Source organism: Ranitomeya variabilis, chromosome 2 (genome assembly GCF_051348905.1).
Source record: "Ranitomeya variabilis isolate aRanVar5 chromosome 2, aRanVar5.hap1, whole genome shotgun sequence".
NCBI classification, from domain to species: domain Eukaryota; kingdom Metazoa; phylum Chordata; class Amphibia; order Anura; family Dendrobatidae; genus Ranitomeya; species Ranitomeya variabilis.
In genome coordinates, this window is record NC_135233.1 from 622,316,612 (window position 1) to 622,460,357 (window position 143,746).

The 143,746-nt window shown below is 53.1% G+C and overlaps 2 protein-coding genes across 12 annotated transcripts; one reads left to right on the forward strand and one right to left on the reverse strand.

The window, feature by feature from the left end:
- Positions 1-2,766: 2,766 nt before the first annotated feature.
- Positions 2,767-78,300, reverse strand: LOC143807400 (solute carrier family 66 member 2-like). Of its 10 annotated transcripts, none has more exons than XM_077288893.1 (6): positions 78,139-78,300; positions 51,017-51,158; positions 21,217-21,431; positions 19,924-20,057; positions 17,087-17,303; positions 2,772-4,559 (listed from the first exon to the last, which is right to left on the reverse strand). In XM_077288893.1, the coding sequence occupies exons 3-6, from the start codon at positions 21,408-21,410 to the stop codon at positions 4,385-4,387; spliced, it is 720 nt and encodes a 239-aa protein (XP_077145008.1). In that variant the 5' UTR covers positions 21,411-21,431; positions 51,017-51,158; positions 78,139-78,300; the 3' UTR covers positions 2,772-4,384. The 10 variants fall into 10 exon arrangements, with proteins under 10 accessions (XP_077145017.1, XP_077145015.1, XP_077145016.1 ...); XM_077288894.1 differs by having other exon boundaries at positions 78,146-78,262; XM_077288896.1 differs by lacking the exon at positions 78,139-78,300 and adding an exon at positions 51,241-51,357.
- On the forward strand, positions 78,299-83,464 carry HSBP1 (heat shock factor binding protein 1). 2 transcript variants are annotated; one of them, XM_077288904.1, is made up of 4 exons: positions 78,299-78,454; positions 80,417-80,483; positions 83,007-83,101; positions 83,278-83,464. In XM_077288904.1, the coding sequence occupies exons 1-4, from the start codon at positions 78,410-78,412 to the stop codon at positions 83,293-83,295; spliced, it is 225 nt and encodes a 74-aa protein (XP_077145019.1). In that variant the 5' UTR covers positions 78,299-78,409; the 3' UTR covers positions 83,296-83,464. The 2 variants fall into 2 exon arrangements, with proteins under 2 accessions (XP_077145019.1, XP_077145020.1); XM_077288905.1 differs by having other exon boundaries at positions 83,281-83,464.
- The last annotated feature ends 60,282 nt before the right edge of the window (positions 83,465-143,746 follow it).

A 143,746-nucleotide genomic window follows, 5' to 3' on the forward strand; every position in this document is an offset into this window, starting at 1 on the left:
GGGGTGCCGGTCCCCCATTGCCTGCCTCTGAATGTTGTTGCCTATGCGGATGATGTGACGTTGGTGATCTCTAATCCTCGAGAGGTGCAGATGTTATCTGCGTCTATCAGAAGTTACTCAGAGGCCTCCGGGTCTCTGGTCAACCTTGAGAAGAGTCAAGCTCTGTGGACATTAGATACTGATCCCAGCTTTGATCTGTGGCAGTTTGCCAAAGCCTCCACCCATATTAAGATCCTAGGGGTTAAATTTGGGAGGGATGATAATGCCACGCTAAATTGGGAGGAGAAATTGGAAACTGGAAATGCAAAGGTTCAGCGATGGAAGAACTGGAGGCTGACCTACAGAGAAAGAGTCGCAGTGTTGAAGACTTACCTGGTCCCTGTTTTCTTGTATGTCTCTGTCATTTTCCCTTTGCCAGAATCTTTCTCAGCGAGGCTCTTCAGCCTGTTCTTCCAGCTCTTGTGGGGGAATAGGTTGAACCTAATAAAGAGGGGAATAACATACCTACGGCGGAGAGAGGGTGGGCTGGATATGTTGAATCCAAGGGTTTTCTTTGACTCCTTGTTTCTAAAGTAAATTTTGGGAACATGGACTCAAACAGTAGCTCCCTGTGGGTAAATAGTATCAGGTACTGGATATTGCCTTTTGCAGAATCTTGGGTGCGAGGCGGCAGTCTCAAGAGGAGGAGATGGACAGGTGACCACCTCCCCCAGTATCTGGACTACGGTCTGAAGTGTGTTAGGAGGTGGGGACTGGATAAGTCTTACATTGAGAGCAGTATGAGAAGAGACCTATATGCTCATGTATGTAGGACTTTCTTCTACTCTCCACTGGCCCTGAGAGATTGTGTCACCACCACCCTGCAGGAAAGCCTTAGGTTCCTAAATGGGAAACGACTTCCTCCTAAACTGTTTGATGTCACTTGGCTTTCACTGCATAGTCGTCTCTTTGTCAGGGGGAACCTGAAACATCTGAGTGTCTCTGATCGGAATTGTACCCTTGGTTGTCAGCAGGAGGAGACTATGGAGCCATTTATATGTGATTGCTGGGGAGGGAGGAAGATCTGGGAGGAAGTGTCAGGTAATCTAAAAATCCCCAGACTGCGGACTCTAAAGTATCCTGACATAATCTATGGTGTTCCCTCCACTGTTAGTATTTAATGACACTTATTATAATGTACATCGTCTCTCTGTCGATGTTACTATCATTGGCACATGAGAACCCGGGTGTCACTGCACAATGAGCTGTTCGATCACAACGCTGCGGCTGGTCAGGTTATGTCAGAACTCCGGTGGATAAAATCGCTAGAATTAGGAAGGAGTCCGAGAAATATTTACTCCATAACTTATGTAAAATTCAGTTAGGAAATATGATTTTTTTTTTTTTGCTTAATTTTCTTCTACCTCCAGGTGTGGACACTTTAATTTATGTATGAACATGACCTGATTATATATACACAAGTACTAAATAATCAAAGTGAATTGTGTTTTGTAATTCTGGGTGATTTTTGCTTTTATTATAACTGTATTTATGTTTGGTTTTTATAATAAAAATTGCCCCTATGTACAAGAAAATAACTACTATAATACTGCCCCTATGTACAAGAATATAACTACTATAATACTGCCCCTATGTACCAGAATATAACTACTATAATACTGCTCCTGTGTACAAGAATATAACTACTATAATACTGCCCCTATCTACAAGAATATAACCACTATAATACTGCCCCTATGTACAAGAATATAACCACTATAATACTGCCCCCTATGTACAAGAATATAACTACTATAATACTGCTTTCTATGTACAAGAATATACCGTAACTACTATAATACTGCTCCTATGTACAAGAATATAACAACTATAATACTGCCCCCTATGTACAAGAATATTACTATAATACTGCTATGTACAAGAATATAACTACTATAATACTGCCCCCTATGTACAAGAATATAACAACTATAATACTGCCCCCTATGTACAAGAATATAACAACTATAATACTGCCCCCTATATACAAGAATATTACTATAATACTGCTATGTACAAGAATATAACTACTATAATACTGCCCCCTATATACAAGAATATTACTATAATACTGCTATGTACAAGAATATAACTACTATAATACTGCTCCTATGTACAAGAATATACCTATTATAATACTGCTTTCTATGTACAAGAATATAAATACTATAATAATGCTCCTATGTACAAGAATATAACTACTATAATACTGCCCCTATGTACAAGAATATAACTACTATAATACTGCTCCTATGTACAAGAATATAACTACTATAATACTGCTCCTATGTACAAGAATATAACTACTATAATACTGCTTTCTATGTACAAGAATATAAATACTATAATAATGCTCCTATGTACAAGAATATAACTACTATAATACTGCCCCTATGTACAAGAATATTACTATAATACTGCTATGTACAAGAATATAACTACTATAATACTGCTCCTATGTACAAGAATATAACTACTATAATACTGCTCCTATGTACAAGAATATACCTACTATAATACTGCTTTCTATGTACAAGAATATAAATACTATAATAATGCTCCTATGTACAAGAATATAACTACTATAATACTGCCCCTATGTACAAGAATATAACTACCGTACTATAATACTGCTCCTATGTACAAGAATATAACTACTATAATACTGCTCCTATGTACAAGAATATAACTACTATAATACTGCTCCTATGTACAAGAATATACCTACTATAATACTGCTTTCTATGTACAAGAATATAACTACTATAATACTGCCCCTATGTACAAGAATATAACTACTATAATACTGCTTCTGGGAGTCTGAGCTGCTGTACTGCCCCCTGGTGGTGGTCATCATCACATCCATCATCCCTTGCCATGTGGTTGTAGTTACACTGTGGTGCGAGGTCACACCCGGGGAGAGAGGCCCTGATCCCTTCATCATGACTGGGGCCCGGGGCCGACAAGTGTATTACATTCTATAAATCGCTCGCTGAACCTGCACACGGCGGCTCCCGGATTGCCAACATTTGCATCAGTTATTAGGAGCGCGGCGTCTGCAGTCGCCTCCAATTAACTTTCCATCTATAAAACTCTGGAACTAATCTGCAGAGGCGTCGTGGATACAATGCAAATCTGCGGTCATACATATTGATGGCGGCTCATCTTCATGGAGCACGAGTCCCCGCCGGCGCAGGCTCATGTCTGCTCCACAGCACCACTATTGCACAATGTCCAGGCCATACGTGGTATTACAGTAATGCCTGCTGAACTCTGGCTCATTATACACTGCACAGTGAGAAGCAAGGAAGTCTGAGCGCTGACCGCAGATCAGGGGCATGCTGGCACTTATGGTTCTTGTAGGCATTCGGATTGGGCAGTGTGGAAAGAAGGTGGGGCTCCAACGTTGCACACAACTGCCTTCATCAGTGATTTCAGACCCCTTTGACGCAGGGACCCCCGATTACAGCCCCATAGACTGACCCTGTGGTGCCCGGGCCGCGGGGCTGATCCTCGTCACCTGCACACAGTGATGACTCACGAGGATGATTACTATTCTGCAGTTACACATATAACGCTCCAGAGTTTTTCCTTCTGATTTTCGGATCAGAACCATCTGTGATCAGGAGAAAGACGAAGCGTCTGTAAGTGAAGAAGATTCCCGGTAATACGGAACTAGCCGGACAGCTCCGATGCGGACATACGGGGACTCTTTATTCCGCACATTTGGCGGTTTCTGGGGAGACAGAGCGTCGCTCATCTGGTGGATCGGAGGTTACATCACTGTTATTACAAGTCAATATATAATAATGACAGACGTAACCGGACGCAGCGATCGGGGCAGTGATCGGCAGCAGTGCACGACCTTCTATTACCTGACAGGACGAGCACCCCGCCTCTCTGACTCCTAGGAGTCACATGGATAGAGGACATGTGATAAGCCGCATGGGTACAGTGATTGGCTGCAGCAGTCACATGGATAGATGACATGTGATCAGCTGCAGGGGTACAGAGTTCAGAGGAGAACGGGTCAGTTGTAATTTTCTCCAGACCCCTTCTATGGGGCAGCACAATCCCCTGGTGCAGCACAGAGTCCATGGGCGAGGAGAGCGGAGGAGATTACCAGGGCCTGTCAGTGGTGGAGGGTGTGTCAGGAGCACATCGGGGCCCATCTTTTTTTGGGTCACGCAGATCCCAGGCCTTTGGAGTCTCATCATCTCTCCCCTCCAGGTGTCAGGATGATGGGTGTACATATAGAACTTATATATAACATCTCTTTGGTCTCGGGCTTCCATCCTTGTGGCCCCCGGGCCATGTTCCCCACCCTCCAGTGATTGGCAGCTCTTCAGCCAAACTTGATGTGAGGCTGCTGGTTGTAGTACCACACCTGGAGGAGGATGAGAGTGTCCAGACAGATCTGCAGGGCTCCGCACAGCCAGAATTGAGCCGGGGTAGACCTAATGATGAAGTATGAGGTCTTAAAGCAGTCGCCAGCGGTCCACAGCACCACCATCTTCACACTAATGGGGAGACACAGAGAGAAGGGTGAGGTCTGGGGCCAGCACTGGAAGGAGGGTGAGGTCTGGGATCAGCACTGGAAAGAGGGTAAGACTGGGACCAGCACTGGAAAGAGGGTGAGGTCTGGGGAAGGCACTGGTAGGAGGGTGAGGTCTGGGGAAGGCACTGGAAGAAGGGTGAGGTCTGGGGCCAGCACTGGGAGGAGGGTGAGGTCTGGGATCAGCACTGGAAGGAGGGTGAGGTCTGGGGCCTCACTAGGAGAAGGGTGAGGTCTGGGGCCGGCACTGGGAGGAGGGTGAGGTCCGGGGCCTCACTGGGAGGAGGGTGAGGTCCGGGGCCTCACTGGGAGGAGAGTAAGGTCTGGGGCCGGCACTGGGAGGAGGGTGAGGTCTGGGACCAGCACTGGAGAGGGTGAGGTCTTGGACCAGCACTGGAAGGAGGGTGAGGTCTGGGGCCAGCACTGGAAGGAGGGCGAGGTCTGGGCAAGGCACTGGAAGGAGGGTGATGTCCGGGGCTAGCACTGGAGAGGGTGATGTCCGGGGCTAGCACTGGAGAGGGTGAGGTCTGAGGCCAGCACTAGAAGGAGGGTGAGGTCTGGGGAAGGCACTGGAAGGAGGGTGATGTCCGGGGCCAGCACTGGAAGGAGGGTGAGGTCTGGGATCAGCACTGGAAAGAGGGTAAGACTGGGACCAGCACTGGAAAGAGGGTGAGGTCTGGGGAAGGCACTGGTAGGAGGGTGAGGTCTGGGGAAGGCACTGGAAGAAGGGTGAGGTCTGGGGCCAGCACTGGGAGGAGGGTGAGGTCTGGGATCAGCACTGGAAGGAGGGTGAGGTCTGGGGCCTCACTAGGAGAAGGGTGAGGTCTGGGGCCGGCACTGGGAGGAGGGTGAGGTCCGGGGCCTCACTGGGAGGAGGGTGAGGTCCGGGGCCTCACTGGGAGGAGAGTAAGGTCTGGGGCCGGCACTGGGAGGAGGGTGAGGTCTGGGACCAGCACTGGAGAGGGTGAGGTCTTGGACCAGCACTGGAAGGAGGGCGAGGTCTGGAGCCAGCACTGGAAGGAGGGCGAGGTCTGGGCAAGGCACTGGAAGGAGGGTGATGTCCGGGGCCGGCACTGGGAGGAGGGTGAGGTCCGGGGCCGGCACTGGGAGGAGGGTGAGGTCCGGGGCCGGCACTGGGAGGAGGGTGAGGTCCGGGGCCGGCACTGGGAGGAGGGTGAGGTCCGGGGCCGGCACTGGGAGGAGGGTGAGGTCCGGGGCCGGCACTGGGAGGAGGGTGAGGTCCGGGACCGGCACTGGGAGGAGGGTGAGGTCCGGGGCCGGCACTGGGAGGAGGGTGAGGTCTGGGGCCTCACTATGAGAAGAGTGAGGTCTGGGGCCTCACTATGAGAAGGGTGAGGTCTGGGGCCAGCACTGGGAGGAGGGTGAGGTCCGGAGCCTCACTAGGAGAAGGGTGAGGTCTGGGGCCCGCACTGGGAGGAGGGTGAGGTCCGGGGCCTCACTAGGAGAAGGTTGAGGTCTGGGGCCAGCACTGGGAGGGGGGTGAGGTCCGGGGCCTCGCTGGGAGGAGGGTGAGGTCCGGGGCCAGCACTGAGAGGAGGGTGAGGTCAGCACTGGAAGGAGGGTGAGGTCTGGGGCCAGCACTGGAAGGAGGGTGAGGTCTGGGTCCAGCACTGGAAGGAGGGTGAGGTCTGGGGCCAGCACTGGAAGGAGGGTGAGGTCTGGGGCCAGCACTGGAAGGAGGGTGAGGTCTGGGGCCAGCACTGGAAGGAGGGTGAGGTCTGGGACCAGCACTGGAAGGAGGGTGAGGTCTGGGACCAGCACTGGAAGGAGGGTGAGGTCTGGGACCAGCACTGGAAGGAGGGTGAGGTCTGGGACCAGCACTGGAAGGAGGGTGAGGTCTGGGATCAGCACTGGGAGGAAGGTGAGGTCTGGGGCCAGCACTGGAAGGAGGGTGAGGTCTGGGATCAGCACTGGGAGGAGGGTGAGGTCTGGGGCCCGCACTGGGAGGAGGGTGAGGTCTGGGGCCAGCACTGGAAGGAGGGTGAGGTCTGGGATCAGCACTGGAAGGAGGGTGAGGTCTGGGATCAGCACTGGAAGGAGGGTGAGGTCTGGGACCAGCACTGAGAGGAGGGTGAGGTCTGGGACCAGCACTGGGAGGAGGGTGAGGTCTGGGGAAGACACTGGAAGGAGGGTGATGTCTGGGGCCAGCACTGGGAGGAGGGTTAGGTCTGGGATCAGCACTGGAAAGACTGTTAGGTCTGGGACCAGCACTGGAAGGAGGGTGAGGTCTGGGGAAGGCACTGGAAGGAGGGTGAGGTCTGGGGAAGGCACTGGAAGGAGTGTGAGGTCTGGGGAAGGCACTGGAAGGAGGGTGAGGTCCGGGACCAGCACTGAGAGGAGGGTGAGGTATGGAGAAGGCACTGGAAGGAGGGTGAGGTCTGGGACCAGCACTGGAAGGAGGGTGAGGTCTGGGATCAGCACTGGAAAGAGGGTGAGGTCTGGGGCCTCACTAGGAGAAGGGTGAGGTCTGGGGCCAGCACTGGGAGGAGGGTGAGGTCCGGGGCCTCACTAGAAGGGTAAGGTCTGGGGCCAGCACTGGGAGTAGGGCGAGGTCCGGGGCCTCACTAGGAGAAGGTTGAGGTCTGGGGCCAGCACTGAGAGGAGGGTGAGGTCAGCACTGGAAGGAGGGTGATGTCTGGGGCCAGCACTGGGAGGAGGGTGAGGTCCGGGGCCTCACTAGAAGGGTAAGGTCTGGGGCCAGCACTGGGAGTAGGGTGAGGTCCGGGGCCTCACTAGGAGAAGGTTGAGGTCTGGGGCCAGCACTGGGAGGAGGGTGAGGTCCGGAGCCTTGCTGGGAGGAGGGTGAGGTCCAGGGCCAGCACTGAGAGGAGGGTGAGGTCAGCACTGAAAGGAGGGTGAGGTCTGGGGCCAGCACTGGAGAGGGTGAGGTCTTGGACCAGCAATGGAAGGAGGGTGAGGTCTGGGATCAGCACTGGAAGGAGGGTGGGGTCTGGGACCAGCACTGGAAGGAGGGTGGGGTCTGGGACCAGCACTGGAAGGAGGGTGAGGTCTGGGACCAGCACTGGAAGGAGGGTGGGGTCTGGGACCAGCACTGGAAGGAGGGTGAGGTCTGGGACCAGCACTGGAAGGAGGGTGAGGTCTGGGGAAGGCACTGGAAGGAGGGTGATGTCCGGGGCTAGCACTGGAGAGGGTGAGGTCTGAGGCCAGCACTAGAAGGAGGGTGATGTCCGGGGCCAGCACTGGAAGGAGAGTGAGGTCTGGGATCAGCACTGGAAAGATGGTTAGGTCTGGGACCAGCACTGGAAGGAGGGTGAGGTCTGGGGAAGGCACTGGAAGGAGGGTGAGGTCTGGGGAAGGCACTGGAAGCAGTGTGAGGTCTGGGGAAGGCACTGGAAGGAGGGTGAGGTCTGGGGAAGGCACTGGAAGGAGTGTGAGGTCTGGGGAAGGCACTGGAAGGAGGGTGAGGTCCGGGGCTAGCACTGAGAGGAGGGTGAGGTCTGGGGAAGGCACTGGAAGGAGGGTGAGGTCCGGGGCTAGCACTGAGAGGAGGGTGAGGTATGGAGAAGGCACTGGAAGGAGGGTGAGGTCTGGTACCAGCACTGGAAGGAGGGTGAGGTCTGGGATCAGCACTGGAAGGAGGATGAGGTCTGGGGCCTCACTAGGAGAAGGGTGAGGTCTGGGGCCAGCACTGGGAGAAGGGTGAGGTCCGGGGCCTCACTAGAAGGGTAAGGTCTGGGGCCAGCACTGGGAGTAGGGCGAGATCCGGGGCCTCACTAGGAGAAGGTTGAGGTCTGGGGCCAGCACTGGGAGGAGGGTGAGGTCAGCACTGGAAGGAGGGTGATGTCTGGGGCCAGCACTGGGAGTAGGGTGAGGTCCGGGGCCTCACTAGGAGAAGGTTGAGGTCTGGGGCCAGCACTGGGAGGAGGGTGAGGTCCGGGGCCTTGCTGGGAGGAGGGTGAGGTCCAGGGCCAGCACTGAGAGGAGGGTGAGGTCTGGGACCAGCACTGGAGAGGGTGAGGTCTTGGACCAGCACTGGAAGGAGGGTGAGGTCTGGGGCCAGCACTGGAAGGAGGGCGAGGTCTGGGCAAGGCACTGGAAGGAGGGTGATGTCCGGGGCTAGCACTGGAGAGGGTGATGTCCGGGGCTAGCACTGGAGAGGGTGATGTCCGGGGCTAGCACTGGAGAGGGTGATGTCCGGGGCTAGCACTGGAGAGGGTGATGTCCGGGGCTAGCACTGGAGAGGGTGAGGTCTGAGGCCAGCACTAGAAGGAGGGTGAGGTCTGGGGAAGGCACTGGAAGGAGGGTGATGTCCGGGGCCAGCACTGGAAGGAGGGTGAGGTCTGGGATCAGCACTGGAAAGAGGGTAAGACTGGGACCAGCACTGGAAAGAGGGTGAGGTCTGGGGAAGGCACTGGTAGGAGGGTGAGGTCTGGGGCCTCACTATGAGAAGAGTGAGGTCTGGGGCCTCACTATGAGAAGGGTGAGGTCTGGGGCCAGCACTGGGAGGAGGGTGAGGTCCGGAGCGTCACTAGGAGAAGGGTGATGTCTGGGGCCCGCACTGGGAGGAGGGTGAGGTCCGGCGCCTCACTAGGAGAAGGTTGAGGTCTGGGGCCAGCACTGGGAGGGGGGTGAGGTCCGGGGCCTCGCTGGGAGGAGGGTGAGGTCCGGGGCCAGCACTGAGAGGAGGGTGAGGTCAGCACTGGAAGGAGGGTGAGGTCTGGGGCCAGTACTGGAAGGAGGGGGAGGTCTGGGGCCAGCACTGGAAGGAGGGTGAGGTCTGGGACCAGCACTGGAAGGAGGGTGAGGTCTGGGACCAGCACTGGAAGGAGGGTGAGGTCTGGGACCAGCACTGGAAGGAGGGTGAGGTCTGGGACCAGCACTGGAAGGAGGGTGAGGTCTGGGACCAGCACTGGAAGGAGGGTGAGGTCTGGGACCAGCACTGGAAGGAGGGTGAGGTCTGGGACCAGCACTGGAAGGAGGGTGAGGTCTGGGACCAGCACTGGAAGGAGGGTGAGGTCTGGGACCAGCACTGGAAGGAGGGTGAGGTCTGGGACCAGCACTGGAAGGAGGGTGAGGTCTGGGACCAGCACTGGAATGAGGGTGAGGTCTGGGACCAGCACTGGGAGGAAGGTGAGGTCTGGGGCCAGCACTGGAAGGAGGGTGAGGTCTGGGATCAGCACTGGGAGGAGGGTGAGGTCTGGGGCCCGCACTGGGAGGAGGGTGAGGTCTGGGGCCAGCACTGGAAGGAGGGTGAGGTCTGGGATCAGCACTGGAAGGAGGGTGAGGTCTGGGATCAGCACTGGAAGGAGGGTGAGGTCTGGGACCAGCACTGGGAGGAGGGTGAGGTCTGGGGAAGGCACTGGAAGGAGGGTGAGGTCTGGGGAAGGCACTGGAAGGAGGGTGATGTCTGGGGCCAGCACTGGGAGGAGGGTGAGGTCTGGGATCAGCACTGGAAAGACGGTTAGGTCTGGGACCAGCACTGGAAGGAGGGTGAGGTCTGGGGAAGGCACTGGAAGGAGGGTGAGGTCTGGGGAAGGTACTGGAAGGAGTGTGAGGTCTGGGGAAGGCACTGGAAGGAGGGTGAGGTCCGGGGCCAGCACTGAGAGGAGGGTGAGGTATGGAGAAGACATTGGAAGGAGGGTGAGGTCTGGGGAAGGCACTGGAAGGAGTGTGAGGTCTGGGGAAGGCACTGGAAGGAGGGTGAGGTCTGGGATCAGCACTGGGAGAAGGGTGAGGTCCGGGGCCTCACTAGAAGGGTAATGTCTGGGGCCAGCACTGGGAGTAGGGCGAGGTCCGGGGCCTCACTAGGAGAAGGTTGAGATCTGGGGCCAGCACTGAGAGGAGGGTGAGGTCAGCACTGGAAGGAGGGTGATGTCTGGGGCCAGCACTGGGAGTAGGGTGAGGTCCGGGGCCTCACTAGGAGAAGGTTGAGGTCTGGGGCCAGCACTGGGAGGAGGGTGAGGTCCGGGGCCTTGCTGGGAGGAGGGTGAGGTCCAGGGCCAGCACTGAGAGGAGGGTGAGGTCTGGGACCAGCACTGGAGAGGGTGAGGTCTTGGACCAGCACTGGAAGGAGGGTGAGGTCTTGGACCAGCACTGGAAGGAGGGTGAGGTCTGGGGCCAGCACTGGAAGGAGGGTGATGTCCGGGGCTAGCACTGGAGAGGGTGATGTCCGGGGCTAGCACTGGAGAGGGTGATGTCCGGGGCTAGCACTGGAGAGGGTGATGTCCGGGGCTAGCACTGGAGAGGGTGATGTCCGGGGCTAGCACTGGAGAGGGTGATGTCCGGGGCTAGCACTGGAGAGGGTGATGTCCGGGGCTAGCACTGGAGAGGGTGATGTCCGGGGCTAGCACTGGAGAGGGTGATGTCCGGGGCTAGCACTGGAGAGGGTGATGTCCGGGGCTAGCACTGGAGAGGGTGATGTCCGGGGCTAGCACTGGAGAGGGTGATGTCCGGGGCTAGCACTGGAGAGGGTGAGGTCTGAGGCCAGCACTAGAAGGAGGGTGAGGTCTGGGGAAGGCACTGGAAGGAGGGTGATGTCCGGGGCCAGCACTGGAAGGAGGGTGAGGTCTGGGATCAGCACTGGAAAGAGGGTAAGACTGGGACCAGCACTGGAAAGAGGGTGAGGTCTGGGGAAGGCACTGGTAGGAGGGTGAGGTCTGGGGCCTCACTATGAGAAGGGTGAGGTCTGGGGCCAGCACTGGGAGGAGGGTGAGGTCCGGAGCCTCACTAGGAGAAGGGTGATGTCTGGGGCCCGCACTGGGAGGAGGGTGAGGTCCGGCGCCTCACTAGGAGAAGGTTGAGGTCTGGGGCCAGCACTGGGAGGGGGGTGAGGTCCGGGGCCTCGCTGGGAGGAGGGTGAGGTCCGGGGCCAGCACTGAGAGGAGGGTGAGGTCAGCACTGGAAGGAGGGTGAGGTCTGGGGCCAGTACTGGAAGGAGGGTGAGGTCTGGGGCCAGTACTGGAAGGAGGGTGAGGTCTGGGGCCAGCACTGGAAGGAGGGTGAGGTCTGGGACCAGCACTGGAAGGAGGGTGAGGTCTGGGACCAGCACTGGAAGGAGGGTGAGGTCTGGGACCAGCACTGGAAGGAGGGTGAGGTCTGGGACCAGCACTGGAAGGAGGGTGAGGTCTGGGACCAGCACTGGAAGGAGGGTGAGGTCTGGGACCAGCACTGGAAGGAGGGTGAGGTCTGGGACCAGCACTGGAAGGAGGGTGAGGTCTGGGACCAGCACTGGAAGGAGGGTGAGGTCTGGGACCAGCACTGGAAGGAGGGTGAGGTCTGGGACCAGCAGTGGGAGGAGGGTGAGGTCTGGGATCAGCACTGGGAGGAAGGTGAGGTCTGGGGCCAGCACTGGAAGGAGGGTGAGGTCTGGGATCAGCACTGGGAGGAGGGTGAGGTCTGGGGCCCGCACTGGGAGGAGGGTGAGGTCTGGGGCCAGCACTGGAAGGAGGGTGAGGTCTGGGATCAGCACTGGAAGGAGGGTGAGGTCTGGGACCAGCACTGGGAGGAGGGTGAGGTCTGGGGAAGGCACTGGAAGGAGGGTGAGGTCTGGGGAAGGCACTGGAAGGAGGGTGATGTCTGGGGCCAGCACTGGGAGGAGGGTGAGGTCTGGGATCAGCACTGGAAAGACGGTTAGGTCTGGGGAAGGCACTGGAAGGAGGGTGAGGTCTGGGGAAGGTACTGGAAGGAGTGTGAGGTCTGGGGAAGGCACTGGAAGGAGGGTGAGGTCCGGGGCCAGCACTGAGAGGAGGGTGAGGTATGGAGAAGACATTGGAAGGAGGGTGAGGTCTGGGGAAGGCACTGGAAGGAGGGTGAGGTCTGGGACCAGCACTGGAAGGAGGGTGAGGTCTGGGATCAGCACTGGAAGGAGGATGAGGTCTGGGGAAGGCACTGGAAGGAGGATGAGGTCTGGGGAAGGCACTGGAAGGAGGGTGAGGTCTGGGGAAGGCACTGGAAGGAGGGTGAGGTCTGGGGAAGGCACTGGAAGGAGGGTGAGGTCCGGGGCTAGCACTGAGAGGAGGGTGAGGTATGGAGAAGGCACTGGAAGGAGGGTGAGGTCTGGTACCAGCACTGGAAGGAGGGTGAGGTCTGGGATCAGCACTGGAAGGAGGATGAGGTCTGGGGCCTCACTAGGAGAAGGGTGAGGTCTGGGGCCAGCACTGGGAGAAGGGTGAGGTCCGGGGCCTCACTAGAAGGGTAAAGTCTGGGGCCAGCACTGGGAGTAGGGCGAGGTCCGGGGCCTCACTAGGAGAAGGTTGAGATCTGGGGCCAGCACTGAGAGGAGGGTGAGGTCAGCACTGGAAGGAGGGTGATGTCTGGGGCCAGCACTGGGAGTAGGGTGAGGTCCGGGGCCTCACTAGGAGAAGGTTGAGGTCTGGGGCCAGCACTGGGAGGAGGGTGAGGTCCGGGGCCTTGCTGGGAGGAGGGTGAGGTCCAGGGCCAGCACTGAGAGGAGGGTGAGGTCAGCACTGAAAGGAGGGTGAGGTCTGGGGCTAGCACTGGAAGGAGGGTGAGGTCTGGGACCAGCACTGGAGAGGGTGAGGTCTTGGACCAGCAATGGAAGGAGAGTGAGGTCTGGGATCAGCACTGGAAGGAGGGTGAGGTCTGGGATCAGCACTGGAAGGAGGGTGAGGTCTGGGACCAGCACTGGAAGGAGGGTGAGGTCTGGGACCAGCACTGGAAGGAGGGTGAGGTCTGGGACCAGCACTGGAAGGAGGGTGAGGTCTGGGACCAGCACTGGAGAGGGTGAGGTCTGAGGCCAGCACTAGAAGGAGGGTGAGGTCTGGGGAAGGCACTGGAAGGAGGGTGATGTCCGGGGCTAGCACTGGAGAGGGTGAGGTCTGAGGCCAGCACTAGAAGGAGGGTGAGGTCTGGGGAAGGCACTGGAAGGAGGGTGATGTCCGGGGCCAGCACTGGAAGGAGAGTGAGGTCTGGGATCAGAACTGGAAAGACGGTTAGGTCTGGGACCAGCACTGGAAGGAGGGTGAGGTCTGGGGAAGGCACTGGAAGGAGTGTGAGGTCTCGGGAAGGCACTGGAAGGAGGGTGAGGTCCGGGGCCAGCACTGAGAGAAGGGTGAGGTCTGGAGAAGGCACTGGAAGGAGGGTGAGGTCTGGGACCAGCACTGGAAGGAGGGTGAGGTCTGGGATCAGCACTGGAAGGAGGGTGAGGTCTGGGATCAGCATTGGAAGGAGGGTGAGGTCTGGGATCAGCACTGGAAGGAGGGTGAGGTCTGGGACCAGCACTGGAAGGAGGGTGAGGTTTGGGACCAGCACTGGAAGGAGGGTGAGGTCTGGGATCAGCACTGGGAGGAAGGTGAGGTCTGGGGCCAGCACTGGAAGGAGGGTGAGGTCTGGGATCAGCACTGGGAGGAAGGTGAGGTCTGGGGCCAGCACTTGAAGGAGGGTGAGGTCTGGGGCCAGCACTGGAGAGGGTGAGGTCTGGGGCCAGCACTGGAAGGAGGGTGAGGTCTGGGACCAGCACTGGAGAGGGTGAGGTCTGGGACCAGAACTGGAGAGGAGGGTGAGGTCTGGGATCAGCACTGGAAGGAGGGTGAGGTCTGGGATCAGCACTGGAAGGAGGGTGAAGTTCGGGACCAGCACTGGAAGGAGGATGAGGTCTGGGACCAGCACTGGAAGGAGGGTGAGGTCTGGGACCAGCACTGGAAGGAGGGTGAGGTCTGGGACCAGCACTGGAAGGAGGGTGAGGTCTGGGACCAGCGCTGGAAGGAGGGTGAGGTCTGGGACCAGCACGAGAAGGAGGGTGAGGTCTGGGGCCAGCAATGGAAGGAGGGTGAGGTCTGAGGAAGGCACTGGAAGGAGGGTGATGTCCGGGGCCAGCACTGGAAAGGGTGAGGTCTGAGGCCAGCACTAGAAGGAGGGCGAGGTCCGGGGCCAGCACTGGAGAGGGTGAGGTCTGGGGCCAGCACTGGAAGCAGGGTGAGGTCTGGGATCAGCACTGGAAGGAGGGTGAGGTCTGGGGAATGCACTGAGGAGGGTGAGGTCTGAGGCCAGCACTGGAAGGAGGGTGAGGTCTGGGATAAGCACTGGAAGGAGGGTGAGGTCTGGGATAAGCACTGGAAGGAGGGTGAGGTCTGGGGAATGCACTGAGGAGGGTGAGGTCTGAGGCCAGCACTGGAAGGAGGGTGAGGTCTGGGATAAGCACTGGAAGGAGGGTGAGGTCTGGGATAAGCACTGGAAGGAGGGTGAGGTCTGGGGAAGGCACTGGAAGGAGGGTGAGGTCTGGGGAAGGCACTGGAAGGAGGGTGAGGTCTGGGACCAGCACTGGAAGGAGGGTGAGGTCTGGGGAAGGCACTGGAAGGAGGGTGAGGTCTGGGACCAGCACTGGAAGGAGAGTGAGGTCTGGGACCAGCACTGGAAGGAGGATGAGGTCTGTGGAAGGCACTGAAGGAGGGTGAGGTCTGGGGCCAGCACTGGCAGGAGGGTGAGGTCCGGGGCCAGCACTGGGAGGAGGGTGAGGTCTGGGACTGGCACTGGGAGGAGGGTGAGATCTGGGACCGGCACTGGAAGGAGGGTGAGGTCCGGGACCGGCACTGGAAGGAGGGTGAGGTCTGTGACCGGCACTGGAAGGAGGGTGAGGTCTGGGGCCAGGACAGGGAGGAGGGTGAGGTCTGGGACCGGCACTAGGAGGAGGATGAGGTCTGGGACCAGCACTAGGAGGAGGGTGAGTTCTATGGACACCATTAGGAGGAGGGCTAGGTCCGGGACTGACTCTTGGAGGAGGGTGAGGTCTGGGATCAGCACTGGAGAGGGTAAGGTCTGGGACCAGCACTGGAAGGAGGGTGAGGTCTGGGATCAGCACTGGAGAGTGTGAGGTCTGGGACCAGCACTGAAAAGAGGGTGAGGTCTGGGACCAGCACTGAAAAGAGGGTGAGGTCTGGGACCAGCACTGGAAGGAGGGTGAGGTCTGGGGAAGGCACTGGAAGGAGGGTGAGGTCCAGGGCCAGCACTGGAGAGGGTGAGGTCCGGGGCCAGCACTGGTGAGGGTGAGGTCTGAGGCCAGCACTGGAGAGGGTGAGGTCTGGGACCAGCACTGGAAGGAGGGTGAGGTCTGGGGGAGGCACTGGAATGCGGGTGATGTCCTGGGCCAGCACTGAAGAGGGTGAGGTCTGAGGCCAGCACTGGAAGGAGGGTGAGGTCTGGGATAAGCACTGGAAGGAGGGTGAGGTTTGGGACCAGCACTGGAAGGAGGGTGAGGTCTGTGGAAGGCACTGGAAGGAGGGTGAGGTCTGGGGCCAGCACTGGCAGGAGGGTGAGGTCCGGGGCCAGCACTGGGAGGAGGGTGAGGTCTGGGGAAGGCACTGGGAGGAGGGTGAGGTCTGGGACCGGCACTGGAAGGAGGGTGAGGTCTGGGGAAGGCACTGGAAGGAGGGTGAGGTCTGGGGAAGGCACTGGCAGGAGGATGAGGTCTGGGGAAGGCACTGGCAGGAGGATGAGGTCTGGGGAAGGCACTGGCAGGAGGATGAGGTCTGGGGAAGGCACTGGCAGGAGGGTGAGGTCTGGGACCGGCACTAGGAGGAGGATGAGGTCTGGGACCAGCACTAGGAGGAGGGTGAGTTCTATGGACACCATTAGGAGGAAGGCTAGGTCCGGGACTGACTCGGGGAGGAGGGTGAGGTCTATGGACACTAGGAGGAGGTTGAGGTGCGGGGACGGCACTGGGAGGAGGGCTAGGTCCGGGACTGACTCTGGGAGGATGGTGAGGTCTACAGACACCACTAGGAGGAGGTTGAGGTGTGGGGACGGCACTGGGAGGAGGGCTAGGTCCGGGACTGACTCTGGGAGGAGGGTGAGGTCCGGGGCCCAAACTAATGTGTAATAATAGGGCCACGGCACATTTCTCCCTCCATCATTTCTGCGCCAACGCCCCTGACGAGATCATTTATAGGCTGGTAGTGCAGAGGACGGCCATGTGTGGTTGCTTGCACATAATACAGCAATTACTCTATGGAGGCTGCAGCATTGGCATCTGAGGGAAGCCCCTGATCCAGGACCCCAGAGATCAGCAGCACTGAGGACTTCAGCAAGGATTCATCTCACAATCTATAGCCTCCCACAGCTGCTGTTCATCCTGTGCCTCCTGCTTCGTGATATCGTCACCCCTGTACACGGTGCAGTAATAGAGTGCAGGCAGCGTGGCACCAGTGTCAGTGCAGATGCTTCCTATCATACAATGATGGGGAGTCTTCAGGGGCACAATTATCTGATCGTAAGAAGGGGCCACCGTCCATGGAGCGGGGGGGCGAGGCTGACAACCTCACACGCTATGTACAGGCAGGTTGTCAGCAGCGATAAATGAGGGTCTGGTGCTGTGGTATATGGGGCGTGGATCTGGTGCTCGGTGGATGTGAGGATGTTTTTGTAACTTTGGATTCTTCTGGTGTTTGGTGGTATTATGACAGGTCCTCCTGGGGTAGCGGGATCCATCAGTCACAGACACCAGTGCCACTGCCCCCTAGTGATTACTTCTCCACATACATGAACATTGTTTTTTACCTCATCCCCTGGGTGGACTTGTTCCTGAGGTTCTGAATCAGCTGAGGAAGACCTAATGTGGCCTCAGTCAGAAGAGCGACTAATCCCAGACCCTCCACAAAGATGGGGACATCCAGGAGCATATAAGTGAGGAACGCCCCCAAGATGGTCAGTGACAGGCAGAACTGCACGTAATCCTCAATGCGGCTCCATTTCCAGAAGTGGCCAAGATCGAAATCTGCAAAGACAAGTGAAAGGGTCAGATCCTGGCTGAGGTCCTGACCTTTCCTCCCCAACACTGAGGCCTCAGACTAAGGGTACCGTCACACAGTGCCATTTTGATCGCTACGACGGTACGATTCGTGACGTTCTAGCGATATCGTTCCGATATCGCAGTGTCTGACACGCAGCAGCGATCAGGGACCCTGCTGAGAATCGTACGTCGTAGCAGATCGTTTGGAACTTTCTTTCGTCGCTTGATCACCCGCTGACATCGCTGGATCGTTGTGTGTGACAGCGATCCAGCGATGTGTTCGCTTGTAACCAGGGTAAACATCGGGTAACTAAGCGCAGGGCCGCGCTTAGTAACCTGATGTTTACCGTGGTTACCAGCGTAAACGTAAAAAAAACAAACAGTACATACTCACATTCCGGTGTCTGTCCTCCGGCGTCTCAGCTTCTCTGCACTGTGAGCGCCGGCCAGCCAGAAAGCGAGCACAGCGGTGACGTCTGACGTCACCACTGTGCTTTCCGGCCGCTGTGCTTACACAGTGCAGAGAAGCTGAGACGCCGGAGGACAGACACCGGAATGTGAGTATGTACTGTTTGTTTTTTTTACGTTTACGCTGATAACCAGGGTAAACATCGGGTTACTAAGCGCGGCCCTGCGCTTAGTAACCCGATGTTTACCCTGGTTACCCGGGGACTTCGGTATCGCTCCAGCGCCGTGATTGCAACGTGTGACCGCAGTCTACGACGCTGGAGCGATAATCATACGATCGCTGCGACGTCACAGATCGTGCCGTCGTAGCGATCAAAATGGCACTGTGTGACGGTACCCTAATACAGCAAACACAAGAATATTTCTGATGTGTAGGTCATTGTCCATAAAGAATCTCAGGAACGCTGCCAGAGGATGGTACATCACATGTGCAGCAGGTTATAACAGCCAGAAAAACAGCAGGCCGTAACAGCCAAAGGGGCAGCAGGTCATGTCAGCCAGAGGAAGAGCAGGTTATGCAAGTCAGAGAGGCAGCAGATCAAGACAGCCAGAGAGACAGCAGCTCACAACAGCCAGAGAGATAGCAGGTGATAACAGCCAGAGGAACAGCAGGTCATGACAGCTAGAGGAACAGCAGGTCATGACAGCCAGAGGAACAGCAGGTTATGACAGAGGGACAGCAGGTCATAACAGCCAGAGGGACAGCAGGTCATAACAGCTAGAGGAACAGCAGGTCATGACAGCCAGAAGAACAGCAGATTAGGACAGAGGGACAGCAGGTCATAACAGCCAGAGGGACAGCAGGTCATGACACCCAGAGGGACAGCAGGTCATGACAGCAAGAGGAACAGCAGATTATGACAGAGGGACAGCAGGTAATAACAGCCAGAGGGACAGCAGGTCATGACACCCAGAGGAACAGCAGGTCATGACAGCCAAAGGGTCTGCACTAAGTATTAATGAGCCTTGTCACAAAGGGGTAAATAACCCAGCAAACACAGCATTTTAGCATTTTGTGCAGAAGAAACCCCCTGTTACATTGTGTGTCCAGCTATTTACATTGTTGTTACTTCATTTGTTTATTGCAAACAGAAAAAAAAGGTTGTAAATGTTACTAGTAAACTGAATAAACATCAGGGAGGGGCACCAGCTACTTCACTTCACATACGTCACGTTTACGTTCCATTTGGTTATGTTTTAGTATTATCCACCAACGTCTCTGACAATTCAGCAGTGTCCCCCAGAGAATAGAAAAAGCACCGCACATCCGACAGGCAAGGACCAGAGACGCGGATATCCTCAATATACACGAAATGTGAGAGTCATCAGCAGAGGTGAAAACTAACAAGGAAAACAACGGAAAATATCCACATCCTCCACAGCACGGAAGCTTCACCCGACAGGAAAGACACAAAATGCAGCATAATGTGGAGTATTATAGCAGTTATATTATTCTATATAGGGGCAGTATTATAGTTACCAGATCCCAACTTTCTGATCCTGATAGATATGGGATCCCGACCTCCTAATATGTAACAGATCCCTGCCTCCTTATCCTGATAACTGCTGGATCACATCCTCCTGGATCTTGATAGTTCCTGGATCCTGAAGTCCTGATCCTGAAAGTTAGTTGATCCCAGCCTCCTGATACTGATAATTACTGGATCACATCCTCCTGATATGCAAGAGATCTCGACTTTCTGATCCTGATAGATACGGGATCCCGACCTCCTAACATGTAATTGATCCTGGCTTCCATATCCTGATAATTGCTGGATCACATCCTCCTGATCTTGATAGTTCCTGGATCCTAAAGTCCTGATCAAGAAAGTTAGTTGATCCCAGCCTCCTGATACTGATAATTACCAGATCCCAACCTCCTGATATGTAAGAGATCCTGACTTTCTCTTTCTCATCCTGAAAGTTAGTTAATACCAGCCTCCTGATCTTGATAATTGCTGGAACAGGCTGACCTGGTCATTACATTGCAGTTAAGGCGCCATCTTTCAGCATCCTGATCCGTGTACCCCTTGTGCCCAACACACTGCCCCGATCCCTTTCTATGGGTTGTGGCGGTGCGGTCTCAGAACCCGCCAGGTCATTGTGATCCCCAGCCTAGAGCAACCGTGGCACTGACCAGTGAAGGCATGGCACTTGGTGGACACGCGGGTCACGCTCTGCACAGCGCAGCACAGATGCAGCATAGACAACATGGTGCCGATCATCAGGAGGCTCTGCAGGAGGAGGGGGAGCTCAAAAAACTTCCCAAACCTGTAAGAGAGGAGAAGAGGCGATCACAGGCGGCCAGTATGGTATCGCTGCAGCTGAGCGGGGCGGCCGGACCACCCGCTGCTCGTATACATATGATGGATGGGCGGATGACCACAGAACGGGTGGGGGCGACACGGACAGCCTGATATTATTACATCCATGAGACAATGTGACTGTGTGCCACACAAGAGCACAAGCGTGTGTTATATGGGTGGTCCCAGCCCTCCTAACCACAAGAGTCAGGGATCGGTGGGAAACTTATGGCCAGTCTTATGTTTAGGCGCAGCCCACCTTACTCCCGACTTCCACCTGAACTGCGGTGTCCCCCAGAAGCCATAGCGGATGTCTGATGAAGGAACCAGGATTGCAGGGGGCGAGGGGCTAATGGCCAAACAGAGGGGAGTATGCTGAAAAAAAAGAGACAGGCATGAGTGCAGAGATCAGGAGCGCCGGCTCCCGGGGACATTCTTGCGACACTCAGCGACGTCCAACATCTCCACCTCTTGGCTTTGATTGGGGTGGCCTGGGTCACCTACTGGTAGCCACCGACCCCGGTGGACCCCCGGGAGCTATCACTCCCCCTTCCCCACCATCTGGGGCTGATAGGAACAGGTTAGCGGTGCCCGCGCCAGCCCCCAGTACATCAGGAGGGTTGCTGAGCACCAGCTGGCTACCACGCACTGCCCCTTTAATACACGGCTGCCGCTTCTTGTGTTTTAATCGCAGCTCTGGGCGGATTTAGATGAGGAAGATAATTAATAGTGAAATAACTTTCATCCCGATAACACACTGATCAGAGCCGGCGGCCACTAACTAGCCACATAATGGCACATTGTAACGGGCCGCCATCTCCCACTGATCACCGTGACATTGCCGGAAACACTCAGTTATCTGCAGGAGCGGCGAGATCAGACGAGCTCATTAATACCCGCACATCTCATCTGCTGGAAGGAGCCGACGGGCAGGGACGGGGTTAAGGCTGCGAATGAGCCGTGGTGACACTGAGCCCTGCACAGACCAGCCTGATGGAGGCGCCACTAAGCTCAAAGCTCCGCCCATCAGACTCCAAACAAGGCTCCGCCTATTTGTAAGTCTGGGGTGGAAACAAGTGTCATGGGAGCCGATCAACCAAAGCCACTGCAGCCGTGATGTCACTTACCAAAAAAATATCCGGAGAATATTGGCAATCAGCAGAACAAAGCAGACCCAGGTGGAGAAGCCGTCAGTGCTAGACGTCCTCCGAATCTCCATATACTGGGGGACGTAAGGGAGCGCCCCGCCAATCACCAAGAAACAGGATGAGGCCCAGGACAGGACCGGCCACGTGACCGAGGACTCCTCCAAAAAATCCATCTTACTCCGCTGCAGAGACCACTAAACAGACAGAAAGTAACCAATCACTGCAAGAACGACCAGACCAAAAACAGCACACAGAGCCACTGGACACTGTACACACTCCATCACACCCTGCATTACACTCCAGAGCTGCACTCACTATTCTGATGGTGCAGTCACTGTGTGCATACATTACATTACTGACCCTGAGTTACATCCTGTATTATACCCCAGAGCTGCGCTCACTATTCTGCTGGTGCAGTCACTGTGTACATACATTGCATTGCTGATCCTGAGTTATTACTATTATTATTGATATATATAGCACCATTAATTCCATGGTGCTGTACATGAGAAAGGGGTTACATACAGGGTTATAGATATCGTTTACAGTAAACAGGTTTACAGTGACACACTGGTACAGAAGGGAAAGGAGGACCCTGTCCTTGCGGACTTACATTCTATGGGATAGTGGGGAAGAGACAGAAGGTAGGGACATCCTGTATTATACCCCAGAGCTGCGCTCACTATTCTGCTGGTGCAGTCACTGTGTACATACATTACATTACTGATCCTGAGTTACATCCTCTATTATACCCCAGAGCTGCACTCACTATTCTGCTGGTGCAGTCACTGTGTACATACATTACATTACTGATCCTGAGTTACCTCCTGTATTATACTCCAGAGCTGCACTCCCTATTCTGCTGGTGCAGTCACTGTGTACATACATTACTGATCCTGAGTTACCTCCTGTAGATCTTTTATTATAAAAATGAAAAACATAACAATAATAGCAGAAAACATAACAAAAATATTAGCCAGAAAATAATCAGTATACTGAACACTGGTCCAGCCGCTCATTCTCTCCTCCCACACATATTATACAGTATATACAGAATAACTACTTTGACCTTCAGGTCCGGTCACCAAACAAAATAATAATAACAAATAAAATAAACAATGGAAAACAAAGACTATATACATGAACTTTTTTTTTTTTTTTTTTTTTTTTAGTTTTAAATAAAATAACTACAAATTAAACAAATATATACAATACTACAAGCTATCCTCCATTCCCAACCCCCCGCACTGACCTGAGAGCTGGTCCTGCATCTCATGCCTCAGTCCATGTCCAACGTCCATAGGCCAGATCAGGCAGTGCCAGTTTTTCCCCCAAACAACCCAGTGTCCCATAGTCCCACAAGATAATCCCACCTCCCCCCTTTTCCCACCACCCAACCTAATACCTACACTCAATTCTATATCCCTATATACAATATATACAATATATACAGCAGCACACACCACAATAATTACAAAACACGAAGCCCAAGTTCGGCGCCTGCAGCCCTACATCACTGTATAATGATCAAACAAAACAAAAATCTACAGTGTCAGCAGCAGCCCACCACCAGGAAAGGAGATGACCAGACTAGGGCACACTAAAAGAAAAGCCCCTCCAGAGGAGCACGGCCCTCCGTGCGCCCAGTCTCCCATACTCCAGAGAGCGCACCTTCACCAGGTCACCGAGTATGGTCCTAAACACATCATCCACGGGGAGGATTTTTCGTTGCGTCGATACTAAGCACCATGCGTTCCACGTGTGATACCTAACCACTGCGCTAACTAGAAATAAGGTGCAGCGGTCCCGACCACCCAGGTCTCCGAATGCTCCATAGGCCCATTCCGCATAGGAGAGACCTGCCAGCCGAAACCAGCCAATGAAGGCGCCCACCCTGTTGTACACCTCTGTGTTGAAGGGACAATGAAGCAGGAAGTGGTCCATGCTTTCCAGCAAGGTACCACAATGCTCCCGAGGACAATTCCTGTCCTCAGAGCTCCTACACTTCAGATTGTCCCTCACACACAGTTTCCCATGGAAGCAGCGCCAAGCCAAGTCCCAAAACTTCGAGGGGATCCTGATAGAATTCAAAAGATGCAAACCCACCCCAAGATCCCGACTTGGGCAGTCCCTGAGCGCCAGAGGCCTCTGGAAATGGGTCAACAGAACCCTACTGTCAAGTAGTTTCCTTGGCAGAGTCCTGATCTCCCACATTCCCAGACCCCACCGACGAATTACCTTCAGAACCAAGGTAGCGTAAGCCGGAAGATGTCCATGCGGTGTGCGAAGATCCTTCACTTGCCCTCCTGTCTCCCATTCCTGGAAGAAAGGCTGAAACCATCCCCTACAGGAGAATACCCACGGAGGAGCCCTCTCTTTCCAGAGGTTTGCGATATTGATCTTAATGAAGGTATCCACAAGGAATACCACAGGGTTGACCATACCCAACCCTCCTAGTCTCCTCGTACGGTAAGTAACCTCCCTCTTGACCAGGTTCAGTCTATTCCCCCATAACAGTTGGAAGAACAAACTGTAGACCCGAGTCCAGAGAGATTCCGGCAAGATGCACACACTGCCCAGATAAATCAGTAAAGGGAGCAGGTAAGTTTTGCTCAGGTTTACCCTTTCCCTTAGGGTCAAAGACCAACCCTTCCATTGGTTCACCTTCTGAGTGGCGATCTCTAGCCTGCTGTCCCAATTTTGTTTGGGGTAATCCCCCTGGCCAAATTCGATGCCAAAGACTTTTGCAGAGACTTTGGGTCCTGGAAGGGTGTCCGGGAGCTCAAAACCAGGATCTCCTCCTCCCAGCCAGAGACTCTCACACTTATCCCGGTTGATCTTGGACCCGGATGTCTCCGAGTAGCGATCTACCTCTGACATCAGCCACCCTGCCTCCTCGTGAGAGGAAGCAAACACAGTGACATCATCGGCATACGCCACCACCCTCAGAGTGGCTTCCGGTGCTGCCTGATCCATCCCGATCCCGGCCAACGGTCCACGCTCCACCCTCCTAAGAAGAGGGTCAATCGCAAACACGTACAGCAGCGGGCTCAAGGGACAACCCTGGCGAACACCGGACCCAACCTCAAAAGAGCTACCAATCCAACCATTCACAAGCGGGAAACTCTCTGCCCCACTGTACAAGGTCTTAAGCCAATCAACAAACCCCCCCGGCAGGCCATATCTCAGAAGGACGGACCAGAGGTACTCGTGATTAACCCGATCAAACGCTTTTGCCTGGTCCAGTGACAGCATGTACCCCTTCCAGTGACCAGCCCTACCCTGCTCCACTGCCTCTCGGACACAGAGCACAGCACTAAATGTGCTGCGGCCTGGAACAGAGCAATGCTGGGCCCCCGAAAGGAGTCGGGGTGCAAATTTCACCAGCCGATTAAACAGCACCTTTGCCAGAACCTTCCTGTCTGCATTGAGAAGCGCTATGGGACGCCAATTCTCAATGCAAGACGGGTCCTTACCCTTTGACAAGATGATCAGAGCAGACCTCCTCATTGACTTCGGCAGAGGGCCCGAGGAAAGACACTCATTGAATACCTCAGTCAAGAGGGGAACCAAAACGTCCTTAAAGGTCTTATAGAATTCAGATGTTAAGCCATCTGGACCAGGCGATTTTTTGGGAGCAAGCCCTTCAATCGCCAACTGAACTTCCTCTTCCCTGATCATTTCTGTCAAAACGTCAAGAGAGGGGTCTACCCCTGGTTCGGGGACAGCTTCTGCCAGGAAAGCCGACATCTCATCCCAATCAAGATCCCTCTTCCCCAAGAGGTGCGAGTAGAAGGATCTGACAACCTCCAGGATCCCTGATCTGGATCGCCTCAGGGACCCCGTAGTGTCGACCAGTCCTGTAACCACTTTACTATTCACTGACATCTTGCAGTTTCTGTAAGGGTCGGGCGAGCGGTACTTCCCGTAATCCCTCTCAAAAACCAAAGATGCGTGTCTATCGTACTGACACCTCATAAGCAAAGATTTCACTCTGGAGATCTCCTCGCGGCTACCTCCAGTTGAGACAAGATGCTCGAGTTTCCTCCTCAGACCCTGATACAGGCGGTACCTGCTCAGACTCCTGAGGCTCGAGAGCTGGCGGAAGAATCTCGCCACCCTTTCCTTGAACATCTCCCACCACTCTGACCTACTACTACAAAGATCCAGTAAGGGTACCTGGCTCTGAAGAAAATCCTCAAAGGACTGTCTTATCTCCGCTTCTTCCAAGAGAGACGAATTGAGCCTCCAAAAGCCTCTTCCCATCCGGAGGGTCTCTGTAACATTCAGAGAAAACAAAATTAAACAGTGGTCGGAGAACTCCACCTCAACAACAGACACTGCTGAAGAGACAGCTTCCTCCTTTAAATAAAACCTATCTATTCTGGACCTACAGTTACCTCTATGATAGGTGAACCCCTCGTGGCCTGGGGTGTGCCGAATGTGGACATCCACCAAGCGAGCCTCACTAGCTATACTATTAAGGGCGACGCTATCATAAGTCAGCTTGTCTCTGGAACCTCCTCTATCTCGGGGCCTCGTGACAGCATTGAAGTCCCCTCCAAAGACAACCTGCCGACTTGTAAAAAGGTAGGGCTTGATCCTCATAAAGAGACACTTCCGGTCCCACTTAGATTGGGGACCATAGATGTTAATGAGCCAGAGCTCTTGTCCCTTCATGAGGACATCTAAGATCAGGCACCTCCCCATTTCTAACTCAATAACCCGTCGGCATTCCACCGGTGCGGTAAAAAGGACCGCCACTCCGCTATACGGCTCGGCCGCAAGAGACCAATAGGAGGGCCCGAGTCTCCACTCCCTCTTAGCTTTAAACACATCTGCCATGTTTGGCAGCCTGGTCTCTTGCAAAAAGAAAATGTCAGCTTCAACCCGGCTGAGAAAATCAAAGGCCGCAAATCTAGCTGTATTTGACTTTATGCTGGCGACATTAATGGACGCCAGCGTCAACGGAGTGGGTTCCGCCATCATTGGTGATTGAGTTAGATGGCTTTCTTTTTCCCACTCCCCTTATCCTCTGCCTCAGAGGAGGAATCCTTCCCCCTCTTTAATGACATGGAGGTATCCATTTCCACGCGTTTTTTATTTTTTTCGTCCTCGTCTCCGGACTCTGGGCCAGTCCCTCCCTCCAAGGATCTTACGTTCCCAGAAGGAGGAGACTCGGCGCCCCCTGTGAGCCCCGACGAAGCCAGAACCTCACCCTCAGCTTCCTCCTCAGAGGAAGAGATGTTTTCAAGGGCTTGGAACCGGTTAGAAAGACCAACCAGAGGGGAGTCGGTCTTTCCTTCCTTAGGTACCTTGGTCAGAGTTAGAGAAGATTTTTTATCTCCCTTCTTTCTCTTCTTTTTGGTGCCGAGCTTACGCTTGTCCTCTAGCCACTGCCTATTATCCTCATCCATACTTTCATAATGGGAGGACTCTGAGGCAGTGGCACTCTCCTCCCTGTGGATCCTCCTGACCTCCTCATCCAACTCATCATCCCTTGGGGCCTCAGCAGCAAGACTGGCATCCAGGACAGGGGCCGCCCCAGTAGCCCGAGGCTCGCCCAGCTCCCTATCCTGTCTGCGCTTGTCTAGACGCCTTAGCTGGGCAGGCGTCTTTTTATTGCTTTTCTTCCTTGGCCCCTCAGCTCCCTCACCCTTGCTAGTCCCTTCCCCAGCAGAATCAGCCTCACGGCTTTCTCCCACCGGGGTCACGACTGCGTTAGCGAAGGAGCGAGGACAACGGCTGAATGGGTGACCTAACTCACCACACAGGTGGCACCTAATCTCCACACAAGATGCAGCAAGATGGCCGACATCCCCACACAATGCACACTTCTGCACAGTGCAGTTTGCGCTGAAATGTGTGGGGTCGCCGCACTTGTGACAGAGCTTCGGTTGCCCCTGGTAGAAGACCAGGATACGATCCCTACCCAGGAAGGCAGATGATGGTATGTGGGCAACCGTACCACCTGAACGCTTAAGTTTTACCATAAACGTCCAGGCCCCTGACCAGATACCAAACTCGTCACGGTTTTTCTTTGGCATCTCCACTACCTCTCCATACCGGCCAAGCCACGTCATGAGGTCATAACAAGAAAGCGACTCGTTACATGCCATCACGGTCACTTTCTTGACTTGATTTTGGCGAGACACCGCCTGAACGGCAAAGTCTCGCCAGCCGGACTCATTTTTTGCCAACTCATAGTTCGACCAGAAAAGTTCAAGCCCCTCCGGCCGAACAAAGCTGACATCAAACTCAGGTGTGGAATAGGGATGTATCAAGGCGTAGATGTCAATCGCCTTGAAGCCCATCCTCAGCAGGAGCTCCACAACCTTCGACCTTGGAGGACACGCATCACTGCCCCTCCACCGAAGACGGACCACATTCCTACGCACACTACCCGGCCCGGCTGTTGGGAGGGACCACACTGTATCCCCCCCTCTTTGCTCTCGGAAGGCCCCGAGGCCATGCCTCTCTATCCAGAAGGATAGATCAACCTCTCGACCCTCTACCATTAGTGATCTCTCTCCCCTCTTTAGAGCCTCCAGGAGACGCCGTTGCAACATGCCGTCCCCAGAGCCCAGAGACGAGGAGGACGCCCTATTTCCCCCGGAGGTGACAGCGGCATAACTCCTGACAGGTGCTGCCACCACCAGGGGGGCAACCGGACCAGTGACCACATCCACACCAACAGTATCACCATTACCCACCTCCATAACCTCCTCACCCTCCACCAAACCAGCAACCACACCACTAGACAAAGAGTTTTCCTCATCCATACCCACCACCACATTCACTCCTGCTGGACCAGTGACAACAGGGGGTGACATTTTGGCCTCCGCATCATCAGGCACAAGGGGCTGAGTCTCCTCCACAGAACTGGAGGTGACCTCACCCCTGGTTTTATGTGTGCCCTCCGCATCATCAGTTGATATTTTCCGCTGCTTCATGGTTGCTACCAGGCGCCGCTGATCTTTCGCTGCTGTGAGGCACCGCTGATCCTTAGCATCAGGATCTTGTTGACCAGCGGCGCCAACACAGAACAGGACTTTGGTGGGAGGACCGGAACGCCCAGCCCCGGTAACCCCCTCACACTGCCGCCGCTTCTCAACTAAGTGATCAGCGGCAACAGCATTCAGGGGCACCGAGGCTACCGGAGCTGCCCCTGACACCGGGCTGCCCCCCCCTCCCACTGGGGAGCGCACCACAGTGTCGTGGCCTGATTTTTCGCCCGCCGCCGGGCCGCCCTCACTGTCCAGCCTCTCGGCTGATGCACCTGCTGCTACGTCCCAGCTACTACAAGCAGAGACGGAGCTCAGCGCCTCACTCCCGTGCTTTGTAGTCTCCCCGCGCCTTTGCACCGGATCCACAGCAGAACCCGGGCTGGGCTGGGCTGGGCAACGGGGCTTATACAGCGAGCTGACCCTGCAGCCGACTCAGGGGGTACAGGGAGGGGGGCATATACATAGCTTACCGCTTCCTGCAGCTTAGGTTTGATCTTCTTCACCTTTTTTTTCCGGCCCCCAGGTGCCTCCTCTGGCAAATCATCACCAAGATGGAAGTTCTGAAGGCACACTGGGGACTCCAGGAGCTTGATCTCTGCCATTAGTGCCCCTCCCTGGTCGATGTCACTGTCCTCCCCAGAGCCAGCAGAACTGCGACGAGATGTCATTGTCGCCTGTCCAGCAGGGAGCTCGCTGCACGTGGCCTGTGAGTGACTAAGCAGGCTGCCAGGTGGGGCTTTCTGCTGGTCATCCTCCTTCTTATCATCATCATCATCATCATCCACCTGGCTCCCAGGCTGCAGCCCTATCTGCCTTTGCTCTCTGTTATCAGCCATTTCTCTAAATCGGTCTTCATTTTGCAATTTTTATTTAAATGGTCCACTTTTTTCTTGGATAAAGGCTTTTCTTACCTCCAGGTCATTAATTTCCAGCTTCAGCCTCTTTACCTCAGCCTGGAATTGCGTCTTCCTGGGTCTGGAGGCGCCTGCAGCTTTTGCGCTTGTGCAGCGCAGCTCCTCCCGGAGCCTTCTCAATCTCTTGCTTGCTTCTTCATACTCACGAAGGTGGCTCATGACCCGGGAGGCATAGGTGGACACAGACTCCCGGGGTCTCTGCAGCGCCCAACCCTCCTCAGTGAGGTCGGCCTCACCTCCGTGAGCACTCAGCTTTCCTCCGGAAGGGCCGTCATCCTGCACGCTAGCAAGCTTCTCCTCCATGGAAGCCTTGCGGCTTCTCTGGGTCTCTGCAGACCTGGGGGGAGTAGGAGCCACATTGCTGCGACTCCTGGTGGAGCGTCTCACCCCCGAATCTTCTGATGTGCAGGCTGGTTGCTGGTTCTTTCTGCCCCCCGCCAGCCTGGTCCGGGAAGCAGAAGCCTGGGACTTGGCCCCCTCATTCATCCCAGGAAACCCACTCACTCCCTGGGTAAGAGAGAGAGCAGGTCCCCGGGCGGAGAGGTGGTGGTTCCCAGGAGCTCAGGAGCACACTGCAGGTTCAGCAGCGACCGCACCCACAATCAGCACAGTGAGTAGCAGCTGAGCAGAGATGCACCCACTATCCTGCTGGAGCAGTCACTGTGTACATACATTACATTACTGGTCCCACATTATGCTCCAGAACTGCGCTCAGCAGGGTGTTGCTATATGTAGATTTCCCGGGGACTCCGCTCTCAGTGTGTCTCTGCTGGCTCGGTGGATCATCCATCACACACGAGTACATTCCCGTCACCTCTCACATGAAGTGTCCGATCTTATGGATCTGTAATCAGTCAGGTATCTGCAGACGAGATTGTATGTGATGGCGGCCCCCCCAAGAGCTGCAATCATCCCACTGACTAATGGATCCTGAGCTGTTTATGGGCGCGGGGGGCGTCAGACATCTTGTCTTGTTCCCCCATTGTCAGTTCCGCTCTCATGCGAAGTGCTGATAATATCAATCACAAAGAAATGGTTGCTAAAAATGTACTGCCAGCCACCAGCTACTGACACGGTCCCTGACGAGACCTCCTGACAGCGGAGGACATACTGACCTGGTGGGACGCATGCTCCGAGACCCCCTGCACACAAGCATACAGCCCGTGTCAGCATGCAGTGACCAAGACTATTACTGTACCGCACTGCAGGAGGGCTGCGTATCGGGACTGGACCTATGTGGTATATGGGGTACACACAGCTTATACACCACCTGCAGGCGCGGACCTGCTGACGCTTCAGACACCATGGGCAACCCCCGATGAAGAATGACGTGTAACCCCCCATCAGGAACGACGTGTAACCCCCATCATGATCGACGTGTAACCCCCCCCCCCTTCCATCAGGAACGACGTGTAACCCCCCCCATCAGGAACGACATGTAACCCCATCAGGAAAAACGTGTAACCCCCCCCCATCAGGAAAGACGTGTAACCCCCCCATCAGGAACGATGTGTAACCCCCCCATCAGGAATGACGTGTAACCCCCCTATCAGGAACGACGTGTAACCCCCCCCCCCCCATCAGGAACGACGTGTAACCCCCCAATAAGGAACGACATGTACCCCCCATCAGGAACGACGTGTAACCCCCCCCCCCCCATCAGGAACGACGTGTAACGCCCCCATCAGACACGACGTGTAACCCCCCCCATCAGGAACGACATGTACCCCCCATCAGGAACGACGTGTAACCCCCCCATCAGGAACGACGTGTGATCCCCCCCATCAGACATGACGTATAACCCCCCATCAGGAACGACGTGTACCCCCCATTAGATACGACGTGTAATCCCCCCCATCAGGAATGACGTGTAACCCCCCATCAGACACGATGTATAACCCCCATCAGACATGACGTACAACCCCCCATCAGACACGACGTGTAACCCCATCAGAAACGACGTGTAACCCATCAGACACGACGTGTAACCCCCCCAACAGACACGACGTGTAACCCCCCATCAGACACGACGTGTAACCCCCCATCAGACACGAAGTCTAACCCCCCATCAGACACGACGTCTAACCCCCCATCAGACACGACGTCTAACCCCCCATCAGGCACTACCATAACCCCCATCAGACACGACATATAACCCCCCCCCCCCCCATCAGGCACGATGTATAACCTCCCATCAGACACGACGTATAACCCCCCATCAGGCACGATGTATAACCCCCTTCAGACACGACGTCTAACCCCCCATCAGGCACTACCACAACCCCCATCAGACACGACGTATAACCCCCCCCCCCCCATCAGGCACGATGTATAACCTCCCATCAGACACGACGTATAACCCCCCATCAGGCACGATGTATAACCCCCTTCAGACACGACATTTACCCCCCATCAGACACGACGTGTAACCCCCCCAATCAGGCACGACGTGTAACCCCCCCCCATCAGGCACGACATGTAACCCCCCATCAGACACGACGTGTAACCCCCCCATCAGGCACAACGTTTAACCCCCCCATCAGGCACAACATGTAACCCCCCCCATCAGGCACGACGTGTAACCCCCCATCAGACATCTGTTAACCTCCTTTCTGTGACCACTGATGTCACCCCCCACTCCAGTGATGTCACCCCCCACTCCAGTGATGTCACCCATCCTGATAAGCCCTGCCCCCACCTGTATATTATGAGGCAATCCTCACCTGTCGGGACGGCTCCTCAGGAAGCGGTTGGACTCGTTGAAATCATCTCCGTTTTCCTTCTCAGTATCGGCGGCGGCTGTTTTGTGTGATGGATTCACCGGGTGAGGACCGGGAGTCACAGCTCCACCCGTCAGACTGAAACACATGGGCGTCCTCTACAGCCCAACACAGCGGAGCGACAGCTCCGGCCCAGAACCAACCGCTACACACCCAACTGATCTGCTACTGACCCTGACCATAGTGACTGGAAACAGTCATCAAGCTGGGGCAGATCTAGCTGCTCTCCAATGCAGGGCGGCGGCAGACTGCACCAGCAGAATAGTGAGTGCAGCTCTGGGGTATAATACAGAATGTAACTTAGGATCAGTAATGTAATGTATGTACACAGTGACTGCACCAGCAGAATAGTGAGTGCAGCTCTGGAGTATAATACAGGATGTAACTCAGGATCAGTAATGTAATGTATGTACACGGTGACTGCACCAGCAGAATAGTGAGTGCAGCTCTGGAGTATAATACAGGATATAACTAAGGAGCAGTAATGTAATGTATGTACACAGTGACTGCACCAGCAGAATAGTGCGTGCAGCTCTGGGGTATAATACAGGATATAACTCAGGAGCAGTAATGCAATGTATGTACACAGTGACTGCACCAGCAGAATAGTGAGTGCAGCTTTGGAGTATAATACAGGTGGTAACTCTGGATCAGTAATGTATGTACACAGTGGCTGCACCAGCAGAATAGTGAGTGCAGCTCTGGGGTAGAATACAGGCTATAACTCAGGATCAGTAATGTAATGTATGTGCACAGTGACTGCACCTTCAGAGTAGTGAGTGCAGCTCAGCTGCTGCTCACTGTGTTGATTGTGGGTGTGGTCGCCACCGATCCTGCTGTGTGCTCCTGAGCTCCTGAGAACCACCACCTCTCCACCCGGGGACCTGCTCTCTCTCTTACCCAGGGAGGGAGTGGGTTTCCTGGGATGAGTGAAGGAGCCAAGTCCCAGGCTTCGGCTTCCCGGACCAGGCTGGCGGGGGGCAGAAGGAACCAGCAACCAGCCTGCACATCAGAGGATTCGGGGGTGAGACGCTCCACCAGGAGTCGCAGCAATGTGGCTCCTACTCCCCCCAGGTCTGCAGAGACCCAGAGAAGCCGCAAGGCTTCCATGGAGGAGAAGCCTGCTAGCGTGCAGGATGAAGGCCCTTCCGGAGGAAAGCTGAGTGCTCACGGAGGTGAGGCCGACCTCACTGAGGAGGGTTGGGCGCTGCAGAGACCCTGGGAGTCTGTGTCCACCTATGCCTCCCGGGTCATGAGCCACCTTCGTGAGTACGAAGATGCAAGTAAGACCCTGAGAAGGCTGCGGGAGGAGCTGCGCTGCACAAGCGCAAAAGCTGCAGGCGCCTCCAGACCCAGGAAGACGCAATTCCAGGCGGAGGTAAAGATCCTGAAGCTTGAAATTAATGACCTGGAGGTAAGAAAAGCATTTATTCGTGAAAAAAGTGGACCATTTAAAGAAAAGCTTATAAATGAAGACCGATTTAGAGAAATGGCTGATAACAGAGAGCAAAGGCAGATGGGGCTGCAGCCTGAGAGCCAGGTGGATGATGATGATGATGATGATGATGATGATGATGATGAGAAGGAGGATGACCAGCAGAAAGCCCCACCTGGCAGCCTGCTTAGTCACTCACAGGCCACGTGCAGCGAGCTCCCTGCTGGACAGGCGACAATGACATCTCGTCGCAGTTCTGCTGGCTCTGGGGAGGACAGTGACAACATCGGCCAGGGAGGGGCGCTAATGGCAGAGATCAAGCTCCTGGAGTCCCCAGTGTGCCTTCAGAACTTCCATCTTGGTGATGATTTACCAGAGGAGGCACCTGGGGGCCACAAGAAAAAGGTAAAGAAGATCAAACCTAAGCTCCAGGAAGCGGTAAGCTATGTGTATGCCCCCCTCCCTGTACCCCCTGAGTCGGCTGCAGGTTCAGCTCGCTGTATAAGCCCCGTTGCCCAGCCCAGCCCGGGTTCTGCTGTGGATCCGGTGCAAAGGCGCGGGGAGACTACAAAGCAATGTAGTGAGGCGCAGAGCTCCGTCTCTGCTTGTAGTAGCGGGGACGTAGCAGCAGGTGCATCAGCCGAGAGGCTGGACAGTGAGGGCGGCCCGGCGGCAGGCGAAAAATCAGGCCACGACACTGTGGTGCGCTCCCCAGTGGGAGGGGGGAGCAGCCCGGTGTCAGGGGCAGCTCCGGTAGCCTCGGTGCCCCTGAATGCTGTTGCCGCTGATCACTTAGTTGAGAAGCGGCGGCAGTGTGAGGGGGTTACCGGGGCTGGGCGTTCCGGTCCTCCCACCAAAGTCCTGTTCTGTGTTGGCGTCGCTGGTCAACAAGATGCTGATATGAAGGAACAGCGGCGCGCCATAGCGTCAAAAGATCAGCGGCGCCTGGTATCAGCAGTAAAGCAGCAGAAAATATCATCTGATGATGCGGAGGGCACACATAAAACCAGGGGTGAGGTCACCTCCAGTTCTGTGGAGGAGACTCAGCCCCTTGTGCCTGATGATGCGGAGGTCAAAGTGTCACCCCCTGTTGTCACTGGTCCAGCAGGAGTGAATGTGGTGGTGGGTATGGATGAGGAAAACTTTGTCTAGTGGTGTGGTTGCTGGTTTGGTAGAGGGTGAGGGGGTTATGGAGGTGGGTAATGGTGATGCTGTTGGTGTGGATGTGGTCACTGGTCCGGTTGCCCCCCCGGTGGTGGCAGCACCTGTCAGGAGTTATGCCGCTGTCACCTCCGGAGGAAATAGGGCGTCCTCCTCGTCTCCGGGCTCTGGGGACGGCATGTTGCAACGGCGTCTCCTGGAGGCTCTAAAGAAGGGAGAGAGATCACTAATGGTAGAGGGTCGAGAGGTTGATCTATCTTTCTGGATAGAGAGGCATGGCCTCGGGGCCTTCCGAGAGCAAAGAGGGGGGGATACAGTGTGGTCCCTCCCAACAGCCGGGCCGGGTAGTGTGCGTAGGAATGTGGTCCATCTTCGGTGGAGGGGCAGTGATGCGTGTCCTCCAAGGTCGAAGGTTGTGGAGCTCCTGCTGAGGATGGGCTTCAAGGCGATTGACATCTACGCCTTGATACATCCCTATTCCACACCTGAGTTTGATGTCAGCTTTGTCCGGCCGGAGGGGCTTGAGCTCTTCTGGTCGAACTATGAGTTGGCAAAAAATGAGCCTGGCTGGCGAGACTTTGCCGTTCAGGTTGTGTCTCGCCAAAACCAAGTCAAGAAAGTGACCGTGATGACTTGTAACGAGTCGCTTTCTTGTTATGACATCATGACATGGCTTGGCCGGTATGGAGAGGTGGTAGAAATGCCAAAGAAAAACCGTGACGAGTTTGGTATCTGGTCAGGTGCCTGGACGTTTATGGTAAAACTTAAGCGTTCAGGTGGTACGGTTGCCCACATACCATCATCTGCCTTCCTGGGTAGGGATCGTATCCTGGTCTTCTACCAGGGGCAACCGAAGCTCTGTCACAAGTGTGACGACCCCACACACTTCAGCGCAAACTGCACTGTGCAGAAGTGTGCATTGTGTGGGGATATAGGCCATCTTGCTGCATCTTGTGTGGAGATTAGGTGCCACCTGTGTGGTGAGTTAGGTCACCCATTCAGCCGTTGTCCTCGCTCCTTCGCTAACGCAGTCGTGACCCCAGTGGGAGAAAGCCGTGAGGCTGATTCTGCTGGGGAAGGGACTAGCAGGGGTGAGGGAGCTGAGGGGCCAAGGAAGAAAAGCAATAAAAAGACGCCTGCCCAGCTAAGGCGTCTAGACAAGCGCAGACAGGATAGGGAGCTGGGCGAGCCTCGGGCTACTGGGGCGGCTCCTGTCCTGGATGCCAGTCTTGCTGCTGAGGCCCCGAGGGATGATGAGTTGGATGAGGAGGTCAGGAGGATCCACAGGGAGGAAAGTGCCACTGCCTCAGAGTCCTCCCATTATGAAAGTATGGATGAGGATAATAGGCAGTGGCTAGAGAACAAGCGTAAGCTCGGCACCAAAAAGAAGAGAAAGAAGGGAGATAAAAAAATCTTCTCCCGCTCTGACCAAGGTACCTAAGGAAGGAAAAACCGACTCCCCTCTGGTTGGTCTTTCTAACCGGTTCCAAGCCCTTGAAAACATCTCTTCCTCTGAGGAGGAAGCGGAGGGTGAGGTTCTGGCTTCGGTGGGGCTCACAGGGGACGCCGAGTCTCCTTCTTCGGGGAATGTAAGATCCTTGGAGGGAGGGACTGGCCCAGAGTCCGGAGACGAGGACGATAAAAATAAAAAACACATGGGAATGGATACCTCATTGTCATTAAAGAGGGGGAAGGATTCCTCCTCTGAGGCAGAGGATAAGGGTAGTGGGAAAAAGAAAGCCATCTAACTCAATCACCAATGATGGCAGAACCCACTCCGTTGACGCTGGCGTCCATTAATGTCGCCAGCATAAAGTCAAATACAGCTAGATTTGCGGCCTTTGATTTTCTCAGCCGGGTTGAAGCTGACATTTTCTTTTTGCAAGAGACCAGGCTGCCAAACATGGCAGATGTGTTTAAAGCTAAGAGGGAGTGGAGACTCGGGCCCTCCTATTGGTCTCTTGCGGCCGAGCCGTATAGCGGAGTGGCGGTCCTTTTTACCGCACCGATGGAATGCCGACGGGTTATTGAGCTAGAAATGGGGAGGTGCCTGATCTTAGATGTCCTCATGAAGGGACAAGAGCTCCGGCTCATCAACATCTATGGTCCCCAATCCCCAAGTGGGACTGGAAGTGTCTTTTTATGAGGATCAAGCCCTACCTTTTTACAAGTCGGCAGGTTGTCTTTGGAGGGGACTTCAATGCTGTCACGAGGCCCCGAGATAGAGGAGGTTCCAGAGACAAGCTGACTTATGATAGCGTCGCCCTTAATAGTATAGCTAGTGAGGCTCGCCTGGTGGATGTCCACATTCGGCACACCCCAGGCCACGAGGGGTTCACCTATCATAGAGGTAACTGTAGGTCCAGAATAGATAGGTTTTATTTAAAGGAGGAAGCTGTCTCTTCAGCAGTGTCTGTTGTTGAGGTGGAGTTCTCCGACCACTGTTTAATTTTGTTTTCTTTGAATGTTACAGAGACCCTCCGGATGGGAAGAGGCTTTTGGAGGCTCAATTCCTCTCTCTTGGAAGAAGCGGAGATAAGACAGTCCTTTGAGGATTTTCTTCAGAGCCAGGTACCCTTACTGGATCTTTGTAGTAGTAAGTCAGAGTGGTGGGAGATGTTCAAGGAAAGGGTGGCGAGATTCTTCCGCCAGCTCTCGAGCCTCAGGAATCTGAGCAGGTACCGCCTGTATCAGGGTCTGAGGAGGAAACTCGAACATCTTGTCTCAACTGGAGGTAGCCGCGAGGAGATCTCCAGAGTGAAATCTTTGCTTATGAGGTGTCAGTACGATAGACACGCATCTTTGGTTTTTGAGAGGGATTACGGGAAGTACCGCTCACCCGACCCTTACAGAAACTGCAAGATGTCAGTGAATAGTAAAGTAGTTACAGGACTGGTCGACACTACGGGGTCCCTGAGGCGATCCAGATCAGGGATCCTGGAGGTTGTCAGATCCTTCTACTCGCACCTCTTGGGGAAGAGGGATCTTGATTGGAATGAGATGTCGGCTTTCCTGGCTGAAGCCGTCCCCGAACCAGGGGTAGACCCCTCTCTTGACAGTTTGACAGAAATGATCAGGGAAGAGGAAGTTCAGTTGGCGATTGAAGGGCTTGCCCCAAAAAAAATCGCCTGGTCCAGATGGCTTAACATCTGAATTCTATAAGACCTTTATGGACGTTTTGGTTCCCCTCTTGACTGAGGTATTCAATGAGTGTCTTTCCTCGGGCACTCTGCCGAAGTCAATGAGGAGGTCTGCTCTGATCATCTTGTCAAAGGGTAAGGACCCATCTTGCATTGAGAATTGGCGTCCCATAGCGCTTCTCAATGCAGACAGGAAGGTTCTGGCAAAGGTGCTGTTTAATCGGCTGGTGAAATTTGCACCCCGACTCCTTTCGGAGGCCCAGCATTGCTCTGTTCCAGGCCGCAGCACATTTAGTGCTGTGCTCTGTGTCCGGGAGGCAGTGGAACAGGGTAGGGCTGGTCACTGGAAGGGGTACATGCTGTCACTGGACCAGGCAAAAGCGTTTGATCGGGTTAATCACGAGTACCTCTGGTCCGTCCTTCTGAGATATGGCCTGCCGGGGGGGTTTGTTGATTGGCTTAAGACCTTGTACAGTGGGGCAGAGAGTTTCCCGCTTGTGAATGGTTGGATTGGCAGCTCTTTTGAGGTTGGGTCCGGTGTTCGCCAGGGTTGTCCCTTGAGCCCGCTGCTGTACGTGTTTGCGATTGACCCTCTTGTTAGGAGGGTGGAGCGTGGACCGTTGGCCGGGATCGGGATGGACCAGGCAGCACCGGAGGCCACTCTGAGGGTGGTGGCGTATGCCGATGATGTCACCGTGTTTGTTTCCTCTCACGAGGAGGCAGGGTGGCTGATGTCAGAGGTAGATCGCTACTCGGAGGCATCCGGGTCCAAGATCAACCGGGATAAGTGTGAGAGTCTCTGGCTGGGAGGAGGAGATCCTGGTTTTGATCTCCCGGACACCCTTCCAGGACCCAAAATCTCAGCAAAAATCCTTGGCATCGAATTTGGCCAGGGGGATTACCCCAAACAAAATTGGGACAGCAGGCTAGAGATCGCCACTCAGAAGGTGAACCAATGGAAGGGTTGGTCTTTGACCCTAAGGGGAAAGGGTAAACCTGATCAAAACTTACCTGCTCCCTTTACTGATTTATCTGGGCAGTGTGTGCATCTTGCCGGAATCTCTCTGGACTCGGGTCTACAGTTTGTTCTTCCAACTGTTATGGGGGAATAGACTGAACCTAGTCAAGAGGGAGGTTACTTACCGTACGAGGAGACTAGGAGGGTTGGGTATGGTCAACCCTGTGGTATTCCTTGTGGATACCTTCATTAAGATCAATATTGCAAACCTCTGGAAAGAGAGGGCTCCTCCGTGGGTATTCTCCTGTAGGGGATGGTTTCAGCCTTTCTTCCAGGAATGGGAGACAGGAGGGCAAGTGAAGGATCTTCGCACACCGCATGGACATCTTCCGGCTTACGCTACCTTGGTTCTGAAGGTAATTCGTCGGTGGGGTCTGGGAATGTGGGAGATCAGGACTCTGCCAAGGAAACTCCTTGACAATAGGGTTCTGTTGACCCATTTCCAGAGGCCTCTGGCGCTCAGGGACTGCCCAAGTCGGGATCTTGGGGTGGGTTTACATCTTTTGAATTCTATCCGGATCCCCTCGAAGTTTTGGGACTTGGCTTGGCGCTGCTTCCATGGGAAACTGTGTGTGAGGGACAATCTGAAGTGTAGGAGCTCTGAGGACAGGAATTGTCCTCGGGAGCATTGTGGTACCTTGCTGGAAAGCATGGACCACTTCCTGCTTCATTGTCCCTTCAACACAGAGGTGTACAACAGGGTGGGCGCCTTCATTGGCTGGTCTCGGCTGGCCGGTCTCTCCTATGCGGAATGGGCCTATGGAGCATTCGGAGACCTTGGTGGTCGGGACCGTTGCACCTTATTTCTAGTTAGCGCAGTGGTTAGGTATCACACGTGGAACGCACGGTGCTTAGTATCGACGCAACGAAAAATCCTCCCCGTGGATGATGTGTTTAGGACCATACTCGGTGACCTGGTGAAGGTGCGCTCTCTGGAGTATGGGAGACTGGGCGCACGGAGGGCCGCTCTCCTCTGGAGGGGCTTTTCTTTTAGTGTGCCCTAGTCTGGTCATCTCCTTTCCTGGTGGTGGGCTGCTGCTGACACTGTAGATTTTTGTTTTGTGTGATCATTATACAGTGATGTAGGGCTGCAGGCGCCGAACTTGGGCTTCGTGAGTTGTGATTATTGTGGTGTGTGCTGCTGTATATATTGTATATATTGTATATGGGGATAGAGATTTGGGTGTAGGTGTTAGGTTGGGTGGTGGGAAAGGGGGGGAGGTGGGTTTATCTTGTGGGACTATGGGACACTGGGTTGTTTGGGGGAAAACTGGCACTGCCTGATCTGGCCTATGGACGTTGGACATGGACTGAGGCATGAGACGCAGGACCAGCTCTCAGGTCAGTGCGGGGGGTTGGGAATGGAGGATAGCTTAGTTTTGTATATATTTGTTTAAATTTGTGGCTATATTTAAAACTAAAAAAAAAATAATAATAATAATAATAATAATTCAAAAAAAAAAAAAAAAAGAGAAAAAAGTTCATGTATATAGTTTTTGTTTGCCATTGTTTATTTTATTTGTTATTATTATTTTGTTTGGTGACCGGACCAGAAGGTCAAAGTAGTTATTCTGTATATACTGTATAATATGTGTGAGAGGAGAGAATGAGCGGCTGGACCAGTGTTCAGTATACTGATTATTTTTTTCTGGCTGATATTTCTGTTTTGTTTCTGTTATTATTATTGTTATGTTTTTCATTTTTATAATAAAAGATCTGCAGGATGTAACTCAGGATCAGTAATGTAATGTATGTACACAGTGACTGCATCAGCAGAATAGTGAGTGCAGCTCTGGGGAATAATACAGGATATAACTCAGGAGCAGTAATGTAATGTATCTACACAGTGACTGCACCAGCAGAATAGTGAGTGCAGCTCTGGAGTATAATACAGGATGTAACTCAGGATCAGTAATGTAATGTATGTACACAGTGACTGCACCAGCAGAATAGTGAGTGCAGCTCTGGAGTATAATACAGGATGTAACTCAGGATCAGTAATGTAATGTATGTACACAGTGACTGCATCAGCAGAATAGTGAGTGCAGCTCTGGGGAATAATACAGGATATAACTCAGGAGCAGTAATGTAATGTATGTACACAGTGACTGCACCAGCAGAATAGTGAGTGCAGCTCTGGAGTATAATACAGGATGTAACTCAGGATCAGTAATGTAATGTATGTACACAGTGACTGCACCAGCAGAATAGTGAGGGCAGCTCTGGGGTATAATACAGGAGTTAACTCAGGATCAGTAATGTAATGTATGTACACAGTGACTGCACCAGCAGAATAGTGAGTGCAGCTCTGGAGTATAATACAGGATGTAACTCAGGATCAGTAATGTAACGTATGTACACAGTGACTGCACCAGCAGAATAGTCAGTGCAGCTCTGGGGTATAATACAGGATATAACTCCGGAGCAGTAATGTAATGTATGTACAGTGACTGCACCGGCAGAATAGGGAGTGCAGTTCTGGAGTATAATACAGGATGTAACTCAGGATCAGTATTGTATGTACACAGTGACTGCACCAGCAGAATAGTGAGTGCAGCTCTGGAGTATAATACAGGATGTAACTCAGGATCAGTAATGTAATGTATGTACACAGTGACTGCACCAGCAGAATAGTGAGTGAAGCTCTGGAGTATAATACAGGATGTAACTCAGGATCAGTAATGTAACGTATGTACACAGTGACTGCACCAGCAGAATAGTCAGTGCAGCTCTGGGGTATAATACAGGATATAACTCAGGAGCAGTAATGTAATGTATGTACACAGTGACTGCACCAGCCGCATAGTGAGTGCAGCTCTGGAGTGTAGTAACATCCCATGACTTACATGCCTTACACGTCTTGTGGTATGTGGCAGACTCCCGATTGTTGCTGTAATTGTCTGTGGCCCCTGGAGTGACGTGGGTCAGTGGATGCTCCTGAGAATGGCTCTTATAGGGCACAGAAGTTCACACGCTCTGACAATCCTGATCCAAACACCAAGACATGTAGTGACAGCTCCGAAGGGAAGGGTTGCGTCTTCCTGACTGTGATTACAGGACATGTACAGGCGGCCACATCTCTGCTCAGACTCAGGAAGGATACTGGTGCCGGGGAGCAGACACTACACTCATCACTGCACTCCACGTATAGACCCGAGATCGGGGGTCACACTCTACACCCATATACAAATATAAGACCGGGGGTCACTCTACACCCCATATACAGATATAAGACCGGGGGTCACACTCTGCACCCCATATACAGATATAAGACCGAAGGTCACACTCTACACCCAGTGATTGGTGGGGCTCCAACTGATAGGACTCTTACTGGTCTGTAGAATGGGGCTCTGATTCCTCGGACCCTTACTGATCGGTACAATGGGGCTCTGACCGCCGGGACCGTTACTGATCTGTAGAACGGGGCTCTGATCGGTAGAATGGGGCTCTGATCGGTAGAATGGGGCTCTGATCGGTAGAATGGGGCTCTGATCGCTGGGACCCTTACTGATCTGTAGAATGGAGCCCTGACCTCCGGGACCTTTACTGATCCGTAGAATGGGGCTCTGACCGCCGTGACCCTTACTGATCCGTAGAATGGGGCTCTGACCGCCGGGACCCTTACTGATCTGTAGAATGGGGCTCTGACCGCCGGGACCCTTACTGATCTGTAGAATGGGGCTATGACCGCCGTGACCCTTACTGATCCGTAGAATGGGGCTCTGACAGCCGGGACCCTTACTGATCTGTAGAATGGGGCTCTGACCGCCGTGACCCTTACTGATCTGTAGAATGGGGCTCTGACCGCCGTGACCCTTACTGATCCGTAGAATGGGGCTCTGACCGCCGGGACCCTTACTGATCCGTAGAATGGGGCTCTGACCGCCGGGACCCTTACTGATCTGTAGAATGGGGCTCTGACCGCCGGGACCCTTACTGATCTGTAGAATGGGGCTCTGACCGCCGGGACCCTTACTGATCCGTAGAATGGGGCTCTGACAGCCGGGACCCTTACTGATCTGTAGAATGGGGCTCTGACCGCCGGGACCCTTACTGATCTGTAGAATAGGGCTCTGACCGCCGGGACCCTTATTGATCCGTAGAATGGGGCTCTGACCGCCGGGACCCTTACTGATCTGTAGAACGGGGCTCTGATCGGTAGAATGGGGCTCTGATCGCTGGGACCCTTACTGATCTGTAGAATGGAGCTCTGACCGCCGGGACCCTTACTGATCTGTAGAATGGAGCCCTGACCTCCGGGACCTTTACTGATGCATAGAATGGGGCTCTGACCGCCGGGACCCTTACTGGTCTGTAGAATGGGACTCTGTCCGCAGGGTCCCTTACTGATCCGTAGAATGGGGCTCTGACTGCCGGGACCCTTACTGATCTGTAGAATGGGGCTCTGACCTCCGGGACGCTTGCTGATCTCTAGAATGGGGCTCTGACTGCCGTAAACCTTACTGATCTCTAGAATAGGGCTCTGACCGCCGTAAACCATAGGCTACTTTCACACTAGCGTCGTGCACTGCACGTCGCTATACGACGTTGCGGTGCACCGACGCTAGCTGTGAATGTGCCGCACAACGGGAGCAGCGGATGCTGTTTTTCAACGCATCCGCTGCCCCATTGTGAGGTGCGGGGAGGCGGGGGCGGGGTTCCGGCCGCGCATGCGCGGTCGGAAAAGGCGGGAACGACGCACCAAAAAACGTTACAAGCAACGTTTTTTGGTGGCGACGGTCCGACGCAACACTACGCAACCGTCGCACGACGGTTGCGACGTGTGGCAATGCGTCGCACTGCGTCGCTAATGCATGTCAATGGAGAAAAAACGCATCCTGCAAGCACTTTTGCAGGATGCTTTTTTTCTACAAAACGACGCATAGCGACGAGCAGTGCACGACGCTAGTGTGAAAGTAGCCTTACTGATCTCTAGAATAGGGCTCTGACCGCCGTAAACCTTACTGATCTCTAGAATAGGGCTCTGACCGCCGTAAACCTAACTGATCTCTAGAATAGGGCTCTGACCGCCGTAAACCTAACTGATCTCTAGAATGGGGCTCTGACCGCCATAACCCCTACTGATTGGTAGAACGGGGCTCTCATCGCTGGGACTCTCACGGAACAAGAGAACGAGGGTCTAAAATGTCCCGTCTGTATGGGGCGATGGCTGCCTGCAGCAATCCCACAGAGAATGAATGGAGTGATGGTGAATGCAGCAGATTTGTTGTGATTGTCTCATTCATGTGAATGCAGCTTGCAGAAATCCGTGCGTTGCTTCCAGAATTACCTATTCAGGTGATGGTACGGATTTTCTAAAATGCTTCTACAATTTCTGCAATCAATCTTCCACATGTGAACACAGCATTGGTGGGGGGTCAGCTGGTGACGTCATGTACCACGTGTGACATCACAGGCCTCCCACCTGTGCAGGGTGCCCTGTATCTGCCTGCTGTCAGTGGGGTATGGGGAATCACGGAGGGTACTCACCACAGAGCAGCCTCCTGTACAGGTCGGACAGCGGAGCTGGAGAAGAGGAGGAGGAGGAGGCGGCTGCAGTGAATATGTGAACAGCTGGAGAGAACTTCCTGCACAGGATGGAATTACCGACCCTGCACCCCCACTGACTGCAGCCGGAGGACACCACCGACCCTGCAGCCCGCTGACTGCAGCCGGAGGACACCACCGACCCTGCAGCCCGCTGACTGCAGCCGGAGGACACCACCGACCCTGCACCCCGCTGACTGCAGCCGGAGGACACCACCGACCCGGCACCCCGCTGACTGCAGCCGGAGGACACCACCGACCCTGCAGCCCGCTGACTGCAGCCGGAGGACACCACCGACCCTGCAGCCCGCTGAGTGCAGCCGGAGGACACCACCGACCCTGCACCCCGCTGAGTGCAGCCGGAGGACACCACCGACCCTGCACCCCGCTGAGTGCAGCCGGAGGACACCACCGACCCTGCACCCCGCTGAGTGCAGCCGGAGGACACCACCGACCCTGCACCCCGCTGACTGCAGCCGGAGGACACCACCGACCCTGCACCCCGCTGACTGCAGCCGGAGGACACCACCGACCCTGCACCCCGCTGACTGCAGCCGGAGGACACCACCGACCCTGCACCCCACTGACTGCAGCCGGAGGACACCACCGACCCTGCACCCCACTGACTGCAGCCGGAGGACACCACCGACCCTGCACCCCACTGACTGCAGCCGGAGGACACCACCGACCCGGCACCCCGCTGACTGCAGGCGGAGGACACCACCGACCCTGCACCCCACTGACTGCAGCCGGAGGACACCACCGACCCAGCACCCCGCTGACTGCAGCCGGAGGACACCACCGACCCTGCAGCCCGCTGACTGCAGCCGGAGGACACCACCGACCCTGCAGCCCGCTGACTGCAGCCGGAGGACACCACCGACCCTGCAGCCCGCTGAGTGCAGCCGGAGGACACCACCGACCCTGCACCCCGCTGAGTGCAGCCGGAGGACACCACCGACCCTGCACCCCACTGACTGCAGCCGGAGGACACCACCGACCCTGCACCCCACTGACTGCAGCCGGAGGACACCACCGACACTGCACCCCACTGACTGCAGCCGGAGGACACCACCGACCCTGCAGCCCACTGACTGCAGCCGGAGGACACCACCGACCCTGCAGCCCACTGACTGCAGCCGGAGGACACCACCGACCCTGCAGCCCACTGACTGCAGCCAGAGGACACCACCGACCCTGCACCCCACTGACTGCAGCCGGAGGACACCACCGACCCTGCACCCCACTGACTGCAGCCGGAGGACACCACCGACCCTGCACCCCACTGACTGCAGCCGGAGGACACCACCGACCCTGCACCCCACTGACTGCAGCCGGAGGACACCACCGACCCTGCACCCCACTGACTGCAGCCGGAGGACACCACCGACCCTGCACCCCACTGACTGCAGCCGGAGGACACCACCGACCCTGCATCCCACTGACTGCAGCCGGAGGACACCACCGACCCTGAACCCCACTGACTGCATCAGTCTGAAAGGTCATATCATGCCACCATTCAGGTTGTAAATAGTTATCACAGAGATGGATTACGGCGTATTGAGAATCTTCATGTCGGACAGGTGAAGGATATGGTTGTTTATTATTTTTATTTTTCTACAGGGGACAAGGGCTTCAATGGAATGGGTGTCAGGTGAGTATAACTGTGCTTTTTTATTTATATTTCAAATAAAGGAGTCAGTGTCATTATTTCAATTAAAGGATTTTATTCTGGCTGTGTCTTTCTTTACAACCTACATATGGGGGCGTCTTATAGAGGCCTCTCCATTACTAACTGTGGCTTTGATGTCAGCGGCCATAAAACAGCTGACATTAACCCCACAACCATTACCCCACTTGCCACTGCACCAGGAAAAGTGAGAAGAGAAGGGCAAAGCGCCAAACAAGATCCTCCTTTCCTCGGGTGGCTGAGGGCTGATATTTTTAGGCGGGGGGGGCATATCCATGGCCCCTAACCAGCCCGAGAGTACCAGTCCATAGATGCCTGTTTTAGTTTGGCTTGTAAAAAATGGGGGGGGGGACCACACGGCGTTTTGTTTTTAATTATTATAAAATAATTTTATTTATTATAAAAATGGCATGGGGATCCCTCTATTCTTGATAACCAGCCTTGCTAAAGCTGACAGCTGAGGGTTGCGGCCCCTGTCAGTTTTGCCTGCGCTGGTTATCAAAAATAAAAAAGAGACCCCCGCGTTATTTTTTTCAATGTATTTATTTATTGATAGCACAGAGTTGAATACTCCTATCAGCAGCACCTGCTCTCGCCGTTATCAGCAACATCAGGCACCTACGCCTATGAGTTATGACATCACACTGGAAACGTCCGGCACACGGCGGAGTTATGACATCACATTGGAGATGTCCCGCATATAGTGGAGCTATGACATCACACTGGAAAAGTCCTGCATATAGTGGAGTTATGACTAGGGTTGAGCGACTTTTGCTTTTTTAGGATCGAGTCGGGTTTCGTGAAACCCGACTGTCTCGAAAGTCGGATCGTGTGAAATCGGCCGATTATTGTGCAAAGTCGGGGGGCCGACCGAAACACGAAACCCAATGCAAGTCAATGGGGATATATATATATATATATATATATATATATATATATATATATATATATATATATATATATATATATATATATTTTTTTTTTTTTTTTTTCCCTCTCTCTCTCTCGCTCTCTCGTCCCTGCAAGGTTTGTGTTTCACTGTGGAAATCGCTATATCCCAAACGTTAACATGGCGGTTTTACCCCCTGTGACGCCGCACAAAGCGAGCCGGAACCCATGTCATCACGCTGCACACACTCCTTCATTGGTTTAAAAAATGGCGGGGAAAGAGTCATGCAAAACGCGACTTTGGCGCGAAGATCGCCGACCGTGTGGCCGATCCCACGCTGGGGTCGGGTCGGGTTTCACGAAACCCGACTTTGCCAAAAGTCGGCGACTTTTGAAAATGACCGATCCGTTTCGCTCAACCCTAGTTATGACACACTGGAGACGTCCTGCATATAGTGGAGTTATGACATCACCCTGGAGATGTCCTGCATATAGTGGAGTTATGACATCACACTGGAGATGTACTACATATAGGGGAGTTATGACATCACTCTGGAGACGTTCTGCATATAGTGGAGTTATGACATCACTCTGGAGACGTCTGGCACACGGCGGAGTTATGACATCACACTGGAGATGTCCTGCATATAGTGGAGTTAGGACATCACACTGGAGACGTCCTACATATAGTGGAGTTATGACATCACACTGGAGACGTCCTGCATATAGTGGAGTTATGACATCACACTGGAGAAGTCCGGCATATAGTGGAGTTATGACATCACTCTGGAGACGTCCTGCATATAGTGGAGTTATGACATCACTCTGGAAACGTCCGGCACACGGCGGAGTTATGACATCACACTGGAGACGTCCTGCATATAGTGGAGTTATGACATCACACTGGAGACGTCCTGCATATAGTGGAGTTATGACATCACACGGGAGACGTCCTGCATATAGTGGAGTTATGACATCACACTGGAGACGTCCTGCATATAGTGGAGTTATGACATCACACGGGAGACGTCCTACATATAGTGGAGTTATGACATCACACTGGAGACGTCCTGCATATGGTGGAGTTATGACATCACTCTGGAGACGTCCGGAACACGGCGGAGTTATGACATCACACTGGAGACGCCCGGCATACGGCGGAGTTATGACATCACAGTGGAGGCATCCTACATATAGTGGAGTTATGACATCACACTGGAGACGTCCTGCATAGAGTGGAGTTATGACATCACACTGGAGACGTCCTGCAAATAATGGAGTTATGACATCACACTGGAGACGTCCTGCATATAGTGGAGTTATGAAATCACACTGGAGACGTCCTGCATAGAGTGGAGTTATGACATCACACTGGAGACGTCCTGCAAATAGTGGAGTTATGAAATCACACTGGAGACGTCCTGCATAGAGTGGAGTTATGACATCACCCTGGAGATGTCCTGCATATAGTGGAGTTATGAAATCACACTGGAGACGTCCTGCATAGAGTGGAGTTATGACATCACACTGGAGACGTCCTGCAAATAGTGGAGTTATGAAATCACACTGGAGACGTCCTGCATAGAGTGGAGTTATGACATCACACTGGAGACGTCCTGCATATAGTGGAGTTATGAAATCACACTGGAGACGTCCTGCAAATAGTGGAGTTATGACATCACACTGGAGACGTCCTGCATATAGTGGAGTTATGAAATCACACTGGAGACGTCCTGCAAATAGTGGAGTTATGACATCACACTGGAGACGTCCCGCACACGATGGAGTCATTATATTTATCTTCCCGGCCCATCCCCCTTATATCTGTCACTGGAGGTCATCCGCAGAGGTCACCGCTGCCCATGGACGATTGATGCCAGCATCCGTGTAATCACAGGGTGGGTGAGGGCGGACAGATGGGGACAGTATAAATCACATCTGTGCTTACAAAGTGCTCTGGGATCCGGATCTTCTCTCCCGTCTGGATTAAGGGATTATATTCTGTGAAATGCATTTCATCCCACGGTGCAGTCTGCTCCCATTGTGGATAAATCACCAGGAGACAGAGAGCGCTCATTACCGGCAGCGACATAAGGCGAGGGGGTGATATCATGGCGACACGGCACGTGGGCCAAGGAACCATCCGGATATCAGAGCTCGTCCTCTAATCCACAGTCGTGTGATAGAAAACTAATATACTAAGTACCCGTCCTGTCCATACAGAGCAGGGTGCCGTCACAATGTGCCAGTGTGGGACCAACACAGAACCAAAAACCTCCCGTTACTGGTACATTGTCACAAACCTTCAGCTGTGGAATAAAGACAGCACGGGTTTACAGACCCACTGACGGCAAGCAGAGATCTTGACGTCTATTAGGAAGATGCTTCCTGTAATGGTGATGACAATTTTCAGGATTTGAGGGAGGGAAAATGCATGAGACATGCCGCTGAGGCCTGTGATTGGCTGCAGCGGTCACATATATAGTCAGGGACGTCATCCCTACAAGGCGAGGAGCAGCAGAATGGCCGCACTGTAATGGCGGCAGAGTTGTCAGTGATGCCTCTTTCATTTTTTTTTTTTTCATCCTCATGACAATTCTGTCCATCCTTGGCGCCCTCAGGCTGCGCCTCTGGTTGTCAGACATCGGGATGCAGCGGTTCATTCGCACGCAGCGGACATTTCTGTCTGAGAATCAGATGACAGAAGTGACTTTACAATAAATCTGCCGTGTGTGAACAGAAGCGGCGACTGCGGGCGATGCCCATCACAGACGGCATCCTCTCCTGCCGCCACGCCATGATTACTGTGCTGCGTGCGCCGATGTAATTATACACATCGCTGCCATCTAGTGTCCACACCATGCATAGCAGGGACATGAGCACATCACCCGCCGGAGCACCCATGACGCCACTGACTTCAATGGAAGGACATGGGTTCTTGTGAGACCACAGACTGCGCTCATTACACGGCCGGGGGGAAAATGAGCCCACGAGAGAGCTGGCCAACTGTGCGCTCATTCACGCCAGCCAGTGGGACCAGACCCTCGCAGCCGCAGTGGCCCCCAGAACAAAGCCCTGTGTGATATCCAGAGCCCTGACCGCCTGTGACACCCAGAGGGGTCTCATAAATCAGGGGAGTCGCGGCTGGAACTTTCTGTGCTTGTTCCGCTATTATCCATCAGTCTCATTACCGCTGACACTTTCATTAGACGGCACGCTCGGGATACGGCCGCCATGAATAATTAATACTCTCGTCTATCATCACATGGAGCTGCCCGCTCTCGGGGCGATGTGTGGGTGCAGGGTGCACGCTACGTCCAATCTCGGGGTGAAGACAGATCTGCAGTTTCTAAAGAGTGCGAGATGTACTGAGGATCCCCCGGTGAGAGACCCCTGTGCCGCCCGTGGGCTACAAACCAGTCAACAGTCGTCCTAACTGGGTACAGGTGGCAGAGTTGTGTGATCCCAGTATGGGTGGCAGGGTGGCCTGCAGAGCCAGGAGCGGCCGGCACATCCCAGGCAAGAGGTATAAAAGCAGAATGGGATGGAGGAACGAACGGCTCAGACTCGGGGGCCACGCTGCTCTATGAAGCCCCCGACACACTGATCTGAATGGGGGTGAACAGAAGAACATTATAAGCCCCCCAAATCTTCCAAACGGGGAGCAGGCCTCATAAGATGTAAGGTCTGTGAGCCTCATAAATGAGGGCAGGGTAACGCTGGCGCGCCGCTCCATGCTCTGTGTGCTGTATGAGGCCCGGAGCGCGACTATGGAGATGAGCGAACAAACCGGCAATCCCTGCAGTTCAGAGGCTGAAAGGCATGAGAGGCTGAAAGGACATGGTATCGAGAACGCCGGTATACACGGTCAGCACCAGAGAACGCTCGGATAACACCTTATCACGCTCGCTCAACCCCAGCGGCGCCTCCTGCCAGGAGACTGACGCTTCTCATGTATCTGCTCACCTGCGTCCACTGCTGAATAGAGACCCCCAGAAAATAAAGCCCTGGAGTCTCCCGTCATGCAGTGCCAGGTAAGGTGGCTGACAACATGGCGGCCACTATAGCTCCCTCCAGGGCCGCCAGCATCATACGTCCTGTGTGACTGGGACCCGGCAGTCTGGGAAATGACCAGTGAGGCCCCCCCGCTGATGCCCCTGCCCAATAACCCCCAAGGTGATAACCCCAGACCCTATTACCTGTCAGTGCAGTCTGTGCCGATGATCGGCCCCTGGGCATCATAAGCTGGTGTAGTCGCCATCGGTCGCTGCAGACGTACAATCATCGCCCGGCTTCTTATCGTCACGTCCATATTCTCCACCATTCATATGATGCAACATCCTGCAAGAAAACAGGGGAGGATGTAAGGTCACCACTCCGAAAATGTGTAACGAGTCTAGAGAAGTTGGGGAGCGGCGGACACCTCATATTAGAGACGTCCTCGTCCTGAACCAACGAGCGGCCGATTCCTCGCAGCTAAATATAGAGATGAAGACGGATCAGGACAGGTGAGTGCAGGCCAAGGAGGCGCATGTGAGACATCGGGGGTGGCGGAGGTCAGTGGAGGACAGGACGTGGAGCAGGCCCCTGATGAGGCTGCACTCACACTATGCAGTGTGTCCTAGCACCTTATTTATTTCACAGACCCATAGAGTTTCATTGATCCATTCACACATCAGTCTCATCCGGTCCGTGAGACTTGTCCTCTTCTGTCCTGTGTGCATCAGACTCGGGGAGGGGGGGGGAAGGGGGTCCGAATACAACGGACGACACTCGGGAGACGGTGATCAGAGATCCACCACTGAGAGCCAATGAGAGAAAGACGTCACGCGGCCGCCTGCTGCAGGGGGAACGGATGAGAGAAAACGAATGCAGCACGGATGACACTGGAGAAACCATTGCCCGCGTCTTCCGGAGTAATACACAAAAGAATGACTGCAGCGACGGCCGGGCAAGAGCATGAGAAATCGTCTGATCTTCGTCCTGAGAAAAACGTGTCCATATTGACTGACCACTCACATCTCACTGCTGCCCTCCTGTTAGCTCTCAGGCTGGGGGCACTCACATCTCACTGCTGCCCTCCTGTTAGCTCTCAGGCTGGGGGCACTCACATCTCACTGCTGCCCTCCTGTTAGCTCTCAGGCTGGGGGCACTCACATCTCACTGCTGCCCTCCTGTTAGCTATCAGGCTGGGTGCGCTCACATCTCACTGCTGCCCTCCTGTTAGGTCTCAGGCTGGGTGCACTCACATCTCACTGCTGCCCTCCTGTTAGCTCTCAGGCTGGGGGGCGCTCACATCTCACTGCTGCCCTCCTGTTAGGTCTCAGGCTGGGGGCACTCACATCTCACTGCTGCCCTCCTGTTAGCTCTCAGGCTGGGGGCGCTCACATCTCACTGCTGCTCTCCTGTTAGCTCTCAGGCTGGGGGCGCTCACATCTCACTGCTGCCCTCCTGTTAGTTCTCAGGCTGGGGGCGCTCACATCTCACTGCTGCCCTCCTGTTAGTTCTCAGGCTGGGGGCGCTCACATCTCACTGCTGCTCTCCTGTTATTTCTCAGGCTGGGTGCACTCACATCTCACTGCTGCCCTCCTGTTAGCTCTCAGGCTGGGGGGCGCTCACATCTCACTGCTGCCCTCCTGTTAGCTCTCAGGCTGGGGGCGCTCACATCTCACTGCTGCCCTCCTGTTAGCTCTCAGGCTGGGGGGCGCTCACATCTCACTGCTGCCCTCCTGTTAGCTCTCAGGCTGGGGGCGCTCACATCTCACTGCTGCCCTCCTGTTAGCTCTCAGGCTGGGGGCGCTCACATCTCACTGCTGCCCTCCTGTTAGCTCTCAGGCTGGGGGCGCTCACATCTCACTGCTGCCCTCCTGTTAGCTCTCAGGCTGGGGGGCGCTCACATCTCACTGCTGCCCTCCTGTTAGGTCTCAGGCTGGGGGCACTCACATCTCACTGCTGCCCTCCTGTTAGCTCTCAGGCTGGGGGCCCTCACATCAAACTGCTGCTCTCCTGTTAGCTCTCACGCTGGGGGCACTCACATCAAACTGCTGTCCTCCTGTTAGCTCTCAGGCTGGGAGCGCTCACATCTCACTGCTGCCCTCCTGTTAGCTATCAGGCTGGGGGCACTCACATCTCACTGCTGCCCTCCTGTTAGGTCTCAGGCTGGGATCGCTCACATCTCACTGCTGCCCTCCTGTTAGCTCTCAGGCTGGGGGCACTCACATCTCACTGCTGCTCTCCTGTTATTTCTCAGGCTGGGGGCACTCACATCTCAATGCTGCCCTCCTGTTAGCTCTCAGGCTGGGGGCGCTCACATCTCACTGCTGCCCTCCTGTTAGCTCTCAGGCTGGGGGCGCTCACATCTCACTGCTGCTCTCCTGTTACCTCTCAGGCTGGGGGCGCTCACATCTCACTGCTGCCCTCCTGTTAGCTATCAGGCTGGGAGCGCTCATATCTCACTGCTGCCCTCCTGTTAGCTCTCAGGCTGGGGGCGCTGACATCTCACTGCTGCCCTCCTGTTACCTCTCAGGTTGGGGGCGCTCACATCTCACTGCTGCCCTCCTGTTAGCTCTCAGGCTGGGGGCACTCACATCTCACTGCTGCCCTCCTGTTAGCTCTCAGGCTGGGGGCCCTCACATCTCACTGCTGCCCTCCTGTTAGCTCTCAGTCTGGGGGCACTCACATCTCACTGCTGCTCTCCTGTTATTTCTCAGGCTGGGGGCACTCACATCTCAATGCTGCCCTCCTGTTAGCTCTCAGGCTGGGGGCGCTCACATCTCACTGCTGCCCTCCTGTTAGCGCTCAGGCTGAGGGCGCTCACATCTCACTGCTGCTCTCCTGTTACCTCTCAGGCTGGGGGCGCTCACATCTCACTGCTGCCCTCCTGTTAGCCATCAGGCTGGGAGCGCTCACATCTCACTGCTGCCCTCCTGTTAGCTCTCAGGCTGGGGGCGCTCACATCTCACTGCTGCCCTCCTGTTAGCTCTCAGGCTGGGGGCGCTCACATCTCACTGCTGCCCTCCTGTTACCTCTCAGGTTGGGGGCGCTCACATCTCACTGCTGCCCTCCTGTTAGCTCTCAGGCTGGGGGCCCTCACATCTCACTGCTGCCCTCCTGTTAGCTCTCAGGCTGGGGGCGCTCACATCTCACTGCTGCCCTCCTGTTAGCTCTCAGGCTGGGGGCGCTCACATCTCACTGCTGCCCTCCTGTTAGCTCTCAGGCTGGGGGTGCTCACATCTCACTGCTGCCCTCCTGTTAGCTCTCAGGCTGGGGGCACTCACATCTCACTGCTGCCCTCCTGTTAGCTCTCAGGCTAGGGGCAATTACATCTCACTGCTGCCCTCCTGTTAGCTCTCAGGCTGGGGGCGCTCACATCTCACTGCTGCCCTCCTGTTAGCTCTCAGGCTGGGGGCGCTCACATCTCACTGCTGCTCTCCTGTTAGCTCTCAGGCTGGGGGCGCTCACATCTCACTGCTGCTCTCCTGTTAGCTCTCAGGCTGGGGGCGCTCACATCTCACTGCTGCTCTCCTGTTAGCTCTCAGGCTGGGGGCGCTCACTGCTGCCCTCCTGTTAGCTCTCAGGCTGGGGGCGCTCACATCTCACTGCTGCCCTCCTGTTAGCTCTCAGGCTGGGGGCGCTCACATCTCACTGCTGCCCTCCTGTTAGCTATCAGGCTGGGAGCGCTCACATCTCACTGCTGCCCTCCTGTTAGCTCTCAGGCTGGGGGCGCTCACATCTCACTGCTGCCCTCCTGTTAGCTCTCAGGCTGGGGGCGCTCACATCTCACTGCTGCCCTCCTGTTACCTCTCAGGTTGGGGGCACTCACATCTCACTGCTGCCCTCCTGTTAGCTCTCAGGCTGGGGGCCCTCACATCTCACTGCTGCCCTCCTGTTAGCTCTCAGGCTGGGGGGCGCTCACATCTCACTGCTGCCCTCCTGTTAGCTCTCAGGCTGGGGGCGCTCACATCTCACTGCTGCTCTCCTGTTAGCTCTCAGGCTGGGGGGCGCTCACATCTCACTGCTGCTCTCCTGTTAGCTCTCAGGCTGGGGGCGCTCACATCTCACTGCTGCCCTCCTGTTAGCTCTCAGGCTGGGGGGCGCTCACATCTCACTGCTGCCCTCCTGTTAGCTCTCAGGCTGGGGGCGCTCACATCTCACTGCTGCCCTCCTGTTAGCTCTCAGGCTGGGGGCGCTCACATCTCACTGCTGCTCTCCTGTTAGCTCTCAGGCTGGGGGCGCTCACATCTCACTGCTGCTCTCCTGTTAGCTCTCAGGCTGGGGGCGCTCACATCTCACTGCTGCTCTCCTGTTAGCTCTCAGGCTGGGGGCGCTCACATCTCACTGCTGCTCTCCTGTTAGCTCTCAGGCTGGGGGCGCTCACATCTCACTGCTGCCCTCCTGTTAGCTCTCAGGCTGGGGGGCGCTCACATCTCACTGCTGCCCTCCTGTTAGCTCTCAGGCTGGGGGCGCTCACATCTCACTGCTGCTCTCCTGTTAGCTCTCAGGCTGGGGGCGCTCACATCTCACTGCTGCTCTCCTGTTAGCTCTCAGGCTGGGGGCGCTCACATCTCACTGCTGCTCTCCTGTTAGCTCTCAGGCTGGGGGCGCTCACATCTCACTGCTGCTCTCCTGTTAGCTCTCAGGCTGGGGGCGCTCACATCTCACTGCTGCTCTCCTGTTAGCTCTCAGGCTGGGGGCGCTCACATCTCACTGCTGCTCTCCTGTTAGCTCTCAGGCTGGGGGCGCTCACATCTCACTGCTGCCCTCCTGTTAGCTCTCAGGCTGGGGGCGCTCACATCTCACTGCTGCCCTCCTGTTAGCTCTCAGGCTGGGGGCGCTCACATCTCACTGCTGCCCTCCTGTTAGCTCTCAGGCTGGGGGGCGCTCACATCTCACTGCTGCCCTCCTGTTAGTTCTCAGGCTGGGGGCGCTCACATCTCACTGCTGCTCTCCTGTTAGCTCTCAGGCTGGGGGGCGCTCACATCTCACTGCTGCCCTCCTGTTAGCTCTCAGGCTGGGGGCGCTCACATCTCACTGCTGCTCTCCTGTTAGCGCTCAGGTTGGGGGCGCTCACATCTCACTGCTGCTCTCCTGTTAGCTCTCAGGCTGGGGGCGCTCACATCTCACTGCTGCCCTCCTGTTAGTTCTCAGGCTGGGGGCGCTCACATCTCACTGCTGCCCTCCTGTTAGCTCTCAGGCTGGGGGCGCTCACATCTCACTGCTGCTCTCCTGTTAGCTCTCAGGCTGGGGGCGCTCACATCTCACTGCTGCTCTCCTGTTAGCGCTCAGGTTGGGGGCGCTCACATCTCACTGCTGCTCTCCTGTTAGCTCTCAGGCTGGGGGCGCTCACATCTCACTGCTGCTCTCCTGTTAGCTCTCAGGCTGGGGGCGCTCACATCTCACTGCTGCTCTCCTGTTAGCTCTCAGGCTGGGGGCGCTCACATCTCACTGCTGCTCTCCTGTTAGCTCTCAGGCTGGGGGCGCTCACATCTCACTGCTGCCCTCCTGTTAGCTCTCAGGCTGGGGGGCGCTCACATCTCACTGCTGCCCTCCTGTTAGCTCTCAGGCTGGGGGCGCTCACATCTCACTGCTGCCCTCCTGTTAGCTCTCAGGCTGGGGGCGCTCACATCTCACTGCTGCTCTCCTGTTAGCTCTCAGGCTGGGGGCGCTCACATCTCACTGCTGCTCTCCTGTTAGCTCTCAGGCTGGGGGCGCTCACATCTCACTGCTGCTCTCCTGTTAGCTCTCAGGCTGGGGGCGCTCACATCTCACTGCTGCTCTCCTGTTAGCTCTCAGGCTGGGGGCGCTCACATCTCACTGCTGCCCTCTTGTTAGCTCTCAGGCTGGGGGCGCTCACATCTCACTGCTGCTCTCCTGTTAGCTCTCAGGCTGGGGGCGCTCACATCTCACTGCTGCCCTCTTGTTAGCTCTCAGGCTGGGGGGCGCTCACATCTCACTGCTGCCCTCCTGTTAGCTCTCAGGCTGGGGGGCGCTCACATCTCACTGCTGCCCTCCTGTTAGCTCTCAGGCTGGGGGGCGCTCACATCTCACTGCTGCTCTCCTGTTAGCTCTCAGGCTGGGGGGCGCTCACATCTCACTGCTGCCCTCCTGTTAGCTCTCAGGCTGGGGGCGCTCACATCTCACTGCTGCCCTCCTGTTAGCTCTCAGGCTGGGGGCGCTCACATCTCACTGCTGCTCTCCTGTTAGCTCTCAGGCTGGGGGCGCTCACATCTCACTGCTGCTCTCCTGTTAGCTCTCAGGCTGGGGGCGCTCACATCTCACTGCTGCTCTCCTGTTAGCTCTCAGGCTGGGGGCGCTCACATCTCACTGCTGCTCTCCTGTTAGCTCTCAGGCTGGGGGCGCTCACATCTCACTGCTGCCCTCCTGTTAGCTCTCAGGCTGGGGGGCGCTCACATCTCACTGCTGCCCTCCTGTTAGCTCTCAGGCTGGGGGCGCTCACATCTCACTGCTGCTCTCCTGTTAGCTCTCAGGCTGGGGGCGCTCACATCTCACTGCTGCTCTCCTGTTAGCTCTCAGGCTGGGGGCGCTCACATCTCACTGCTGCTCTCCTGTTAGCTCTCAGGCTGGGGGCGCTCACATCTCACTGCTGCTCTCCTGTTAGCTCTCAGGCTGGGGGCGCTCACATCTCACTGCTGCTCTCCTGTTAGCTCTCAGGCTGGGGGCGCTCACATCTCACTGCTGCTCTCCTGTTAGCTCTCAGGCTGGGGGCGCTCACATCTCACTGCTGCTCTCCTGTTAGCTCTCAGGCTGGGGGCGCTCACATCTCACTGCTGCTCTCCTGTTAGCTCTCAGGCTGGGGGCGCTCACATCTCACTGCTGCTCTCCTGTTAGCTCTCAGGCTGGGGGCGCTCACATCTCACTGCTGCCCTCCTGTTAGCTCTCAGGCTGGGGGCGCTCACATCTCACTGCTGCTCTCCTGTTAGCTCTCAGGCTGGGGGCGCTCACATCTCACTGCTGCTCTCCTGTTAGCTCTCAGGCTGGGGGCGCTCACATCTCACTGCTGCCCTCCTGTTAGCTCTCAGGCTGGGGGCGCTCACATCTCACTGCTGCTCTCCTGTTAGCTCTCAGGCTGGGGGCGCTCACATCTCACTGCTGCTCTCCTGTTAGCTCTCAGGCTGGGGGCGCTCACATCTCACTGCTGCCCTCCTGTTAGCTCTCAGGCTGGGGGCGCTCACATCTCACTGCTGCTCTCCTGTTAGCTCTTAGGCTGGGGGCGCTCACATCTCACTGCTGCCCTCCTGTTAGCTCTCAGGCTGGGGGGCGCTCACATCTCACTGCTGCCCTCCTGTTAGCTCTCAGGCTGGGGGGCGCTCACATCTCACTGCTGCCCTCCTGTTAGCTCTCAGGCTGGGGGGCGCTCACATCTCACTGCTGCCCTCCTGTTAGCTCTCAGGCTGGGGGCGCTCACATCTCACTGCTGCCCTCCTGTTAGCTCTCAGGCTGAGGGCGCTCACATCTCACTGCTGCTCTCCTGTTACCTCTCAGGCTGGGGGCGCTCACATCTCACTGCTGCCCTCCTGTTAGCCATCAGGCTGGGAGCGCTCACATCTCACTGCTGCCCTCCTGTTAGCTCTCAGGCTGGGGGCGCTCACATCTCACTGCTGCCCTCCTGTTAGCTCTCAGGCTGGGGGCGCTCACATCTCACTGCTGCCCTGCTGTTACCTCTCAGGTTGGGGGCGCTCAAATCTCACTGCTGCCCTCCTGTTAGCTCTCAGGCTGGGGGCCCTCACATCTCACTGCTGCCCTCCTGTTAGCTCTCAGGCTGGGGGCGCTCACATCTCACTGCTGCCCTCCTGTTAGCTCTCAGGCTGGGGGCGCTCACATCTCACTGCTGCCCTCCTGTTAGCTCTCAGGCTGGGGGTGCTCACATCTCACTGCTGCCCTCCTGTTAGCTCTCAGGCTGGGGGCACTCACATCTCACTGCTGCCCTCCTGTTAGCTCTCAGGCTGGGGGCAATTACATCTCACTGCTGCCCTCCTGTTAGCTCTCAGGCTGGGGGCGCTCACATCTCACTGCTGCCCTCCTGTTAGCTCTCAGGCTGGGGGCGCTCACATCTCACTGCTGCTCTCCTGTTAGCTCTCAGGCTGGGGGCGCTCACATCTCACTGCTGCTCTCCTGTTAGCTCTCAGGCTGGGGGCGCTCACATCTCACTGCTGCTCTCCTGTTAGCTCTCAGGCTGGGGGCGCTCACTGCTGCCCTCCTGTTAGCTCTCAGGCTGGGGGCGCTCACATCTCACTGCTGCCCTCCTGTTAGCTCTCAGGCTGGGGGCGCTCACATCTCACTGCTGCCCTCCTGTTAGCTATCAGGCTGGGAGCGCTCACATCTCACTGCTGCCCTCCTGTTAGCTCTCAGGCTGGGGGCGCTCACATCTCACTGCTGCCCTCCTGTTAGCTCTCAGGCTGGGGGCGCTCACATCTCACTGCTGCCCTCCTGTTACCTCTCAGGTTGGGGGCACTCACATCTCACTGCTGCCCTCCTGTTAGCTCTCAGGCTGGGGGCCCTCACATCTCACTGCTGCCCTCCTGTTAGCTCTCAGGCTGGGGGCGCTCACATCTCACTGCTGCCCTCCTGTTAGCTCTCAGGCTGGGGGCGCTCACATCTCACTGCTGCCCTCCTGTTAGCTCTCAGGCTGTCGGTGCTCACATCTCACTGCTGCCCTCCTGTTAGCTCTCAGGCTGGGGGCACTCACATCTCACTGCTGCCCTCCTGTTAGCTCTCAGGCTGAGGGCGCTCACATCTCACTGCTGCTCTCCTGTTACCTCTCAGGCTGGGGGCGCTCACATCTCACTGCTGCCCTCCTGTTAGCTATCAGGCTGGGAGCGCTCACATCTCACTGCTGCCCTCCTGTTAGCTCTCAGGCTGGGGGCGCTCACATCTCACTGCTGCCCTCCTGTTAGCTCTCAGGCTGGGGGCGCTCACATCTCACTGCTGCCCTCCTGTTACCTCTCAGGTTGGGGGCGCTCACATGTCACTGCTGCCCTCCTGTTAGCTCTCAGGCTGGGGGCCCTCACATCTCACTGCTGCCCTCCTGTTAGCTCTCAGGCTGGGGGCGCTCACATCTCACTGCTGCCCTCCTGTTAGCTCTCAGGCTGGGGGCGCTCACATCTCACTGCTGCCCTCCTGTTAGCTCTCAGGCTGGGGGCGCTCACATCTCACTGCTGCCCTCCTGTTAGCTCTCAGGCTGGGGGCACTCACATCTCATTGCTGCCCTCCTGTTAGCTCTCAGGCTGGGGGCACTTACATCTCACTGCTGCCCTCCTGTTAGCTCTCAGGCTGGGGGCGCTCACATCTCACTGCTGCCCTCCTGTTAGCTCTCAGGCTGGGGGCGCTCACATCTCACTGCTGCTCTCCTGTTAGCTCTCAGGCTGGGGGCGCTCACATCTCACTGCTGCTCTCCTGTTAGCTCTCAGGCTGGGGGCGCTCACATCTCACTGCTGCTCTCCTGTTAGCTCTCAGGCTGGGGGCGCTCACTGCTGCCCTCCTGTTAGCTCTCAGGCTGGGGGCGCTCACATCTCACTGCTGCCCTCCTGTTAGCTCTCAGGCTGGGGGCGCTCACATCTCACTGCTGCTCTCCTGTTAGCTCTCAGGCTGGGGGCGCTCACATCTCACTGCTGCCCTCCTGTTAGCTCTCAGGCTGGGGGCGCTCACATCTCACTGCTGCCCTCCTGTTAGCTCTCAGGCTGGGGGCGCTCACATCTCACTGCTGCCCTCCTGTTAGCTCTCAGGCTGGGGGCGCTCACATCTCACTGCTGCTCTCCTGTTAGCTCTCAGGCTGGGGGCGCTCACATCTCACTGCTGCCCTCCTGTTAGCTCTCAGGCTGGGGGCGCTCACATCTCACTGCTGCCCTCCTGTTAGCTCTCAGGCTGGGGGGCGCTCACATCTCACTGCTGATCTCCTGTTAGCTCTCAGGCTGGGGGCGCTCACATCTCACTGCTGCTCTCCTGTTAGCTCTCAGGATGGGGGCGCTCACATCTCACTGCTGCCCTCCTGTTAGCTCTCAGGCTGGGGGCGCTCACATCTCACTGCTGCTCTCCTGTTAGCTCTCAGGCTGGGGGCGCTCACATCTCACTGCTGCCCTCCTGTTAGCTCTCAGGCTGGGGGCGCTCACATCTCACTGCTGCCCTCCTGTTAGCTCTCAGGCTGGGGGGCGCTCACATCTCACTGCTGCTCTCCTGTTAGCTCTCACGTTGGGGGCACTCACATCTCACTGCTGCTCTCCTGTTAGCTCTCAGGCTGGGGGCACTCACATCTCACTGCTGCCCTCCTGTTAGCTCTCAGGCTGGGGGCGCTCACATCTCACTGCTGCTCTCCTGTTAGCTCTCAGGCTGGGGGCACTCACATCTCACTGCTGCCCTCCTGTTAGCTCTCAGGCTGGGGACGCTCACATCTCACTGCTGCTCTCCTGTTAGCTCTCAGGCTGGGGGCGCTCACATCTCACTGCTGCCCTCCTGTTAGCTCTCAGGCTGGGGGCGCTCACATCTCACTGCTGCCCTCCTGTTAGCTCTCAGGCTGGGGGCGCTCACATCTCACTGCTGCCCTCCTGTTAGCTCTCAGGCTGGGGGCGCTCACATCTCACTGCTGCCCTCCTGTTAGCTCTCAGGCTGGGGGGCGCTCACATCTCACTGCTGCCCTCCTGTTAGCTCTCAGGCTGGGGGCGCTCACATCTCACTGCTGCTCTCCTGTTAGCTCTCAGGCTGGGGGGCGCTCACATCTCACTGCTGCTCTCCTGTTAGCTCTCAGGCTGGGGGGCGCTCACATCTCACTGCTGCCCTCCTGTTAGCTCTCAGGCTGGGGGGCGCTCACATCTCACTGCTGCCCTCCTGTTAGCTCTCAGGCTGGGGGCGCTCACATCTCACTGCTGCTCTCCTGTTAGCTCTCAGGCTGGGGGCGCTCACATCTCACTGCTGCCCTCCTGTTAGCTCTCAGGATGGGGGCGCTCACATCTCACTGCTGCCCTCCTGTTAGCTCTCAGGCTGGGGGCGCTCACATCTCACTGCTGCCCTCCTGTTAGCTCTCAGGCTGGGGGGCGCTCACATCTCACTGCTGCCCTCCTGTTAGCTCTCAGGCTGGGGGCGCTCACATCTCACTGCTGCTCTCCTGTTAGCTCTCAGGCTGGGGGGCGCTCACATCTCACTGCTGCTCTCCTGTTAGCTCTCAGGCTGGGGGCGCTCACATCTCACTGCTGCTCTCCTGTTAGCTCTCAGGCTGGGGGCGCTCACATCTCACTGCTGCTCTCCTGTTAGCTCTCAGGCTGGGGGCGCTCACATCTCACTGCTGCCCTCCTGTTAGCTCTCAGGCTGGGGGGCGCTCACATCTCACTGCTGCCCTCCTGTTAGGTCTCAGGCTGGGGGCGCTCACATCTCACTGCTGCTCTCCTGTTAGCTCTCAGGCTGGGGGCGCTCACATCTCACTGCTGCTCTCCTGTTAGCTCTCAGGCTGGGGGCGCTCACATCTCACTGCTGCTCTCCTGTTAGCTCTCAGGCTGGGGGCGCTCACATCTCACTGCTGCTCTCCTGTTAGCTCTCAGGCTGGGGGCGCTCACATCTCACTGCTGCTCTCCTGTTAGCTCTCAGGCTGGGGGCGCTCACATCTCACTGCTGCTCTCCTGTTAGCTCTCAGGCTGGGGGCGCTCACATCTCACTGCTGCTCTCCTGTTAGCTCTCAGGCTGGGGGCGCTCACATCTCACTGCTGCCCTCCTGTTAGCTCTCAGGCTGGGGGGCGCTCACATCTCACTGCTGCCCTCCTGTTAGCTCTCAGGCTGGGGGCGCTCACATCTCACTGCTGCTCTCCTGTTAGCTCTCAGGCTGGGGGCGCTCACATCTCACTGCTGCTCTCCTGTTAGCTCTCAGGCTGGGGGCGCTCACATCTCACTGCTGCTCTCCTGTTAGCTCTCAGGCTGGGGGCGCTCACATCTCACTGCTGCTCTCCTGTTAGCTCTCAGGCTGGGGGCGCTCACATCTCACTGCTGCCCTCCTGTTAGCTCTCAGGCTGGGGGCGCTCACATCTCACTGCTGCCCTCCTGTTAGCTCTCAGGCTGGGGGCGCTCACATCTCACTGCTGCCCTCCTGTTAGCTCTCAGGCTGGGGGGCGCTCACATCTCACTGCTGCCCTCCTGTTAGTTCTCAGGCTGGGGGCGCTCACATCTCACTGCTGCTCTCCTGTTAGCTCTCAGGCTGGGGGGCGCTCACATCTCACTGCTGCCCTCCTGTTAGCTCTCAGGCTGGGGGCGCTCACATCTCACTGCTGCCCTCCTGTTAGCTCTCAGGCTGGGGGCGCTCACATCTCACTGCTGCTCTCCTGTTAGCTCTCAGGCTGGGGGCGCTCACATCTCACTGCTGCTCTCCTGTTAGCTCTCAGGCTGGGGGCGCTCACATCTCACTGCTGCTCTCCTGTTAGCTCTCAGGCTGGGGGCGCTCACATCTCACTGCTGCTCTCCTGTTAGCTCTCAGGCTGGGGGCGCTCACATCTCACTGCTGCCCTCCTGTTAGCTCTCAGGCTGGGGGGCGCTCACATCTCACTGCTGCCCTCCTGTTAGCTCTCAGGCTGGGGGCGCTCACATCTCACTGCTGCTCTCCTGTTAGCTCTCAGGCTGGGGGCGCTCACATCTCACTGCTGCTCTCCTGTTAGCTCTCAGGCTGGGGGCGCTCACATCTCACTGCTGCTCTCCTGTTAGCTCTCAGGCTGGGGGCGCTCACATCTCACTGCTGCTCTCCTGTTAGCTCTCAGGCTGGGGGCGCTCACATCTCACTGCTGCTCTCCTGTTAGCTCTCAGGCTGGGGGCGCTCACATCTCACTGCTGCTCTCCTGTTAGCTCTCAGGCTGGGGGCGCTCACATCTCACTGCTGCCCTCCTGTTAGCTCTCAGGCTGGGGGCGCTCACATCTCACTGCTGCCCTCCTGTTAGCTCTCAGGCTGGGGGCGCTCACATCTCACTGCTGCCCTCCTGTTAACTCTCAGGCTGGGGGGCGCTCACATCTCACTGCTGCCCTCCTGTTAGTTCTCAGGCTGGGGGCGCTCACATCTCACTGCTGCTCTCCTGTTAGCTCTCAGGCTGGGGGGCGCTCACATCTCACTGCTGCCCTCCTGTTAGCTCTCAGGCTGGGGGCGCTCACATCTCACTGCTGCTCTCCTGTTAGCGCTCAGGTTGGGGGCGCTCACATCTCACTGCTGCTCTCCTGTTAGCTCTCAGGCTGGGGGCGCTCACATCTCACTGCTGCCCTCCTGTTAGTTCTCAGGCTGGGGGCGCTCACATCTCACTGCTGCCCTCCTGTTAGCTCTCAGGCTGGGGGCGCTCACATCTCACTGCTGCTCTCCTGTTAGCTCTCAGGCTGGGGGCGCTCACATCTCACTGCTGCTCTCCTGTTAGTTCTCAGGCTGGGGGCGCTCACATCTCACTGCTGCTCTCCTGTTATTTCTCAGGCTGGGGGCACTCACATCTCAATGCTGCCCTCCTGTTAGCTCTCAGGCTGGGGGCGCTCACATCTCACTGCTGCCCTCCTGTTAGCGCTCAGGCTGAGGGCGCTCACATCTCACTGCTGCTCTCCTGTTACCTCTCAGGCTGGGGGCGCTCACATCTCACTGCTGCCCTCCTGTTAGCCATCAGGCTGGGAGCGCTCACATCTCACTGCTGCCCTCCTGTTAGCTCTCAGGCTGGGGGCGCTCACATCTCACTGCTGCCCTCCTGTTAGCTCTCAGGCTGGGGGCGCTCACATCTCACTGCTGCCCTCCTGTTACCTCTCAGGTTGGGGGCGCTCACATCTCACTGCTGCCCTCCTGTTAGCTCTCAGGCTGGGGGCCCTCACATCTCACTGCTGCCCTCCTGTTAGCTCTCAGGCTGGGGGCGCTCACATCTCACTGCTGCCCTCCTGTTAGCTCTCAGGCTGGGGGCGCTCACATCTCACTGCTGCCCTCCTGTTAGCTCTCAGGCTGGGGGTGCTCACATCTCACTGCTGCCCTCCTGTTAGCTCTCAGGCTGGGGGCACTCACATCTCACTGCTGCCCTCCTGTTAGCTCTCAGGCTAGGGGCAATTACATCTCACTGCTGCCCTCCTGTTAGCTCTCAGGCTGGGGGCGCTCACATCTCACTGCTGCCCTCCTGTTAGCTCTCAGGCTGGGGGCGCTCACATCTCACTGCTGCTCTCCTGTTAGCTCTCAGGCTGGGGGCGCTCACATCTCACTGCTGCTCTCCTGTTAGCGCTCAGGTTGGGGGCGCTCACATCTCACTGCTGCTCTCCTGTTAGCTCTCAGGCTGGGGGCGCTCACATCTCACTGCTGCTCTCCTGTTAGCTCTCAGGCTGGGGGCGCTCACATCTCACTGCTGCTCTCCTGTTAGTTCTCAGGCTGGGGGCGCTCACATCTCACTGCTGCTCTCCTGTTATTTCTCAGGCTGGGGGCACTCACATCTCAATGCTGCCCTCCTGTTAGCTCTCAGGCTGGGGGCGCTCACATCTCACTGCTGCCCTCCTGTTAGCGCTCAGGCTGAGGGCGCTCACATCTCACTGCTGCTCTCCTGTTACCTCTCAGGCTGGGGGCGCTCACATCTCACTGCTGCCCTCCTGTTAGCCATCAGGCTGGGAGCGCTCACATCTCACTGCTGCCCTCCTGTTAGCTCTCAGGCTGGGGGCGCTCACATCTCACTGCTGCCCTCCTGTTAGCTCTCAGGCTGGGGGCGCTCACATCTCACTGCTGCCCTCCTGTTACCTCTCAGGTTGGGGGCGCTCACATCTCACTGCTGCCCTCCTGTTAGCTCTCAGGCTGGGGGCCCTCACATCTCACTGCTGCCCTCCTGTTAGCTCTCAGGCTGGGGGCGCTCACATCTCACTGCTGCCCTCCTGTTAGCTCTCAGGCTGGGGGCGCTCACATCTCACTGCTGCCCTCCTGTTAGCTCTCAGGCTGGGGGTGCTCACATCTCACTGCTGCCCTCCTGTTAGCTCTCAGGCTGGGGGCACTCACATCTCACTGCTGCCCTCCTGTTAGCTCTCAGGCTAGGGGCAATTACATCTCACTGCTGCCCTCCTGTTAGCTCTCAGGCTGGGGGCACTCACATCTCACTGCTGCCCTCCTGTTAGCTCTCAGGCTGGGGGCGCTCACATCTCACTGCTGCTCTCCTGTTAGCTCTCAGGCTGGGGGCGCTCACATCTCACTGCTGCTCTCCTGTTAGCTCTCAGGCTGGGGGCGCTCACATCTCACTGCTGCTCTCCTGTTAGCTCTCAGGCTGGGGGCGCTCACTGCTGCCCTCCTGTTAGCTCTCAGGCTGGGGGCGCTCACATCTCACTGCTGCCCTCCTGTTAGCTCTCAGGCTGGGGGCGCTCACATCTCACTGCTGCCCTCCTGTTAGCTATCAGGCTGGGAGCGCTCACATCTCACTGCTGCCCTCCTGTTAGCTCTCAGGCTGGGGGCGCTCACATCTCACTGCTGCCCTCCTGTTAGCTCTCAGGCTGGGGGCGCTCACATCTCACTGCTGCCCTCCTGTTACCTCTCAGGTTGGGGGCACTCACATCTCACTGCTGCCCTCCTGTTAGCTCTCAGGCTGGGGGCCCTCACATCTCACTGCTGCCCTCCTGTTAGCTCTCAGGCTGGGGGGCGCTCACATCTCACTGCTGCCCTCCTGTTAGCTCTCAGGCTGGGGGCGCTCACATCTCACTGCTGCTCTCCTGTTAGCTCTCAGGCTGGGGGGCGCTCACATCTCACTGCTGCTCTCCTGTTAGCTCTCAGGCTGGGGGCGCTCACATCTCACTGCTGCCCTCCTGTTAGCTCTCAGGCTGGGGGGCGCTCACATCTCACTGCTGCCCTCCTGTTAGCTCTCAGGCTGGGGGCGCTCACATCTCACTGCTGCCCTCCTGTTAGCTCTCAGGCTGGGGGCGCTCACATCTCACTGCTGCTCTCCTGTTAGCTCTCAGGCTGGGGGCGCTCACATCTCACTGCTGCTCTCCTGTTAGCTCTCAGGCTGGGGGCGCTCACATCTCACTGCTGCTCTCCTGTTAGCTCTCAGGCTGGGGGCGCTCACATCTCACTGCTGCTCTCCTGTTAGCTCTCAGGCTGGGGGCGCTCACATCTCACTGCTGCCCTCCTGTTAGCTCTCAGGCTGGGGGGCGCTCACATCTCACTGCTGCCCTCCTGTTAGCTCTCAGGCTGGGGGCGCTCACATCTCACTGCTGCTCTCCTGTTAGCTCTCAGGCTGGGGGCGCTCACATCTCACTGCTGCTCTCCTGTTAGCTCTCAGGCTGGGGGCGCTCACATCTCACTGCTGCTCTCCTGTTAGCTCTCAGGCTGGGGGCGCTCACATCTCACTGCTGCTCTCCTGTTAGCTCTCAGGCTGGGGGCGCTCACATCTCACTGCTGCTCTCCTGTTAGCTCTCAGGCTGGGGGCGCTCACATCTCACTGCTGCTCTCCTGTTAGCTCTCAGGCTGGGGGCGCTCACATCTCACTGCTGCCCTCCTGTTAGCTCTCAGGCTGGGGGCGCTCACATCTCACTGCTGCCCTCCTGTTAGCTCTCAGGCTGGGGGCGCTCACATCTCACTGCTGCCCTCCTGTTAGCTCTCAGGCTGGGGGGCGCTCACATCTCACTGCTGCCCTCCTGTTAGTTCTCAGGCTGGGGGCGCTCACATCTCACTGCTGCTCTCCTGTTAGCTCTCAGGCTGGGGGGCGCTCACATCTCACTGCTGCCCTCCTGTTAGCTCTCAGGCTGGGGGCGCTCACATCTCACTGCTGCTCTCCTGTTAGCGCTCAGGTTGGGGGCGCTCACATCTCACTGCTGCTCTCCTGTTAGCTCTCAGGCTGGGGGCGCTCACATCTCACTGCTGCCCTCCTGTTAGTTCTCAGGCTGGGGGCGCTCACATCTCACTGCTGCCCTCCTGTTAGCTCTCAGGCTGGGGGCGCTCACATCTCACTGCTGCTCTCCTGTTAGCTCTCAGGCTGGGGGCGCTCACATCTCACTGCTGCTCTCCTGTTAGCGCTCAGGTTGGGGGCGCTCACATCTCACTGCTGCTCTCCTGTTAGCTCTCAGGCTGGGGGCGCTCACATCTCACTGCTGCTCTCCTGTTAGCTCTCAGGCTGGGGGCGCTCACATCTCACTGCTGCTCTCCTGTTAGCTCTCAGGCTGGGGGCGCTCACATCTCACTGCTGCTCTCCTGTTAGCTCTCAGGCTGGGGGCGCTCACATCTCACTGCTGCCCTCCTGTTAGCTCTCAGGCTGGGGGGCGCTCACATCTCACTGCTGCCCTCCTGTTAGCTCTCAGGCTGGGGGCGCTCACATCTCACTGCTGCCCTCCTGTTAGCTCTCAGGCTGGGGGCGCTCACATCTCACTGCTGCTCTCCTGTTAGCTCTCAGGCTGGGGGCGCTCACATCTCACTGCTGCTCTCCTGTTAGCTCTCAGGCTGGGGGCGCTCACATCTCACTGCTGCTCTCCTGTTAGCTCTCAGGCTGGGGGCGCTCACATCTCACTGCTGCTCTCCTGTTAGCTCTCAGGCTGGGGGCGCTCACATCTCACTGCTGCCCTCTTGTTAGCTCTCAGGCTGGGGGCGCTCACATCTCACTGCTGCTCTCCTGTTAGCTCTCAGGCTGGGGGCGCTCACATCTCACTGCTGCCCTCTTGTTAGCTCTCAGGCTGGGGGGCGCTCACATCTCACTGCTGCCCTCCTGTTAGCTCTCAGGCTGGGGGGCGCTCACATCTCACTGCTGCCCTCCTGTTAGCTCTCAGGCTGGGGGGCGCTCACATCTCACTGCTGCTCTCCTGTTAGCTCTCAGGCTGGGGGGCGCTCACATCTCACTGCTGCCCTCCTGTTAGCTCTCAGGCTGGGGGCGCTCACATCTCACTGCTGCCCTCCTGTTAGCTCTCAGGCTGGGGGCGCTCACATCTCACTGCTGCTCTCCTGTTAGCTCTCAGGCTGGGGGCGCTCACATCTCACTGCTGCTCTCCTGTTAGCTCTCAGGCTGGGGGCGCTCACATCTCACTGCTGCTCTCCTGTTAGCTCTCAGGCTGGGGGCGCTCACATCTCACTGCTGCTCTCCTGTTAGCTCTCAGGCTGGGGGCGCTCACATCTCACTGCTGCCCTCCTGTTAGCTCTCAGGCTGGGGGGCGCTCACATCTCACTGCTGCCCTCCTGTTAGCTCTCAGGCTGGGGGCGCTCACATCTCACTGCTGCTCTCCTGTTAGCTCTCAGGCTGGGGGCGCTCACATCTCACTGCTGCTCTCCTGTTAGCTCTCAGGCTGGGGGCGCTCACATCTCACTGCTGCTCTCCTGTTAGCTCTCAGGCTGGGGGCGCTCACATCTCACTGCTGCTCTCCTGTTAGCTCTCAGGCTGGGGGCGCTCACATCTCACTGCTGCTCTCCTGTTAGCTCTCAGGCTGGGGGCGCTCACATCTCACTGCTGCCCTCCTGTTAGCTCTCAGGCTGGGGGGCGCTCACATCTCACTGCTGCCCTCCTGTTAGCTCTCAGGCTGGGGGCGCTCACATCTCACTGCTGCCCTCCTGTTAGCTCTCAGGCTGGGGGCGCTCACATCTCACTGCTGCTCTCCTGTTAGCTCTCAGGCTGGGGGCGCTCACATCTCACTGCTGCTCTCCTGTTAGCTCTCAGGCTGGGGGCGCTCACATCTCACTGCTGCTCTCCTGTTAGCTCTCAGGCTGGGGGCGCTCACATCTCACTGCTGCTCTCCTGTTAGCTCTCAGGCTGGGGGCGCTCACATCTCACTGCTGCCCTCTTGTTAGCTCTCAGGCTGGGGGCGCTCACATCTCACTGCTGCTCTCCTGTTAGCTCTCAGGCTGGGGGCGCTCACATCTCACTGCTGCCCTCTTGTTAGCTCTCAGGCTGGGGGGCGCTCACATCTCACTGCTGCCCTCCTGTTAGCTCTCAGGCTGGGGGGCGCTCACATCTCACTGCTGCCCTCCTGTTAGCTCTCAGGCTGGGGGGCGCTCACATCTCACTGCTGCTCTCCTGTTAGCTCTCAGGCTGGGGGGCGCTCACATCTCACTGCTGCCCTCCTGTTAGCTCTCAGGCTGGGGGCGCTCACATCTCACTGCTGCCCTCCTGTTAGCTCTCAGGCTGGGGGCGCTCACATCTCACTGCTGCTCTCCTGTTAGCTCTCAGGCTGGGGGCGCTCACATCTCACTGCTGCTCTCCTGTTAGCTCTCAGGCTGGGGGCGCTCACATCTCACTGCTGCTCTCCTGTTAGCTCTCAGGCTGGGGGCGCTCACATCTCACTGCTGCTCTCCTGTTAGCTCTCAGGCTGGGGGCGCTCACATCTCACTGCTGCCCTCCTGTTAGCTCTCAGGCTGGGGGGCGCTCACATCTCACTGCTGCCCTCCTGTTACCTCTCAGGTTGGGGGCGCTCAAATCTCACTGCTGCTCTCCTGTTAGCTCTCAGGCTGGGGGCGCTCACATCTCACTGCTGCTCTCCTGTTAGCTCTCAGGCTGGGGGCGCTCACATCTCACTGCTGCTCTCCTGTTAGCTCTCAGGCTGGGGGCGCTCACATCTCACTGCTGCTCTCCTGTTAGCTCTCAGGCTGGGGGCGCTCACATCTCACTGCTGCCCTCCTGTTAGCTCTCAGGCTGGGGGCGCTCACATCTCACTGCTGCTCTCCTGTTAGCTCTCAGGCTGGGGGCGCTCACATCTCACTGCTGCTCTCCTGTTAGCTCTCAGGCTGGGGGCGCTCACATCTCACTGCTGCCCTCCTGTTAGCTCTCAGGCTGGGGGCGCTCACATCTCACTGCTGCCCTCCTGTTAGCTCTCAGGCTGGGGGGCGCTCACATCTCACTGCTGCCCTCCTGTTAGCTCTCAGGCTGGGGGGCGCTCACATCTCACTGCTGCCCTCCTGTTAGCTCTCAGGCTGGGGGCGCTCACATCTCACTGCTGCCCTCCTGTTAGCTCTCAGGCTGGGGGCGCTCACATCTCACTGCTGCCCTCCTGTTAGCTCTCAGGCTGAGGGCGCTCACATCTCACTGCTGCTCTCCTGTTACCTCTCAGGCTGGGGGCGCTCACATCTCACTGCTGCCCTCCTGTTAGCCATCAGGCTGGGAGCGCTCACATCTCACTGCTGCCCTCCTGTTAGCTCTCAGGCTGGGGGCGCTCACATCTCACTGCTGCCCTCCTGTTAGCTCTCAGGCTGGGGGCGCTCACATCTCACTGCTGCCCTCCTGTTACCTCTCAGGTTGGGGGCGCTCAAATCTCACTGCTGCCCTCCTGTTAGCTCTCAGGCTGGGGGCCCTCACATCTCACTGCTGCCCTCCTGTTAGCTCTCAGGCTGGGGGCGCTCACATCTCACTGCTGCCCTCCTGTTAGCTCTCAGGCTGGGGGCGCTCACATCTCACTGCTGCCCTCCTGTTAGCTCTCAGGCTGGGGGTGCTCACATCTCACTGCTGCCCTCCTGTTAGCTCTCAGGCTGGGGGCACTCACATCTCACTGCTGCCCTCCTGTTAGCTCTCAGGCTGGGGGCAATTACATCTCACTGCTGCCCTCCTGTTAGCTCTCAGGCTGGGGGCGCTCACATCTCACTGCTGCCCTCCTGTTAGCTCTCAGGCTGGGGGCGCTCACATCTCACTGCTGCTCTCCTGTTAGCTCTCAGGCTGGGGGCGCTCACATCTCACTGCTGCTCTCCTGTTAGCTCTCAGGCTGGGGGCGCTCACATCTCACTGCTGCTCTCCTGTTAGCTCTCAGGCTGGGGGCGCTCACTGCTGCCCTCCTGTTAGCTCTCAGGCTGGGGGCGCTCACATCTCACTGCTGCCCTCCTGTTAGCTCTCAGGCTGGGGGCGCTCACATCTCACTGCTGCCCTCCTGTTAGCTATCAGGCTGGGAGCGCTCACATCTCACTGCTGCCCTCCTGTTAGCTCTCAGGCTGGGGGCGCTCACATCTCACTGCTGCCCTCCTGTTAGCTCTCAGGCTGGGGGCGCTCACATCTCACTGCTGCCCTCCTGTTACCTCTCAGGTTGGGGGCACTCACATCTCACTGCTGCCCTCCTGTTAGCTCTCAGGCTGGGGGCCCTCACATCTCACTGCTGCCCTCCTGTTAGCTCTCAGGCTGGGGGCGCTCACATCTCACTGCTGCCCTCCTGTTAGCTCTCAGGCTGGGGGCGCTCACATCTCACTGCTGCCCTCCTGTTAGCTCTCAGGCTGTCGGTGCTCACATCTCACTGCTGCCCTCCTGTTAGCTCTCAGGCTGGGGGCACTCACATCTCACTGCTGCCCTCCTGTTAGCTCTCAGGCTGAGGGCGCTCACATCTCACTGCTGCTCTCCTGTTACCTCTCAGGCTGGGGGCGCTCACATCTCACTGCTGCCCTCCTGTTAGCTATCAGGCTGGGAGCGCTCACATCTCACTGCTGCCCTCCTGTTAGCTCTCAGGCTGGGGGCGCTCACATCTCACTGCTGCCCTCCTGTTAGCTCTCAGGCTGGGGGCGCTCACATCTCACTGCTGCCCTCCTGTTACCTCTCAGGTTGGGGGCGCTCACATGTCACTGCTGCCCTCCTGTTAGCTCTCAGGCTGGGGGCCCTCACATCTCACTGCTGCCCTCCTGTTAGCTCTCAGGCTGGGGGCGCTCACATCTCACTGCTGCCCTCCTGTTAGCTCTCAGGCTGGGGGCGCTCACATCTCACTGCTGCCCTCCTGTTAGCTCTCAGGCTGGGGGCGCTCACATCTCACTGCTGCCCTCCTGTTAGCTCTCAGGCTGGGGGCACTCACATCTCATTGCTGCCCTCCTGTTAGCTCTCAGGCTGGGGGCACTTACATCTCACTGCTGCCCTCCTGTTAGCTCTCAGGCTGGGGGCGCTCACATCTCACTGCTGCCCTCCTGTTAGCTCTCAGGCTGGGGGCGCTCACATCTCACTGCTGCTCTCCTGTTAGCTCTCAGGCTGGGGGCGCTCACATCTCACTGCTGCTCTCCTGTTAGCTCTCAGGCTGGGGGCGCTCACATCTCACTGCTGCTCTCCTGTTAGCTCTCAGGCTGGGGGCGCTCACTGCTGCCCTCCTGTTAGCTCTCAGGCTGGGGGCGCTCACATCTCACTGCTGCCCTCCTGTTAGCTCTCAGGCTGGGGGCGCTCACATCTCACTGCTGCTCTCCTGTTAGCTCTCAGGCTGGGGGCGCTCACATCTCACTGCTGCCCTCCTGTTAGCTCTCAGGCTGGGGGCGCTCACATCTCACTGCTGCCCTCCTGTTAGCTCTCAGGCTGGGGGCGCTCACATCTCACTGCTGCCCTCCTGTTAGCTCTCAGGCTGGGGGCGCTCACATCTCACTGCTGCTCTCCTGTTAGCTCTCAGGCTGGGGGCGCTCACATCTCACTGCTGCCCTCCTGTTAGCTCTCAGGCTGGGGGCGCTCACATCTCACTGCTGCCCTCCTGTTAGCTCTCAGGCTGGGGGGCGCTCACATCTCACTGCTGATCTCCTGTTAGCTCTCAGGCTGGGGGCGCTCACATCTCACTGCTGCTCTCCTGTTAGCTCTCAGGATGGGGGCGCTCACATCTCACTGCTGCCCTCCTGTTAGCTCTCAGGCTGGGGGCGCTCACATCTCACTGCTGCTCTCCTGTTAGCTCTCAGGCTGGGGGCGCTCACATCTCACTGCTGCCCTCCTGTTAGCTCTCAGGCTGGGGGCGCTCACATCTCACTGCTGCCCTCCTGTTAGCTCTCAGGCTGGGGGGCGCTCACATCTCACTGCTGCTCTCCTGTTAGCTCTCACGTTGGGGGCACTCACATCTCACTGCTGCTCTCCTGTTAGCTCTCAGGCTGGGGGCACTCACATCTCACTGCTGCCCTCCTGTTAGCTCTCAGGCTGGGGGCGCTCACATCTCACTGCTGCTCTCCTGTTAGCTCTCAGGCTGGGGGCACTCACATCTCACTGCTGCCCTCCTGTTAGCTCTCAGGCTGGGGACGCTCACATCTCACTGCTGCTCTCCTGTTAGCTCTCAGGCTGGGGGCGCTCACATCTCACTGCTGCCCTCCTGTTAGCTCTCAGGCTGGGGGCGCTCACATCTCACTGCTGCCCTCCTGTTAGCTCTCAGGCTGGGGGCGCTCACATCTCACTGCTGCCCTCCTGTTAGCTCTCAGGCTGGGGGCGCTCACATCTCACTGCTGCCCTCCTGTTAGCTCTCAGGCTGGGGGGCGCTCACATCTCACTGCTGCCCTCCTGTTAGCTCTCAGGCTGGGGGCGCTCACATCTCACTGCTGCTCTCCTGTTAGCTCTCAGGCTGGGGGGCGCTCACATCTCACTGCTGCTCTCCTGTTAGCTCTCAGGCTGGGGGGCGCTCACATCTCACTGCTGCCCTCCTGTTAGCTCTCAGGCTGGGGGGCGCTCACATCTCACTGCTGCCCTCCTGTTAGCTCTCAGGCTGGGGGCGCTCACATCTCACTGCTGCTCTCCTGTTAGCTCTCAGGCTGGGGGCGCTCACATCTCACTGCTGCTCTCCTGTTAGCTCTCAGGATGGGGGCGCTCACATCTCACTGCTGCCCTCCTGTTAGCTCTCAGGCTGGGGGCGCTCACATCTCACTGCTGCCCTCCTGTTAGCTCTCAGGCTGGGGGGCGCTCACATCTCACTGCTGCCCTCCTGTTAGCTCTCAGGCTGGGGGCGCTCACATCTCACTGCTGCTCTCCTGTTAGCTCTCAGGCTGGGGGGCGCTCACATCTCACTGCTGCTCTCCTGTTAGCTCTCAGGCTGGGGGCGCTCACATCTCACTGCTGCTCTCCTGTTAGCTCTCAGGCTGGGGGCGCTCACATCTCACTGCTGCTCTCCTGTTAGCTCTCAGGCTGGGGGCGCTCACATCTCACTGCTGCCCTCCTGTTAGCTCTCAGGCTGGGGGGCGCTCACATCTCACTGCTGCCCTCCTGTTAGGTCTCAGGCTGGGGGCGCTCACATCTCACTGCTGCTCTCCTGTTAGCTCTCAGGCTGGGGGCGCTCACATCTCACTGCTGCTCTCCTGTTAGCTCTCAGGCTGGGGGCGCTCACATCTCACTGCTGCTCTCCTGTTAGCTCTCAGGCTGGGGGCGCTCACATCTCACTGCTGCTCTCCTGTTAGCTCTCAGGCTGGGGGCGCTCACATCTCACTGCTGCTCTCCTGTTAGCTCTCAGGCTGGGGGCGCTCACATCTCACTGCTGCTCTCCTGTTAGCTCTCAGGCTGGGGGCGCTCACATCTCACTGCTGCTCTCCTGTTAGCTCTCAGGCTGGGGGCGCTCACATCTCACTGCTGCCCTCCTGTTAGCTCTCAGGCTGGGGGGCGCTCACATCTCACTGCTGCCCTCCTGTTAGCTCTCAGGCTGGGGGCGCTCACATCTCACTGCTGCTCTCCTGTTAGCTCTCAGGCTGGGGGCGCTCACATCTCACTGCTGCTCTCCTGTTAGCTCTCAGGCTGGGGGCGCTCACATCTCACTGCTGCTCTCCTGTTAGCTCTCAGGCTGGGGGCGCTCACATCTCACTGCTGCTCTCCTGTTAGCTCTCAGGCTGGGGGCGCTCACATCTCACTGCTGCCCTCCTGTTAGCTCTCAGGCTGGGGGCGCTCACATCTCACTGCTGCCCTCCTGTTAGCTCTCAGGCTGGGGGCGCTCACATCTCACTGCTGCCCTCCTGTTAGCTCTCAGGCTGGGGGGCGCTCACATCTCACTGCTGCCCTCCTGTTAGTTCTCAGGCTGGGGGCGCTCACATCTCACTGCTGCTCTCCTGTTAGCTCTCAGGCTGGGGGGCGCTCACATCTCACTGCTGCCCTCCTGTTAGCTCTCAGGCTGGGGGCGCTCACATCTCACTGCTGCCCTCCTGTTAGCTCTCAGGCTGGGGGCGCTCACATCTCACTGCTGCTCTCCTGTTAGCTCTCAGGCTGGGGGCGCTCACATCTCACTGCTGCTCTCCTGTTAGCTCTCAGGCTGGGGGCGCTCACATCTCACTGCTGCTCTCCTGTTAGCTCTCAGGCTGGGGGCGCTCACATCTCACTGCTGCTCTCCTGTTAGCTCTCAGGCTGGGGGCGCTCACATCTCACTGCTGCCCTCCTGTTAGCTCTCAGGCTGGGGGGCGCTCACATCTCACTGCTGCCCTCCTGTTAGCTCTCAGGCTGGGGGCGCTCACATCTCACTGCTGCTCTCCTGTTAGCTCTCAGGCTGGGGGCGCTCACATCTCACTGCTGCTCTCCTGTTAGCTCTCAGGCTGGGGGCGCTCACATCTCACTGCTGCTCTCCTGTTAGCTCTCAGGCTGGGGGCGCTCACATCTCACTGCTGCTCTCCTGTTAGCTCTCAGGCTGGGGGCGCTCACATCTCACTGCTGCTCTCCTGTTAGCTCTCAGGCTGGGGGCGCTCACATCTCACTGCTGCTCTCCTGTTAGCTCTCAGGCTGGGGGCGCTCACATCTCACTGCTGCCCTCCTGTTAGCTCTCAGGCTGGGGGCGCTCACATCTCACTGCTGCCCTCCTGTTAGCTCTCAGGCTGGGGGCGCTCACATCTCACTGCTGCCCTCCTGTTAACTCTCAGGCTGGGGGGCGCTCACATCTCACTGCTGCCCTCCTGTTAGTTCTCAGGCTGGGGGCGCTCACATCTCACTGCTGCTCTCCTGTTAGCTCTCAGGCTGGGGGGCGCTCACATCTCACTGCTGCCCTCCTGTTAGCTCTCAGGCTGGGGGCGCTCACATCTCACTGCTGCTCTCCTGTTAGCGCTCAGGTTGGGGGCGCTCACATCTCACTGCTGCTCTCCTGTTAGCTCTCAGGCTGGGGGCGCTCACATCTCACTGCTGCCCTCCTGTTAGTTCTCAGGCTGGGGGCGCTCACATCTCACTGCTGCCCTCCTGTTAGCTCTCAGGCTGGGGGCGCTCACATCTCACTGCTGCTCTCCTGTTAGCTCTCAGGCTGGGGGCGCTCACATCTCACTGCTGCTCTCCTGTTAGCGCTCAGGTTGGGGGCGCTCACATCTCACTGCTGCTCTCCTGTTAGCTCTCAGGCTGGGGGCGCTCACATCTCACTGCTGCTCTCCTGTTAGCTCTCAGGCTGGGGGCGCTCACATCTCACTGCTGCTCTCCTGTTAGCTCTCAGGCTGGGGGCGCTCACATTCCACTGCTGCTCTCCTGTTAGCTCTCAGGCTGGGGGCGCTCACATCTCACTGCTGCTCTCCTGTTAGCTCTCAGGCTGGGGGCGCTCACATCTCACTGCTGCTCTCCTGTTAGCTCTCAGGCTGGGGGCGCTCACATCTCACTGCTGCCCTCCTGTTAGCTCTCAGGCTGGGGGGCGCTCACATCTCACTGCTGCCCTCCTGTTAGCTCTCAGGCTGGGGGGCGCTCACATCTCACTGCTGCCCTCCTGTTAGCTCTCAGGCTGGGGGGCGCTCACATCTCACTGCTGCTCTCCTGTTAGCTCTCAGGCTGGGGGGCGCTCACATCTCACTGCTGCCCTCCTGTTAGCTCTCAGGCTGGGGGCGCTCACATCTCACTGCTGCTCTCCTGTTAGCTCTCAGGCTGGGGGCGCTCACATCTCACTGCTGCTCTCCTGTTAGCTCTCAGGCTGGGGGCGCTCACATCTCACTGCTGCCCTCCTGTTAGCTCTCAGGCTGGGAGCGCTCATATCTCACTGCTGCTCTCCTGTTAGCTCTCAGGCTGGGGGCGCTCACATCTCACTGCTGCTCTCCTGTTAGTTCTCAGGCTGGGGGCGCTCACATCTCACTGCTGCCCTCCTGTTAGCTCTCAGGCTGGGGGGCGCTCACATCTCACTGCTGCTCTCCTGTTAGCTCTCAGGCTGGGGGGCGCTCACATCTCACTGCTGCCCTCCTGTTAGCTCTCAGGCTGGGGGCGCTCACATCTCACTGCTGCTCTCCTGTTAGCTCTCAGGCTGGGGGCGCTCACATCTCACTGCTGCTCTCCTGTTAGCTCTCAGGCTGGGGGCGCTCACATCTCACTGCTGCCCTCCTGTTAGCTCTCAGGCTGGGAGCGCTCATATCTCACTGCTGCTCTCCTGTTAGCTCTCAGGCTGGGGGCGCTCACATCTCACTGCTGCTCTCCTGTTAGTTCTCAGGCTGGGGGCGCTCACATCTCACTGCTGCTCTCCTGTTAGCTCTCAGGCTGGGGGGCGCTCACATCTCACTGCTGCCCTCCTGTTAGCTCTCAGGCTGGGGGGCGCTCACATCTCACTGCTGCCCTCCTGTTAGCTCTCAGGCTGGGGGGCGCTCACATCTCACTGCTGCCCTCCTGTTAGCTCTCAGGCTGGGGGCGCTCACATCTCACTGCTGCCCTCCTGTTAGCTCTCAGGCTGGGGGTCTGTGACAGGAGATTCGGTACATCACCACAGTATGACGTATCCGCCATGTTGGCGCCATAATAATGAGGTAAAAGACATTAGAGCAGAGTGGCTATACCCCGTACATGCGCAGCGTCATCCAGTTGCCGCCATCACTGTGTACACTGTCAGATCCATGGCAATGACGGTTGTCACCTATCGACCCTGACGTCACCGGATTCTGTCTCCTTAGCAACCGAAGAGCCGTCCCTTCACCCTGAAGTAGATTTGCCGCCTGCGCTGATTGGAGGAGCTGGCAGCATTTGTGGGCGTGGTTTGCGGAAGCGCATCCGGGTGAGATTTCTGTCAGGCAGCGACTGAGGAGCGATAAATTCCGGAGGTGACGGGAGATGTCAGAGACTGACCCGAAAACCGTACAGGACCTGACAGACCTGGTGAGTCCCGGCCTCAGAACCGAGGAGAGTGCGACTAAGGCCCCTGGTCTTCAGACCTATCCCCGCACCTCAGCTCCGCCGCCCGTGGCTCTGAGTCTACAGGTTCTACTGTTCGGTTCCCTGTGCCTCCATTACTGGCCTCAGTTTGGGCCTCCATCCATTCTATAGCACTGGGGCCCCTGAGTCTCCAGTAATGACCGCTGTTTGGGCCTCCATCCATTCTATGGCACTGTAGCCCCTGTGCCTCCAGTACTGGCCTCAGTTTGGGCCCCCATCCATTCTATAGCACTGCGGTCCCTGTGCCTCCATTACTGGCCTCAGTTTGGGCCTCCATCCATTCTATAGCACTGGGGCCCCTGTGCCTCCATTACTGGCCTCAGTTTGGGCCCCCATCCATTCTATAGCACTGGGGCCCCTGTGCCTCCAGTACTGGCCTCAGTTTGGGCCCCCATCCATTCTATAGCACTGGGGCCCCTGTGCCTCCATTACTGGCCTCAGTTTGGGTCCCCATCCATTCTATAGCACTGGGGGCCCTGTGCCTCCAGTAATGGCCTCAGTTTGGGCCCCCATCCATTCTATAGCACTGGGGGCCCTGTGCCTCCAGTACTGGCCTCAGTTTGGGCCCCCATCCATTCTATAGCTCTGGGGGCCCTGTGCCTCCATTACTGGCCTCAGTTTGGGTCCCCATCCATTCTATAGCACTGTGGCGCCTGTGCTTCCAGTAATGGCCTCAGTTTGGGCCCCCATCTATTCTATAGCATTGGGACCCTTGTGCCTCCAGTAATGGCCGCTATTTGGGCCCCCATACAGTCTATAGCACTGGGCCCCCTGTGCCTCCAGTAATGGCCTCAGTTTGGGCCCCCATCCATTCTATTGCACTGGGGCCCCTGTGCCTCCAGTAATGGCCGCTGTTTGGGGCCTCATCTATTCTATAGCACTGGGGCCCCTGTGCACCCAGTACTGGCCTCAGTTTGGGCCCCATCCATTCTATAGCACTTGGGCCCCTGAGTCTCCAGTAATGACCGCTGTTTGGGCCTCCATCCATTCTATGGCACTGTAGCCCCTGTGCCTCCAGTACTGGCCTCAGTTTGGGCCCCCATCCATTCTATAGCACTGCGGTCCCTGTGCCTCCAGTAATGGCCTCAGTTTGGGCCTCCATCCATTCTATAGCACTGGGGCCCCTGTGCCTCCAGCAATGGCCTCAGTTTGGCCCCCCATCCATTTTATAGCGATGGGGCCCCTGTGCCTCCAGTTCTGGCCTCAGTTTGGGCCCCATACATTCTATAGCGATGGGGCCCCTGTGCCTCCAGTACTGGCCTCAGTTTGGGCCCCCATACATTCTATAGCACTGGGGTCCCTGTGCCTACAGTAGTGCCCTCAGTTTGGGCCCCATCCGTTCTATATCGCTGGTGTCCCTGTGCCTCCAGTAATGACTGCTGCTTGGACCTCCATCCATTCTATAGCACTGGGGCCCCTGTGCACCCAGTACTGGCCTCAGTTTGGACCGCCATCCATTCTATAGCACTGGGGTCCCTGTGCCTCCAGTACTGGCCTCAGTTTGGGCTCCCATCTATTCTATGGCACTGGGGACCCTGAGTCTCCAGTAATGGCTGCTATTTGGGCCCCCATCCATTCTATATCACTGGGGCCCCTGTGCCTCCAGTAATGGCCTCAGTTTGGGACCCCATCCATTCTATATCACTGGGGCCCCTGTGCCTCCCCTGCTGTTCTCTGGTCCCACTTTCCCACCTTGGTTTTCCCTGTGTGTGTATGATTTCGGGGACGGCCATTTTCATCACTGCCACCTCACCTCATTCCTGGCCGGTTTGCTGGATTCCTTCATCTCTGTGACGTTTCCACCTCTCTGGTTCGGTGACCTCACAGCGATGACGTCGTCCTCCCACCAACCTGCGGCTCCGACGCACTGAAACGCGTCTGATTTATCGTCTTCTGTCTCCACAGGTCCAGAATCTGCTGCAACAAATGCAGGACAAGTTCCAGACTATGTCCGATCAGATCATCGGGAGGAATATCCTGCTCTGTGGATGGAGGGGATCAGGGGGGTGGATCGGCCCACACTGACGCTGTGTAACCAGAAGTCCTATAGACGTTCCCCCGATTCGTCACGGAGGAGGAGCTGGCGTCAGACGCTTCTAAATGCCCCTCACCCCAGATCTTCCTCCAGGCAGGGATGCCGCTGCCCGTCATGAATTGTGGCCCTACCTACGCTTCCAGTCCGCCCCATGTGTGCCCACTTTGTCGGAGCTAGGCCAACCCTAAAGTCACAAATCTTTAACGTCTCGCATTGCGGCAACGATTGTAGACTAGGAGGAACATCTTAGATAAATCGGCCCAAAGTGTTTCATTTCCTGTGGGTTTCTCACCCTTTTAAGGACCTGACACTCTTCATTTTTGCGATTTTTCTTTTTGTTCTTCTCTTCCTACAAGACTTATAACGCTAGTTTTTTCTTGGGTCTTTATAGACTTTGTGTCACGGCGTGTGCAGGGGTCTTCAGCAGACTCCCAGTTCTCATGGGAACCCATTGGCACACTATGATGGTGTCACAAATGAGGGCGTTCTCCTCTGCTGCGGCTAGAAATGCCACGGTGAGAGATGGATGGTGGCATTTGGGAGGTTACTAGTAGCGGGTGGAGCTCGACCATGTCTCTGGCTGAACAGGACAGGCTTATCTCCTGAGCCAGGTCCACTCACCCACTCCGGATTCCTCGGCAAGAGGTTAAATAGAAATGTCCGAATCATTCCGTTCCCCATGAGGTGTTTCTTGGCCGTGCCGCTCTGAAACAGATGCACCCGCACCTTAACTGATGCAGGGGAGGCACAGACTTGGGAAGTGCTTTGATCACTCCCAGAGCACATAAGCCTTCTTTGCATATGAATTCAAACTATTTTGTTTGCATCATTGAAGGTGTGGACAATTTTTTTTTTTTATTTTTTTTTAGGGCAGAATGGCCGTATAAATGGCTTGAGGGTTGGGTTGTTCTGACAGGTTCCATTTAACATCTCTGCTTATAGGAAGGTTATTGTACACATGGAGAGTCAGAGGACCAGTGCTGCCGAGGGTTTACTAGGGTCAGGATGGATGTTCAGCAGCTCACTACATTCCCTAATGGCCGTAGAATCAATAGGGGGTGATGCAAATGAAATCGCGCTATCAATACATAAAAACCCATCCGAGACGCCTAGTCACTCCGCATAGGGAGTGATGTACGGTGACCAGAAAAAGCACAATAGCAAAAATCTAGAAAATTAATTATCTTTATTAAGATAATCTCATACAAAAAATATTAATTAAAAAGATGCCTCAAATGCTGGATTCTGTTACACATCAACAGCCAGGGCAATGATGATGTAAAAACAATCGCTACAGTTCATCCTACGGTATATGGGATGCTCACATTCATAAAACACCAGATCATCAATTGTAAAGTGCATGTGCAAAAACAATACTGCTAGAAAATAAGCGGCCCAGTGCACAATCCCCCTTGTAAAATCCAGAGCTTAAATTAGCATGTAGGGTATGTGAACATTAAGCCTTACGCTTAAATATAGCATAAGATGAAGTTAGTGGCAGGAGTGAAACAATTATCATCAGCACTGGCTGTTGGAACAAAATAAGCATGGGCAGAAAGCCCTAAGAGGGTGAGATGCGGGGTCAGGGCCGCGTCCCTCTACCCCGGCGCGCGTTTTGCCCACGCTTCTTCAGGGGTTTTGCCTACATTCAGTCAGTATACCTTCTTTTTGCACATGCAGTTTACAATTGATAATTTGGTGTTTTATGAATGTGAGCATCCCATATACCTTAGGATGAACTGTAGCCATTCTTTTTAATATCATCATTGCCCTGGTTATTGGTGTGTAACAGGGTCCTTAGCTATAAGCGTCCCTCGCAATTGAGGCATCTTTTTAATATATTTTCTGTCATTATAAAGATGATTAATTTTCTATATTTTTGTTGTTGTGCTTTTTCTGGTCACCGTATATCGCTCCCTATGCGGAGTGACTAGGTGTCTCGGACGGGGGTTTATATAATTCCCTGATGGCAGGCAAACATCCCGTTGCCTCTTTTCTGGACTTAGAGACTTGCAGTTACCTCTCTATTGTGCCTATTACCCGCAGGCCGCCCCTCCGACCCCTGCCGCATCTCTACCAGGTCAGTTCCCTCACCAGGAGCCCTTTAATGAGCACCCGGGGTTTCCATCTTGTGGCGGTCTTATAACAAGATGTCCAGGTACAGAAGTCTGTTCATGTCACCATGACAACCTCAGTGCAAGCGCAACCTCTGCAGGCCTGTTAGAGATGCCCCTGCCGCCAGTGTCCCCAACCCCCCACCGGCCCTGCCACCAGTCCTGAAGCCCCAAATACCCCCCCCCCCCCTCCGGCCCTGCTGCCAGTCGTCCTGCCCACCAGGCCCTGCCGCCGGTGCCCTGCCGCTGGTACCCTACCGCCAGAGCCCTCCCCCTCCCCCGCGGCGCTGCCACCAGTCTTGTTACCTACTCTTATAAACTTGCTTTCCTTATCCGAGCCCATCACTCGATGACATGAGCACTCGTATCGACGACCTGGAGAAGAATATTGCAGATCTGATGACGCAGGCAGGCGTAGAGGAGGAGGACTGTGCCAACAAGGTGAGTGCATCATTGTGGCAGAATGGGGTGCAGTGGGAAGACACCACAAGGGCCGAGCAATAGCCCCTCTGCATCGTGTGCTCCGGAGCTGCGCTCACTGTTCTGTTAGTGGCAGCTGCACTATGAATGCTGCACGCGACGTTCGGTCACTGATGTGTTTCTTTGCCCTTTATTAGCAGGCTGCCAAACACTGAGCGGAGCGGCTCGGATTTTGTCCCGGTGCCCGGCGTGGAGGATCCTCGGTGTTTTGTGCCCCCCTTAACCGTGTTGTATATTTAGATGGTGTGTTTTGTATCTCAGCATTTTTGTGACTTCTCGTACTTTGGTTTTACATTGTCAGAAAAATAAATGAGAAAACTGTCAGTGTTGTTCGTTTCCTCGCGTGCTGCGCTGGCTCCTCAGGTCCAGCATGTGATGGGGGTACAGGGGTGCGTCCTCTTGGTACTTGCTCAGTCTGCTCCCCTTGTAGCTGGAGTCCTCGGGTTGATGTCAGATTTACATCTGTATGTGGATAGCTCCGGACTTGCACTGCTCTTTCTGCAGTTCTTGTGTGGATCTGCCCAGAAGCTGCGGCAGTGAGGGCCACAGATAATGTTTAAGGCCATGGTTACATTACCTGTGCAGCGTCTACATCACTAGGGCCACCAGCAAACCAGAACATTATATACACCTATCTATAATCTGACCACGCATCTATATATTACAGGGACTGCTCCTCGTAACCTGGGGTTGAGACCACTGCACCTAGTGCTGTTCTGCAGCCCCCAGACTAGCGATGATGTGACCTGTCCATGCTGTGCAATGGACTGATCAGGACATAATGTGTGCGGCTACCAGAGAGCGATAGTGTCACATAGGAATTACACCCAGTATCCAGGAGGAGCGGTAGTGTGCGGTTTATGTATACAGGAGAGGTACTGTGCAGTGTATATATACAGGACAGGAGGAGTGGTACTGTGCAGTGTATATATTCAGGAGGAGTGGTACTGTGCAGTGTATATATACAGGACACAAGGAGTGGTACTGTGTGCCGTGTATATACACAGGACAGGAGGAGTGGTACTGTGCCGTGTATATATACAGGACAGGAGGAGTGGTACTGTGCCGTGTATATATACAGGACAGGAGGAGTGGTACTGTGCCGTGTATATATACAGGACAGGAGGAGTGGTACTGTGCCGTGTATATATACAGGACAGGAGGAGTGGTACTGTGCCGTGTATATATACAGGACAGGAGGAGTGGTACTGTGCCGTGTATATATACAGGACAGGAGGAGTGGTACTGTGCCGTGTATATATACAGGACAGGAGGAGTGGTACTGTGCAGTGTATATATACAGGACAGGAGGAGCGGTACTGTGCAGTGTATATATACAGGACAGGAGGAGCGGTACTGTGCAGTGTATATATACAGGACAGGAGGAGCGGTACTGTGCAGTGTATATATACAGGACAGGAGGAGCGGTACTGTGCAATGTATATATACAGGACAGGAGGAGCGGTACTGTGCAGTGTATGCATACAGGACTGGAGGAGTGGTACTGTCACGATATTGTATGAAATGTAATATGACTTATTCGGACTCCCATGACAGCACTACGAGAGAGGGGATCCGCCCTTAAGGAACAGGAAACCTACAGATACAAAAGGGCGGCACCTCTCCCATGCATCAGTTGGTTTCCTGTTCCTGAAGGGACTGGATTCCTACAGAAGTTTTTCTACGGGTTTCCAGGCCGGCCGGACCGAATCTGGTAGCGAGGGGGTCTCCTACCTCGGCCGGTGCGAGTACCTGATGTGGTCACGGTGGCCCTGGCAGGGCGGCACGGCAGTGACTAGAACAGCAAGGAAGCGGTCGCCAGGGGGTGTCCGGTCTCCAGGTGCCAGCGTATGGTGAGTATAAATCCCCTCGTGTGCTGTGGGTCTCCCTGCATGTGGGGGCGGTGGCAGTGTCCTGGAGGCGCCGACCGGAGTTCAGCTGGCCGGCCTCGGCGTCCCACGATGGCTGCAGCGCTGACAGGAAGCGCTGTAAGCTGTGGTGACGTCGGTAGGCGGAGCCGACGACGACTTCCGGGTCGCGGAGCTCCTGCGCATGCGCGGGGGCTCCAAGATGGCGGCGCCCACCGGGATTTCATGCCGCTCTCCCTCAGAACGCCGGAGGATCCCCCACAGCTGCGGCAAGGCGGGGAAATAATTTTTTAACGCTGAGCAGGTGTGCTGTCCGAAGGAGGGGCTTTTATAAGGAAGCTCCAGCGGCGTGTTCCTGGCTTCTGACTCCAGTTTACTGAAGATGGCGTCTGATCAGGATCAGCAGATTGCACTGCTGGAAGAAGCATCCCAGAAGCCTAAGGAGAACGAACACGAAAAAAGGAGCGATAGTTCAGGCCGCAGAAGCTCCTCCAGACAGGGGTCTGGAGTGTCAGCCAAGAAGAATCCCCCTCGTACTTCGGTATCTCTCTGGGTGTGGGCAGCCACTGGTAAGTGATCTCCGAGAAAGTTCACTTAATGACTAGTGTCCCCTCATATGTTTTATGCAGGGAAGGAAAAATGTCAGTAAGACGAAGCATAGGGAGTGTGCCATCTGCGCGATTCCCTTGCCCGACTCACACCCTAAAAAACTATGTGACCCCTGTATCCAGCAGACGGTGAGGTCCTGGAAGGAGGGGAGGGGGTATGGCATGTAGTTCTTATACACTAGTCTGCCTTACTTATCCCCTTAGGTAGCGGAAGAATCCTCTTCTATTGCGGCCAGTCTAAAGGAGATGGTTAGAATGGAGGTCAGACAGTCCATTAAGAACCTTTCACAGACAGGAGGCTCTAAGCAGAGAGCTCAGTTGACGTCTGATTCATCTGTGGATAAGGAAAGCGAAGAATCGGACGATTCAGCAGCATCATCCTCCTCCTCGGAAGAAGACGCTGCTCGGTTTTGCTTACCCTTGGAGAGAGTAGACAAATTAATAAAGGCAATCAGAGGCACAATGGGTATAGTAGAACCCAAGCCTCAACTCTCTAAAGAACAAATGATGTTCAGCGGCTTAGAACAGAGAAAGCGCAGAGTTTTTCCCTTGAATGAAAAGATACAGGAACTTATCAACAGGGAGTGGAGAAAACCAGAAAGGAAAGGCTCCTTACCACCTGCGCAAAAGCGTAGTTACCCTTTTGATGACCCAGCAGTAGGTAACTGGGAAAAGGCCCCGAAACTGGATGCGGCAATTGCCAAGGTATGAAAGCGTTCCTCTCTCCCGTTTGAAGATATGGGAACGCTTAAGGACCCCCTAGATAGGAAAGTGGATACCTTCCTAAAGGGGACCTGGGAAATGGCAGCCGGCTCCTTAAGACCTGCGGTGGCGTCAACCTGCACGGCAAGGTCGATGATGGTTTGGCTGGACCAGTTAGAGACCCAATTAAAACAGGGGGCCTCCAGAGACTCTATTCTAGCAGCATTGCCGGTAATCCAGGAGGGGGCAGCTTTTTTATCGGACGCTTCAATTGACTCTGTTAATTTGGCAGCTAGAGCAGCAGGGCTTTCTAATGCTGCAAGGAGAGCCCTATGGTTGAAATGCTGGCCTGGGGATATGCAGGCAAAAGCAAAGCTCTGCGCTATCCCTTGTGAAGGCGAGTATTTATTCGGGCCTACCCTGGATGAACTCCTGGAGAAGGCAGGAGACGATAAGAAAAAGTTTCCCAATACCTTCAATGCATACCGTCGTCCCTTCAACAAAAGAAGGTTCAATCGGGGAGGGAAGCGCGCCTTCTCACCGGGCAGAGATCGATCCAGATGGGATGATAAGCGAAAACGAGGTACAGGTCTCATGTTTCGCCGTAACCCGACGGAAAACAAGAAACAAGAACAATGACTAGCAATCCCAGTGGGAGGGAGACTGCTGCATTTCTCAGCAGTATGGTCAGAAATCACAAACAGCGTTTGGATAAAAAACACTGTTTCCCATGGTCTCAAACTTGAATTTGTCCAGGCTCCACGGGACAAGTTCAAGCTAACACCCTGGCGCTCATCTCCCACTGAACAATTTGCCCTGGAAGAGGAAGTGAGGACTCTTTGTTCTAAAAATGTGTTGGTGGAAGTACCATATTCTCAGACAGGAAAGGGGTTTTACTCCCCCCTCTTCCTAATCCAAAAACCAGATAATACTTATAGAACCATTATTAATCTTAAGGGTCTCAATAAGTTTCTGGTAAAGCATACTTTCAAAATGGAGTCCATCAATTCTGCAATAAAAATGCTCTTTGAAAATTGTTTTATGGTAGTGGTGGATTTGAAAGATGCCTACTATCATGTACCCATTCATACTGATTTTCAACAATACCTGAGAGTAGCACTGATAATGGAGGGTAGGATTCAACCTTTTCAGTTTAGGGCACTCCCCTTTGGGATAACCTCTGCTCCTAGAGTGTTCACTAAAATAATCGCAGAGGTCATGGCACATTTAAGGGAGTCAAATGTCCTTATAATCCCCTAAGACGATTTTCTCATTGTCGGGAACTCAGTGGATCACTGTCTGTCACAATGGGAAATTACTAAAGCTAAACTAGAACGTCTAGGTTGGATCATAAACTTCGAAAAATCTAAATTACAGCCTCTAAATATGCAAAAATTCCTGGGGTTAATTTTGAATTCAGTAACACAGCAGTGTCTTCTCCCCGGGGAAAAAATAGCGCTAATCCAGAGTTATGCAATTTCCCTACTGGGGTCACTCACATCTTGCATCCCCGCTGTTAAGTGGGCTCAGTTACACACCAGATCCCTGCAAAAAGAAGTTTTATTCCATGACAGAGCCCTAAACGGCGTATTAAATGGGAAATTAACGTTGGGGCCTATAACACTGAACTCCCTCAGGTGGTGGTTAGACATACAGAATTTGTCAGCAGGGGTGCCCTGGATAGTAAATGTCACCCAAGTAATAACCACAGATGCCAGCTCTTCGGGGTGGGGAGCTTATATGGGGGAAATGGTGGTTCAGGGACAATGGGAACCCTTCACAACATTCTCATCCAATCAGAGGGAATTGTTGGCAATTGAATTGGCTGTTAAAGAATTCCTCATATATCTACAGGGCCAGCACGTCAGAATTCTGTCGGACAACAGAGTGGCAGTCGCCTACATAAACCGGCAAGGGGGAACACGGTCCGAGACTTTAATGCAGATCACGGATCGCTTGTTCCAGGTGGCAGAGCTCAATTTTCAATCTTTGACGGCTCTCCACATCAAAGGAAAGGAAAATACAGGTCCTTCTCAAAAAATTAGCATATAGTGTTAAATTTCATTATTTACCATAATGTAATGATTACAATTAAACTTTCATATATTATAGATTCATTATCCACCAACTGAAATTTGTCAGGTCTTTTATTGTTTTAATACTGATGATTTTGGCCTACAACTCCTGATAACCCAAAAAACCTGTCTCAATAAATTAGCATATTTCAACCGTCCAATCAAATAAAAGTGTTTTTTAATAACAAACAAAAAAACCATCAAATAATAATGTTCAGTTATGCACTCAATACTTGGTCGGGAATCCTTTGGCAGAAATGACTGCTTCAATGCGGCGTGGCATGGAGGCAATCAGCCTGTGACACTGCTGAGATGTTATGGAGGCCCAGGATGCTTCAATAGCGGCCTTAAGCTCATCCAGAGTGTTGGGTCTTGCGTCTCTCAACTTTCTCTTCACAATATCCCACAGATTCTCTATGGGGTTCAGGTCAGGAGAGTTGGCAGGCCAATTGAGCACAGTAATACCATGGTCAGTAAACCATTTACCAGTGGTTTTGGCACTGTGAGCAGGTGCCAGGAAGCATGAAGTGCTCCAAAATCTCCTGATAGCTAGCTGCATTGACCCTGCCCTTGATGAAACACAGTGGACCAACACCAGCAGCTGACATGGCACCCCACACCATCACTGACTGGGTACTTGACACTGGACTTCAGGCATTTTGGCATTTCCTTCTCCCCAGTCTTCCTCCAGACTCTGGCACCTTGATTTCCGAATGACATGCAAAATTTGCTTTCATCAGAAAAAAGTACTTGGAACCACTTAGCAACAGTCGAGTGCTGCTTCTCTGTAGCCCAGGTCAGGCGCTTCTGCCGCTGTTTATGGTTCAAAAGTGGCTTTACCTGGGGAATGCGGCACCTGTAGCCCATTTCCTGCACACGCCTGTGCACGGTGGCTCTGGATGTTTCCACACCAGACTCAGTCCACTGCTTCCTCAGGTTCCCCAAGGTCTGGAATCGGTCCTTCTCCACAATCTTCCTCAGGGTCCGGTCACCTCTTCTCGTTGTACAGCGTTTTCTGCCACATTGTTTCCTTCCAACAGACTTACCATTGAGGTGCCTTGATACAGCACTCTGGGAACAGCCTATTTGTTGAGAAATTTCTTTCTGGGTCTTACCCTCTTGCTTGAGGGTGTCAATGATGGCCTTCTTGACATCTGTCAGGTCGCTAGTCTTACCCATGATGGGGGTTTTGAGTAATGAACCAGGCAGGGAGTTTTTAAAAGCCTCAGGTATCTTTTGCATGTGTTTAGAGTTAATTAGTTGATTCAGAAGATTAGGGTAATAGGTCGTTTAGAGAACCTTTTCTTGATATGCTAATTTATTGAGACAGGTTTTTTGGGTTATCAGGAGTTGTAGGCCAAAATCATCAGTATTAAAACAATAAAAGACCTGACAAATTTCAGTTGGTGGATAATGAATCTATAATATATGAAAGTTTAATTGTAATCATTACATTATGGTAAATAATGAAATTTAACACTATATGCTAATTTTTTGAGAAGGACCTGTATAACAGCAGATTTCCTAAGTCGAAACACGCTAAGACAAGGAGAATGGTCTCTCAACAAGGATATTTTCAACTGTATCAGCCACAGATGGGGTCAACCAGTGGTGGACCTGTTCGCCACCAGAGACAACAGGAAAGTAAAACTCTTTTGCTCTCTGAATCCCAGGGAAAATCCCCTGGCGGTGGACGCTTTTCTAATAAAATGGGATTTTCCGCTGGCTTATGCCTTCCCACCACTGAATCTGATTCCTCTAGTGGTGAGAAAAATCAGAGAGGATCGAGCAAAAGTTATCCTTATTGCCCCCTTTTGGCCCAGAAGAACCTGGTTTGCCTGGCTCAGGACGATGTCGGTATCGGATCCCTGGGTACTGCCATACATCCCGAATTTACTCTCTCAGGGACCAATCTCCCATCCACAAGTGGCAGCGCTCCGTTTAACGGCGTGGAGTTTGAACGGTCACTGTTAATAGATAAAGGCTTCTCTCCGAACCTGGTAGAAACGCTCCTAAAGAGTAGAAAGCAAATAACTACAACAATCTACTCTAGAACTTGGAGGAAGTTCTTGTCCGTTTCTAAATTTAATATCCAAGAAGGGGTGCCAATACAACAAATCTTAGAGTTTCTACAAAAGGGGTTTGAGCTAAAATTCTCTACTAGTACCCTTAGAGTACAGGTCTCAGCTCTGGGTGCCCTGTTTTCCTGTAATGTAGCTAACAACTATTGGATAGCGAGGTTTATGAAGGCAGTCTGTAGAACTAGACCAGTGTATAAAGATAGATCAGTTCCGTGGGATTTAAATTTAGTTCTATCCTCACTAACAAAACCCCCCTTTGAACCTCTACACGAGGCCTCGATTAAAATGCTGACACTTAAAACAGCCTTCCTAATTGCCATAACCTCAGCTCGCAGGGTAGGGGATATCCAGGCACTTTCCAGGCTTCCCCCATATACAGAGTTCCTGTCTGACAGAGTAGTCCTTAGACCAGACCCAGCATATCTACCAAAGGTAGCAACAAGGTTTCATAGGTCGCAGGAAATAGTTTTACCATCTTTTGTTCCTAATCCATCCAATCCTAAAGAGCAGGAGCTTCATACGCTAGACGTTAGGAGATCTCTCCTACAGTATATTTCAGTCACCAATAGTTGGAAGAAGGATGAGGCACTGCTTCTTTCCTTCCAAGGTCCAAACAAAGGATGTAGAGTGTCAAAATATTTACTGGCTAGATGGATTAGGGAAATTATTTCTATGGCTTATACAGCGGGTGGGGGACCAGCTCCGCAGAATCTAAAGGCACATTCCACCCGAGCCATGGCGTCATCCTGGGCAGAAAGATCTGGAGAGTCGGTGGAACAAATATGTAAGGCGGCCACTTGGTCATCCCCTTCCACGTTCTTTAAGCACTATCGGTTGGATTTGGGGTCCTCCTCTGATCTCACCTTCGGGTTAAGGGTGCTGCAGGCTATAGTCCCTCCCTAAGGTAGCTTACATCTCTGTAAATCTCTCGTAGTGCTGTCATGGGAGTCCGAATAAAGCATTAAGCTACTTACGGGTAGCAGCATTTTTTGGAGGCCCATGACAGCACCCTTAGTTCCCGCCCTATTCACTTGGGGGTTGCACTTCCTGATATGTATATAGTGTGATATGTAGATCTCACGTATGGTGTCTAGTTATAAGTTAATAAAATATTTGTTTCAAAATGTATATAATGTATATTTGTATGCCACTAACCGCGGTAGTCCTCTCAAGGCTCTGAAATACAACTGATGCATAGGAGAGGTGCCGCCCTTTTGTATCTGTAGGTTTCCTGTTCCTTAAGGGCGGATCCCCGCTCTCGTAGTGCTGTCATGGGCCTCCGAAAAATGCCGCTACCCGTAAGTAGCTTAATGCTTTCGTAGCTTTGCTGTGGGCTAAAACCCCCCTTCTCTGTGTGTTTGTGTTTGCTGAGATGTGGATGTGTAGAAAAAGTTTTATTGCTCTGGCCATAAATTCTAAGCTCTGAGCAATTTACTCGCCCCCTCCCATCTGTACTAGCTAGGACTGGTATAGAAGTTCTTTAAAACATGAGGTCCTTTTTCCTAATATTGTAAGATTCTGGGCCAACGACTGGGGCTAGGAGAATAATAAATACATATTGCTAATGTCCATCGGCGGGTCTGTCAGCCCCTGTAAGCATGAGCTTCTAATTCCACCAGGTAAATAAGTACAGATTTCTCTGGAACTGAGTGTTCCTACTAGCCTGAATTTAGTATCTATAGAGAGCAAATCTTAATACAAGATGAATGCTGGGTGTGTTATGATTCTGACATGTTCTGTAGTGGAGATACTAGCAGTAGACAAACTTGTGTTAAATTTACTAAGACTGAAGAGATAGGAGGGACTGTGTAAACCAGCCCTGTTGGTGATGTCACGGGCTGCGGTTTATAAGTTTCTGCCAGGCTCCCAGCAGCTAGTTTTACCTGAGGAGCCCTGACTGCCAGTCCTGATGCATTGGGACATATAGGAACTCCACCCACTAGCCTGGTTGCCTGCAATGTCCTGAGAACATGTGAGTGTACCCTTTTCTCATTTAATCCCTTTGTTTTGTACACTTTCAATTGTCTCATATTGTAACATCTTTATATGTCTTTTGTAAACACTGCCTTTTTCGGAGTAAAATATATAAATTACTAGTTTCCGTTCTCCTGTTCTAAAATGTACCTTAAGCCTTCTGAAGGGAATTACGCTACTGTTTTGAGTTAGCTTCGGACCCGTTTAATCGAAGCTGGTGGCAGCATCCCGTGTGCGGGCCTTTGGGTGTCGTTATAGCGACTGCGCCGTTGATGTTCCTGCCTGAGTGGGAGTATTTATAATCGCCTCGCGGCAGCGTGCCCAATAGCCAGTACATAGCAGGCAGCCTTTCTGGCGACTAGTTACTCTAGGGGCAGTACCTAAACTAACCTGAGGGTAAGGAGGGCGCCAGAGAGCTGCAAGTTTCAAGTGGAACTGTAAGCGGGATATACATAAATCCCTGCAGTTTGTGGTATACTGAAGAGCAGTGGGATAACTAAAATAAGCCCCTGCTGTAAACTAAGAGGTCAATAGCCTTTTGTGTGTTTTTTCATCACATTGCAGCAGTGGAGGGATAACTAAGATAAGCCCCCCTTCACATGTGATAGCCGTCTTTTGGCCTAAAGTGACCCCGATCTATGATGTAGAGGTGATGGTCAGCGGAGTGGATTCATGAATAATTGGGGGCAGCAGTGTGGATTCATGACAGGTACTGTGCAGTGTATATATACAGGAGGAGTGGTACTGTGCAGTGTATATATACAGGAGGAGTGGTACTGTGCAGTATATATATACAGGATAGGAGCGGTACTGTGCAGTATATATATATATACACTGTTCCAAATTATTATGCAAATTGGATTTAAGTGTCAAAGATTTAATTGTTTTGTTTTTCAAATAAACTTGTGGATGGTATTGTGTCTCAGGGCTCAATGGATCACTGAAATCAATCTTAAACACGTGATAATTGGTTTTCCAGGTGATTCTAATTAAAGGAAAACTACTTAAAAATGATGTTCCACATTATTAAGCAGGTCACAGTTTTCAAGTAACATGGGAAAGAAAAAGGATCTCTCTGCTGCTGAAAAGCATCAAATAGTGCAATGCCTTGGTGAAGGGATGAAAACATTAGAAATTTCCCGAAAACTTAAGCGTGATCATCGTACTGTTAAGAGATTTGTGGCTGTATCTGAGCACAAATGTGTTTGTGCTGATAAAGGCATAATGAGGAAGATTTCTGCCAGCCAAGTTCATCGGATTAAGAGAGCGGCTGGTAAAAAGCCCTTACAAAGCAGCAAACAGATATTTGAAGCTGCTGGTGCCTCTGGAGTCCCTCGAACCTCAAGGTGTAGGCTCCTTCAAAGGCTTGCTGTGGTGCATAAACCTACTATTCGGCCACCCTTAAACAGTGTTCACAAGCAGAAATGGTTGTATTGGGCCCACACATACATGAAGACTAATTTCCAAACAGTCTTGTTTACTTATAAGTGTTGAGCAACCATGGATGGTCCAGATGGATGGAGTAGTGGATGGCCACCATGTCCCAACAAGGCTGCGACGTCAGCAAGGAGGTGGAGGAGTCATGTTTTGGGCCGGAATCATGGAGAAACAGCTGGTGGGGCCCTTTAGGCCACGTTCACACTTTGCGGCGTCCCTCTGCGGATTCTCCCGCAGCGGAATTGATAAATCTGCAGGGCAAAACCGCTGCGGTTATCCCTGCAGATTTATCGCGGTTTGTTCCGCAGTTTCCGCTGCGGGATTACTCCTATACTATTGATGCTGCATTTGCAGCAATATGCAGCATCAATAGTAATGTTAAAAATAATAAAAATTGGTTATACTCACCCTCCGATGTCTGGATCTCCTCGGTGCTCCGGTTCCAAAGATGCTGTGCCGAGAAGGACCTTCGTGACGTCACGGTCATGTGACCCGGGCGTCATCACGGTCATGTGACCGCGACGTCACCGCAGGTCCTGTTCGCACAGCAACTCTGACCGGCCGGCCGCGTGCAGCGCTGAGAGGTGAGTATAACATGATTTTTTATTTTTATTCTTTTTTTTACCCCAAATATGGTTCCCAGGGCCTGTAGGAGAGTCTCCTCTCCTCCACCCCGGGTACCACCCGCACATTAACCGCTTACTTCCCGCAACGTGGGCACAGCCCCATGCGGGAAGTAAGCGGTTCAATGCATTCCTATGGGTGCAGAATCGCAGCGATTCTGCACAAAGAAGTGACATGCTGCGGGTTTTAAACTGCTGCGTTTCTGCGCGTTTTTTCCCGCAGCATGTGCACAGCGGTTTGCGGTTTCCATAGGGTTTACATGTAAATGGAAACGCTATGGAAACTGCTGCGGACCCGCAGCATCAAAATCGCCGCGGTTCCGCAGTAAAAACCGCAAAGTGTGAACATGGCCTTAAGGTTCCTGAAGGTGTGAAAATGACCTCTGCAAAGTATATAGAGTTTCTGACTGACAACTTTCCTCCATGGTATAAAAAGCAGAAATGTGCCTGCAGGAGCAAAATCATCTTCATGCTGACAATGCTGCAAAGAAAACCTCTGAGTCATTGGCTGCTATGGGCATAAAAGGAGATAAACTCGTGGTGTGGCCACCATCTTCCCCTGACCTCAACCCTATGGAGAACCTTTGGAGTATCATAAAGCAAAAAATCTATGAGGGTGGGAGGCAGTTCACATCAAAACAGCAGCTCTGGGAGGCTATTCCAACTTCATGCAAAGAAATACAAGCAGAAACTCTCCAAAAACTCTCAAGTTCAATGAATGCAAGAATTGTGAAGGTGATATCAAAGAAGGGGTCCTATGTTAACATGTAACTTGGCCTGTTAGGATGTTTTGGCGTTAAAGAGCTTTTTTGTTCAGTGAATGTGACCTCCTAATGCTGCAAATTCCACAAATGAGCATTTTCAGTTCTTTAAAACATATCAAATGTTTAGAAATTCTACTGTGCCTAATAATTTGGAACAGTGCACAGGGCTGCCACTAGAAATTTCGGGGCCCCATACTGGCAAAATTTTCGGGGCCCCCTTGAGACTCCGCCCAGGCTCCACCCCAGCCCCGCCTCCACGCTCCACCCCTCGAACTGGCCACAGTCCCACTGCTCTCTTGGAAAATCTCCACTTCTCACCTATCACACATTGACAGTTTCCATCACCAGATCACACATAAAGCCGGCAGCTTTTGTTTTGGCCAAAAGATTTTTTAAGCCACCAAAATAACAAGGTAGACACTTTTGGCCAGGTCCTACTCTACTGTAACCTATTAAATATTTGTTAAAATATACAATACAATTTAGGTTTATTTTTATTTATTTTTCAATTTTTAAAATGACCTATAATACCACATACAAGGAACAAATACCACAGCACCATGACCAGACACCATATTACCACCACAGTGACCGAATAATATCAAATACAAGGAACAAATACCACAACACCATGACCAGACCACATATTACCACCACATAGTGACTGAATACTACAATACTGATCAGTAATAAAAAACACCCCACAATACTATCACCATAAGTGCCAGTATTCACAGGAGATCTGTACTTAGTATGCAGTGTCTGTGTACAGGTAATACAGTGATCACCGGTGACATTATACACAGGAGCTCTGTATATAGCGTACAGTGTAGTGTCAGTGTATAGGTAACACACTGACTCACCAGTGGCGTCTCTAGGTGAAGTCCTTCATCTTTCATCCAGAACAGATCGCCATCACTTCATCCAGCCAGGGATTTTTTCTGCAGGGAATAACACAGATCTCGAGTTCCGCTTGCAGAACACATTACTTAATTTACCCAACTTCTACATTACACCACATGAAGAAGGCAACATAGTATCACTCTACACAGTAACAGGACCGCCCCCCATTTAAAACAGTATACTCAAAAAATAAAATAAATACATCACTGCAGTAATAATATCCCTTAATTATCCCCTATGGTAATAATATTCGCCATCTTAGCCCCCGTGTGTCTCGTTCCTGGCATCGCCATATGTTCTCGCATCCTGCCCTAATGAGTATCCATTCTGCCCCATATGATCTCCCCATCCTGCCCCATCTGTCTCCATCGTATCCTGCCCCATCTGTCTCCATCGTATCTGTCCTGCCCCATGATCCTGCCCCATCTGTCTCCAATCCTGCCCCCAGTGTCTCCAATCATGCCCGTATCACCATTCTGCCCCGTCTCCAATCATGCCCACATGTCTGCAATCATGCCCCCTGTGTCTCCATTCTGTCCCATCTGTTTCCAATCCTGCCCCATCTGTCTCCAGTCATGCCGCCATGTTTTTCATCCTGCCCCGTGTCTCCAATCATGCCCCGTATCTCCATTCTGCCCGTGTCCAGCATTCTGCCCCCGTGTCCAGCATTCTGCCCCCGTGTCCAGCATACTGCCCCCGTGTCCAGCATACTGCCCCCGTGTCCAGCATACTGCCCCCGTGTCCAGCATTCTGCCCCCGTGTCCAGAATACTGCCCCCGTGTCCAGCATACTGCCCCCGTGTCCAGCTTTCTGCCCCTTTGTCCAGCATTCTGCCCCTGTGTCCAGCATCTCCTCTGCCCCTGTGTCCAGCATTCTGCCTTTGTGTCCAGCATCTCCTCTGCCCCAGCGTGTCCAGCATTCTGCCCCCGTGTCCAGCATACTGCCTCTTTGTCCAGCATACTGCCCCTTTGTCCAGCATTCTGCCCCCGTTTCCAGCAAACTGCCCCCGTGTCCAGTATTCTGCCCCCTTGTCCAGCATTTTACCCCTGTGTCCAGGGCCGGCTCCAGGTTTTTAAGGGCCCCGGGCGAAAGAGTCTCAGTGGGCCCTCCCTTCAACACATCCCACGATTCATGATGGCATATAACACAGCAATGTAGTATATATCACAGCCCACGTAGTATATAGAACAGCCACGTAGCATATAACACAGCCACGTAGTATATAGCACAGCCCACGTAGCATATAACAGCCCATATAGTATATAGCACAGCCACATATTATATAACAGCCCACGTAGTATATAGGACATATAGAACAGCCATGTAACACAGCCTACGTAGCATATAACAGCCCACATAGTATATAACACGGCCCATGTAGTATATAGCACAGCCATGTAATATATAGCACAAACATGTAGTATACAGCACAGTCCCCCTCCCCCAAGAATGGCCCCATAGTCCAGTACTCACTGTCACTGTTATAGTTACAAAAAAACACTCCTCACCCCTCAACGTTCCCGCGCCGCGCTGCTCCCTCCCTGCTCTGGTCTTGGTGGCTGCCGCTGCACTGCCTGACACACAGCGAGTGCGCGATTACGTCATCGTGCACCCGCAACGTCAGTGTCAGAGGCACAGTAGGGAATGATGGGAGAGGGAGCGTCAGGTGTCGCTCTCTCCTCCATCATTTGCTTTGAACTTTACCTGCAGACTCCGGTAAAGTTCAAAGCGGCGGCGGGGGAGTTGGCGCTTGCGACAGACAGGCCCCCCTGCCTCACAGGGGCTACATAGCAGCAGCGTGATGTGCCACTAGCTGAGGGCCCCTGGGGAGCGGGGGCCCTAGGCACTGCTGCCCCAGCGTGTCCAGCATTCTGCCCCCGTGTCCAGCATACTGCCCCTGTGTCCAGCATACCGTGTCCAGTGTCCAGCACGGGCCCGCACGTCGATAGTGTGCCGCAGCGCCTGCAGGGGGGGCCTGGTGAGCAGATTAGACGGGGCCCGATGCGGGCCTCCTCTGCCCACCGGGCCCCATACGCCAGTCATGGCTGTAATGCCCTGATGGCGGCCCTGACAGTGCATTTTGAGTTTTTATTCATTTTGGAGATTATACTGTTATCATTGGGAGGTTTTTTCAATAAAATTCGATGTATACTCTAATGGGTGATTACTTTTATTAGACTGTCATTTGCACCAACCATTTAGGAAAATCCGATAAAAATGTAATTAGCATAATAATTTGGAACATAGTGTATATACATACAGGAGGAGTGGTACTGTGCAGTGTATATATACAGGACAGGAGAAGTGGTACTGTGCAGTGTATATATACAGGACAGGAGGAGTTGTACCGTGCAGTGTATATATACAGGATAGGAGGAGGGGTACCGTGCGGTATAAATATACAGGACAGGAGGAGGAGTACCGTGCGGTGTATATATACAGGACAGGAGGAGCGGTACTGTGCGGTGTATATATGATAATAAGAAATCCGAAAACATAATAAACCAACCCGGGAGAAAGCACTGGTTTAAATAGGGTAATAACCCGGATTATTCAAATCATCGCTCCAAATATTGCATATAACAAAAGGAGGAATAGGAGCCCAGAGTACAAATATATATGAAAATCTTTATTTTTACAAAATGTTAAAAATTAGGACAAGAGCTATCATAAGGTATGCCACAACAACAAATCAAGGGGAAAAAGAAACCAACCCTTGCCCTCCAACCCCGGCGCTATAGGGAGTGATTGTGTAATTAGACCAATACATGGTAGATAAATAATGAACACCAATATAGCGCAAGATGGTTATAACATGGGAAGCAGAAAAAACAATACATATGGCTGCTGCATCAATAACCAATGCACAGTCTAAGGCAAGTGCCCTATTCACTTATATATAATGGCCCAAAATACAGCAGCGATAAAAGTAAGAAATATGCTTACCTATGCAGTAAGGGGGAACGGAGGAGAAGGGATCCCGCCGGTGGTGACGCCCCGGTGTATATATACAGGACAGGAGGAGCGGTACTGTGCAGTATATATATTCAGGAGCAGTGGTACTGTGCAGTGTATATATACAGGAGGAGTGGTACTGTGCAGTGTATATATACAGGACAGGAGGAGTGGTACTGTGCAGTGTATATACACAGGAGGAGTGGTACTGTGCAGTGTATATATACAGGATAGGAGGAGTGGTACTTTGCAGTGTATATATACAGGAGGAGTGGAGTGGTGCTGTGCAGTGTATATATACAGGAGGAGCGGTACTGTGCAGTGTATATATACAGGACAGGAGGAGCGGTACTGTGCAGTGTATATATACAGGACAGGAGGAGTGGTACTGTGCAGTGTATATATACAGGACAGGAGGAGTGGTACTGTGCAGTGTATATATACAGGACAGGAGGAGAGGTACTGTGCAGTGTATATATACAGGAGGAGTGGTACTGTGCAGTGTATATATACAGGACAGGAGGAGTGGTACTGTGCCGTGTATACAGGAGGAGTGGTACTGTGCAGTGTATATATACAGGACAGGAGGAGTGGTACTGTGCCGTGTATACAGGAGGAGTGGTACTGTGCAGTGTATATATACAGGACAGGAAGAGTGGTACTGTGCAGTGTATATATACCGGACATGAGCAGTGGTACTGTGCCGTGTATATATACAGGAGAAGTGGTACTGTGCAGTGTATATATACAGGACAGGAGGAGTGGTACTGTGCAGTGTATACATATAGGACAGGAGGAGTGGTACTGTGCAGTGTATATATACAGGACAGGAGGAGTGGTACTGTGCAGTGTATATATACAGGACAGGAGGAGTGGTACTGTGCAGTGTATATATACAGGACAGGAGGAGTGGTACTGTGCAGTGTATATATACAGGACAGGAGGAGTGGTACTGTGCAGTGTATATATACAGGACAGGAGGAGTGGTACTGTGCAGTGTATATATACAGGACAGGAGTAGTGGTACTGTGCAGTGTATATACAGGACAGGAGGAGTGGTACTGTGCAGTGTATATACAGGACAGGAGGAGCGGTACTGTGCAGTGTGTATATATACAGGACAGAAGGAGTGGTACTGTGCAGTGTATATATACAAGACAGGATGAGTGGTACTGTGCAGTGTATATATACAGGAGGAGTGGAGTGGTGCTGTGCGGTGTATATATACAGGAGGAGCGGTACTGTGCAGTGTATATGTACAGGACAGGAGGAGTGGTACTGTGCAGAGTATATATACAGGACAGGAGGAGTGGTACTGTCACGATTCACACCGTGACTGTCAAGTTCCCTTAGCCGCGGCCATTAGTTTGTCACAAAATCCACAGGGATTCCTGACCACTGCCACCAATATGTCACGGATTGGGGTGACTTTAGACCAACAGACGGCTATCACATGTGCAGGGGGGCTTATCTTAGTTATCCCTCCACTGCTACAATGTGATAAAAAAACACACACCAGGCTATTGACATCTTAGTTTACAGCAGGGGCTTATTTTAGGTATCCCACTGCTCTTCAATACACCATAAACTGCAGGGATTTGTGTATATCCCGCTTACAGTCCCACTTAACACTTGCAGCTCTCTGGCACCCCCCTTACCATCTGGTCAGATTAGGTACTGCACCTAGGGTAATTAGTCGCCAGAAAGGCTGCCTGCTATGTACTGGCTATTGGGCACGCTGCAGCGACGCGATAACTACTCCCGCTAGGCAGGAACAATAATTATCAAGCCGCAGTCGCTACAGTGACACCCAAAAGCCTGCACAGTATCGTTGCCAACAGCTTCGATTAAACGGGTCCGAAGCTAACCCAACACAGTAGCGTAATTTCCCTTCAAGAGACAGGGTACGTTTTTAGAGCAGGGAGAAAGAACTGGCATGAAATAATATACCCCACAAAATGTAGGCAGTGCTTTATCAAAATATTTTACAAAGATGTTACAAATGAGACAATTGCAAATATGTACAAGGTAATTATTAAAATAAAAGGATTAAATGAAGAAAAGATAACACTCACATCTCTCAGATCATTGCATTGCAGGCAACCATACGTCCCAGCTCATTGGACGTGCTCAGGGCTCTCAGGAAAATCACAAGAAGACTGAGCTGGGGATCCTGCCACAAACTTAAAACCTGCAGCTAGTGACATCACAGAAAGGCTGGCTTATCCAGACCCTCCTCTCTCTACATTCTGACTAAGTATAAGCTAAATCTTTCTAAGACTTGCAATTCCGCTACTGCACATATCATAGTTGTAACAAACCCAGCATTCATCTCGGATTACCGTGGGCTTTCTAATGAGATCAAATATGTCCTATTATTTACAGAGCAATCCCTACTTCTTCACCCGATGGAGTTAGACGCCCGTGTTTAGAGTGATGCGTAGATCCACCGAGGGAGAATAAGAAGATATATCTACCATTTTCCTATCTTACATCGTCTGCCTAATATCTTACAAAAATGGAACAAAGGATACCAGGATTCTTCTCTAACAGTTCCAGCTAGAGCAGTTGGGAGGGGGCGAGTAACTTTCTTCAGAGCCTGGAATTTATGGCACGGCCATAAAACCCCCTTCTGCCTTAGATTCAGAAACTCAGGGAAGCCAAGAGAACTGGAGAAAGGGGGGGGTTTAGCCCCCCGCATGCTAGCAAGAAAACTAACTTATGATATTTCATACCATATCGTGACACCTCCCCCTTTTGGCGTGCGCTACGGCGGCAGAACCTCTCGGTATGCCTCCATGCGCACCTCCGTGGGTTCACCCTGGCGGGAGAGTCCATCTGCATTCCCATGCTCTTTGCCCGCTTTGTGTTTAATGGTGAAGTCAAATTGCTGAAGGGCATGGCTCCAGCGTAGCAACCTGCCATTGGTTCCACACATGGTGCTTAGCCAGCGCAGAGGGTCGTGGTCGGTCACCACAGTGAAGGTGCGACCGTACAAGTAGGGCTGCAAGCGCTGCAGGGCCCAGACTATGGCCAGGCACTCCTTCTCGATGGTGGAGTAGGCCACTTCCCTCGGCAAAAGTTTCCGGCTCAGGTACAACACGGGGTGCTCTTGGTCCTCCGAGTCAACCTGGCTGAGCACAGCACCGAGGCCAAACTCGCTGGCGTCGGTCTGTACCAAGAACGGTCGACTGCTGTCGACTGCTTTCAACACAGGGGCATTGCACAGTTGTCATGAATCCCCAATGGCGAGGGATAGCACAGGACAAGCGAAATATAACAAATATCGGACGAGCTCTAGGGTGATGGAACCTGGGCTGACCGCTGCCCTACGCCTGACAAACGCAACTAGAGATAGCCAGGGAGCGTGCCTACGTTGGTTCTAGACGCCACGCACCAGCCTAAGAGCTAACTAGTACTGCAGAGAAAACAAAGACCTCACTTGCCTCCAGAGGAATTAACCCCAAAGGTATAGTTGCCCCCCACATGTATTGACGGTGAAATGAGAGGAAGGCACACACATAGAGATGATGTATATAGCTATAGCAAATAGAGGCCCGCTGAAAACTAGAAAGCAGAATGATACAAAAGGGGACTGAGCGGTCAGCAAAAAACCCTAATCAAAAATACCATCCTGAGATTACAAGAACCCATGTGCCAACTCATGGCACATGGGGAGAACCTCAGTCCACTAGAGCAACCAGCTAGCATAGAGACATTCTAAGCAAGCTGGACCAAAAACCAAACAACTGAAAATCAGCACTTAGCTTATCCTGAAAGATCTGGGAGCAGGTAGGCAGGAACCAAACAGAGCACATCTGAACACATTGATAGCCGGCAAGGGAAATGACAGAAAGGCCAGGTAAAATAGGAAACACCCAGCCTCTGATGGACAGGTGGAAACCAAAGGCCGCAACCCACCACAGTCACCCAGTACCAGCAGTAACCACCAGAGGGAGCCCACAAACAGAATCCACAACAGTACCCCCCCCTTGAGGAGGGGTCACCGAACCCTCACGAGAACCCCCAGGGCGATCCGGGTGAGCTCTATGGAAGGCGCGGACCAAATCAGTCGCATGAACATCGGAGGCGACCACCCAGGAATTATCCTCCTGACCATAACCCTTCCACTTAACCAAATACTGGAGTTTGCGTCTGGAAACACGAGAATCCAAGATCTTTTCAACAACATACTCCAATTCTCCCTCCACCAGCACCGGAGCAGGAGGCTCGACCGAAGGAACAACGGGCACCTCATACCTCCGCAACAACGACCGATGGAACACATTATGAATAGCAAACGATGCTGGGAGATCCAAACGAAAAGATACGGGGTTAAGAATCTCCGAGATCCTATAAGGACCGATGAACCGAGGCTTGAACTTAGGAGAAGAGACCTTCATAGGGACAAAACGAGAAGACAACCACACCAAGTCCCCAACAAAAAGTCGGGGACCCACACGGCGACGGCGATTAGCAAACTGCTGAGTCTTCTCCTGAGATAACTTCAAATTGTCCACCACCTGATTCCAAATCTGATGTAGCCTGTCCACCACCACGTCCACTCCAGGACAATCCGAAGATTCCCCCTGACCAGAGGAAAAACGAGGATGAAACCCCGAATTACAAAAAAAAGGAGAGACCAACGTGGCAGAACTAGCCCGATTATTAAGAGCAAATTCGGCCAGTGGCAAAAAAGCAACCCAGTCATCCTGATCAGCCGAAACAAAACACCTCAAATAAGTTTCCAAGGTCTGATTAGTTCGCTCCGTCTGGCCATTCGTCTGAGGATGGAATGCAGACGAGAAAGACAAATCAATGCCCATCTTGGCACAAAACGTCCGCCAAAATCTAGACACAAACTGGGATCCCCTGTCAGAAACGATATTCTCCGGAATCCCATGCAAACGAACCACGTTCTGAAAAAACAAAGGAACCAACTCAGAGGAGGAGGGCAACTTAGGCAAGGGCACCAAATGAACCATCTTAGAAAAACGGTCACACACAACCCAGATAACGGACATTTTCTGTGAAACCGGGAGATCAGAAATAAAATCCATGGAAATGTGCGTCCAAGGCCTCTTCGGGATGGGCAATGATAACAACAACCCACTAGCCCGTGAACAGCAAGGCTTAGCTCGAGCACACACTTCACAAGACTGCACAAAGGTACGCACATCCCTAGACAAGGAAGGCCACCAAAAAGACCTGGCCACCAAGTCTCTCGTACCAAATATTCCAGGATGACCAGCCAACACAGAAGAATGGACCTCGGAGATGACTCTACTGGTCCAATCATCCGGAACAAACAGTCTTTCTGGTGGACATCGATCCGGTTTATCCACCTGAAACTCCTGCAATGCGCGTCGCAAGTCTGGGGATACGGCGGACAATATTACCCCATCCCTAAGGATACCAGCAGGCCCAGTGTCTCCAGGAGAGTCAGGCACAAAACTCCTGGAAAGAGTATCCGCCTTCACATTCTTTGAACCTGGCAGGTATGAAACCACGAAATTGAAACGAGAAAAAAATAACGACCAACGAGCCTGTCTAGGATTCAAACGCCTGGCAGACTCAAGGTAAATGAGATTCTTGTGATCAGTCAAGACCACCACGCGATGTTTAGCACCCTCAAGCCAATGACGCCACTCCTCAAATGCCCACTTCATGGCCAAAAGCTCCCGATTACCCACATCATAATTGCGCTCGGCGGGCGAGAATTTTCTAGAGAAGAAAGCACATGGCTTCATCACCGAGCCATTAGAACTTCTCTGTGACAAAACCGCCCCCGCTCCAATCTCGGAAGCATCAACCTCCACCTGAAAAGGAAGTGAAACATCAGGTTGACACAACACAGGAGCAGAAGAAAACCGGCGCTTAAGTTCCCGAAAGGCCTCCACGGCCGCAGGAGACCAATCAGCAACATCAGCACCCTTTTTAGTCAAATCAGTCAAAGGTTTAACAATACTGGAAAAATTAGCAATGAACCGACGATAAAAATTAGCAAACCCCAAGAACTTCTGAAGGCTCTTAACAGATGTAGGCTGTGTCCAGTCACAAATAGCCTGAACTTTAACGGGATCCATCTCAATAGTAGAAGGAGAAAAAATGTACCCCAGAAAAGAAATTTTCTGGACTCTGAAGAGACACTTTGAGCCCTTCACAAACAGAGAATTGGCCCGCAAAACCTGAAACACCTTCCTGACCTGTAGAACATGAGACTCCCATTCATCAGAAAACACCAAAATATCATCCAAATACACAATCATAAACTTATCCAGATATTCACGGAAAATATTGTGCATAAAGGACTGAAAGACTGACGGAGCATTGGAGAGTCCAAAAGGCATTACCAAATACTCAAAATGGCCCTCAGGCGTATTAAATGCGGTTTTCCACTCATCCCCCTGTTTTATCCGCACCAGATTATACGCACCACGAAGATCTATTTTAGTGAACCACCTAGCCCCCTTAATGCGAGCAAACAAATCAGTAAATAAAGGCAATGGATACTGGTATTTGACTGTAATCTTATTCAGAAGGCGATAATCTATACAAGGCCTCAGGGAACCATCTTTTTTTGCCACGAAAAAAAAACCTGCTCCCAGAGGGGACGAAGATGGACGAATATGTCCCTTTACCAAGGACTCCTTAATATAATTCCGCATAGCAGTATGCTCTGGCAGTGACAGATTAAATAAACGACCCTTAGGGAACTTACTGCCAGGAATCAATTCTATCGCACAGTCACACTCTCTATGAGGAGGGAGCGAATTGAGCTTAGGCTCCTCAAAAACATCCCGATAATCCGACAAAAACGCAGGGATCTCCGAAGGAGTAGATGAAGCGATAGAAATCGGAGGTGCATCATCATGAACCCCCTGACATCCCCAGCTTAGCACAGACATTGTTTTCCAGTCCAGGACAGGATTATGAGTTTGTAACCATGGCAGACCAAGCACTAGTACATCATGTAAATTATACAGTACAAGGAAGCGAATCACCTCCTGATGAACGGGAGTCATGCGCATGGTCACTTGTGTCCAATACTGCGGTTTATTCCTAGCCAATGGTGTAGAATCAATTCCCTTCAGAGGAATAGGAACTTCCAGAGGCTCTAGACTAAAACCGCAGCGTTTAGCAAATGACCAATCCATAAGACTCAGGGCAGCGCCTGAATCCACATAGGCATCGACGGAAATGGAAGACAGTGAAAAAATCAGAGTCACAGACAAAATGAACTTAGACTGCAGAGTATCAATGGCAAAAGATTTATCAACCCTTTTTGTGCGTTTAGAGCATGCTGATATAACATGAGCTGAATCACCACAATAAAAACACAAACCATTTTTCCGCCTATAATTTTGCCGTTCACTTCTGGACTGAATTCTATCACATTGCATAGTCTCAGGTGCCTGTTCAGAAGACACAGCCAACTGGTGCACGGGTTTGCGCTCCCGTAAACGCCGATCAATCTGAATGGCCATAGCCATAGACTCATTCAGACCTGTAGGCGCAGGGAACCCCACCATAATATCCTTAATGGCCTCAGAAAGACCATTTCTGAAGTTTGCAGCCAGGGCGCACTCATTCCACTGAGTAAGCACCGACCATTTCCGAAATTTCTGACAATATATTTCCGCTTCATCATGCCCCTGAGAGAGGGCTAATAAAGCCTTTTCAGCCTGAATCTCTAGGTTAGGTTCCTCATAGAGCAATCCCAATGCCAGAAAAAACGCATCCACACTGAGCAATGCAGGATCCCCTGGTGCCAATGCAAATGCCCAATTCTGAGGGTCGCCCCGTAGGAACGATATAACAATCTTGACCTGTTGAGCAGGGTCTCCAGAGGAGCGAGATTTCAAAGAGAGAAACAATTTACAATTGTTCCTGAAATTCAGGAAGGTAGATCTATCTCCAGAAAAAAACTCTGGAATAGGAATTCTAGGTTCAGACATGGGAGTGTGAACAACGAAATCCTGTATGTTTTGAACCTTTGCTGCGAGATTACTCAGGTTGGAAGCTAAACTCTGGACATCCATGATGAACAGCTAAGATCAGAGCCATTCAAGGGTTAAGAGGAGGTAAGAAGCAGCTAGACAGCAATTAAGGGCTAGGCAGCAAAACTCTGAAGGGAAAAAAAAAAAAAAAAATTTCCCTGAACACTTCTTTTTCTCCTGCTTCAGCCCAAACAATTAACACTTTGTGGGCCGGCTATACTGTCATGAATCCCCAATGGCGAGGGATAGCACAGGACAAGCGAAATATAACAAATATCGGACGAGCTCTAGGGTGATGGAACCTGGGCTGACCGCTGCCCTACGCCTGACAAACGCAACTAGAGATAGCCAGGGAGCGTGCCTACGTTGGTTCTAGACGCCACGCACCAGCCTAAGAGCTAACTAGTACTGCAGAGAAAACAAAGACCTCACTTGCCTCCAGAGGAATTAACCCCAAAGGTATAGTTGCCCCCCACATGTATTGACGGTGAAATGAGAGGAAGGCACACACATAGAGATGATGTATATAGCTATAGCAAATAGAGGCCCGCTGAAAACTAGAAAGCAGAATGATACAAAAGGGGACTGAGCGGTCAGCAAAAAACCCTAATCAAAAATACCATCCTGAGATTACAAGAACCCATGTGCCAACTCATGGCACATGGGGAGAACCTCAGTCCACTAGAGCAACCAGCTAGCATAGAGACATTCTAAGCAAGCTGGACCAAAAACCAAACAACTGAAAATCAGCACTTAGCTTATCCTGAAAGATCTGGGAGCAGGTAGGCAGGAACCAAACAGAGCACATCTGAACACATTGATAGCCGGCAAGGGAAATGACAGAAAGGCCAGGTAAAATAGGAAACACCCAGCCTCTGATGGACAGGTGGAAACCAAAGGCCGCAACCCACCAAAGTCACCCAGTACCAGCAGTAACCACCAGAGGGAGCCCACAAACAGAATCCACAACACACAGTGCTGTTTTCAACGCCTGGAAGGCCCCCTCACAGCCATCTGTCCAGTTGACGATGTGGGGTAGCTTCTTCCTGGTGAGGTCCGTCAAAGGTTTTGCCAGGCTACTATAGTGCTTCACAAAGCGCCTATAGTACCCTGCAGTGCCCAGGAAGGACATCACCTGTTTCTTGGTCCCAGGAGTGGGCCAGTTCACAATCGCGCCCACTTTCTCAGGCTCCGGTTTCAGGGTGCCTTCGCCTACCCGGTGCCCCAGGTAGTGGACCTCCCTCATGCCCATCTGGTACTTTCCCGGCTTGATAGTCAGTCCTGCTCGGTGAATTCGCCTGAGCACCTCCTCGAGATGCTGCAGGTGTTCATCCCAGGAGGGACTGAAGATTGCAATGTCATCCAAGTACGCCACAGCGTACTTCTCCAGTCCCTGATGCAGGAGGTTGACCATCCGCTGGAAAGTGGCAGGGGCATTCTTCATGCCGAAGGGCATGACCGTGGACTCGTACAGTCCAAAGGGGGTGATAAAGGCGGACTTCTCCTGCGCCTTGGGGCTCAGGGGAATCTGCCAGTATCCGCGACTTAGATCCATTATTGTCAGGTATTTTGCGCCAGCTAACTTCTCAAGCAGCTCCTCGATGCGCGGCATTGGGTGCGCATCAGAGGCTGTAATGGCGTTGAGCCCCCTGTAGTCCATGCAGAACCGGGTGGTCCGGTCCTTCTTGGGCACGAGAACTACAGGTGAGGCCCACGCGCTCTTTGACCGTCGAATCACCCCCAGCTGTAACATCTCATCGATCTCCTGGCGCATAATCTGCTGCACCTGGTCAGAGATTCGATAGGGTGTTCGCCGTAGTGGGGCGTGATTCCCGGTGTCCACCTCGTGGACTGCTAACTCAGTCCTTCCAGGCCGGTTCGAGAACACGACCCGGAAGGGTTCCAGTGTGGTTTGCAACTGCAACCGCTGTGGTTCATCTAGCGAGGCGCTTACCTCCACGTCCTCAATGGACCCACGGGCCTTGGCTTGGGCCAGCATGTCCAGGAGGGTGTCCTCCTCCCCGTCTTCGGGTAAGCTGCAGACCGGTAGGACGAAAGGTTCACGTTCGTGATGAGCCTTCATCATGTTGACGTGAAAGGCCTTTCGCCTACCCCGAGCGTGGTCAAGCGTGACCACGTAGGTGACCGGGTTGAGCTGTTGGTGGACGACGTACGGGCCCTCCCAGGCTGCCTGAAGCTTATCCGTTGGTACGGGAACCAGCACCCACACCTTTTGACCCACGTGGTAGGTCCGCTCCCGGGCGTTCTGGTCGTACCAGTGCTTCTGATCAGCCTGAGCCTGCATCATGTTGTCATGCACCAACTGCGTCAAGGTCTGCATCTTGTCACGGAAGCGCATGACATACTCCACTATGGACACTTCAGAAGGGTTCTGCTCCTCTTCCCAGGATTCTCTTACCAACCCAAGGGGTCCCCGGACTCGCCTGCCATACAGGAGCTCGAAGGGGGAGAACCCCGTCGAGGCCTGCGGAACCTCTCGGTAAGCGAATAGCAGGTGTGGGAGGTACCGCTCCCAGTCGCGCCCTTGAGTCTCAACCAGCATGCGTAGCATCTGTTTGAGGGTACCATTGAAGCGTTCACACAAGCCATTGGTCTGTGGGTGATACGCACTCGATACCAGGTGCTTCACCTGCATTTTCTTACAGAGAGCCTCCATTAGGTGAGACATAAATTGGGTCCCTTGATCAGTAAGCATTTCCCTGAGAAATCCTACATGTGAAAAGATGGCCAACAGGGCATCCGCCACCTTATCTGCCCTAGTTGACGACAGAGCTACTGCCTCTGGGTACCAGGTAGCGTAGTCTACCACAGTAAGAATATATCGCTTTCCAGAGCTGCTGGAGACGGCCAGCGGGCCCACAATGTCCACCGCAATCCTCTGGAAAGGCTCCTCTATCACTGGCAAAGGGATCAGGGGAGCCTTAAGAGCAGGCCCCGCCTTCCCCACTCTTTGACAGGTGACACAGGAGAGGCAGTAGTTTGACACATCTGTCCCCATCTTAGGCCAATAGAAGTGTTGAGACAGCCGGGCCTTAGTTTTGCTGATCCCCAAGTGTCCAGCTAGCGGGATCTCATGGGCAATCCGCAACAACTCACCCTGGAATTGCTGCGGGACGACCAGCTGTCTTTCCCTCAACCACTCCTTTTGTGATTCTCCGGGTACTGTCTCCCGGTACAACCTTCCTCCTTCCCAGAACACCTTCTCCTTATCAGTCTCGGAGAACGGCGTCCCGGCGAGTTGTCTCAAACTCTCTAGGCTCGCATCTGTGTGCAGAGCGGCCTGAAACTCCTGGCTAGGGGAAGCCAGAAGCGACGTCAGGGTCCCTTCCCCACGGGAGCCCTCTGGGACCTGCTCTGGGTCCACCTCTGGTTCAGTCATACTAATGACTGAGGAGGGTCCGGGAGGCAGACAGTTATCTGCGTTCCGGGCACTCTGACTGCGGGTGACAGCAGCTACGTAGGCTGTCTCCCCGGGGGTTTCTACAGACCCATCAGCCGACGCTGCTATGGGCTCTACCTCCCCATCCACCCCCATTACCTCAGGAGCATTGCTACTTATGGGCCAGTTACCTTCCTCGGTGGCACTGGTCAATTGCATGGCATCACCTTCCTCACGGTTCCCATGTATCTCCCCATTTCCTGTAGCACTGACACTTGCCCCTGCTAGGGGTTCCTCAGCCGTCTCACTCCGCAGAGCGACGTGGCTGAGCACTCCTGTACCTATGGACACATCAACTTTCACAGAAACATCATTATCAGATTCAGTTGGCACAGGTACAACATTTTCACCATCAATCCTAGGGAAAAAATGGTTATCAGTTGCAACATTACAAGATAAAGCATGGTCAAGTAACACATGCGATTTCCCATCATCATCATCATCATCATCATCAGGGTTAACTGTACCCTCATTAGTAGATTGGGGAGGGGTGTCAATGAGGAAGTGTGCCACCAACCTCCCCAAATCAGTCCCCAACAAAACATCAGTGGGCAAATTATCAGACAGCCCCACTTCCTTCACCCCGCTCCTGGCACCCCAATCAATATAAACCCGGGCCATTGGCAAGGGACAGCTGATGCCCCCAATCCCAGTGACAGTTAGGGTTTTCCCCGGAATGATTTCTTCAGGGGCCGCCAGTTCGGGTCGGATGAGGGTTCGTTCAGCCCCGGTGTCCTTGAGGCCTGTAGCAACATGACCTCCCAAAATGACGTGCTGTACGTTGTCACACCCTCTCCCAGCCACACCACCCACCAAAAGAACTGCTGCATTAGGCCCTGGGGCCTTGGATGAGGGGTTCTTCTGCTTGGCTGGACATTGGGGACTGATATGACCAGGCTGCCTGCAGTGGTAACACAGGCGAGAGTCGGTGGTAGGTCTGGTGCTGTTGGCCACGGGGACAGGACCTCTGGTGTGTTGGCTGGCAGGGGTACTGGCGTTGCATGCAGGCTTACCCCCTCTCCAGCTGGAGGTGACTGGCTTCCGCACTTCCGATCTACGGTTGGCCTCATAGGCATCGGCAATCTGCGCTGCTTTCGTCACGTCTTTGGGTTCTCTGTCCATCACGAACTGTCGCACCTCAGCTGGGCAAAGATGGAAGAACTGGTCTTTGATCATCAGGTCTCGCAGCTGTGCAAAGGTGGTCACTGACAGTCCTTGGGTCCACTGGTCAAAGTGGGTCCCCAGTCCATGCACCACATCGCTGTAACTGTCGTGTGGGCCACGTTGGAGGGTCCGGAACTTTTTACGGTACACCTCGGGTGTAAGCTGGTACTTGGCTATGAGAGCCTGCTTGATGGCCTCATAGTCACCATCTTGTTCTTGAGGGAGGGCAGCAAACGCCTCCAGAGCTTTGCCTCTCAGCCCTGGTGTCAGGTATCGTGCCCATTTTTGTGTAGGTAGCTTGTACTGCTTGAAGGCTTTCTCAAAGGCCCGCAGAAAAGTGTCCAAGTCCCCATCCTTTTCCATAACCGGAAAGTGGTCTGGCCGGGGCTTCGGCATCTGAGTGCTGCTGGGCTCACGGCTGGACTGGGACGACCCCTGCATTTGCAGTTGGGCCATCTGCAGCTGGTACTCCCGCTGCGCTTGCCGCTCGGCTCGGGCCTCTCGCTCGGCTCGCTCCTGGTATTGCTGGATCAGCTGCAGACGTCTCTCCAGGTCATCTGCGGAGCATTGTTGCAGAGCCAGCTGCAGGAGGTGGTCTGCGCCCCCCTGGTTGCCAGTAGGGCCCGTATTCAGTGGTTGGACCTCTGCTGCAGCACCATGTTCGCTTGTGCTGGCTTCTGCGGCTTCTGGGCTCTGGGAGTGGTCTAGAGCGGCTTCCCATTGCACCAGTTCAGCAACCATTTGAGTCTTGGTCTTGCTCTGGGGGTTCAGGCCATGGTACGTGCATATCCCAGCAAGAGCGTCCTTCTTCTGCTGGGCGTACCAGGCTTCTCCTTTCGCAGCCATGGTTGCCAAATAAAAGATAGGATAGAAAAATGAAGAGAAAGGGAGGGGATAATTACCAGTACACAATTGTCTCAAGACTAATAAACACTGAGTTCTTTCTCCAAACTTATTTGCGCAGAGTCCTCGCAAGAACTTTCTGCAAGTTTTTAGTGAGAGGAATGATTGCTCAAACCAAATCACTAATGCTCTAATATCCCACCGCCTTGCCACCAATTGTCACGATTCACACCGTGACTGTCAAGTTCCCTTAGCCGCGGCCAGCAGTTTGTCACAAAATCCACAGGGATTCCTGACCACTGCCACCAATATGTCACGGATTGGGGTGACTTTAGACCAACAGACGGCTATCACATGTGCAGGGGGGCTTATCTTAGTTATCCCTCCACTGCTACAATGTGATAAAAAACACACACCAGGCTATTGACCTCTTAGTTTACAGCAGGGGCTTATTTTAGGTATCTCACTGCTCTTCAATACACCATGAACTGCAGGGATTTGTGTATATCCCGCTTACAGTCCCACTTAACACTTGCAGCTCTCTGGCGCCCCCCTTACCGTCAGGTCAGATTAGGTACTGCACCTAGGGTAATTAGTCGCCAGAAAGGCTGCCTGCTATGTACTGGCTATTGGGCACGCTGCAGCGACGCGATAGCTACTCCCGCTCAGGCAGGAACAAAAATTATCAAGCCGCAGTCGCTACAGTGACACCCAAAAGCCTGCACAGTATCGCTGCCACCAGCTTCGATTAAACGGGTCCGAAGCTAACCCAACACAGTAGCGTAATTTCCCTTCAAGAGACAGGGTACGTTTTTAGAGCAGGGAGAAAGAACTGGCATGAAATAATATACCCCACAAAATGTAGGCAGTGCTTTATCAAAATATTTTACAAAGATGTTACAAATGAGACAATTGCAAATATGTACAAGGTAATTATGAAAATAAAAGGATTAAATGAAGAAAAGATAACACTCACATCTCTCAGATCATTGCATTGCAGGCAACCATACGTCCCAGCTCATTGGACGTGCTCAGAGCTCTCAGGAAAATCACAAGAAGACTGAGCTGGGGATCCTGCCACAAACTTAAAACCTGCAGCTAGTGACATCACAGAAAGGCTGGCTAAGACTTGCAATTCCGCTACTGCACATATCATAGTTGTAACAAACCCAGCATTCATCTTGGATTACCGTGGGCTTTCTAATGAGATCAAATATGTCCTATTATTTACAGAGCAATCCCTACTTTTTCACCCGATGGAGTTAGACGCCCGTGTTTAGAGTGATGCGTAGATCCACCGAGGGAGAATAAGAAGATATATCTACCATTTTCCTATCTTACATCGTCTGCCTAATATCTTACAAAAATGGAACAAAGGATACCAGGATTCTTCTCTAACAGTTCCAGCTAGAGCAGTTGGGAGGGGGCGAGTAACTTTCTTCAGAGCCTGGAATTTATGGCACGGCCATAAAACCCCCTCCTGCCTTAGATTCAGAAGCTCACAGGGAAGCCAAGAGAACTGGAGAAAGGGGGGGGTTTAGCCCCCCGCATGCTAGCAAGAAAACTAACTTATGATATTTCATACCATATCGTGACACCTCCCCCTTTTGGCGTGCGCTACGGCGGTAGAACCTCTCGGTATGCCTCCATGCGCACCTCCGTGGGTTCACCCTGGCGGGAGAGTCCATCTGCATTCCCATGCTCTTTGCCCGCTTTGTGTTTAATGGTGAAGTCAAATTGCTGAAGGGCAAGGCTCCAGCGTAGCAACCTGCCATTGGTTCCACACATGGTGCTTAGCCAGCGCAGAGGGTCGTGGTCGGTCACCACAGTGAAGGTGCGACCGTACAAGTAGGGCTGCAAGCGCTGCAGGGCCCAGACTATGGCCAGGCACTCCTTCTCGATGGTGGAGTAGGCCACTTCCCTCGGCAAAAGTTTCCGGCTCAGGTACAACACGGGGTGCTCTTGGTCCTCCGAGTCAACCTGGCTGAGCACAGCACCGAGGCCAAACTCGCTGGCGTCGGTCTGTACCAAGAACGGTCGACTGCTGTCGACTGCTTTCAACACAGGGGCGTTGCACAGTGCTGTTTTCAACGCCTGGAAGGCCCCCTCACAGCCATCTGTCCAGTTGACGATGTGGGGTAGCTTCTTCCTGGTGAGGTCCGTCAAAGGTTTTGCCAGGCTACTATAGTGCTTCACAAAGCGCCTATAGTACCCTGCAGTGCCCAGGAAGGACATCACCTGTTTCTTGGTCCCAGGAGTGGGCCAGTTCACGATCGCGTCCACTTTCTCAGGCTCCGGTTTCAGGGTGCCTCCGCCTACCCGGTGCCCCAGGTAGTGGACCTCCCTCATGCCCATCTGGCACTTTCCCGGCTTGATAGTCAGTCCTGCTCGGTGAATTCGCCTGAGCACCTCCTCGAGATGCTGCAGGTGTTCATCCCAGGAGGGACTGAAGATTGCAATGTCATCCAAGTACGCCACAGCGTACTTCTCCAGTCCCTGAAGCAGGAGGTTGACCATCCGCTGGAAAGTGGCAGGGGCATTCTTCATGCCGAGGGGCATGACCGTGGACTCGTACAGTCCAAAGGGGGTGATAAAGGCGGACTTCTCCTGCGCCTCGGGGCTCAGGGGAATCTGCCAGTATCCGCGACTCAGATCCATTATTGTCAGGTATTTTGCGCCAGCTAACTTCTCAAGCAGCTCCTCGATGCGCGGCATTGGGTGCGCGTCAGAGGCTGTAATGGCGTTGAGCCCCCTGTAGTCCACGCAGAACCGGGTGGTCCGGTCCTTCTTGGGCACGAGAACTACAGGTGAGGCCCACGCACTCTTTGACCGTCGAATCACCCCCAGCTGTAACATCTCATCGATCTCCTGGCGCATAATCTGCTGCACCTGGTCAGAGATTCGATAGGGCGTTCGCCGTAGTGGGGCGTGATTCCCGGTGTCCACCTCGTGGACTGCTAACTCAGTCCTTCCAGGCCGGTTCGAGAACACGACCCGGAAGGGTTCCAGTGTGGTTTGCAACTGCAACCGCTGTGGTTCATCTAGCGAGGCGCTTACCTCCACGTCCTCAATGGACCCACGGGCCTTGGCTTGGGCCAGCATGTCCAGGAGGGTGTCCTCCTCCCCGTCTTCGGGTAAGCTGCAGACCGGTAGGACGAAAGGTTCACGTTCGTGATGAGCCTTCATCATGTTGACGTGAAAGGCCTTTCGCCTACCCCGAGCGTGGTCAAGCGTGACCACGTAGGTGACCGGGTTGAGCTGTTGGTGGACGACGTACGGGCCCTCCCAGGCTGCCTGAAGCTTATCCGTTGGTACGGGAACCAGCACCCACACCTTTTGACCCACGTGGTAGGTCCGCTCCCGGGCGTTCTGGTCATACCAGTGCTTCTGATCAGCCTGAGCCTGCATCATGTTGTCATGCACCAACTGCGTCAAGGTCTGCATCTTGTCACGGAAGCGCATGACATACTCCACTATGGACACTTCAGAAGGGTTCTGCTCCTCTTCCCAGGATTCTCTTACCAACCCAAGGGGTCCCCGGACTCGCCTGCCGTACAGGAGCTCGAAGGGGGAGAACCCCGTCGAGGCCTGCGGAACCTCTCTGTAAGCGAATAGCAGGTGTGGGAGGTACCGCTCCCAGTCGCGCCCTTGAGTCTCAACCAGCATGCGTAGCATCTGTTTGAGGGTACCATTGAAGCGTTCACACAAGCCATTGGTCTGTGGGTGATACGCACTCGATACCAGGTGCTTCACCTGCATTTTCTTACAGAGAGCCTCCATTAGGTGAGACATAAATTGGGTCCCTTGATCAGTAAGCATTTCCCTGGGAAATCCTACATGTGAAAAGATGGCCAACAGGGCATCCGCCACCTTATCTGCCCTAGTTGACGACAGAGCTACTGCCTCTGGGTACCAGGTAGCGTAGTCTACCACAGTAAGAATATATCGCTTTCCAGAGCTGCTGGAGACGGCCAGCGGGCCCACAATGTCCACCGCAATCCTCTGGAAAGGCTCCTCTATCACTGGCAAAGGGATCAGGGGAGCCTTAAGAGCAGGCCCCGCCTTCCCCACTCTTTGACAGGTGACACAGGAGAGGCAGTAGTTTGACACATCTGTCCCCATCTTAGGCCAATAGAAGTGTTGAGACAGCCGGGCCTTAGTTTTGCTGATCCCCAAGTGTCCAGCTAGCGGGATCTCATGGGCAATCCGCAACAACTCACCCTGGAATTGCTGCGGGACGACCAGCTGTCTTTCCCTCAACCACTCCTTTTGTGATTCTCCGGGTACTGTCTCCCGGTACAACCTTCCTCCTTCCCAGAACACCTTCTCCTTATCAGTCTCGGAGAACGGCGTCCCGGCGAGTTGTCTCAAACTCTCTAGGCTCGCATCTGTGTGCAGAGCGGCCTGAAACTCCTGGCTAGGGGAAGCCAGAAGCGACGTCAGGGTCCCTTCCCCACGGGAGCCCTCTGGGACCTGCTCTGGGTCCACCTCTGGTTCAGTCATACTAATGACTGAGGAGGGTCCGGGAGGCAGACAGTTATCTGCGTTCCGGGCACTCTGACTGCGGGTGACAGCAGCTACGTAGGCTGTCTCCCCGGGGGTTTCTACAGACCCATCAGCCGACGCTGCTATGGGCTCTACCTCCCCATCCACCCCCATTACCTCAGGAGCATTGCTACTTATGGGCCAGTTACCTTCCTCGGTGGCACTGGTCAATTGCATGGCATCACCTTCCTCACGGTTCCCATGTATCTCCCCATTTCCTGTAGCACTGACACTTGCCCCTGCTAGGGGTTCCTCAGCCGTCTCACTCCACAGAGCGACGTGGCTGAGCACTCCTGTACCTATGGACACATCAACTTTCACAGAAACATCATTATCAGATTCAGTTGGCACAGGTACAACATTTTCACCATCAATCCTAGGGAAAAAATGGTTATCAGTTGCAACATTACAAGATAAAGCATGGTCAAGTAACACATGCGATTTCCCATCATCATCATCATCATCATCATCAGGGTTAACTGTACCCTCATTAGTAGATTGGGGAGGGGTGTCAATGAGGAAGTGTGCCACCAACCTCCCCAAATCAGTCCCCAACAAAACATCAGTGGGCAAATTATCAGACAGCCCCACTTCCTTCACCCCGCTCCCGGCACCCCAATCAATATAAACCCGGGCCATTGGCAAGGGACAGCTGATGCCCCCAATCCCAGTGACAGTTAGGGTTTTCCCCGGAATGATTTCTTCAGGGGCCGCCAGTTCGGGTCGGATGAGGGTTCGTTCAGCCCCGGTGTCCTTGAGGCCTGTAGCAACATGACCTCCCAAAATGACGTGCTGTACGTTGTCACACCCCCTCCCAGCCACACCACCCACCAAAAGAACTGCTGCATTAGGCCCTGGGGCCTTGGATGAGGGGTTCTTCTGCTTGGCTGGACATTGGGGACTGATATGACCAGGCTGCCTGCAGTGGTAACACAGGCGAGAGTCGGTGGTAGGTCTGGTGCTGTTGGCCACGGGGACAGGACCTCTGGTGTGTTGGCTGGCAGGGGTACTGGCGTTGCATGCAGGCTTACTCCCTCTCCAGCTGGAGGTGACTGGCTTCCGCACTTCCGATCTACGGTTGGCCTCATAGGCATCGGCAATCTGCGCTGCTTTCGTCACGTCTTTGGGTTCTCTGTCCATCACGAACTGTCGCACCTCAGCTGGGCAAAGATGGAAGAACTGGTCTTTGATCATCAGGTCTCGCAGCTGTGCAAAGGTGGTCACTGACAGTCCTTGGGTCCACTGGTCAAAGTGGGTCCCCAGTCCATGCACCACATCGCTGTAACTGTCGTGTGGGCCACGTTGGAGGGTCCGGAACTTTTTACGGTACACCTCGGGTGTAAGCTGGTACTTGGCTATGAGAGCCTGCTTGATGGCCTCATAGTCACCATCTTGTTCTTGAGGGAGGGCAGCAAACGCCTCCAGAGCTTTGCCTCTCAGCCCTGGTGTCAGGTATCGTGCCCATTTTTGTGTAGGTAGCTGGTACTGCTTGCAGGCTTTCTCAAAGGCCCGCAAAAAAGTGTCCAAGTCCCCATCCTTTTCCATAACCGGAAAGTGGTATGGCCGGGGCTTCGGCATCTGAGTGCTGCTGGGCTCACGGCTGGACTGGGACGACCCCTGCATTTGCAGTTGGGCCATCTGCAGCTGGTACTCCCGCTGCGCTTGCCGCTCGGCTCGGGCCTCTCGCTCGGCTCGCTCCTGGTATTGCTGGATCAGCTGCAGACGTCTCTCCAGGTCATCTGCGGAGCATTGTTGCAGAGCCAGCTGCAGGAGGTGGTCTGCGCCCCCCTGGTTGCCAGTAGGGCCCGTATTCAGTGGTTGGACCTCTGCTGCAGCACCATGTTCGCTTGTGCTGGCTTCTGCGGCTTCTGGGCTCTGGGAGTGGTCTAGAGCGGCTTCCCATTGCACCAGTTCAGCAACCATTTGAGTCTTGGTCTTGCTCTGGGGGTTCAGGCCATGGTACGTGCATATCCCAGCAAGAGCGTCCTTCTTCTGCTGGGCGTACCAGGCTTCTCCTTTCGCAGCCATGGTTGCCAAATAAAAGATAGGATAGAAAAATGAAGAGAAAGGGAGGGGATAATTACCAGTACACAATTGTCTCAAGACTAATAAACACTGAGTTCTTTCTCCAAACTTATTTGCGCAGAGTCCTCGCAAGAACTTTCTGCAAGTTTTTAGTGGGAGGAATGATTGCTCAAACCAAATCACTAATGCTCTAATATCCCACCGCCTTGCCACCAATTGTCACGATTCACACCGTGACTGTCAAGTTCCCTTAGCCGCGGCCAGCAGTTTGTCACAAAATCCACAGGGATTCCTGACCACTGCCACCAATATGTCACGGATTGGGGTGACTTTAGACCAACAGACGGCTATCACATGTGCAGGGGGGCTTATCTTAGTTATCCCTCCACTGCTACAATGTGATAAAAAAACACACACCAGGCTATTGACCTCTTAGTTTACAGCAGGGGCTTATTTTAGGTATTTCACTGCTCTTCAATACACCATGAACTGCAGGGATTTGTGTATATCCCGCTTACAGTCCCACTTAACACTTGCAGCTCTCTGGCGCCCCCCTTACCGTCAGGTCAGATTAGGTACTGCACCTAGGGTAATTAGTCGCCAGAAAGGCTGCCTGCTATGTACTGGCTATTGGGCACGCTGCAGCGACGCGATAGCTACTCCCGCTCAGGCAGGAACAAAAATTATCAAGCCGCAGTCGCTACAGTGACACCCAAAAGCCTGCACAGTATCGCTGCCAACAGCTTCGATTAAACGGGTCCGAAGCTAACCCAACACAGTAGCGTAATTTCCCTTCAAGAGACAGGGTACGTTTTTAGAGCAGGGAGAAAGAACTGGCATGAAATAATATACCCCACAAAATGTAGGCAGTGCTTTATCAAAATATTTTACAAAGATGTTACAAATGAGACAATTGCAAATGTGTACAAGGTAATTATGAAAATAAAAGGATTAAATGAAGAAAAGATAACACTCACATCTCTCAGATCATTGCATTGCAGGCAACCATACGTCCCAGCTCATTGGCCGTGCTCAGGGCTCTCAGGAAAATCACAAGAAGACTGAGCTGGGGATCCTGCCACAAACTTAAAACCTGCAGCTAGTGACATCACAGAAAGGCTGGCTTATCCAGACCCTCCTCTCTCTACATTCTGACTAAGTATAAGCTAAATCTTTCTAAGACTTGCAATTCCGCTACTGCCCATATCATAGTTGTAACAAACCCAGCATTCATCTCGGATTACCGTGGGCTTTCTAATGAGATCAAATATGTCCTATTATTTACAGAGCAATCCCTACTTCTTCACCCGATGGAGTTAGACGCCCGTGTTTAGAGTGATGCGTAGATCCACCGAGGGAGAATAAGAAGATAAATCTACCATTTTCCTATCTTACATCGTCTGCCTAATATCTTACAAAAATGGAACAAAGGATACCAGGATTCTTCTCTAACAGTTCCAGCTAGAGCAGTTGGGAGGGGGCGAGTAACTTTCTTCAGAGCCTGGAATTTATGGCACGGCCATAAAACCCCTTCTGCCTTAGATTCAGAAACTCACAGGGAAGCCAAGAGAACTGGAGAGAGGGGGGGTTTAGCCCCCGCATGCTAGCAAGAAAACTAACTTATGATATTTCATACCATATCATGACAGGTACTGTGCAGTGTATATATACAGGACAGGAGGAGTGGTACTGTGCAGTGTATATATACAGGAGGAGTGGTACTGTGCAATGTATAATATATACAGGACAGGAGGAGTGGTACTTTGCAGTGTATATATACAGGAGGAGTGGTACTGTGCAGTGTATATATACAGGACAGGAGGAGTGGTACTGTGCAGTGTAGATATACAGGACAGGAGGAGTGTTACTGTGCAGGGTATATATACAGGACAGGAGGAGTGGTACTGTGCAGTATATCTATAGAGGACAGGAGGAGCGGTACTGTTCAGTGTGTGTATATATATAGAGGACAGGAGGAGCGGTACTATGCAGTGTGTATATATGCAGGAGGAGTGGTACTGTGCAGTGTATATATACAGGAGGAGTGGTACTGGGCACTGTATACAGGACAGGAGGAGTGGTACTGTGCAGTGTATATATACAGGACAGGAGGAGTGGTACTGTGCAGTGTATATATACAGGACAGGAGGAGTGGTACTGTGCAGTGTATACAGGACAGGAGGAGTGGTACTGTGTAGTGTATATATACAGGACAGGAGGAGTGGTACTGTGCAGTGTATATATACAGGACAGGAGGAGTGGTACTGTGCAGTGTATATACAGGACAGGAGGAGTGGTACTGTGCAGTGTATATACAGTACAGGAGGAGCGGTACTGTGCAGTGTGTATACAGGACAGGAGGAGTGGTACTGTGCAGTGTATATATACAGGACAGGATGAGTGGTACTGTGCAGTGTATATATACAGGAGGAGTGGAGTGGTGCTGTGCGGTGTATATATACAGGAGGAGCGGTACTGTGCAGTGTATATGTACAGGACAGGAGGAGTGGTACTGTGCAGAGTATATATACAGGACAGGAGGAGTGGTACTGTGCAGAGTATATATACAGGACAGGAGGAGTGGTACTTTGCAGTGTATATATACAGGAGGAGTGGTACTGTGCAGTGTATATATACAGGACAGGAGGAGTGGTACTGTGCAGTGTAGATATACAGGACAGGAGGAGTGTTACTGTGCAGGGTATACAGTATATACAGGACAGGAGGAGTGGTACTGTGCAGTATATATATAGAGGACAGGAGGAGCGGTACTGTTCGGTGTGTGTGTATATATAGAGGACAGGAGGAGCGGTACTGTGCAGTGTGTATATATACAAGACAGGAGGAGTGGTACTGTGCAGTGTATATATACAGGATGGGAGGAGTGGTACTGTGCAGTGTATATATACAGGACATGAGTGGTACTGTGCAGTGTATATATACAGGACACGAGGAGTGGTACTGTGCAGTGTATATATACAGGACAGGAGGAGTGGTACTGTGCAGGGTATATATACAGGAGGAGTGGTACTGTGCAGTGTATATATACAGGACAGGAGGAGTGGTACTGTGCAGTTTATATATACAGGACAGGAGGAGTGGTACTGTGCAGGGTATATATACAGGACAGGAGGAGTGGTTCTGTGCAGTATATATACAGGACAGGAGAAGTGGTACTGTACTGTGCAGTGTATATATACAGGAGGAGCGGTACTGTGCAGTGTATATATACAGGACAGGAGGAGTGGTACTGTGCAGTGTATATATACAGGACAGGAGGAGTGGTACTGTGCAGTGTATATAAACGGGGAGTGGTACTGTGCAATGTATATACACAGGACAGGAGGAGCGGTACTGTGCAGTGTATATATACAGGAGGAGCAGTACTGTGCAGTGTATATATACAGGAGAAGCGGTACTCTGCAGTGTATATATACAGGACAGGAGGAGTGGTACTGTGCAGAGTATATATACAGGACAGGAGGAGTGGTACTGTGCAGGGTATATATACAGGAGGAGCGGTACTGTGCGCTGTGTATATATACAGGACAGGAGGAGTGGTACTGTGCAGGGTATATATACAGGACAGGAGGAGTGGTACTGTGCAGTGTATATGTACAGGAGGAGCGGTACTGTGCAGTGTATATATACAGGACAGGAGGAGTGGTACTGTGCAGTGTATATATACAGGACAGGAGGAGTGGTACTGTGCAGTGTATATACAGGACAGGAGGAGTGGTACTGTGCAGTGTATATACAGGACAGGAGGAGCGGTACTGTGCAGTGTGTATACAGGACAGGAGGAGTGGTACTGTGCAGTGTATATATACAGGACAGGAGGAGTGGTACTGTGCAGTGTATATATACAGGACAGGAGGAGTGGTACTGTGCAGTGTATATACAGGACAGGAGGAGCGGTACTGTGCAGTGTATATATACAGGACAGGAGGAGTGGTACTGTGCAGTGTATATATACAGGACAGGAGGAGTGGTACTGTGCAATGTATACAGGACAGGAGGAGTGGTACTGTGTATTGTATATATACAGGACAGGAGGAGTGGTACTGTGCAGTGTATATATACAGGACAGGAGGAGTGGTACTGTGCAGTGTATATACAGGACAGGAGGAGTGGTACTGTGCAGTGTATATATACAGGACAGGAGGAGTGGTACTGTGCAGGGTATATATACAGGAGGAGTGGTACTGTGCAGTGTATATATACAGGACAGGAGGAGTGGTACTGTGCAGTTTATATATACAGGACAGGAGGAGTGGTACTGTGCAGGGTATATATACAGGACAGGAGGAGTGGTTCTGTGCAGTATATATACAGGACAGGAGAAGTGGTACTGTACTGTGCAGTGTATATATACAGGAGGAGCGGTACTGTGCAGTGTATATATACAGGACAGGAGGAGTGGTACTGTGCAGTGTATATATACAGGACAGGAGGAGTGGTACTGTGCAGTGTATATAAACGGGGAGTGGTACTGTGCAGTGTATATACACAGGACAGGAGGAGCGGTACTGTGCAGTGTATATATACAGGAGGAGCAGTACTGTGCAGTGTATATATACAGGAGAAGCGGTACTCTGCAGTGTATATATACAGGACAGGAGGAGTGGTACTGTGCAGAGTATATATACAGGACAGGAGGAGTGGTACTGTGCAGGGTATATATACAGGAGGAGCGGTACTGTGCGCTGTGTATATATACAGGACAGGAGGAGTGGTACTGTGCAGTGTATATATACAGGACAGGAGGAGTGGTACTGTGCAGTGTATATATACAGGAGGAGTGGTACTGTGCAGTGTATATATACAGGACAGGAGGAGTGGTACTGTGCAGTGTATATATACAGGACAGGAGGAGTGGTACTGTGCAGTGTATATACAGGACAGGAGGAGTGGTACTGTGCAGAGTTTATATACAGGACAGGAGGAGTGGTACTGTGCAGTGTATATATACAAGAGGAGTGGTACTGTGCAGGGTATATATACAGTACAGGAGGAGTGGTACTGTGCAGTGTATATATACAGGAGGAGCGGTACTGTGCAGTGTGTATATACACAGGACAGGAGGAGTGGTACTGTGCAGCGTATATATACAGGACAGGAGGAGTGGTACTGTGCAGTGTATATATACAGGAGGAGTGGTACTGTGCAGTGTATATATATAGGACAGGAGGAGTGGTACTGTGCAGTGTACATATACAGGACAGGAGGAGCGGTACTGTGCAGTGTATATATACAGGACAGGAGTAGCGGTACTGTGCGCTGTGTATATATACAGGACAGGAGGAGTGGTACTGTGCAGTGTATATATACAGGACAGGATGAGTGGTACTGAGCAGTGTATATATACAAGAGGAGCGGTACTGTGCAGAGTATATATAAAGGACAGGAGGAGTGGTACTGTGCAGTGTATATTTACAGGAGGAGTGGTACTGTACAGTGTATATATACAGGACAGGAAAAGCGGTACTGGGCGGTGTATATATACAGGACAGGAGGAGCGGTACTGTGCAGTATATATATACAAGACATGGGGAGCGGTACTGTGCAGTGTATATGTACAGGACAGGAGGAGTGGTACTGTGCAGTGTATATACAGGACAGGAGGAGTGGTACTGTGCAGTGTATATACAGGACAGGAGGAGTGGTACTGTGCAGTGTATATATACAGGAGGAGTGGTACTGTGCAGTGTATATATACAGGACAGGAGGAATGGTACTGTGCAGTGTATATATACAGGAGGAGTGGTACTGTGCAGTGTATATATACAGGACAGGAGGAATGGTACTGTGCAGTGTATATATACAGGAGGAGTGGAGTGGTGCTGTGCGGTGTATATATACAGGAGGAGCGGTACTGTGCAGCGTATATGTACAGGACAGGAGGCGTGGTACTGTGCAGAGTATATATACAGGACAGGAGGAGTGGTACTGTGCAGTGTATATATACAGGACAGGAGGAGTGGTACTGTGCTGTGTATATATACAGGAGGAGTGGTACTGTGCAGTGTATAATATATACAGGACAGGAGGAGTGGTACTGTGCAGTGTTTATATACCGGACAGGAGGAGTGGTACTGTGCAGTGTAGATATACAGGACAGGAGGAGTGTTACTGTGCAGGGAATATATACAGGACAGGAGGAGTGGTACTGTGCAGTGTATATATAGAGGACAGGAGGAGCGGTGTTATGACCCCAATGGCAGAGGGTCTCAGGAATAAATACCAAGTCTGCAAACACAAAAAAAAACAGCTCATAGGGCAGTGGTAACTGGGCTGACCATATATCTAATCCTAGCACCACAAATAGAAGTAGCCGGGGAACGTGCCTACGTTGGTTCTAGACGTCTCGCGCCAGCCGGAGAACTAACTAACCCTAGAAGGGAAAAGAAAGACCTTTCTTGCCTCCAGAGAAAAGACCCCAAAAGTTGGATACAAGCCCCCAACAAATAATAACGGTGAGGTAAGAGGAAAAGACAAACATAAGAATGAGCTAGGTATTTAGCAAAGAGAGGCCCACTAGCTAATAGCAGAATATAGTAAGATGACTTATATGGTCAGCAAAAACCCTCTTAAAATATCCACGCTGGATATTCAAGAACCCCCGAACCGTCTAACGGCCGGGGGGAGAACACCAGCCCCCTAGAGCTTCCAGCAAGGTCAGAAATCACATTTAGTACAAGCTGGACAAAAATAGTAGCAAAGCCAGTAACTCAAAAAACAAAGAAGCAAGACTTAGCTTAATTTTGCAAGAGCCAGGACCAGCAGACAGGAGAAACAGAAGGATCTGATTACAACGATGCCAGGCACTGGACTAAGGATCCAGGAAGTTAATATAGCGACACCCCTGGACTAACGACCCAGGTGAGTGCCAAACAGAAAAAAGACAATCCCAGAGTCATACCACTAGTGACCACAAGAGGGAGCCAAAAAGTCTAATTCACAACAGAGCGGTACTGTTCGGTGTGTGTATATATAGAGGACAGGAGGAGCGGTACTGTGCAGTGTGTATATACAGGACAGGAGGAGTGGTACTGTGCAGTGTATATATACAGGACAGGAGGAGTGGTACTGTGCAGTGTATATATACAGGACGGGAGGAGTGGTACTGTGCAGTGTATATATACAGGACAGGAGGAGTGGTACTGTGCAGTGTATATATACAGGACAGGAAAAGCGGTACTGGGCGGTGTATATATACAGGACAGGAGGAGCGGTACTGTGCAGTGTATATATACAAGACATGGGGAGCGGTACTGTGCAGTGTATATGTACAGGACAGGAGGAGTGGTACTGTGCAGTGTATATACAGGACAGGAGAAGTGGTACTGTGCAGTGTATATATACAGGAGTAGTGGTACTGTGCAGTGTATATATACAGGAAAGGAGGAATGGTACTGTGCAGTGTATATATACAGGAGGAGTGGAGTGGTGCTGTGCGGTGTGTATATATACAGGAGGAGCGGTACTGTGCAGCGTATATGTACAGGACAGGAGGCGTGGTACTGTGCAGAGTATATATACAGGACAGGAGGAGTGGTACTGTGCAGTGTATATATACAGGACAGGAGAAGTGGTACTGTGCAGTGTATATATACAGGAGGAGTGGTACTGTGCAGTGTATAATATATACAGGACAGGAGGAGTGGTACTGTGCAGTGTATATATACCGGACAGGAGGAGTGGTACTGTGCAGTGTAGATATACAGGACAGGAGGAGTGTTACTGTGCAGGGAATATATACAGGACAGGAGCAGTGATACTGTGCAGTGTATATATAGAGGACAGGAGGAGCGGTACTGTTCGGTGTGTGTATATATAGAGGACAGGAGGAGCGGTACTGTGCAGTGTGTATATACAGGACGGGAGGAGTGGTACTGTGCAGTGTATATATACAGGACAGGAGGAGTGGTACTGTGCAGTGTATATACACAGGACGGGAGGAGTGGTACTGTGCAGTGTATATATACAGGACAGGAGGAGTGGTACTGTGCAGTGTATATATACAGGACTCGAGGAGTGGTACTGTGCAGTGTATATATACAGGACAGGAGGAGTGGTACTGTGCAGGGTATATATACAGGAGGAGTGGTACTGTGCAGGGTATATATACAGGACAGGAGGAGTGGTTCTGTGCAGAGTTTATATACAGGACAGGAGGAGTGGTACTGTGCAGTGTATATATACAGGAGGAGTGGTACTGTGCAGGGTATATATACAGTACAGGAGGAGTGGTACTGTGCAGTGTATATATACAGGAGGAGCGGTACTGTGCAGTGTGTATATATACAGGACAGGAGGAGTGGTACTGTGCAGCGTATATATACAGGACAGGAGGAGTGGTACTGTGCAGTGTATATATACAGGAAGAGTGGTACTCTGCAGTGTATATATATATAGGACAGGAGGAGTGGTACTGTGCAGTGTATATATACAGGACAGGAGGAGCGGTACTGTGCAGTGTATATATACAGGACAGGAGGAGTGGTACTGTGCGCTGTGTATATATACAAGACAGGAGGAGTGGTACTGTGCAGTGTATATATACAGGACATGGGGAGCGGTACTGTGCAGTGTATATGTACAGGACAGGAGGAGTGGTACTCTGCAGCGTATATATACAGGACAGGAGGAGTGGTACTGTGCAGTGTATATATACAGGAAGAGTGGTACTCTGCAGTGTATATATATATAGGACAGGAGGAGTGGTACTGTGCAGTGTATATATACAGGACAGGAGGAGCGGTACTGTGCAGTGTATATATACAGGACAGGAGGAGTGGTACTGTGCGCTGTGTATATATACAAGACAGGAGGAGTGGTACTGTGCAGTGTATATATACAGGACATGGGGAGCGGTACTGTGCAGTGTATATGTACAGGACAGGAGGAGTGGTACTGTGCAGTGTATATACAGGACAGGAGGAGTGGTACTGTGCAGTGTGTATATATACAGGACAGGAGAAGTGGTACTGTGCAGTGTATATATACAGGAGTAGTGGTACTGTGCAGTGTATATATACAGGAAAGGAGGAATGGTACTGTGCAGTGTATATATACAGGAGGAGTGGAGTGGTGCTGTGCGGTGTATATATACAGGAGGAGCGGTACTGTGCAGCGTATATGTACAGGACAGGAGGCGTGGTACTGTGCAGAGTATATATACAGGACAGGAGGAGTGGTACTGTGCAGTGTATATATACAGGACAGGAGAAGTGGTACTGTGCAGTGTATATATACAGGAGGAGTGGTACTGTGCAGTGTATAATATATACAGGACAGGAGGAGTGGTACTGTGCAGTGTATATATACCGGACAGGAGGAGTGGTACTGTGCAGTGTAGATATACAGGACAGGAGGAGTGTTACTCTGCAGGGAATATATACAGGACAGGAGCAGTGATACTGTGCAGTGTATATATAGAGGACAGGAGGAGCGGTACTGTTCGGTGTGTGTATATATAGAGGACAGGAGGAGCGGTACTGTGCAGTGTGTATATACAGGACGGGAGGAGTGGTACTGTGCAGTGTATATATACAGGACAGGAGGAGTGGTACTGTGCAGTGTATATACACAGGACGGGAGGAGTGGTACTGTGCAGTGTATATATACAGGACAGGAGGAGTGGTACTGTGCAGTGTATATATACAGGACTCGAGGAGTGGTACTGTGCAGTGTATATATACAGGACAGGAGGAGTGGTACTGTGCAGGGTATATATACAGGAGGAGTGGTACTGTGCAGGGTATATATACAGGACAGGAGGAGTGGTTCTGTGCAGAGTTTATATACAGGACAGGAGGAGTGGTACTGTGCAGTGTATATATACAGGAGGAGTGGTACTGTGCAGGGTATATATACAGTACAGGAGGAGTGGTACTGTGCAGTGTATATATACAGGAGGAGCGGTACTGTGCAGTGTGTATATATACAGGACAGGAGGAGTGGTACTGTGCAGCGTATATATACAGGACAGGAGGAGTGGTACTGTGCAGTGTATATATACAGGAAGAGTGGTACTCTGCAGTGTATATATATATAGGACAGGAGGAGTGGTACTGTGCAGTGTATATATACAGGACAGGAGGAGCGGTACTGTGCAGTGTATATATACAGGACAGGAGGAGTGGTACTGTGCGCTGTGTATATATACAAGACAGGAGGAGTGGTACTGTGCAGTGTATATATACAGGACAGGATGAGTGGTACTGTGCAGTGTATATATACAAGAGGAGTGGTACTGTGCAGTGTATATTTACAGGAGTGGTACTTTGTCATGATATGGTATGAAATATCATATAAGTTTAGTTTCTCTTGTCAGCCCAGGATGTGGGCTAAGAAACCCCCCTTCTCTTTTACTTCAGAGTTGAGCTTGCCTTGCCAATGTACATGGGGGAAGAGCGTTTTATTGCCTAAAGGAATGTTTACGACCAGGTAGAAGCTTCCTCCAGCAAGAACTGGATTCTAAGTCTCTAGAACCATGCGGTCCTTTGTTCCATTTTTGTAAGATATTAGGCAAACGATTTAAAATACGAACACAAAAATATATCGTCATAATCACACTCGGAGGATAATCACTCTAAGCATCAGCGTCTAACTCCATCGGGTGAAGACGTAGGGATTGCTCTGTAAATAATAGGACATATTTGATCTCCTTAGAAAGCCCACGGTAATCTGAGATGAATGCTGGGTTTGTCAGGACTATGATATGTTCAGCAGCGGAATTACAAGTCTTAGAAAGATTTAGCTTATACTTAGTCAGAATGCAGAGAGAGGAGGGACTGGGATAGCCAGCCTTTTTGGTGATGTCACCAGGCTAAGCTATAACTGTTTTGGCCGGACTCCAGCAGTGAGTCTGTTGCTGGAAGAACATGTGGGTCTGACCTGAAGAGCTGTACCTCATGCATTGGGATTTTTGGGAGCCCCTCCCACTAGCATGGTGTTTGCCTGAACTGATATGAACTAAGAACATGTGAGTTATCTTTTCTTACTTTAATCCTTTTATTTTCATAATTACCTTGTACATATTTGCAATTGTCTCATTTGTAACATCTTTGTATAATTTTGATAAAGCACTGCCTAACCTTTCTGGAGTATAATATTTAATGCTAGTTCTTCCTCCCTGCTCTAAAAACGTACCCTGTCTCTTGAAGGGAAATTACGCTACTGTTTTGGGTTAGCTCCGGACCCGTTTGATCGGAGCTGGTGGCAGCTTACCGTGTGCAGACTTTTGGGGTGTTGTTTCAGCGACTGCAGCTTGATAATTATTGTTCCTGCCTGCGTGGGAGTAGTTATCGCGTCGCTGCAGCGCGCCCAATAGCCAGTACATAGCAGGCAGCCTTTCTGGCGACTAATTACCCTAGGTGCAGTACCTAATCTGACCTGAGAGTAAGGGGGGCGCCAGAGAGCTGCAAGTGTTAAGTGGAACTGTAAGCGGGATACACAAATCCCTGCAGTTCATGGTATATTGAAGAGCAGTGGGATACCTAAAATAAGCCCCTGCTGTAAACTAAGAGGTCAATAGCATTGTGTGTGTTTTTTTTATCACATTGTGGCAGTAGAGGGATAACGAGGATAAGCCCCCCTGCACATGTGATAGCCGTCTGCTGGTCTAAAGTCACCCCAATCCGTGACCTAATGGTGGCAGTGGTCAGGAATCCCTGTAGATTTTCGTGACAAACTGCAGGCCACGGCTAAGGGATCGTGACAATTGGTGACACTCACGGTGTGAATCGTGACATACTGTGCAGGATGTATATACAGGAGGAATGGTACTGTACAGTGTATATATACAGGACAGGAAAAGCGGTACTGTGCGGTGTATATATACAGGACAGGAGGAGCGGTACTGTGCAGTGTATATATACAGGACATGAGGAGCGGTACTGTGTAGTGTATATGTACAAGACAGGAGGAGTGGTACTGTGCAGTGTATATACAGGACAGGAGGAGTGGTACTGTGCAGTGTATATACAGGACAGGAGGAGTGGTACTGTGCAGTTTATATATACAGGAGGAGCGGTACTGTGCAGTATATATGTACAGGACAGGAGGAGTGGTACTGTGCAGTGTATATACAGGACAGGAGGAGTGGTACTGTGCAGTGTATATACAGGACAGGAGGAGTGGTACTGTGCAGTGTATATATACAGGAGGAGTGGTACTGTGCAGTGTATATATACAGGACAGGAGGAGTGGTACTGTGCAGTGTATATATACAGGAGGAGTGGAGTGGTGCTGTGCGGTGTATATATACAGGAGGAGCGGTACTGTGCAGTGTATATGTACAGGACAGGAGGAGCGGTACTGTGCAGTGTATATGTACAGGACAGGAGGAGTGGTACTGTGCAGAGTATATATACAGGACAGGAGGAGTGGTACTGTGCAGTGTATATATACAGGACAGGAGGAGTGGTACTGTGCAGTGTATATATACAGGAGGAGTGGTACTGTGCAGTGTATAATATATACAGGACAGGAGGAGTGGTACTGTGCAGTGTATATATAGCGGACAGGAGGAGTGGTACTGTGCAGTGTAGATATACAGGACAGGAGGAGTGTTACTGTGCAGGGTATATATACAGGACAGGAGGAGTGGTACTGTGCAGTGTATATATAGAGGACAGGAGGAGCGGTACTGTTCGGTGTGTGTATATATAGAGGACAGGAGGAGTGGTACTGTGCAGTGTGTATATATACAGGACAAGAGGAGTGGTACTGTGCAGTGTATATATACAGGACGGGAGGAGTGGTACTGTGCAGTGTATATATACAGGACAGGAGGAGTGGTACTGATTCAAAGATTCAAAGAAGCTTTATTGGCAGGACCAAATACACATCAGTTTTGCCAAAGCAAGTGTATAAAGGCAATAGGGATAGGGACTGTGGGGATGTTGGGTAGGAGCTGTAGGGGAGGTGGATGGGGGCAGATCCAGGGTGGGGGCTATAGTCCATGGCATAGGGAAGGTGGATGGGGGCATATCCAGGGTGGGGGCTATAGTCCATGGCATAGGGAAGGTGGATGGGGCAGATCAATTGTGGGGGCTATAGTCCATGGTATCATGGCTGTGTTTCTCGCAGTCTATGACATTCGCTCACATACCGCGCTGCTATCTCCACTGCTCTCTCTTCTTCTCCCAGCAGGATATATGTCTTCTCTTCCTCCTTCATGGTGATGAAGTCCGGGAAGAGATGTGAGAGTCTCCTGAAGTGAGTGTCCCTCACTGCTGAGTATTTGGAGCAATGTAGCAGGAAGTGGGTTTCGTCCTCTATGGCCTCCTGATCACAGTGTTGGCACAGTCTTTCCTCCCTGGGCTTGTAGTTCTGCCTGTGTCGGCCACATTCGATGGCCAGACTGTGGGCACTGAGTCTATATCGGCTCAGGATCTTGCGATCTCTGGGGTCCGGGAGTTTCTCCAGATATGGGGCCAGTCTGTAGTCTCTCTGTAGGCTCCAGTACATGATCAGTTTCCGTGAGTTGTTGATATCATTCTTCCAGTCACTGACATACCTCTCCTGGCCTTCTTCTGCCATCTTCCTGATTCCGGCTTTTGTCAGGTTGTTATGATTGGTTTTCTGGTCCGGTTGGGTTTGGCTTGGCTGTTCCGAGGGTTCTGGTTTTTCTGTTTCACCTACATGTATCAGTGGTTTATGGTGATGGGAGCTTGGATTGCTCCTATGCAGGTGAGCCCGGAATGACAGCACCCTCTTTAGAACTGTTAGGTGTAGAGGGAATCTGCCCAGCTCGGCCCGACAAGCACTGTTGGAGGTGCTCCGGTGGACCTGGAGAAGGTGCTTGCAGAATTCCAGGTGGAATATTTCTGTTGGACTGGAATCCCACCTTGACCAGTCTGGGTAGGTGTGGGGACCCCAGACTTCGCTGCCATACAGGAGGATTGGGGCGATGATGGAGTCGAAGATTTTTAGCCAGACCCTCACTGGTGGCTTCAGATGGTAGAGTTTCCTTTGGATGGCATAGAAGGTTTTGCAGGCCTTGTCTTTCAGGGTCTCTATGGCTTGTTTGAAGCTCCCTGACCGGTGAATCTCTAGGCCCAGGTAGGTTTTTTTGTCCGTTCCTGTGAGGTCGCAGTTGTTGAGGACAAATGATGGGTGCTGGTCTGATCTTCTCTTTCTCCTTTGGAACACCATGGTGTTGGTTTTCTTTAGGTTGACCGGTAGAGCCCAGGTGGAGCTGAATTTCTCTAGGATTTTCAGGTTGTCCTGGAGGCCTTTCTCGGTTGGTGACAGCAGCAGCAGGTCATCTGCATACAGCAGGAATTTCACCTGCGTGTCGTGGAGGGTGAGACCAGGTGCTGAGGAGGATTCCAGGGCGGTAGCCAGCTCATTGATGTAAATGTTGAAGAGTGTTGGACTTAGGCTGCAGCCTTGCTGACCCCGCGGCTCTGCTGGAAGTAAGCAGTTCTTCTGCCGTTCACACTCACGCTGCAGCGGTTCTCGGTGTAGGAGCTTTTGATGACATCATAGGTCTTTCCTCCTATTCCGCTCTCCAGCAGTTTCAGGAATAAGCCCGGGTGCCACACTGAATCAAAGGCCTTTTTAAAGTCCACAAAGCAGGCGTATATCTTCCCATTCTTTGTATTGTAGACGTGTCTCTGAATGAGGCTGTGCAGAGTGTAGATGTGGTCAGTGGTTCGGTGGTTCGGCATGAACCCTGCTTGGCTCTTGCTGAGGACGTTGTGCTCGGTGAGGAAGGTGAGGATCCTCTTGTTCAGGATACCGTTGAACAGTTTTCCCAGATTGCTGCTGACACATATGCCTCTGTAGTTGGCTGGGTCATACCTGTCCCCACTCTTGTGGATGGGTGTGATGAGGCCTTGGTTCCAGGTACAAGGGAAGTAGCCAGCACTCAGCACAATGTTGAAGAGTTTAACCATTGCAGCCTGTATTTCTGGTGGGCTGTACTTCAGCATTTCTGGTAGGATTCCATCCAGGCCACCGGCTTTTCTACATCTTATGGAGGAGAGTCTCTAGGCTACTTCCTGTAGCGTTATAGGTGTATCCACCGGGTTTTGGAAGTTTTTGATTTTTCCCTCCATTGCTTTTAGTTTCGCCATTATGTTTTCCTGTTCTTGGCTTAGTTCTTCCTTTAGAATGTCTTTATAGAGGTCTCTGAAGTATTGGAGCCAGAGGTTGCCATTTTGGATATGGGTGTTGTTTTTCTTGTCTTTGGTGCCCATGTGGTTCCATAGTTCCCAGAAGGAGTTGTCCTGGAGGGCGTCTTGGAGTTGGTTAAGCTTGGTAGAGATGTAACTCTGCTTCTTCCTCCTGAGGAGGGTTTTGTACTGCCTTTGTATGGAGTCATAGGCTTCCCTCAGACCCAGGTGGTTGGGGTCTCTGTGTTTCTTGTTGGAGGCTGTTCTCAGTGTCTTCCGTACAGCTTTACATTCTTTGTCAAACCAGCCATTGACCTGTGTTTCTTTTAGTCTCTTGTAGTCGACTTTTTTAAGGTCGGACAGTCTGGCCATTGCGTAGAATATATTGTTGAGGTCCTTTGCGGCTTGGCTCACTCCCTCTGGGTTTGGCTTGTACTCGAGGTTGTAGAAGTGGTGCAGCATCCGCTGTATTTCAGGTCTGCTGGAAGCTTCTTTATACTTTAGTGCAGTGTATATATACAGGACACGAGGAGTGGTACTGTGCAGTGTATATATACAGGACAGGAGGAGTGGTACTGTGCAGTGTATATATACAGGACACGAGGAGTGGTACTGTGCAGTGTATATATACAGGACAGGAGGAGTGGTACTGTGCAGGGTATATATACAGGTGGAGTGGTACTGTGCAGTGTATATATACAGGACAGGAGGAGTGGTACTGTGCAGGGTATATATACAGGACACGAGGAGTGGTACTGTGCAGTGTATATATACAGGACAGGAGGAGTGGTTCTGTGCAGTATATATACAGGACAGGAGGAGTGGTACTGTGCAGTGTATATATACAGGACAGGAGGAGTGGTACTGTGCAGGGTATATATACAGGACAGGAGGAGTGGTTCTGTGAAGTATATATACAGGACAGGAGGAGTGGTACTGTGCAGGGTATATATACAGGACAGGAGGAGTGGTTCTGTGCAGTATATATACAGGACAGGAGGAGTGGTACTGTGCAGTGTATATATAGAGGACAGGAGGAGCGGTACTGTTCGGTGTGTGTATATATAGAGGACAGGAGGAGCGGTACTGTGCAGTGTGTATATATACAGGACAGGAGGAGTGGTACTGTGCAGTGTATATATACAGGACGGGAGGAGTGGTACTGTGCAGTGTATATATACAGGACAGGAGGAGTGGTACTGTGCAGCGTATATATACAGGACACGAGGAGAGGTACTGTGCAGGGTATATGTACAGGTGGAGTGGTACTGTGCAGTGTATATTTACAGGAGGAGTGGTACTGTACAGTGTATATATACAGGACAGGAAAAGCGGTACTGGGCGGTGTATATATACAGGACAGGAGGAGCGGTACTGTGCAGTGTATATATACAAGACATGAGGAGCGGTACTGTGCAGTGTATATGTACAGGACAGGAAGAGTGGTACTGTGCAGTGTATATACAGGAGAGGAGGAGTGGTACTGTGCAGTGTATATTTACAGGAGGAGTGGTACTGTACAGTGTATATATACAGGACAGGAAAAGCGGTACTGGGCGGTGTATATATACAGGACAGGAGGAGCGGTACTGTGCAGTTTATATATACAAGACATGAGGAGCGGTACTGTGCAGTGTATATGTACAGGACAGGAGGAGTGGTACTGTGCAGTGTATATACAGGACAGGAGGAGTGGTACTGTGCAGTGTATATATACAGGACAGGAGGAGTGGTACTGTGCAGGGTATATATACAGGACAGGAGGAGTGGTTCTGTGCAGTATATATACAGGACAGGAGGAGTGGTACTGTGCAGTGTATATATACAGGAGGAGCGGTACTGTGCAGTGTATATATACAGGACAGGAGGAGTGGTACTGTGCAGTGCATATATACAGGACAGGAGGAGTGGTACTGTGCAGTGTATATAAACGGGGAGTGGTACTGTGCAGTGTATATACACAGGACAGGAGGAGCGGTACTGTGCAGTGTATATATACAGGAGGAGCAGTACTGTGCAGTGTATATATACAGGAGGAGCAGTACTGTGCAGTGTATATATACAGGAGAAGCGGTACTGTGCAGTGTATATATACAGGACAGGAGGAGTGGTACTGTGCAGAGTATATATACAGGACAGGAGGAGTGGTACTGTGCAGTGTATATATACAGGAGGAGTGGTACTGTGCAGTGTATATGTACAGTAGGAGCGGTACTGTGCAGTGTGTATATATGCAGGACAGGAGGAGTGGTACTGTGCAGTGTATATATATAGGAGGAGTGGTACTGTGCAGTGTATATATACAGGACAGGAGGAGTGGTACTGTGCAGTGTATATATACAGGAGGAGTGGTACTGTGCAGTGTATATATACAGGACAGGAGGAGTGGTACTGTGCAGTGTATATATACAGGAGGAGTGGTACTGTGCAGTGTGTATATATACAGGACAGGAGGAGTGGTACTGTGCAGTGTATATATACAGGAGGAGTGGTACTGTGCAGTGTATATATACAGGACAGGAGGAGTGGTACTGTGCAGTGTATATATACAGGACAGGAGGGGCGGTACAGTGCAGTATATATATATACAGGAGGAGTGGTACTGTGCAGAGTTTATATACAGGACAGGAGGAGTGGTACTGTGCAGTGTATATATACAGGAGGAGTGGTACTGTGCAGGGTATATATACAGTACAGGAGGAGTGGTACTGTGCAGTGTATATATACAGGAGGAGCGGTACTGTGCAGTGTGTATATATACAGGACAGGAGGAGTGGTACTGTGCAGCGTATATATACAGGACAGGAGGAGTGGTACTTTGCAGTGTATATATACAGGACTGGAGGAGCGGTACTGTGCGCTGTGTATATATACAGGACAGGAGGAGTGGTACTGTGCAGTGTATATATACAGGACAGGATGAGTGGTACTGTGCAGTGTATATATACAAGAGGAGCGGTACTGTGCAGAGTATATATACAGGACAGGAGGAGTGGTACTGTGCAGTGTATATATACAGGAGGAGTGGTACTGTGCAGGGTGTATATACAGGAGGAATGGTACTGTACAGTGTATATATACAGGACAGGAAAAGCGGTACTGTGCGGTATATATACAGGATAGGAGGAGCGGTACTGTGCAGTGTATATATACAGGACAGGAGGAGCGGTACTGTGCAGTGTATATATACAGGAGGAGTGGAGTGGTGCTGTGCGGTGTATATATACAGGAGGAGCGGTACTGTGCAGTGTATATGTACAGGACAGGAGGAGTGGTACTGTGCAGAGTATATATACAGGACATGTGGAGCGGTACTGTGCAGTGTATATGTACAGGACAGGAGGAGTGGTACTGTGCAGTGTATATATACAGGAGGAGTGGTACCGTGCAGGGTGTATATACAGGAGGAATGGTACTGTGCAGTGTATATATACAGGACAGGAGAAGCGGTACTGTGCAGTGTATATACAGGACAGGAGGAGCAGTACTGTGCAGTGTATATATACGGGACAGGAGGATCGGTACGGTACTGTGCAGTGTATATGTACAGGACAGGTGGAGCGGTACTGTTCAGTGTATATACAGGACAGGTGGAGCGGTACTGTGCAGTGTATATACAGGACAGGAGGAGCGGTACTGTGTAGTGTATATACAGGACAGGAGGAGCGGTACTGTAATGATATTACCCTCGCCTACTGTATCCTCACCCATCCCTTGTAGATTGTGAGCCTCGCAGGCAGGGTCCTCTCTCCTTATGTACCAGTCGTGACTTGTATTGTTTAAGATTATTGTACTTGTCTTTTATTATGTACACCCCTCCTCATATGTAAAGCTCTATGGAGTAAATGGCGCTATAATAATAGTAATAGTAATATTACGAATGTGCTCATATTCAAAAGTACCCTAGAATTTTCCATAGCTTGCACACACACACACACACATTCAGGGCTCCTGCATCTTCCTGTCTTTGTAAGTGACATGTCAGCCCAGTCACACGCAGAAGATTTGACCCCCAGCTCCTTCTCCCTGCTGACAATACAGCTGTAAGGTGAAATTCCAGTGTATGATTCCACCACCCCTCCCTCCTGCATGCAGCTGGGAAACTGAAAGTAAAGTGTAGCAGCACATTGCATGCTCTTTGTCTAGATACAGTGGTCCTTTAAGACCAAATATATTAACACCGAATATCTACAGAAATAGGATGCTCATATTTCTGGAAACCGCAGAGACAGGGCTCCCAACTGTTGGGTTTTGGGAGCTCAGCGCCCAGCAGAACCTAAGAAATGGATGACTGCTTTACCGAGTCACATAGCCAAATCGTGTTTAGACTTAAAGGAACGTCCATGTCATGCTGAGAAAAATGATTATTTTGTCTTCCTTCTACGGGCTTCTCACCCGGAGTTTTGGCTATTTGCTGGATTTCATAACTTTCAAAAAACAGAGTTTTCAGCCACTCGGTGAGGTCAGCACAGGGGGGAGTGCTTTGGTTTTGGGCCCATGTATAAAACTCTGAGGTAGGACGAGCAGGGAGGTCTTTAGTCTTTTGCCCAGGAAGTCCGCTAACAGAAACTCTGCAATCTGCTCTGATGCATTGGGATGTGTCGCCCTTTCCCCACCACATGGCCTGCCATTATCTGAGAGAACCGTAAGCGCTTTTTTCATCTTTAATCCCTTTTATTTTGTAATCATTCTATACATACTATAATTGCCTCATCTTGTAATATCGTTTTTATACCTTTTGAAAACACTGCCTAATCTTTTTGTAGTAACATTTAAAATATTTACTAGCTCCGTTTTCCTTGCTCTAAAACATACCCCCCAACGTCCTCTGAAGTAAATTACGCTGCTGATTGGGTTGTCTCCTGACCCGCTATTAATCATAGGAATAGGAGCTGGTGGCATCAGAGTGTACTGAGCTTGTTGGGTATAGCTGGCAATGACAGAAAGGGGGTTTATCAGAGTATTGCCCAGCTGTGGTGGGGAATAGGTATATCGCTCTGACTGCAGTGTGCCCAATAGCCAGTACACGACTGGGCAGCGTATCTGGTGACTAATTACCCTAGGTGCAGTTCCCTGACTGACCTGAGAGTAAAGGGGGCGGGGGCACCACAGAGCTGCAAGTTCCAAACCGGAACATGGAAGTGGGATATAAATAAATCCCTGAAGAAAGAACTGGGGCATCCAAACACCCCCGGTTCATTACATATTGGTGGCAGTGGTGGGGTAATCAAAAATAACTCCCCTGTGATTCATGACACCCATGTTATCCCCATGAACAGATGGGATATATTACTTATATCATGGTTGGAGGAAAGGAAGATTATCTACAAAACCAATATTTCTAGTGATACCCGTGGCCTGCTGGGGTAAGTGACGGAGTCAGGCGCAGAAGCCAGCTCAAATGCAAATGGTGCTGCTGCAGAGGTCCAACCACAGAATGCTGGCCCTACTTGCAACCAGGGTGGATTGGACCCCCGTCTGCAGATGGCCTTGGAATAACTCACCGATGACCGTGATGGATGTCTGAGGCTGATGCAGCAATACCAAGAGAAGGCGGAGCAGCGGGAGGCAGAGAGGGCCCAGCGGGAGGCGGAGAGGGCCCAGCGGGAGACAGAGCTGAGCGCCAAGCGGTGCGAAAGGCCCAAGCCACCGAGGATCAAGATCGGAGGGACCATGAACTGTAGATGGCCCAACTCGGGGCAGTACCATCTACCACGCGGTGCAGTGAGTTCAGCAATGCTCCGTCCCCTAAACCCTGGCCAGAGCACTTTCCTGTTATGGAAAAGGACAGGTACTTGGACACTTTTCTGAGGGCCTTTGAGAAAGCCTGCAAACAGTACCGGCTGCCGGGGCCCGATACCTAACCCCAGGGCACAAAGGAAAAGCTCTGGAGGTGTTTGCTTCTCTTCTGCCAGACCAAGATGGAGATTGAGGCCATCAAGCAGGCCCTGATAAAGAAGTACCAACTGACCCCTGAGGTTTACCGTAAAAAGTTCCGGAATCTCCAGCGTGGCCCACACGACAGTTATAGCTGTGGTGATAGATGTGCATGGACTCAGGACCCACTTTGACCAGTGGATCCAAGGACTGTCGGCGACGACCTTTGAGCAGCTGGGAGACCTGATGATCAAAGACCAAGTCCTACACCTGTGCCCAGCTGAGGTGCAACAGTTCGTGATGGACAGAGACCTCAAAGACAATGGTAAACTGACTGAACAGAGAGCTAGTCTGAACTGGTGCATAACCAAAATTCAGTTGTATTATTGAGTGCAGCCATTTATCTATTTGCTATGAAAGTTGTTTTTTGTTATGCACCAGTTCAAACTAGTTCTCTGTTCAGTCAGTTTACCATTACTTGCTATGTACTATGTTTTCTGACTTGCCGCGCATCGAGATGTGTTTGAGCGGTTAGCTGGTGCAAAATATTTGTCCATAATGGATTTGAGTCTGGGATATTGGCAGATTCCCCTGAGCCCCGAGGCATAGGAGAAGTCTGCCTTTATCACCCCCTTCGGACTGTACGAGTCCACGGTCATGCCATTTGGCATGAAGACTGCCCCTGCCACTTTCCAGCGGATGGTCAACCACCTGCTTCAGGGACGGGAGAAGTACGCGGTGGCGTACCTGGATGACATTGCCATCTTCAGTCTCTCCTGGGAGGAACACCTGCAGCATCTCCAGGAGGTGCTCAGGCAAATTCATCAAGCTGGTCTGACCATCAAGCCGGGAAAGCGACAGATGGGCATGAGCGAGGTCCACTACCTGGTGCACTGGGTAGGCGGGGGCTCCATGAGGCCAGAGCTTGACAAAGTGGATGCTATCGCGTCCTGGCCCACCCCCAGGACCAAGAAACAGGTGATGTCCTTCCTGGTCACTGCAGGGTACTATAGGCGCTTTGTACAGAACTGTAGTATCCTTGCAAAACCCTTGACGGACCTCACCAGGAGGAAGCTACCCCAAACAGTTGACTGGACAGATGGCTATGAGGTGGCTTTCCGGGCTTTGAAAACAGCCCTGAGAAGTTCTCCGGCGTTAAAAGCCGTCGACAGCAGTTGTCCGTTTCTGGTACAGACCGACGCCAGCGAGTTTGGCATCGGTGCTGTGCTCAGCCAGGTGAACTCAGGGAGCCAAGAGCACCCCGTGTTGTACCTGAGCTGGAAGCTTCTTCCAAGGGAAGTGACCTATTCCACCATCGAGAAGGAGTGCCTGGCCATGGTTTGGGCCCTTCACCGTGCTGACCGACCACAACCCCCTGAGCTGGCTGCACACTGTGTCTGGTACCAACGGAAGGTTGCTACGCTGGAGCCTTGGGCTACAACAGTACGACTTTACCATGAAACACAAAAAGGGCAGCGAACATGGCAATGCAGATGGGTTGTCCCGCCGGGGCGAACCTGCCAAGGTGCACATGGAGGAGTACCGAGAGGTCCTGCCTCAGCGCAGTCCACAAGGGGGAGGTGTCAGGAAATAGGACGTATTTGATTCTATATTATCACGCATACTGAGCTCTGCTACATCCATTAGATCTGTGTAAGGTACACATGCTGCAGCTGTGGTCCCCATCACAGCCCCTCTTTCTCCCTGCACTAAATAGCTTTCGCCCCTCTGCTGGCTTGTGTAATCCTATACTCCGTCCTCCCTCATGAATGTGTGAGTGATCAGAAACCAGTGTGCTGTGAGCAGGCCTACTCAGCCTTGTGCAAAAAGCATGGCCAGGGAGGCATTCCCTTTGTTCTGTTAAACTGGTATATAATCGCGCAGATGAGGTCTGGAAACAGGACAAATACATTTTTGGCCTCTGCATCGGCCAGGCCATCACACAGCACTTTTTCTAAGCTCAGTGCCTGGCAGAATCTGAGAAACGCATTACTGCTTACCCGAGTCACATAGCCAAGCCATGTTTAGACTTATATGTAAGCTAATTTTGTGAGAATTGATATAATACGTTTGTGCGTCCTTCAAAGAGCTCCTGAAGAGATATGAGTAATAAAAGATTTGATATAACTTCCAGAAGGGAAGGGTATTCCAGGGCGCCACCCACTCAGTGAGGTCATCAAGCAGAGCATATACAGTTAGGAGGTCTTTAGTCTTTGCCCAGGAAAAGAGCTAACAGCAGATTTACAAGCTGCTCTGATGTATTTTGAGGTCGCCCCTCCCCCCCACAACATGGTTTGCCGTGATCTGAAATGACTAAGTGCTCTTTCTTTTAATCTTTTTTTATTTGTAATTGCCTTCTACATAATATAATTGTCTCATCTTGTAATATCGTTTTTATACATTTTGTAAACTATGCCTAATATTTTTGGAGTAAAAGCTATAATATTTACTAGTGCTGTTCTCCTTGCTCTAAAACGTACCTCCAACGTCCTCTGAAGTAAATTACACTACTGACTGGGTTGGCTCCTGACCTGCTATTAATCATAGGAATAGGAGCTGGTGGCAGCAGAGCGTACTGAGCTTGTTGGGTATAGCTGGCCGTGACGGAAAGAGTTTTATAAGAGTGGTCCTGTGCACTGTATATATACAGGACAGGAGAAGTACTGTGCAGTGTATTTATAAAGGACAGGAGGAGTGGTACTATGCACTATATACACTCACCGGCCACTTTATTAGGTACACCATGCTAGTAACGGGTTGGACCCCCTTTTGCCTTCAGAACTGCCTCAATTCTTCGTGGCATAGACTCAACAAGGTGCTGGAAGCATTCCTCAGAGATTTTGGTCCATATTGACATGATGGCATCACACAGTTGCCGCAGATTTGTCGGCTGCACATCCCAAAGATGCTCCATACAAGGCAGGATGGATCCATGCTTTCATGTTGTTTACGCCAAATTCTGACCCTACCATCCAAATGTCGCAGCAGAAATCGAGACTCATCAGACCAAGCAACGTTTTTCCAATCTTCTACTGTCCAATTTCGATGAACTTGTACAAATTGTAGCCTCAGTTTCCTGTTCTTAGCTGAAAGGAGTGGTACCCGGTGTGGTCTTCTGCTGCTGTAGCCCATCTGCCTCAAAGTTCGACGCACTGTGCGTTCAGAGATGCTCTTAGGCCTACCTTGGTTGTAACGGGTGGCGATTTGAGTCACTGTTGCCTTTCTATCAGCTCGAACCAGTCTGCCCATTCTCCTCTGACCTCTGGCATCAACAAGGCATTTCCGCCCACAGAACTGCCGCTCACTGGATTTTTTTCTTTTTCGGACCATTCTCTGTAAACCCTAGAGATGGTTGTGCGTGAAAATCCCAGTAGATCAGCAGTTTCTGAAATACTCAGACCAGCCCTTCTGGCACCAACAACCATGCCACGTTCAAAGGCACTCAAATCACCTTTCTTCCCCATACTGATGCTCGGTTTGAACTGCAGGAGATTGTCTTGACCATGTCTACATGCCTAAATGCACTGAGTTGCCGCCATGTGATTGGCTGATTAGAAATTAAGTGTTAACA

Coding starts and splice junctions, on each gene's coding strand:
- LOC143807400 (XM_077288898.1), bottom strand. CDS start 21,410: ATGGATTTTTTGGAGGAGTCCTCGGTCACGTGGCCGGTCCTGTCCTGG. Junction 20,058..21,216: donor ATTCTCCGGATATTTTTTTG/GTAAGTGACATC, acceptor CCTCTCTTACAG/GTTTGGGAAGTTTTTTGAGC. Junction 17,304..19,923: donor CAAGTGCCATGCCTTCACTG/GTCAGTGCCACG, acceptor TTGTCTTTGCAG/ATTTCGATCTTGGCCACTTC.
- HSBP1 (XM_077288904.1), top strand. CDS start 78,410: ATGTCAGAGACTGACCCGAAAACCGTACAGGACCTGACAGACCTG. Junction 78,455..80,416: donor TACAGGACCTGACAGACCTG/GTGAGTCCCGGC, acceptor CTGTCTCCACAG/GTCCAGAATCTGCTGCAACA. Junction 80,484..83,006: donor CGATCAGATCATCGGGAGGA/ATATCCTGCTCT, acceptor CGAGCCCATCAC/TCGATGACATGAGCACTCGT.